The 122,041-nt window shown below is 36.1% G+C and overlaps 1 protein-coding gene across 1 annotated transcript; it reads right to left on the bottom strand.

Moving 5' to 3' along the window:
* Positions 1 to 41,736: 41,736 nt before the first annotated feature.
* Positions 41,737 to 121,330, bottom strand: VPS13C (vacuolar protein sorting 13 homolog C; the record flags this gene model as incomplete). The annotated part of the gene is made up of 74 exons (XM_026059358.1): positions 41,737 to 43,533; positions 46,507 to 46,590; positions 46,856 to 46,979; positions 48,331 to 48,422; positions 55,332 to 55,446; positions 56,062 to 56,185; positions 56,947 to 56,992; positions 58,287 to 58,450; positions 59,081 to 59,156; positions 59,403 to 59,516; positions 59,928 to 60,009; positions 60,261 to 60,397; positions 62,022 to 62,135; positions 62,625 to 62,736; positions 63,599 to 63,668; positions 63,810 to 63,891; positions 66,069 to 66,209; positions 67,240 to 67,381; positions 67,737 to 67,972; positions 69,429 to 69,555; positions 69,980 to 70,113; positions 71,715 to 71,843; positions 72,201 to 72,365; positions 73,116 to 73,220; positions 73,553 to 73,942; positions 75,283 to 75,577; positions 75,836 to 75,957; positions 76,498 to 76,655; positions 77,534 to 77,798; positions 78,844 to 78,999; positions 79,433 to 79,522; positions 80,837 to 81,202; positions 82,387 to 82,479; positions 83,260 to 83,489; positions 85,072 to 85,310; positions 85,869 to 86,038; positions 87,121 to 87,251; positions 88,182 to 88,338; positions 89,533 to 89,677; positions 90,058 to 90,362; positions 90,812 to 90,979; positions 91,429 to 91,532; positions 92,103 to 92,216; positions 93,298 to 93,457; positions 94,637 to 94,696; positions 95,469 to 95,548; positions 96,314 to 96,470; positions 98,412 to 98,542; positions 99,010 to 99,118; positions 99,943 to 100,090; positions 100,304 to 100,608; positions 101,415 to 101,582; positions 102,592 to 102,695; positions 103,342 to 103,458; positions 104,498 to 104,651; positions 106,422 to 106,481; positions 106,631 to 106,707; positions 107,106 to 107,259; positions 107,780 to 107,919; positions 108,884 to 108,962; positions 109,338 to 109,467; positions 109,930 to 110,047; positions 110,647 to 110,773; positions 111,487 to 111,623; positions 111,965 to 112,079; positions 112,253 to 112,445; positions 113,924 to 114,066; positions 115,893 to 115,987; positions 116,534 to 116,669; positions 117,861 to 117,923; positions 118,849 to 119,020; positions 119,752 to 119,858; positions 120,764 to 120,891; positions 121,241 to 121,330. Coding segments are annotated over 74 exons (10,472 nt in total), but the record flags the coding sequence as incomplete, so codon positions are not given.
* Between the last annotated feature and the right edge of the window lie 711 nt (positions 121,331 to 122,041).

Here is a 122,041-nt window from a genome sequence, read left to right on the forward strand (position 1 = left end):
TGCTGGAAGAGGCGCAGGGGTGGGTCTCTGGGTCCCAACAGCGTCACTACAAAAGGGAAAAGACAGGGAGAGCTGGCCACTTACCCACCTTGGAGGTGAGAATTCAGAGTGGCAAATTAGTGGTGGAAAGCACTGTTGGGTAGTGTGGACATCAGATCCCTGTTGGCTAAAGCACTTTAAATACACTGCAGTCTCTACATTAAATGATACTGTTGTATAAAATATTCTTAGAAGTCAGAACAGGCTGATGAATAGTTTAAAAAAAAATCCAAAACAGACTATGTAAGAGACAATTCATAGAGGGTGTTAAATAGCTGTACCTCACATTTTTTGTTGTACTTTTGGGGGGGGAAAAATTCAAATCCTTAAGAACGTCATGGAAAATGCTATATACAGTCCATACACATTTTCTTCTACTGTAATGTGAGGGGTTTTTTTTAAAGCAAATGTTTGCAGGAGCCCACAATTTTTCATAATTCTTTGTGGCTTTGTTAAATAGTTGTGGAGTAACCTACAAAACTTCTACAGCTTTCTGCAGCAATATTTTAATAGATAAATGAGCATATTTTGATTCAATCTATAAAGACACATCTCTAGTTCTACAGGTGGGTAAGCAAGTATATTGAGAATTGTATTAACATATATTATTGACCCATAGCAAAAACTGCTGGAGTGGAATTTAAATTCCAAGATGGTTTGACCATATTTTTTTTTATTTTCAAGATTTTCGCCAAGGCTGAAATTGTTTATCATATACTTCAGCCTAAGGCAAAATTTTAGACTTGAGCTAGGATCCATTAAAACACGTGTTCACAGACAGGTCTGGACAGAGCAAGGAATAATATACTATTGCAACCAGAATATACTCTAGTCATACTGATCACTAGTAAAATCCTTCAGAAATTCAAGAAGATTTACTCAGCTCCTGGTGCTTACTTTCTCAAAAGTCTCAATAATTACCTCCTGTACTTGGCAAAATTCAGAGATTATTTTCTTCTGCCATAAGAAATATTTAGGATGAAAATATTCTCCCACTGGTACCTTTCTGTGTAGTGTTAAGACTGGGAATGTATTTATATTTAGGTTTCACCCAAGAGAAAGATTCTTGTATAATTCAGTGCTATACTTAGAGAGCAAAAAACCTCTAGGCCACAATATGTAGTTAATATTCAGAGTTAAGTCAGTTTATTATGCATCAACTGGTAGGTCAAATTCAGCTTTATGTGCTGTAATTTATAATACAGCTTTATGCCCAAAGCAATATGGAAGCCCTGAAGCAACACTGTGAATTATTACAACTGAATCTGAACACTACCTACCAAAATATATACGATTTCTTATATTTCTACTGCATGAAGACTATAAACATGATTTCAGACAACTCTATGCTGCAAGGACATCTAAATAAAATATCAATTTCATGACCAATGTCAGCATTTAGCAGCTTACTTCCTGCAGTCTTAGTACCTACTAGTCTAGCTGTTTCAGCTGATTTAACTAATTCAGTAAAAGTAATTTAAGGATCTTTATAACTTCCTAAGAGCTAAGATATTTCTCTCCCCTAATGGGATAGCAAATAAAACTGCACAGCAATTTGGTAATACTACAATTTTGCCCAAACTCAAATTTCATATGCAGTGCTCTATATGGAAAGGATATGAAGCAATACGATCCTGGAAACCGTCAGGGGCCAGAGCTCAACTACTTCACTCCCTTCTCCTCCCACACCTGGGCTCCTTCCTGCTCCACACCGCACAGGCTTCCTGCCGCCTAGGGGCAAAGCCGTGCTGCCTGCGCAGTGCCGCCATTCTGGCGGTTGCACTTCTGGATGGCTTGGACAGTCCTAGGCGCTCGGTAGGGGCCCCCTGGGAATGGGCATCTCCCTGAAGCAGCCAGAACAGTGAGGCTGGCTCTTCAAATGCTGGAGAAATGATTTCATCCCTCATGTTTATCCACACAGTATTCCAGAGATGGAATAAAAAGATTGCAAACAACATACAGTGCCTTTGTCACCTTTGAAAACTGGACATGCTTTTATCTTGACCATTTTAAAAAGATAAATGAGCTTCAGATCTGGGTTCATTAAGCCAAATATGTGTCAGAAGTAATCCTCAAAAGATTATTTGCGGCCATGAGTGGCACGCATGGAGACAAAACAGTTTCCAGGTTAAAAATGGCAAATTTTGTTCTCCCTCCCTCTCCTTCCCTCAGTCTAAGAGCTCTAGACATAACAGGTGCATTAGCAGAAAATAAGTTTGCCAGCTCAGGCTTGTTAACTGCTTTTTTATATTCTTGCTAATACTCTTGAAGTAATGTGTAGTACTGTGAAGAAATACATAAAAAATAACAAAATTCTGTAATCACTGTCAACATTGGCTGATTTATTCTGAGCATTTTGATGTTGCTTCTTACAGCAGAGTATCATATTTCACTGTACTCATGAAGAGCCTTACTCATACACTCCCTGGAGCAGTTTTTCACGGATGTATTTCTATGACTCCATTATAATGCCTCCTGATTTACACCTCTTTGAGAGATTAGAACCAGTCCCAAGAGGTTTAAGTCTCACCTAAATTAGTTCCCAATGTGAAAGAATCTGCAAATAAACTAATTAGGGATTAATTGGCTAATACATATAGATAAGTTAATTAGAGATTAATTAGTGTTTATATAGTATGGTCCTTAGAAGATGTAAATTGTTTTTAAAGTGCTAAGTATTATATGTCAATTAATAGTTTCTACTGCTGTCTGACAGTTCTTAGTTGCTGTATATATACTGCACATGCTGTTGAATCTACCACCTACACATCTTTACACAATTCCTTCTGTATAGTTTGTCATTATGAATTTGATCTTCTCCTCTTGCAAAAGAATTAATTGGAAGGGAAAAAAAAAATCATGATGCGCAATGGAAATGCATAACCTTCTAAGAGGAAAAAGTAAGTAATTTCTTCTTCTATTGTGCAAAAAGAGTGAAGTTAACCTGGGAAGTCATACTTTTGGGTGGTTTCACAAATCTCCATGTGACAAGGTCCTTCCAGAACCTGGATCCTGATCTTCTTCCTAAGGTCTTCTACTTTAGCTTAAGTCTAAATTAAGTACCTATTACACATATTAATAATATAGGCTGAGCACATAGCTAGTGAAAATTAACCAATTAATGCAAAATTCATAACACAATCGAGATTTAGGATGACTTTTCAAGTTTACTGATTACTCTACGAGTTTGCACCCAGGTAGAACCTCAGGGATGAAACACAACCATAAGTTACAGATCAATAAAACTTAGCAGATTCCAGAAACACAAACCCTATATAAGCATTCAAAGTTGACACTTGAAGACCACAGAGTAAGGAATCAGGACTAGTCTGCTGAAAAATGAAAGAAAGACTTGGGGTAAATTTGTGCCCTGGGAAGAAAGGTTTTAGCATCTTGGTCTATTCAGTACTGGGAGACTTAGTAGCCCAAAAATGAACAAGTCTTCAAGTAAAATGAACACTTGAGCAGAATCATAAAGAATAATTATTGCAGGAATAAACATTAGCTAGGAAAAGCTTTTCTTGCACAAGAATCCACATAGCACCAGCTAAATGAGATGTATACCAAATCCCCTGTTGTTTCCAGCTATGTGCACACATCCCACATGCTAGCAAAATAATCGGGAAAAAAACCTTTCATATAACTCACATAAAATGACCTCCTCAGTCACGTTTCTGAACCTTCTTCTGGCAATAGCCGAGTGCTCCTGACATCACATGCTGCTTGTAAGCATCTCTGGGAAAGACAAATGGGACCAATAATTCTTTTCAGGTGGTTTCAGTCTAGCATATTTAAATGGCATTTTTAGCTTCTTAACAAATACAAGGACTTGTTACAAGACAGTTGGAATCCACACTTAAAATAACTGCAACAATGATGCAGTCTTTTCTTAAGCTTTAAGTGACCAATCCAAACTACTGTTAGTAGGTAAACCCAAAAACAGCGAGATAAGAGGTTCATACTAAACAAAGACATCTGTCTTTGGTCTTTATACGGAGAGTTCCTCCTTATATTGACATATTAGCACAGATAACAGGATACTTGAACACAAAACCTCCCTAATAAAGATTTCCAAGACCTAAGTTTGCTAAAACAATTTATATTCAGGTAACAAACTTCTAAGGACAGCACAAAAAGCTAGCTTGCCAAGGCAGTTTGCTGAATCCTCAAGATGTACTCACCGAGAGAAGAGACTGAAAACAGTCCTGCATTATTTTGCATACCAAGGGTTAACAACCCACACACCATTTAAACCATACAGGATTTCAAACACAGAAAGTAATATAAGCAAACAGAAAGACAATAACAACACTTCTAATATCACTTGCATACAAACTGTATAAAGCATTTATCATGTCCTTAGCACCAAGCCTCAATTGGTCTCTGTTGATACGCAGCATACATCACTTGCATTAGTTTTAAATTATTTTAAGTTCACCTTCAACAACATTTTCATTAAATTATAAATGCCTCATCTGCTTAATCATGAAACTGATCCGGTAGAAAACTGGACATAAGGAATTGAAACCTACACTCCATTTACAAATTTCTTGCTAGGTATCTTGCAAACTTTATACTTACACTGCTTCAGTGTTTTTGACACATTTAAAAAGGGGTTGGCATGTATTTCAGAGCATCAACATTTACTCAACTCTCTACCAAGCCTCAACTTGTAATTAATCTCCCATATGTCTGTTTTCTTTTTCCACCCGTGCTGCAATGCCTACACCTTGCTGACAAAGGATGTTAGCAACACAGGGCTGCCTGATTATTGAACACAATTAGCTTCAACCACAAGTAATAACAAACCATGCCCAGCATTGTTTCTGTAACCAGGATTAGTCTTCAGCCCCATAATCACATTAATTGAAAGTTCAAGACAATTAAATTTGCCTATAAGCATAAAACTGAACCCTATTTATAAACTAGGATCTCTGCTGGAACAGTAAAGGGTGGTCAGGGTGGTGCGGGAGGGTGTCTTATGCACAGCACATACAGGGTCAGAGTTTTCCAGTGTAAATCCGGCTGGGGTTTGCCATTACTGCTTTTGCTTAGAGTACAGTTAGAGTTTGTCTAACTTCAGGCAGAAAAAGTGGTCTCCCAAGTGACAGATTCTCAGAAACACAGCAAAAGACTCAGTGTCTGGGTGCTGAGATTTAACCAGTGTGCAAAGGGTAGCAATAACTAAACAGCAGCAGCTGAATACAAAATTTTCAGAGAGTACACTTTAAAAAGATTGATTTCCTCCTAGCCTGCCTTTCCACTCTCCTCCCCTTTCCCTTTCCACTCAGAAAGCATTGTGGTTACATACAGTAAAAAGTCTGTGCTACTTAGAGTCTAAGGTCAGTAAAATCAGTTTTGTATTTTTGTATCAAAAAAAATTGTTATTAACCTAACTTGGATGGTCTTTTTCAACACAAAGGCATGAATGTGAATCATCTTCCTGTTCATAGGTATAAGACTGACAGATGAAACATGAAATCTTCCTGATGGAGAATGTATTTCCTCGGCAAGGCTGTCTGTGCTTGTTGCATGTGCACCACTGTTACTTTGGCATGTGAGAAAATCATTCCTGGACCATCCTGCTTTTTTTCTTTTTTTGAATTTCATGCAATTGTAAAATTCTTCAAACCATGTTCCCCATCTGGACTCCTTCAGGATTTTCCAGGACATTCATAAACGTTTTCATTTCCCTTCAGTGACTACAGACATCTTTTCAAATGTAGCCTTATCCCCCTCAACGCAGGCACCATATTTAACTTGCCCAGCTTTCATACCCAGAGAATATAACATGCAGTAGAATGCGCAAAGCTAGTGCAGGATGAGTAGAAGCTCTTAAGTGTATGTTGCTCATTAATTAGTCAACAGAGTCTCCAGCTGCCTTCCTCATTCAAGGTTGTTATCTGTTCTCCTTAGACTTTTTTTTTTTGGCAAGGGAAAACAGCTCCATACATGCAGCTTGCTTTAAAGAGGATTCTGCTGTCTTTCTGATGTCTCCTATATTGTGTTCCATATAAAACCAGAAAACACATTTTAGTCACATTATGCTGACTCCTTAACCACACGGCCTGGTACAAGAGCGTACTATAATATGGAAAAAATACCATAAGTCCTCTAACATTTACCTGTATAAGAAACAGTAAGTATGTTGTACACACAAGCAGAAACTGAATCCAGGTGAAACATATAAAAAATCATGTTATTCAACCACCAACACAGGGAATGAGTATTGTTAATTGTTTTATAGGAGAGTTCAAAGACATCAATGCTAGAGATCAGCTCTAACAGTTCTAGGCAATATGCAAAAAATATAAAGAGCTTCTGACTCCAGAAGATCTCACCATTCTAAAAGACAAGACTGACTACTTCGTCTTCTTCTCATTTAGCTAGTGTATAGCTAAAGTGTCTAAATGTGGCAAGTGATTCATCCAAAGCCACAGAAAATATCTGTGATATAGCCTGGGAAAGGAACTTGTATCTCTTGAAATATAGACCAGGGCATTAACCTTGGTTTAACATTGGTGATCTATAAGAATCACTAACATATCTCAAAAGCAAACAACATATAAAATATTGCTATCTCTTGCTATTTCTCTGAACGTAAAGGCTTGTGTATTGATGTGTATACATCTAGATGGATAAAATGCACACTGCACAGTAAAAGTTTCCCTCCTTGTTGTAAATAAAAGCTGAGGTTATTTTAACAGTAGCTGGAGGTTGACATGTATGTTTATGGATTTTCAGTTTACCTTGTTTCTCAGTTTAAACCATACACCCAAAATAAACTAATTCAAAAGCTTTTGCAGCACACTCTGTTGGGATGTCATATGCTACAAAGCGAGGGAAGTTTAATCGCTCTGGTTTTTAAACCTAGCACTGAAAAAGGCCTAGCCAGCCTGTAAGTGTCCCATTCAGAAATGCTTTTGGATTGTTTATGTCTTCTTTCACCAAATTTGTATGAAGGACAATCTTGAGCCATCTGGTGCCTATTTAATTTTTAACCACCTCTCACTTGGAATATTTCTTTCTTTATACTTATTGTGTCTTAACAAATTGGCCATAAGCTAAACTGCACCATCTGTGACTTCCAGTAAATACAACTGTTGCTAATGAAATTACCCAGCTTCATCATTTTGATTTAAATGCATTGCCTGCTTTTTCTATGACCTTTCATTGCTTGCCATCAAATCACAGCTTTCACACATTTAGATACACACTCATGTAGGTCAGGCTTCAGGAATAAATCTTCTCTGTGAATCTCAAGAAGCCTGGCCAAGCTTGCTCAGCAGGCTGGCGTGAGCTACCACAGCCAGGGCCATGCTAAGAAATCATTATGGCATTTGTGTCCATCCAGCTCAGGGGCTGAACTCAGTGTGCTTCATGCTCCAGGGCAGATCCCCTGCCATGTGACCAATTGGTCACTGTTTCTTGTTCTCTTGCCTCCCATTTGTTAGACTGGCTGAATTAATGATTCTGGATGCACTAGCCCAGTCTTTTGGCTACCCTGTCTCTTATTCAATCACAGGACAAATTTGACCAGATTGAACTGGAGGAAGAGATTCGGATCCTTACCTTAGAGAAACATAGCAGGAAACTAAGGGAATCAATGGAAGTTTGGTGGTGGAGATGGGTATAATATTGCACCAATTATTTATACATTATTTTTGTATACAAGTAATTTAGTGTGATTAATTTGAAAATAAGAGGAATCTGTTCACTTGCTGCTGTACTAAATTGGCAGCTATCCGGGGTTTAGCAGCATGAAAAAGAACTGCACCTCAATTTACATTAGAAAGAAAAGATACAGCTGAAGTTTTGTTAGTCAGAACAAGAATTACTCAAGTTGGTATTTGTCTAGTACACATAGCTGATTTACATGGCTGTTTACAGAGCCCCTGCAATATTTTTTATGAAGAGCAGAGCATGTCTGATACTAACAAAGCCTAGATCCCTCAAACAGAAGGATGTAACCCAAAAGAAACAGGAAAGTAAGAAACATCCATTTCAGAGGTATAAGTGCAGTCCCTTAGATGGGCTTTGGTTCAAGATGGATTCCAAAGGACCATCCTGAAATTGCTGTCCTGATGAGACATGGCTAAAGGCAGACTTTTCAACCTCACATCCAGAGAGAGCAGCTTCTGCATGGTATTCTGAAATCAGTTACTGAAAACACCAGTGGGTGTAGTATAACAAAAGATTCCCGAGTACAGCATACAACTTCTGTACCCCTTCCCCCAGCCTTTTCCTTATAAAAAGAGTAACATGTTCATACAAATGATGCTCCATTATTTTTACAGTGTGGCAAGACCATGAACAGGTAAAAAACGAATGACTGAATGAGTGAGGAGTGAGCAGTCAGATTCTTAGCTAGTAAATTGGCTTGGTATCACGCTATGTATTTGCACCAGTTTAGGATCCCTCCTTCATGGCAGCAAGCTTGCCACTTGCCAGGGACTCAGAACCCAGGCGCATTCTGCATTCTAAAACGAATCAGTTTTTTCTTGCAATTACCCAGAACTACAGTGAAGAATAAAGCAAATCAATTTAACATTTAAAATCAAAATATGAGACTGAGCAGCTCAGACAAATTTCCTTTTAAAAGGAGAAAGTAAAAGCCTACAGAAACTTGTAGAACTCAAAACAGCAGTGTTCAAATTTAATTGTTTCTGGGAAATTTGACAACTGGTCAGCATAAGAAATATGATGCCGTAAAGACACTGATCTCCTCTGTGTTTTCGTGTTCTCCCTAGCAGATGCCAGTCAGGATTACCACAATGGGCCAACACAGGCATGATGACAGCTTTGTATATGCAAACCCCTCTCCCCAAAGGGTCCACTGGATCCTTTCTATATGCCATATTTCTATTTAAGTACCATTTAATACCTACTCAGCACATTCATCTAGTTGGAGTCATTAATTTAGTGAAGTCACAATCTACTGCTCATTAAGCTGATGACAGGTTATGTCATCATACAAATGCTGCTATTTATGAGGCAGGCTAGAGGACTGATGAGTTAGTAGGTGGGTTATGTTTATATATTGGTATCCAGATGGAAGAGGCAAACAGAATAAGAGCAGATGGCAATTACACTGACATTTCTGACAAAATATTAAAATTTGGTAAGTTTTGTAAGAATGAGAGAGGGCTTTTGTGAAGAATATGCTTGATACTTTCTTTCTGCAAGGAAAGGTGAATCACCTTTGTAATAATGTTTACTAGTTTCATTTAAGCTTCTAAACAGCCTGGCAGTGTCAATCAGTCTTTGCTGTTTCTTTTTCTTCTATTTTCAGCACAAAATATATTGTTCTATTGCTCCCAGAACTGCCATCAGTAAGAACCGCAGGTCATCATGCAGTCTATTCACTTAACCTACTGGCACCATAAATAAATTCTTGCAAAAAGTTAGAAAGTTTAATTATTAGTTACTCAACCAGCACTGTGTGTTATTTACTTTTTGGTGAAGAATCCATTCCATGCATTAAGCAAGCCAATGAAGGGAAGGCATTCATATTTTTGGAACTTATACCTTGGATTACTTTATCAGAAGCACTGAAAAGAAAGGGCAATTTTCAAGTATACTGTGAAGAAAATATCTGCCTGAAATTAGAGATTTTGGCAGTTCGCCACCTTATGATTTCTGTAAAAGTGAACTTTTTTTTAGTATCAAAGTGATACACAGAAACAAGACTGTACAGAAAACAGTATGAACAGTATTGTTCATTGGGAAAGACTTCCAGAAGTTGGCAGAAACTTTAGCGCACAGCCCATGGGAACTGTTAAAATATTCAAAATAAAGGATGATATATAGCTACCAGTAGATAAGCTGACTTCATACACATTTAAAGTAAGTAAGAACTTAACAAAAAAAATGTGTAAAGTCCAGCCAAACCCCCATACACCTATCAAACGTACTCAGCTTAAATGAGAGATGAAATAGAAGATATATGAGCACAGTGTGTGCTCACCACAAAAAACAGTTCATTGAGCTTCCCTCTACAACTCCCTTCTGCATTTAGGTGCAGTATTCAAGAGACAATCAAAAAGTGAAATCCAGGATTATAAACCAAGGCCTTATAAATAGAAATAGTATATTTTAGATAGGAAGAAATACAGCAAGAGGAATGTAGTAACTCAATTGACTTGTTATGAACAGACACAAAGACAGCTTAAAACCTTCACAGTTCGTGTTATACATGTCTTTTCTATATCAGCATGTCAAAAACTGAGTGATAACAGAAAATCACAATGTAATTTGATATATTTTATGAATTGGGACTGGACTTAGGGGAGGAGATAAGGTTCTGCAAAACCCTTCCCAGAGCCAAGGCATGCATACAGTTAAAACTGCCTGATACCAATTACCCTGCAGTCAGATATGTTTCACAATGTATTAATGTTATACGGCTAGCATGGGATCAGATTTAAACTCACACAGCCCATAGTCATTACAGCTACATGGATTCCTTAGGAATTATGATTTTGGCAAAGGGTTATTCGTGTGGTATTAGAAAATAATATTAATCTTGCTCAATAACTCTCTAAGAGATTCAAAGCTGTGTTGTCCTGCAGCTATGACAGTGATATGCATCAAGGTGGTGAACAACAAAACACTGTGTAATCAATGGTATTTTATCTGCACATTTGAGTATTCACCTGTATATCATCAAGCCCAAAGAGGAAAAACAGTTCTCCCAAAAGTACCTTGCATAAATTAGAAGAATCAAAAACTCAAATATCCCCAAAGCAATATGGACCACCTATTCTTATTGCAAAAGTTATTGTACAACTGTTATCACAGTTTAATCAACCTCTGATGTTCTGTGTGCCTTTGTCTATTCAGACAAGGAAAGAAGAGAGTTGGGCTAACTGGAGAGAAATGGATCTAGAGGGATGATCTGTGATGTGAACGTTCTGTGTGCCTTGTAACACATACTTCAGGATAACAGTGTGACTGGGCTACCCAGTTAACACACCTTGTTAGAGAAACATCAGCCATTCCGCAGATGCAGTCAAGCTGGAGCTAAGAACTCTAGTGCAAGCAGGAAAGGCAGGGTTGAATCATGGATGACTTCAGGTCCAGGAAATTTATGTATAACATTTCTTAGTGAAAACAAGTTTAAGAAAGTTCAGGGTAGAATTAAACTTCTGTTTTGTTATTTGAGGCATTAGAGAAAACCTAAGGGAGTTGACACACAGTACAGTGCATAGAGAGTTCTAACTTTAATAGCATATGCACAACTGAACATTGTTTTGGTATTTTAAGGTGACAGTTTTTAAACAGATGTTGCATTTTATCCCCTGTCCTTTTCTATAACCACTACCCTGTTCTAATAGCATGCATAGACAGGATAATTAGTTATCCCTAGAAACAAGTTTGTTCAAGGTAACACAGTTTATCAGATCTAAGCTTAAGCAGCTTTGCCAGTACATTTCCCCTTTAATTTTTGCTCCTGTTAAAAGTACTAAATCAAGGAAATAGAACCCTTCCTAACATACATTTTCACTACTTAATGAAAGCTCGAAACAGTATAACAGTGCCAGAGCTGGCATTTAAAAGGGCAATTGCTCTGATCTCCAATTCAGAAGCAAAAACTTTCTCTCAAAATCTAAGAACAGGCATTGTTTCATTAATATCCATTATTTTTAATAATCACAACCCTAATTTAAAAAGTTTGACTGGTTTTGTTTTATTACCCTTCTAATTCCCATTTATATTCATTAGCAGTAGACTATCGGATTTGAAATGTCAAAAAATCAGGTCATACTTTCTAAAAATCATATGAGTTGTTACTTCTAATGTTGAAGTTTTCCTTATTAATTCTTACTGCACAATCTCATGCCTGTGTGTTTGTACAGTATAGATGCACTACAAAAGAGGTTTAAATTCATTCTGCAGAGTTAAACCACTAAAACAAATCCTTTTTGATTCAAATGTCAGCTTGGCACTCTGTCACTAACTTGGCCTTCTATTTGCTGGCTTTTAGCTGCACTTTCTACAAAGATGGCTCAGAGTTTGTCACTGCAGATATGCAAAATATATTGATTATGTGATAACTCTAGATATTTTATGATATTTCTAATGTAAATTAGCAAATTTTTTTGGAAAATGACCATTTCAAGCATGTCAAGACAAGTAGCATCAGATTAGCTTAGTTTCAACAGATCTAGGTGCAATACAGCATCATTTCAAGAGAGCTGCACGTGTGAATCTTTATTATAAATTTCTCTTTATTCTGAATAATTGCTGTTCAATAATTTAAATTTTGGTATTGTATCAACAAAATGATAGACTGTATCCTCAGGGAAGTACAAATATGTTTGGCAGTGTAGGTCAGCGGATGAGCAAAAAACCCTGCTTTTGTCAGCTCTGTCCATGAGACAGACCTTCTGAAGGAGAAACTGACTTTTTCAGAGCAATCACTTTTTCACAATGCAAGAAAATCATTATTGTCCTCATGATGCATGAAGAAATGACATACTGAGAAGCTCATCATGTGCTCTTCACAAGGTATACGTATCTACCTGCCCCTTTAGTAAAGGGCTATGGTGAGATTTCTCAATGTATTTTCTCTTGGAATAGGTGGTTTCAGAAAGGAAGGATTGCTCCACAGAACCTACCCTTCTGAAGAGAAAATTTACCTCTGATAGCCTACACGCACAGGACCCAACATGCAGGAATTTTTACTTATTCTTTCTAAGCTAGGATCTCCTCACTAGAAGTTCTCTCTACGCTAATTACTTCCCTTAAACATAAGATTGTATCTTAACTACACAAGAACTCCCACCTTACAAGAATGAATTGAAAAAAATGAAAAGAAAAAGAGAGTGCACACACTAAAAAAAAAAAAAAAAAGCAAGAGACAGGAAAGACGGAACAACTTTCATCTTTATGCCAATCTACAAATGAGTAAGACAGAGCAGTGGGAAGAGAGAAGTAGAAGAGAAGCTCCACTTCTGGTCGGATTTAAATCACAATCTACTTCTCTCCATCACATGCCTGTATTTCGCTCTGAAATAAAGAGAAGGACCAGCCTTCCTAGTGCATGCACGCTTTTTGTTAAACTTCTATCATTTCTAGCAGCCTAAGAAATGATCACCCCAAAGTCACAGAGACTTTATCAACCTTTGGCTTTCAAAACAAATCACGTTTTGTTGAAGAACTGCTGAATGTCTCAGTACATTCTGTTTGCATAAGTGACTTAGTAAATAAAAATCACTGCACTGCTTTGAGACATCAGCTTTGTATTTATCTAACTTAGCCTTATCTGGACACTCAAAGATATATCAAAGAACTTGTATTATCTGCTTTGTTCCTTGAGACTGGACATTTCTCTGAGCTCTAAGTCATCCCAACAAATGCAAGGCCAGTTGCTTTTAAGATGCTTAGCAAATTCACTGTCTGTATAGTCTACTTTCTGTATTTTTGCCAACTAGAATGCAAAAATGGATATCATTCCTCCTCTCAAATTCAAACAGTATTAATAAGTCACAGATGTTCACAAAGAAGTCTCATTCTGCAAATTTTCTAAGACTGTTATGAAGAAATTTTTCTGCTTTTATCAGTATTTACAGAGAAGAGTAGAAGAAACAGGAGATAAATATTTGAAGTATACCATAACAGATATACACATACATACATGTACACATATATACACCTTGCTCCCAGTTTTCAGATGAATCACACTGCTGATAGACATTTGACCCTCAGAAATACCTAAGATGTGATACTAGTTTTTACCAGAAAACCCAGTCTTATAATCTCCTGAAACATTTAACTTCAAATTAGCTACTGAAATGTTTAATACTAAGGAATTCAAGTTGTGTTTCTGTAGTGGCCTAATAAAAGTTACCTTACAATATATTTAGGATATCCATACTGAATTAATGTTATATATATATATATATATCAGGCCCTCAGAATTTGATGTCCTAATGTTTTAACTTCCAGAGTACACCAAAGCCAATTGCTTTTAATGATTTCCACAATACTTTCACAGTTCAGTCTACAAATCAAAGCAGTGTTATCTGTCACTGTTTGAAGGAATCAAGTTCAGCCAGCGTGCTACAACTTGAGTTGGCCTTTTTAGCTTTCTTTATCCTTCCTGGGAAAAGATTCTGTAATCAGAATCCAGGCTTGCGTATCGTCAGCAGAATGGGCAGACTAAAACTTGCAATGACTTTGCAAAACTACTCCCAGGAAAACCATTATTTTGTCATGGTGCACACTCATGGACAGAATGTTTATTAAAAAAAAAAAAAAAAGCATAGGATAAGGCCTACGTGAGGAAATAGAATCTCTTGAGCAGGATAGTCAGTTGCTGTCCAGATGGTGATGGGAGTGTCTGTCGCAAGAGTCCTTGAGATGGCACCTTCAAGCTGGATTGGGTGAGACTCCCTGAACTATCCCTCCAGTGAGTCATTACAACCCAGCTGGCCCATGGTCCTATGTGACTGCACCAGAACATGTATGATCTGTTGCTAGGGACTATCTTAAATTACATACGAAGCCTCTTCTATCTTAACTGCGTACGAAAAGACTATCCTGAGTGACCATTTTTCATCTGCGGGAACAGTTTCTGCTGTTTACAAGTATCTGTATCTACATACAGTTTGGGTCAACTCTGCAGCAGCAGCTGCCTGGGGGAGTCCCTGAGACTGCCAGATTCTCCACCCAGGATGTTAATCAACACACTGAAGCTTACAAATAGTGTATATTAATTGGTCTAGAAACAGCAGGAGCTATCTGGGGGAATCTCCAGGTCTGTCCAAAGTTCCCACCTGGAGAGCTGCTGTAACAGTTAGACAAATGCTTTGTTGTGAAGCCGACCAGAAGTTCAGTCAATCACCTTGTCTCAAGTCCTTTCTCTCCAGTCAGTCCATTGCCTCATCTACAAAGCAACTAGCTGGGGAGTTCTTGGACCACCCAAGGCATTAATCACTAAACCCGCTTGGTATGCACAAAGACAGAGCCTTCATACCCAGCTAGACTGAAATTGTAACTACAGTTACAATTTTTTTCATCCTGAGCCTGAAAAAAAAGACCACCCAACTTTGCACCTGCAGTGGAAACATCAAGAGTCTACTTCCATTGTCCTTACAAAGTTATTTCAAAATTTTTAAAAATATTCGGTCATCATCTATGACTTCATTGTTTACAATTCTGCAGCATTATAGTTACAGAGGAAATTCATTTTGTCTTCTCAGAAAAAGTAGCAAAGCTCAAATAACATGCAAAACCTTACCTTGTATCCATAGGTCTAAAACAAGTGTTTTTCACATTCAAGTAATCTGTAAGAGTTTATGGATGCTTGCATGTGTAAGACAAGCACATTGCTATATATGAAATTAAATCTGTATCATTATGGGAATCATAACAGAAACTTTTATTTTTACCAATATAGCTTCAGAGAGAGGGAATACACCACATGACCCAACAGTATTACTAGAACATCCATATACCACTCTTGTGTAATGTCTTTGTCTCTGCAATTCAACATGTTTATCAAACATAAGCAAAGTTGTTCCTATTAACTTCCATCTACCTATGTTAATTAATCTTTATCTTTACTGCTTCTCTTCCAGACATAAGTGAAAGACTTTCAGATCTTTTGCATAGAACCTAAAGGCAAATTCATCTTGATTTCCTAGCTTTCTCCAAAAAAGGTGTTGCTATTTTTCCAAAACATTTCAATAAGCAAAACCCATAGTTCTGCCACATACGAATACATCAGCATACAAACCTCAGTTTTACAACTATTTCACCTCCCTTTTTCATATTTCTGCCTTCAAATGTAAGAGAGATCTGCAGGTAGATTTATATATATATATATATATATATATATGTGTGTGTGTGTGTGTGTGTGTGTGTGTTATATATATATAATATTATACATATAAATACAATAATATATTGTGTATATATATTTAAATTAAATGAGCCTAAATTAGCTTAAGGTGACTGTTCTTCAGAGATTTCTCTAGGAACTTCTTTTCCTTTTTATTATCTGCTGGTCTTTTAGATCTTCAAATTGTCATATGGTATTCCTATTTTAGTTTTTGCATAGGTATATATTTTTAATAGAAATTAGGGCTAGGATGCCCAGTACTATCTAAAATATTATTTCTATTAAGAAAAAAAAAAATCACAGAACAAAATCAGAAATGCATCTAATGAAGCTTTTTTAGAGCATCATTTACTCATTATTTGTGTAGAATATGTGCTGGAAGACATTTTCATGTTTAAGTGGGACTTGACTCAGCTTTCAGAAAAATAAGCTTATAACACTTCATCAAGCCCTTTTAGGAATTAGTTTGTATCAAATATATCCTTATTTGCATTTGAAGTTACCTAAAAGGAACTGCTATCAGAGTTTCAAAGTGGATAAAGCCAGACACTTGGTTCTGAATCAAGGCATTTGATTGAGAAAAAAACAAAACAAAACAAAAAACCCCACAATGTAATAAAAGAAAGATACTGAGCCACAACAACAGAAATCTGCTGTGCTACGAGTTATTCTGTGATATCATGGCATGGCTCTTACCTGCTGAAGAAGGATGTGATAACAGGGAAGTCTCCAATGGGATGGAAACCTAAAAAAATGACATTGAAATAACATCAGATCTGCAAAATTAAGTGCTCTAAGTCAGGAAATGCTAAACAGCCAGTGCATTTCCAGCCGGCTGTCTTTGTGCATGTGCATTGCCTGGCAGTTGCTAAACTTTGCAAGAGGACTGTTTTACTTAGGGCTCTGAACGGACAGTGTCCAGGAAACATGCTGAGTAGGGGGAGGAAGAAAGGTTAGCCCGCCTCCACTCGCCTCTCACATTCTGAGAGAACCTGAGAAGTGTGAGGAGCAGGACACTAACAGAAAGAAGAACTTCATGCTGAAGACATCTAATTTCTACTCTGGATTCTGCTGCTGACTCGGTTCTCAGTATTCTGTGATGCTGTGCAAGTTACATAAGACAAACTGTGGTTTCTCTTTATTCTTCATTTTATGGTGGTCCAACTCGAGTATGATGTGCAGAATTTCTGAGCACTGTGAATTGCTGTAAGAGTCATCTCAAAGCTTTAAAAAAAAACAAAAACAAAAAACACACCTTTGGAGTTGCATAAAGTTCTAGAAATGGCACCATACAGTACAGTATGTATCAGATTTTCATCTGCCACAACTGTCCATTCCTAAACTGGAAGAAGTGCTTCTACCTTATCTAAAAGTGGCATTCCAAAAATAAATTCTTCAATGTGAATGACGAGTGTCCTTATGGAAATTAGTATTTCTGTATTCAGCAGAGGGTGCAAGTACTGCACAGTAAATAGGACATCAGCCATATCCTGTGTAACAGGGATAAAATGAAACACTGAAAAACTGCTCATTCATTGAGAACTGAGTGTCCTGCGCAGTGATGAAATGAGGTCCTGAAGAAAAATCAAAAGCCACCTCAAAGTGCACCTGCGCATAAGGGTGACAAACTGAGGTTGCACAGACAAATCTTAATTCTGGCATTTTCTAACCTGAACATTTTATTTTGCAACATTAGAGATGAAATTAACTTCCCAGATTTATACAAAGTGCTTTGCACAGCTGAAAACCTGCAAGGTGCAGAATGTGGGCCCAGTCACGAGCTGACACCAGTTGGCTGATAGCACTGCATCAATGGGCTGATGCTACTGACATAGACAGAGCTGACTGAATTCATACCCACTGAACACTCAAAAAGTGAAAATCTATGAAGTGGACAGACTCCACAATATATTCAGCACTACTGCAAAAAAGTTCAGTTTTAAAAGAATGTATCTAGAAAAGGGAATTAGATCTGGAAAGAGTGTGACATTGCTTAAGGCATGCACAGGTGGACAGAACTGCAGGCCAGGTCAAAGGAAAAAAGAAAGATTTATGTTATGTGCAAAGAGTAGGGCAGAAGAAAAATAGCCGATCGGGCTGGGCTGCACTGAAGTGAATGAAACAGCTGTTCATACAGGGAAGGAATGGCCAGGTAAGACAGACTGGAAATAATAATCATAGGGCCATCTGCTGCCCTGGGACTTTGCACCCTCAAGGTATGAAACAAATTTTGTCTTCTAGGAGCTCAAGCAGTGTAGCCATTACAAGCCTGTCAAGTAAACATGCTGGAACAGGGCATTAAAGTTACACGAGTTTCATGCAAAAGTTGTTCAGCTTATTTGATTCAAAATAGTAAGTTAAGAGAAAATAGAGCCTTTTTAACCAGATTTTCCATGTTAACCAAATGCTTCATGAACACAGAAGATATGCACATATTCTTTTAAGTGCCACTCTTATTTCCAGCTTATGTATTACATCAAATTGTGGAAGAATTAACAGTCATTTATTTTGTCATTTCCTCAGAAATGATCAATCTCAAAATGATTTTAACTTTCCATTTTTAGTATGATTTTATTGAAATGATTTTGGCAAATGTTTTGAATTATCTGGAATTCTTGTTACAGGTATTTTCTTAACCTCAGTCAGTTTCTTTCAGGCCTGAGTGCAGTACAGAAGCTGTGCTATGAGATAAAAACTATTATTTCCTTGATGAATTATTGTTTCCAACCAAAGCATATAGCATTTTCTATTGTCTGCAGAACAGTGAGAATGCATCCTTGCATGTCCAGAAGCATTTGCGTAGGTCTGTAAGCTGTCTTTTAGACCACTGCTCATGCCCACATTACTGGTAAGCCTACAGTCCACTGCAGGGAAAATGGAGAAGAAAAGACTCCAGACCCCCTGGGTGTCTTGGATGGGTCACACCCTGGCCAACTGGTCTTCTGCAAAAAAGCTTCTCTGAGGCTGGATGCCACAGGAGCCTGTTTTAGTCACCTCTCAAGTCATATACAAAAACATCATGAGGCTGGGTGACAGCTGAGAGTACAAGTGCCTATCATTCCTAGTTTACTTTGCTACCAGTCAACCGGAGAGGCGAAGAGCACACCTTATGTCAGACTGAAATGGCATTTAGAAGAGAGGCTGAGAGTTAACTCATCTGAGTTAGCTAATATCTGGAGAGACAATGCAAAGCATTGGTATGGAAATGCCTCTCTTACATAATACTCTATTTTAAAACGTGGATAGGGTGCTATTTTTTGGCTGCTCTTGGAGATCAGCTGCTTAAGCCAAAGTTGCTATTCTTATTGAGAAAGGAACCAACTTTTGGATGTCAATATTACTCATCGTTATTAGAGTTAGCCTGCTTTTGTATCTTACTTCTCAAAACAAGCTAGAAAAGTATATGAACACGGAACACAGCTGATGATTGATTACAGTGGTTCAGGTACCTTGCACATTAAGGTATGTGACCAATGCCATGCTCTGCACTGCTCATCTATAACACAAAGATAGATTTTAAGTTATTGTTGAATTTGTAAAGCAAAAATCCTGTGCATCACTGCTACCCTGGTGACTGCCTGCTTGCCTAGACAGCACTGATGACAATCCAACAATTTTTTGCAAGAAGATACCTAATTTTAATTCAGGAAGGTATTAAGGAGTCTAACTTTCATCTAGGGTGGCTAATCTACCTATGCTGCACTTTTATTCAGGGTAGTTCCCCTCCGGGGCCAGTGGGCTGCGTTAGATACAGCCGGTCCAATCCAGTAGGACAATTACAGCCAGTTCTTTAACTATGTGTCACAGCCTGCCTGCCGAGAGCCTACTCCTTTCCACAGCTGCCTCTTCTGCCACAGGCCCCACCACTAAGCTGCGAGTCACCAGGCAGTCCCACCTCCCTGGCTCAGACCTTGTAGAACACAGCACAGGTCCATCCCCAAAACCTTCCTGCAAGGATGCCACCAGTCCTGCCCCAAGCTGGATGCTACTGAAGGACAACACATCCTTGAGGAGTGGTCGCTTTCCTTCTTTGCATCACTCTGAAGGAGTGGATGTCTATTAGCTACAGAAGAAACCTAGAGGAGACAGCTTCTCAAGACTAAAGCTAACCTTTGTGAATTCCTACCTATACCTCCTGCTTGGTCCAATGCAAAGCACATTTGTTAGCCTGTGAACACGCTGCAGCCTGCACGTGTATTCTCAAACTTCACTGGAAAGAAGCCATTGGCTGGTATGCTTTAAGTGCAAAGGCACCAGAATAGGGGATTTAAAAAGAAATGTAGGCAGAGATGACTTTGCATTAGGACTCCAAGTGAGTTTATAGCTATCACTTCGAGATGGCATTTTTAGAACTGTGTAACATCACGGCACTAGGTGCAACTGAAAAGGAAAGATCATTTATTTAGTTAAGACGACCTACAGAGGGTTGCAGTGAGATGGGGAGAAGTGAAAGAAGGAAATGGCAATGACCTTGCATTAATGAAGAGCAGACTCCACTGGAACAGTAGCCAGCATTAGTAGGGTCTTTGCTATAAGGAAGCCTGCAGCAGCTGAGTCTTACCAGTACTAATGACTGTCATTATGGCCATTTGCAAAAGTACACCAAATTTTAAACAAAAGAATGAAAGTAGTTGGGACACAGATTTATGATGTAATCATAATACACCACATTTAAGACAAAATAGCACCTCAGTATCCCACTTAACAACTACTGCTAAAATAGAGCCTGAAGCAGAGTTCAGAGAAAAACTCCTCGGTTACTGTGATTAGAAGCAGCATGTCAGATGATTCAATACAGCATAATATAACACAACAGCCCAGGTTAGGAAATCAGTTTTTTTCCCTTCAATGCCACTGGACAATGCTTGTTAACAGAACTTTCCAGACAGGAAAAACTTGACGTGAGGTTTAGCAGGTCTCTTACATGAAAGTGATGCAAGTAAAAGAGGAAGAAAAACTTCAGGCTGTTTGTTCCAGTCTCTTAACCTTGAAGATCGTCTGTTCTCACTCAGACTGGCTTTCTACGCCAGTCAGCTGACACTGAGGTACATACAATATCCTAAGTCAGAAGTATCTACACAGATGACATACCAGTCAGGCTGCGCATCCCTTTATCAATTTCTACAGTATAAGCATGCAGTCTCATCAACGGGAAAATCCTTTTTAGCATCACTAAGCAAATTCACTGTTTAGGATAGTCACTAACAATTAAAATTTATAATACACCCAAACATCTTGTATATCAATGTTTTAGCATGCCAAAAGCCTTGAAAATACCTACTCCTTGGGTTACATAAACATTTGGACAGTCTTAAGGCCAGAGGCTAGGCTGAAGGCAAATAAGTTTGCTGTGGGCATTATTTAATACAGATTTACAGCTTTTCTTAAAAACAGAGTAAAGTAGATGTTTAATTTATTGTATCTGAAAATTCAGAATATATCCAGGAGAAAACTGTGAAGTAATGATTATAAAACGACTGAAGTCACCAAGAGTATTCTTACCTAAGATTTTAAATAACTAGGTATTCAGTATGGGTGAATGTCTCCCTTCTCCATGCAATTTAAGATACTGCCATCACACAGTAGAGAAAAGGCTACTAGGTATTCTACGTGAAGATACAACTCGCAAGATATGAAACTACAAGTTTTAAAATTCATCATATATTCTATATATTTCACTTGTTAAAAATATTTCTGGAGATAAACCAATAATAGCTCTTGCTCAGAAAGGTAAGCCATTTGCAAGTGAAAAATTCAAAGTCACATAGTCAATTAAAATTTTCTTCATTTTACTCCATGTTTATACCATCGGTCCTTCACATTAAACAATGACATTAAAGATATAAATCACCGAGTCCAAGAAAAATTAATGCTCTTCTGTTAAGAACTGTAATTATTAGAATTATGAAAAGAATTGGCTGAGAGGACTGAAACTTCTTTTGTGATATCTGTGTGATATCTGTGCGATATCTGATCATATATTCACTCATTTCTAAAATATGAATATAGACTTATACAGAGAACTATTGGTTTAGTAAACACCCCAGAAATTCCAGTGATACACTGTCAGATGGTATTAACGTATTAATAGATTGGTATTGATTAATAGATTAATATGTATTAATAGATCAAATAGATCTCATTCTGATGTCTTTTTGCAATGAGACATTCTGTAAGTGTTTTCCTATGAAAAGATTCCTGTAGTCAGGCCTCAAGAAATTTCATATAAATTAAGCATAAAAGAAACAAGTAATAATATTGAAGGATGATTAATCTCAGCTCTGAATTACCATCCTAGACTAATCCCCTTCCCTAACGATGCTGATGTTTTAGGATTTTTCTTAAATGACCTTCTTGGTTAATTCTCATTCGTATGATTTGCCACTGTAATAACAACATTTTACTATATATATATATATATATATATATATATGTATATAAATACATATGAGGTCCCAGGCTTGGAACATCCCCTATCTCTTGTTACTTCTGCGTACCAAACAAACATACCCACTCAGTGCGTTTGCATTATACAAGAACAGAGTAACTTGTATTTGGGACAGTTTTCCTTTCAGAAGGAAAAAGAGTTCCCTCCCTAGGGCTCCTAGCAACACCCCATTACTACACTGGCTGCTTCCTTACACCTCCATCTGCCATATCACAGGAAATATGGAGCAACTTTGACATTTTGGAAAAAAAGTATTTCACAATTCAAAACAGCAAAGGTTGAGAATTTCATATTATACTCTATTTCTGACATGTGATTTTTGCAGTGTAGGATCATTCTAATATGTATGCGAATGCAGGAAGTAATATCACCTCATACTTTAGCTTTAATTTTAATTGAACCACTAGTTCATTCGTGCATGAATTGTAACATGCCTCATGGACAGCCAAATCCACTCCAGTACCCCTCCTATTCTGCTCTCTTCACTCATTCACCTCCAGAAATCATTTTTCTCCCTTCAGTTGTGCAATTAAAGTAAGAAGCATCTTTCAAGTTCTGTTTGGAAGAAAACTGTGTTAATAGTCACTAATAAATACTTCACTTACAAGATCTTATTGTCTTCAAACACCATCTGGCAGAACATAGTATTTCATTAAACATATTTTAATATAAAAAGAATATATAGGGCCATAGCACCACTATTTTTACCTGTTGATAGTATGTGCAGCCCTACTGAACCAGATTCCTTTGTTCAAGGGAGTAGGGTTTCATATGTTATTTCTAAATAAATAAGACCCTATCAAGGAAATGTCTGACAGCATTGCTAATTTCTCTTCTTCAACACAAAAACAAGGAAAGACCCTGCATTTTGCTTTATTCTGTATCTGGAGAGAGGATGAAGGGAAAGCTTTGTGACACATACCTCAGACCTACACAAAGCAGAATTTCCCTTGTGTTCTATGGCCCTGTTTCTTTTCAGAGCAGAGAACATTTTGTAAAGCTACATGGAATGTGAATGCAAGGACGTATCTATTCCTTCCACTGACCATTAGCCAAAAGAAACTTCTTTATAATCAGGTCTCCTTCCTTCATACACATGCAGAGAAAGTGAACTGAGTTCAGACTCCAAACCAGGTTCAAAAGATGAGCTTGTGTGTGAGCACTGTCTAAGACACCACAACACCAAGTTTTTCTAGCTTCTTCTCTTGATTTTCATATAACTCCTATAAACAGTAATTCAGAGTGCATGTGTGCACCCAGACAAGATGCTAAACCACTGCATGGCTAGTTAAGGTTTAACCTTGTGCCAGGTGTTGCCTGGTATATAGGATGCTATCATTTATTCATAATAAAATCATAAATAGATTACCAGCTCTCTGCCACAGTAATGTCTTTGCTCTCATATTTTTAATAACCTTCATTATAAGGTTATTCTCGTAACTGTCTTCTGCAAGGATCTTTGCATAAAACTTTGCACCCCTAATTTACAGGATCTCAGTCATGAAATAAGTCAATCCCTTCAATGCCTTTTTGCAGGGGATTGTGTTCCTTGTTCCAGTGTGCAACTCTGGTCATCAAGACATTCATAGCATTCAGAGCATTTGGGATTTTATTTCAACATATGCTTTTGTTGTTGTTACAAGTGGAATTAGTTTAGTCCTTCTAAACCAGCTGCAACATGGCTCAGACATCCCCACAGGGTAATGACTTCCACTTTGCAGTGTATTAAGATGGGGTGACCAAAACAGCAGCTTTGCCACAAGTTACTATCACAGCAACAGTAACAAAATCAACTCTCATTTGGTGAAGTAGCACTTACCAACATCACCCCACCAGACTTGGAACACAAAACATGTCAGTTTGCTTGCTTTCGCCCCAGCATTTAAACCACAGCACAAGGAGGACAGCTGAACACAGTCCATGTCTGCTCAACAGATGCTTAGCATCTGACAAAATTACTGTAAAGCACTATTAATGAAGCAGCTTGTAAACGGAGAAGGTAGAAGAGTGGTTACATTTTCAGCAGCCTTTCCAGCATGGGTGGTGACAAACAGAAGAGTAGCAGAGAGGACAACTGATGGCAATAACTGCTACAACCATCTAAGACTGATCTGCTGCTGAACAGAGACAAAACTGTCAGTCTTGCTTTCTCAGTAGAAGCTAAATATTAAATATGGCACAGATGTGACCACGTTGCAAGTCAGCAAGGCTAAAGATTATTGTGATCATACCACTGCTCTGGTGCTGCGTAACATCTTCACTACATGCATCAATTCTGCATACACGCAATCAGCTTCTCAAGAAGCTAGTATGAGAGTTCATAGGTAACAGATTAGATTACCTCAGTACAAGTGAAAATGATATTGTTTCCAAGTTATTCACCTCTATCACCTAGTCAATTCAAATTAAAATATATTTCAAATATTTATTTCATTTTATTCAAAGTTATCTCTTGCCAGTTTGCATATATCAGAGGCTGCAAATCACTCCTAGAAGTCATCTATGGCAAGTTTCCTACAAAAAATATTGTGCACTGGACAGGCAGCTGGGTGTGCTTTGACCACAGTTAATTAGTTTCCGACCTACTGTCATCTTATACTCTTCCATGCAACCAGCAGTTGTATATACCTTTTGTCTTAGCTTACAGACCAGTTAGGAGGGGTTGATGTTTCAGGGTCTTAAGATTTGGTTTATTTATGTTTATTGTGCCTCACACAACAGAGCCCAGGAAGCCACTTGGCTGATACAAATGAAGACAGACACTGATTATATAGAAATGATTCTTAGAACTGGGCAACAGATCATCAATAGAATTTATGGTATTTTACATCTAGCACAGAATTCACGAGTACATATTTTACTTTTTTCTTGAGGTGAATCTCTTCTATATTATGACTGGAAATTGCCCGTTAGTGATAAATGACTATGTATTTTAAAGAAAATGAATAAGAGGTCAAAGAGGACATAGGAAAACTCCAAAGCCCAGCAAATTCAGCCTGTTTTGGAGTAGTTCTGGGTACATTCTAGATTTAGAAATTGGTCTAAGCTATTAAAAAAGGGGGCAGGGGGGATTGCCTAATTTTACATGCAAAATTTATATTCCATCAAAGAAATATGACTTACAGTAATTGGAAATGGCTCCATGCCCCAAATTGTTTAGTAGTTTTTGTATTATTTAATCTTATAACAAATAATCAAGCAGAAAGCATTAGTTATAACTACAAACAACTACTGCTGTTGAGTCTCATAAACAACTAGTTTAAAATATGTGGCCAAATTATTTGAATCTCAGTATCAACACTGCTGATTTTGCTGCAATTCTGACTTATTAACTTATCTGTTATTTACTAGTCAGCTACTACATTGCATGCATGTTCTTTCACTGGTCAACAAATAATTCAGATTTGATTAGTATTATCATTCAAATGTAACTATTAAGAATTTACTGCAATTGTCAATGCTGTTGAATATGATGTTTATGGCATACTTCAAGCTTATCCCCCCCCAAATGAACTCACAATTCACATCAAGTTCTGCCTGCCTTATTCTTATTTAAGCTAAAGCATATTAATCCCCTATCTTGTACAGGAATGGATCAGTGTTACAGAGTGTCCCTTATGTAGTGGTCACATCAAATAATAGGATTCATTAACCTACCATGTAAGGAGTTTTCACATCAAGAATAATATATATATTTTTCTTGACCTGAAGAGTGCTTTGGAGGAAGAGAGGCAGATCTGTACTTCTTTGCCGTAAGAGGTGTAACATTGTATTCATACTGCAAAATGCAATATTCTTTCGAAGGCAGAAACACCATTGGATTGCCTGCTATGACTAATTTTCCAGACACAATTTTTGGCTCTTTTCTCTGGCTCCCTGCTTTAACTAATTTTGGGGGCCCTGAAGTCTGTTCCTGCTAGGAGAGAACAAGAACAAACCTGGTACTCCTGATATATGACATCACTTACAAAAAACAGGTGAAAATTCCTGTGTTCCTAATCATGGTTGATTAGGAGAACAGCTGATCAAATACTACAGCATGCCTTCGTTCACTGACCCAAACATTTTAGCTGGTCTTACTTAGGGTACACTTCCAGACACCACTGTCACAGCCATACTGATTTAAGGGCTTCCAACTGGCTGCCTGCTTCTGCCCTCAGGCTGCCCATTTGGTTGTGCTGATACAATCGTCTGCAAGGCCAGACTGTGAATTAGATAAGCAAACTGATCCAGGTTAAAAAGTACTTTTTCTTCTTAACATGCACTCACTTTGTTCACAAGCATAGCTGCATAAACAGTTGTGCTGCCACAACCAAGGGAATAAGGTGGGAACCCCTTTAGCTAGCATTGTGAGCAGGACAATTGCTTACTGAAGTAATTATAGCGTTAATTCTTATTGCCTTCTGCATAGTAGTGATAGGCACATTTGATAATTGTCAGTTATCTGCTACCAATTCAAAGCTTTCTTTTAATGTTGCCATTTTTCAGTGTCTAAATACCTCTGACAACTAGCAATATAGCTAGTGAGTACTGGTGAAACTGAAAATTAAGTGATGTTCAAGCTTAAGTAGGGAGTAGAGGAGTGCCTATGAAAGCACAGCAAAGAAGAAGTGCACAGCCAAGAAGTGCACAGCCAGTAATGACCAAAGAATGATGTTTCTTTCTAATCATATAAATACAAAGCACATGCTGGTCCACTCATACTGACAGGCTACTGATGCTGAAGCTATTGTTAATTTTGATATTCAGGTTCTGGAAAGGCCTGAGCTTTAACAATTTAAACATGAATCTGATTCCAGTTTAAACCTTGTGTTTAACTTGTATCCTTCCACTCTATCCTGAATACAGTACAGGCAGTGCAATTTTACAGCTCAGTCTTGAGCTTATGGTAGCTCAAGTGCCAAGGGATATTCTGGTGAAGAAAGGAGTTTTTGCTTCATTCTCCCACAGCCTTTAAGGGCTTCAGTAGCACTGGGAGATGCTCAAGCTTAGTCAGCCAAATAGCATATGGCTACACATCCCTTCATAATTAATGTGATCATTCTGGAAACTGCATTAAAACTATGGTGTCCTTTTTCACTTTTATCCAAAACCAGGACTTTATTTTTTACATCAAGCCATAAACTTATTGTTTGGAAGCCCAACATGTCACAAACTTGGAACTGGTATTTTCAATCTCAAGTGCAAGTAGTTTGGAGATACTCAGTGAAAATCCTGACCATTTTAATTTTCCCTACTGCAATATACCAGAAAAAGTCAAAAGTTCATTTTGAAACAGGTTTTAAGCATCAGCTACAAGTTTCATAAAAGGTTTCAGTATTAAGTACTACATTTGCTTTACAATTCAGTTTAACACTTCGGCCATGTTTGTGAGGTGACTTGCGACGTGAGATAATTTGCACAGTGATAAATGTATACTCATACCTATCCTGGTGCAGTGTCACTGCTCTGATATGCTTGGTGTACATGCAGGACTCCTTTTTCCCTCCTACAAACACCTCTTTTTTCTATTAGAATATACTGATCACCGAAAATAGAGCAATTATCCATAAAAAGGTGGTTTTAAAGTTCACCTCCACTTTAAATAACGTAATCTGCAAGCCAGTGCTGTGTCCATATTATACAAAACTCAGCTACCACCACTGTGACAAAGAATGGCTTATAAATCATTCTTGGAGGTTTGGCTCTTGGAATAAGGGAATTTTTCACTATGAGTTATCAAAAAGCTCATATTCGTATAAGCCCAGGCAGTATGTAAATCCTGTAAATCCAGGCAGTATGTAACTCCTTGCTATAAAATTAACTACTCATTTCATTAAGATCAAATTGTTATAGTCAACTAATTGGGCTTCATGAAACAAACATGAAGTTTCAAAACTAAATCCCTAATCCTTTCAAATGGCACCTTATTGATCGCTACTCTCCTGAGGCTAACACAGGAACAAGCCTGGAAGCTGTTTTCTACCATTCTGTCCATGTCAGAACACTGCCTCCCTAAGACAGCTTGCACCCTTGCTGCTTATACACAACCCAACTGCCAACCTTTACAAACAGCGCTGTATTTCCATCACTTAATGGTTCACTGGTATTTTTAAAGCCACTTATGTGGTGCTTTGCTTAAATTTACTCAAAGTACCTACCTATGGCACCAAATCCAAAATAAAAGAGGATAAGGGATTTTACTGTAGCAAATGGGGAATACAAGCACTCACCTCAAAAGGGGCCTGAAACACACAACATCTAAAAATTGTCACCAAGTGAGCTGCAAGAAACCTATCATTTCTGCTGTAGCACAGTGAAGGGTGAATTAATTATGCCGTGATTTGAATGGGAGGCTCTACTGGCCATCATCTTCCAGATGAACAACTCAAGAACAGCCAAGTTAAAATATTTTTCTAGGGCATTTTTGTATAAACTAATTAAACAAAAAATAAAATGGAAGAGAGGAAAAAAAAATGAAATGGTAGTCAACATAAAAAAAGCAGTCTCTTCAATAAAGTTAAATTCATATAAGAAGCTTAGTTGTGTTCCTCAGCTTGAAAGCTACTGGGCACTCCTCTCTCTGACATTAATACTAGACATCAAACTGCAGAGATTATTTACTAGGCTTATCAGCAGTAACAAAACAGGTCTCAAAGTAAAACAGAGGGACTTTTAATTGAGTTCTATTCTATATTTGCCAAGAAAGGAAAAGCAGAACTGCCACCTGAGTGTAAATAGAATACATTGATAATACTGTAGTTCTTAACAGTTTCAAGGAATTAATTATCTTGGAGTATGATGACAATATTTACTGTGTCTTCACTTAAGGAAGAGGGATGGGGGTCACAGACAGGTTTTATTGAGAAAATAAGTATTAGCAAGAAAGCAGGAAAGTTGTCTTACAGTACGACAGTTACCTAAGCAGAATATGGACTATACAATTTTATCTATCCTTTGTTCAAGTGTCTTACTGACCCCAAGACTAATTGTTCAGACTTTGCTGCTCGCATAACCTGTTCAGACAAACAAAGGCAACTGTCAACTGCCATTGATCGTTTATTTTATGCTTGGAGTGAATCTTAAATCACTGTCTCTTTGGAAAGAAAGAGAAAATTGAGATAGATACTGAACTGTCAAAAGCAAAAAGCTTTGTAATTGAGGGTCTTTCATTAAAACTTTTGAACTTAAGGCAACCAGTGGGTGTTCTAACTATTGAGCTTTTAACCATCATGACAACTCGCTAATGAACACATACCTGTAGAGACCCTACACCAGAGAAATGTTAGAGGCTTTTTTTCTTACTACAAGTAACTGTCTTGGGAAGTCTATGCATAACCAGAGCAAAAGCCAAATCTCTTATAGCATATATGACTTAAATACCTTAGAGTGTGCTGAATTTCACCAAGTAGAAACAGATTACAGGTATTACAAATAAATGTATAAACACTGGTTCAGCACTCTGACAATAGTGAAACTAGACAGAAATGAGTACAATACACAGATCAGCTAATTTTTTGTTTTTCAATGTTTATTACATTTTTCAACTTTGTGCAAACTTTGTGGAATTTACCTATTACCTATTATTTAGAGCTATAATTTTAAATAAATCAATGTAGACTTTAAAACACACTGAAAAAATATTTTTTGAATTTAAATATCTTCTAAAAATAGTCATTGCTTATATTTACAATCCTTCCAAAATTCTTAGGCAAATTTTCTAGACAAGTAGTACATCTTCTGTAAAACTGCATGGCCAACCATCTGAATTTACTCTGTAGATAAGAACTCTGGTTTAATTCCTCAACTGTTACAGAAATATCTCACAAAGAAGAAAACATAGTTGAAGCAGTTTGCTGTCCCTACAGATGGCCAATTGAAATCTGAAACACCCGCATAGGAGAAATATAGCTCCAACCTCTCTAGAATACTGATATCTTGAGGAGTCAGCATTGTCTTGTGTTCTCCAGTTCCACAGTATCATGAACAGACAGATGTATTCAGTGGATTTTTTTTTCTAAGGTTTAACATGACAACATAACAGGATCAAGTTGAACTTAAATTATAGCTAAGATTTGCAGCTAGGAGAGAATCTGATTTCTTGTTCCAATAATATTTTTGCTTTCACTTTTTCTCCTTTACCCATTAGGACAAAACCATTAAGCTTTGAAGATTTTTAATAAAATGAAAGGAGGACAAAAAAGTTTAATTAGCATATACTTACCTGGAACTGGGAGACTAGTGCTCTAACCACTAGGCTATTATTCTCAACTGAGAGATGACAGACATAGTCTCTTTTGTTTTTGATGTGAGTTTCTATCTGAATCTCAGCAACTGTCCTTCAAGTCAATACATGCCAACATATTTATGCTTTTAATGTATTTGTTTTCCCCCGTTAACAAAATATTCTATTTATAAAATTCAAAAATAACCCTCATTCCTAAACTTCTTTGCATAACATTTAGAGGGCCAGCAAGCCTTTCTATTTAAACTTTTGTGTTCTCTCAGGGAATTTTGGCTCAACACATTCATTCCACTTTGCAAGAAATTCTGAAGTTTTAGACGTGTATTTCTGTTAGGATCATAAACAAATGCACTCACATTTCAGAAAAACATTTCCAAGATTCCTGAGTTGCCATAACAGGGAACTAGATCTCATCAACCCAACAGGTGGGGGTCTACATATCAAAGGAACAGGCTGTCTTCAAACCCGTTTCTTTTTTTTTTAATTTTTTTTTAAATCAAATTTGATAAAAGCCAGCAGAATTCCAAGATTTCAGCAAATGCATATATTTTGCTCAACATACTGTTCAACAATTATTATTCCATCCTCCACTGCCCCACAGGAACTCTCCAAGTAATTATCGAGGTGAAAGGCAAGGTGTATAAAGAGGTAGAGAGGATTTATTTGCCATGATTCTGTTCATGACCATCTGCCAAAATGAATGTGTGTATAAAGTGATTAATATTTTCTGATGTTTATAAAATATCAAAGGACTCCAAATGTCTATCATACTTTGTCATTAACATGCCTGTACTGTGAACACACAGAATCACTTAAACAGAGATTTAACTTCAGTTAGTAGTATTTATATAATTCAGATTTGATTACCTCACAATTGTAAATGTTTTCATTCACTGTATCAGATAGCAGTCAGTTACAACCCCATTTTTCCAGACAGGAAATTAAAGTATTCAAGGGTAAGGCTTTAAAAAGCACACAGGAAATCTGCTGCAAGTCACACTGAAAGTCTGGGACAGAGTTAGTACCCGCACAGCAATCCCAAACTAGTATTATAACCACCAGCCCATCCTTTCTCAGTGAAAAGCAAATGCCTTTCTAAACCAACTGCAAAGAGAAGCTCTTAATTATTCTGACCAGTAGATATAGCATTATTTATAAAGTGGCAAAGGTACCTTTAAGTGACCATCACTTCCACGTGTGCTGTTGCAGAAGACCATTACTGCCACGGCATTCACATGTTCCAAGTGAAAAGTGGTTTGTTTTTTTTGCTTCATAATAGACTATTCTTGTCAGCACTTCTTTGGAGATCTCAGCTAACTCATCCCCTATGTAGCTTAGCTTGTATGAGCTGATGGGATCATGAAAGACATAAAACTGCTTTAATTTCACATTCTAACATTATTTCCATCTATCCAGACCACACAAACTAACAAAGAAATACTCTCTTACTAACATAAAGCACCTTCATCACTTACATCTATGGTCTTTTGACATTTCAAGTCCCAACATAAATTTAATTTTCCCTATGATCCGGCATTACACCACCTACTGTAACTTCACTGATGAAATGCAAGAATATATTGGGCTTTCACTTCTTTTACACAGAGAGTTTTAGTCCAAGTTTTATTCCGGAGTGAATTTAATAAATTTGGTGATACAATCTTAATTATAAAAAGCTTTTCCCAGGTGGAAGTGCATTGACCAGAAGACTCCATTTCCAATACCCTATCACCTGTAATAGAGCATGACTGGTGAAATAATTTAAATAATATATTTACACATATACTTATCCTACAATCTCCACTTGGATACTTGAAAAAAGCATGTTTTTTAATAAAAACCGATATTAGAAACATTCAGGTGTGTTTGAGGGCAGTACTATCATTCTGCTCTGTGTTGCTTTGCATTTCACACGAACTGAATCTATTTCAGGTTCTACTAAAAATACACACCAAATCTTTTGAAAGAAGTGCTAGAAATTCAGGTGGCCCCAGTTCAGAGACATGCTGTGTTCTCACACTTTTTCATATATTTATAGATTTGAAATGTTGAGAGGTCCTTCTTCCAAAAGCTCCTTGGCAATACTGTTATCTCCTGGTGGATGGATAGCTGCCCTGATCCCAAATGTGTAGATGTACTCATGGCTTTGATGGACTCCATCCTGCAAAGCCTCTGTTTCAGGTTGTCATCACTAGGTATTCTGGTGATCAGATCCCAAACCATGTTCTGTTTATTGCATACTAGCACCTATTTGACTAACAAAGGAAAATACATCTCCTAATAACATTGGAAGGATTTGGGGGTTTAACTGCCTACTTGCTGCTCATCTGCCACAGGCCTCTGAAAATGCCACACACGTGCTTCTCTGTTGATGAATTAAACAATTGTCTGCCTGCCAACAGCCTCTGTGCTAGAGTTGAACACTCTTCTCTGCTTTTTGCATCCTGCTATAGGGTATTTTATTGCATATGTGAGTATTGCTCAGCTGCCCCAAGGACAGGCCACAGTTCCTGGCATACAGAAAAGAACAGAGGCAATGAAGGCACCTAAACAGTTACGCCTATCAGACAACACAGTAACACTTCAAAATTGGAGTATTTCAGCTTTCAGCTGAAAACTTATTTTTATTTTTTTCTAGTATTTAAGTCTTCAATGACAACAAAAATAAACATTGTGGAGAGCTGTTAATATACAATGAAAAGTTTAGTTTAAATGAAAATCCACACTTCTGGAGTGCAGTTTCAATAGAAAAATCCCAACTAGTTCTTCAGTACTGCAGGATATAAACTTTTAGGGTGAAGTTGAGCTAACATAACAGCTTGCCACTATCCAAACAAAACATCTACTTCTTTCCTCTCCCTTTCCTTCCCCTCCCTAGGTACTCAGCTGACTCTGTTAACCTGACAGAAAATTAATCCAGCATACAAAAAATGAAATATGCTTCTACTACACCTAATCCCTCTGGATAATTTAGTGGACTGTGTTTAGGTGTTTGCACCATGGTACTTAATACATAGGCAGATAGTAATCTTCAACATGTATATTTTCCATCCTTTCATTGTATGTTTTAGCTCAAAGTTAAAGACAGCACCACTTCAGTTTCTTCCCAACATTAAATTATGCCATTCATGTAATTTTACATGGTCTGTATTTGAACTAATAAAATCTATGTTCCCTAAAGATTACAAGAAGCTGAAGAATAGCTAAAGCACAAAAATCTTCTATAGCTGTCCTCTGATTAATGAAATACCAGCTGTGTCAAGCATAATAATGACTACTGAAATGTAACCATGCAGTGGACCACTATATGAGTTTGGTGCAACTCTAGTCAAAGATGAGAAATGTAACACTGCCTTCTATTTTGATAAACCAAAACAGGGGAAAGCCATCATCTGGTGCACAGCTGCTTTGATTGCTGTGAACAATCAAATGGAGGGGGAAGGTTGCTGATGTGTTGTTGACTTGATTTACTACTGTATTGTGGTAACCAAAATGCTGAACTATGTAGAAACTCAATATTTTCTCCTACAGATGTACAAGGATAGGTAAAATGTGTAACACTTGGGCTTGAGAACAGAAACAACCTTTAAAAATTCTCAGTTCTCATTCTGATGTACATAAGCATGAGAAGTCAGAAAGGTAAGCCTAAATAACAACAGCTACTTGAGCTAAGTCTGTGATTTGATGCTACAAATCATTCGGTGGCAATATCACTGTAACTCCCAGCTACTCATTCCCACCACTGAAAGGTTTTGTTGGTGTCACTTAAGCCAGACCAGTTTCCTGATCTGATTTAGAGTTTGGTTACACAAACAATTGGATTTGTTCAACTGGGGGTGGCACAGAAATGAGTGCTTGGACTGCATTTGAACTACATAAACCAATACTTTTGCTAAATGCTTCATATTGTTAAATAACCGCCTGTTCCATGTATCATGATCTACAGAACAAAACAGAGTAAAGCAGATCCATGATGAGTATGAGTGCCTCCTTGCCAGAACTGCAGCACTGTTAAGATTGCCCACCTAACTGGATTTAATACAGCTTTAGCTGTATTGTTTCATGTTTATTATTTACGACAGGGCCCTAAATGTGCTTTCAGTAAAGTTATGTATTTCCCAGCTCCACTTGCCCTACTTCCTAGATTAGGGCCCTCTTAGACAGTAGAGGGGCAGACAAAAGACAAAGGACGGTTAGCTCTGGAAATGAAATTTTGTGCTCACAGACCAAGCATGTTAGTAGACATGTGAGCACTTTCACATATTGTTTCTCCAAAGAATTTATTTTTATGTTCAAAAATATTTCATAAAATTCTGAAGTGAAGACTTGAAATGGATAACTTGCAACATCAAGAATGTATTTCTATATAAACATATATTTTATATTTAAAGTTGCAAACATGCAAATATGAAAAATAACTATTAGAGGCAGAATACAATGAGACACTTAGGTGAAAATTGAAAAAATTCTGAATGTGCTCTTACCTATGACAGAAGTTAATGTCATCTCTGTCTGAGAGAATTTTTAAAGGACTTAAGAGTCAAATAATTGTTATGACAGATAAGTTACATTAGGATTTTAAACCTTTGAACAGATCACAGGAAGCAAGTACTATAGTCAGAACATGATTCTCAAGTTTTCTGACCTATCCAGTTTTCTTTACTCCACTTTTTATTCCCCATTCCTCCTCCATTCTACACTCCTAAATCCTCCAAGAACCTCTAGAAAAGGCAGCTAGGTGCCACAGAAATGACTGGAAAGAAATGAGAGGCCATCCAAGATTTGTTAATCAGCATTCATAATAAAGTACCTCACTGCCACCACAGCCTTTCATACAAACAGAAGCCATCAAGTTTCCCTTGAGAAAAGCTGGAAAAGGGGCCCAGGATACAATGCCTAGCAGAGTTCCTAGAATAAAAAGGCCATACTAGAAATTAAGAAAAGCAATCCAAGTGTTATTTGTTGGCTACCCAGGATTTACTAGATGGGACACACTAAGTCACAAGTTCTTGTCTTTTTGTGGACAGGATAAGAGGAGCCAGGCAGAAGCTACAAAAGGAGTAAGGCAGCAATCTCGTAACAAGTATTGGCATTAAGCAAGCAACTTCTCTCCCTCTTTCCTTTCCTCAGTTCTCAGTCCCTGTCTGCAATATCAAAGAGACAGCTGCCTGCAAGCCCTAGATGCTACAGGGCTAGAAAATTGTGAGGGATGTCAGGAGGAACTCAGTAGTCCTCAAAAGCTAGCACACTGTTACGTCCTATGGCAGAGCCTGTAATTCATGAGAGAGACTTTCACACTGCCACCTTGCTAGCAAGTTAGCATCTGCCTCTTCCCTCTGTCCACCCTTTCACCCAGCCCACCCCTATTTTCCAGGGGCAAGAAAATATTTCTCAGTGGTAATATTAGAAATAATCTGTTTTAAAAAGTTTAATTCCCAAATAATGACAGTTGTCTTTTCTCCCATATGCCTTTCCAGTAGGACTTTTGTCTCCTTAAATATTTTTTGTCAGCAGAAAGACATGGCCAGATTATTAAACATTTAGATAACCTTACTATCTAGATAGCCTTACTTTTTTTTTTTTTTTTTTTTTAAGATATCTCTTTCTGTAGATGTGGCAAGAGAGTCTCTAGAATGTAGGAATAGGAAATGATCCTAAAAACACACAAAGAGAAAGACCCCTGCAGCCAACCATACAGAGGCACAAAGAACAAAAAGGTTAATACAACTTCAGTTCTTGCATGCTGCAAAACAAGGCACTTGCAGAGTTCTGGAAGCTCACCAGCCTAAGAAAGGATTCCACAACCGAGCCACAGAAGTTGAGCTAAGGCTAGTTCTCTTTAGGAATAGCTCTAGCGGAGATCTCTACAGTAAGAAGGGACAGCCATGATCCAAATACAGAATATTATTGCTTACTTTTAAATTCTCACTTCATTTGTAAATATTTGTCTTAGGTAGCTTTTAAGTATTGCTTGAAATAGGTATGATATCTACCATAAAGCAATCTCTTCAACTACTCAAAAAATTAAGTTATTTAACTTTAGATTAACAGCGCGAAGAAAGAGTATAAACCTGTTAAACAGCTCTGAGTGGCTTCTTGGGCTGCATTAGCTCTGAATTTATTAGACACACAAAAGAAAAACAGTACCTACCTTATATGACACTGTCTGCTATATAACCATCTTCAGATCAATTTCTGCAATTCAATAGCAGCATGAGCAGAATGAGCATGTTAGTAAGAATACACACAAAAGGTTTTGCACCAAAATATTACCCACTAAAGAAATTTTTTACACATGGGAATTGGCATCAATTCATATAATACTGCACGTTCAAGTACGAATCAGTATGTGAATGATCTTTGTACTTCGTTTTTTCCAACGAGTCTAAAACTTTAGGGTTGGATCTACATTTGGCAAAGTTTCTGACAGCCTCTGACATACAGCTCCGCGCTCTGCATTTTCCGTATTGACTAGATGATTTCAATAATACAGCATCCTCTGGGGAGGAGGGTGGGCAGGAAAACTAAAAGACAACAGCAGTACAATAAAAAGATTAATTCCCCCACCTTGTGGGCAACTACTGAAACAACAAGTTATAGTACCATTTCACAAGGTGTCGTGAGAACATTGATTATCAAATTTCAAAATTCATTCATCTATCAAGTTTCACAGATGAATTTCTGCTACACCGTGAAGTGAACTTTAAAAAAAATTCTTGCAATTAACTCAAAGTTGATTTAAGTAATATATTCCATTTGGTTTATAAAATCCCTCAAAAAGTTAGAGAATATGCCCATTCTCTTGATGCTTACCAGCATCAGCAGTCAAATACTCAATGTTGACGTGCTCTGCTAAAATCTAAAGAATTTCTTACAGTGTACAGAAAGTAAGTCCTGGGGTTCAAATCTAACAAAAATCAATTCCTTCAGGGCTGTCCCTACGACAAGCTTATTGATATTACCATTCTACCTTAAAAACAATCTTAACTAAAAATGCTCCCTGATATGTGTGTTAGCAAGTCATTGTACAATATTTGTATAGTGATCATTGTATCTTATTTTTTGGTTATATACCTTTTGAAACAGGATGCGGTCAAAAGTCGAGTTTCTTACTAAAAGTTAATGATTTCAAGATACTCTGTCCTGCTTTTACTGATAATTAACCTGCAATAATCCTAAAGGGATCAGTTGTATAAGCCATTCTGGACCCACTAAAACCATTTTAGCCCAATGTCATAGCTCTTTAAAAGTCAACAGCCAACTTATTTCTGTCAGGCAAACAGAAAGCACTGCCAGAGGGAAAAAAGACAATAAACATAGGAGGAAGCTTTATAAGCACAGCAGAGTCCTTGTAAATCAACTAAATCAAGGGCAGATTCAGGGCCATACTTATCGGAGCAGAGACCAGGACCTGCATAGCTCATTGATTGACCTATAAAGGTAAAAGGGTAAAGGTATGAGAGGAATTTATATTGTACTGATGAGGAAAAGTTTCAACCCCCTAGAAATACACTACATATGCACTTCCCTATTGTCAGCATCTTTGCATTGAACAAGCAGTTTTGAGAATTATATTCCCTTAACTGTGCTCACCTGCAATAATCAGCAGCAACTAGAAAGAACGCGGACACTGGAATCTGACAGTTGTCAGAACACCAGGAAAGCGGATTTTCCATGTTCCAGCTGCTGATTCCAGTAAAAACTGGAGATTGCTCTCTGCCTCCCTCACTGAAATCCAAACAAGAATTCCTTTTCTTGTTAAAATCCAATACAGCTACTATTTTCTAGTAGCACAGCTTGTCTTTACAAATAGGTAAGGTATTTTTCCTGTTACTGATGCAAAAGGAGTTTACAGTGGAATTTCAATACAAGCTAGCTTTTATCAGCTTTCTAACTCTAAAATGTTAGTCATTTTATAGATTTATCACATCTGCTTTCACTTTCCTTCTCTCCAAACCTACCACAACAATATTGCATTCTGTTTTTTGCCCACAGAAATGCAACCTGAAGACTGAAGGCTAGATTAGGATTGAGATACTGAGCATTTTTACTGTAAAATAAACAACCAAAAATATAAAATCATTTTAATGTAGAAAAATCCTTGCTGACCTGTAGGGGAAAAAAGGAGATGATGCAATAAAATGAATCAAAAGTTTTAAATTCGTAAGTTCCTTCTGATAGGTCAACTCTTTTCAAAGTTATTTTTCCTTTCACATTTAAGCTTTCCTCCTTCAGCTAAGTCAAGTAAATAGACTAACCTATCATCTTAGGTGCTGACAAAGATCTTGAAAACTCCAGAACAGGAGCAATTCACAGCATATAGATGATAACTGCTAAAGTCTGCAGATTTGCATATTCACATCATTGTTACTGAGCAATTATGCAAATAAGACCCACAATCCAAGAAAGGGAATTGCATTAGTAAACTGAACACTATTCATATACTTAGAACAGAAATTTTACTTTATATCTAGATGTGTAACAAAAATGTTTTTTTTTTTCCCTTCAGTCTTCAGTCGCCTTCCATTTGCTGTGTGATGCCATGTGTTTAATTGATAACAGCACCCCCCCTACCTCCTACCCCACCACGAGCATACCTTTGTGCAGGAAATTTTAATAAAGAGACTAAGGCTTTGATTTTTAAGATGAAGCCTGAAGTTGTATGAGGTGACTCTCAAATCTCTCCACATGTTTCTTACATTATCATCATTTCTCTTGAAGGGGGCAGTCCACTGGCATCTGTTTCAAGTAAATTCTTCACACTCAGGTTTGAATAAATATGACTTTTTAAGCTGTTAAAAGAATTATTTTGTCAAATAGATGCTAGCTAGTTTCAAAAGGTATCACAAGTCAGTTTTCACTTTTTAAATTAATGCTTGGTGACCCAAGATATCCTTTTATAGATTATTCTAGTTGTCAAAGATCAATGTTAAAAATATTCCTAGCATGCTAATCTACTATGACAAAAACATTTTTACTGCAAATAATGAGATAAAAATATTGGAACCTTGATTGTTAAGCTGAATCGCTTTAATTGATCCCCCCTCAATTTCACAATTAATCCTCTGTAAGAGACCGTATTTAACCTCTTACTACTAAATCACTCTGTCAGGGTCCATAGTAAACCAAACATTTTTCCCAGACTCTGAAAGTGTTAAACAAATTGTTAATCATGATGATGAAAGGGGTAAAGTTGTTTTATTTGGAAAGAACCACAGAATCACAGAATAGTTGAGGTTGGAAGCAACCCTGGAGATCAGGTAGCCCAACCCTCCTGCTCAAAGCAGTTGGCTAGAACAGGTTGCCCAGAACCATGTCCAGTCAGGTTCTGAATATCTCCAACGATGGAGACCCCACAATCTGAATGCTTTTAAGTTATACAAGGGTTTTTGTTTGCTTGTTTTTTAAAGCTCATTTAAGTGAGCTTGAAGTGGTTGGCATACTATAATTCTGTGGAGAAAAGCACCATCCTGTGACTAGCAGTAACATTCTTAGAGTCCTCATAAGAGGAAAAAGTCTGAATAAAATCCAACTAAAATTCCTATTAAAAAAAAATCCTTAAAAACCTCTGAACTGTTAACAGAAGTGACCAGACTCAAACAGTAACCAACTGTATTTTGAAAATACCCATTTCAGCATATGAAGATTTTAGTCTCTAGATCCAACAGGAAAAACAATGAAAATAATCAAAGGAAAATAATTCCTAAAAAAAAAAGCACACAGTTAAGCATAGTTGCCACTACCATCCTGTGAAAACCACAACTACCTATCCTTAACATGTTAACATGTTTTTGTCTATTATGACACCATTTGATTATCAGTTTGTGCTATGGTCCTTTGAAGAGAGTTACTAGGTTGAGAAAGATCTGCACAGAGGAAGGGTGTATTTCCCTCTACTCAGGAGAGGGCTGAGGGTGCTGGGGTTGGGAGGGTAAGACAGAAAGGAGCAAGGAAGTTGCAGAAAGGAGGCCACAGCTCAAGCAAGAGATTGATAAAACAGCTGCAAGGAGTAGGCAGCCATCCAAGCCTTGGAAAGAGGAACTTCTGAAGAGCCAGAGAAGCCTATGATTCAGGAAGCAATGGAATAACTGAAGCCAAGCCTGGAAGCAAGGATCCAGACTGCCAGCTCCGAGTTCTACTTAACAAGTTAATATTCTAGGTCTTATTCTCAGAAAAACTTGGTTTATAGGTGGAAAAAAGGGAAAGTCTAGGAAGATCTCAACAGTTTGGCCAACTCAAGTACGCTCAGTAATACTGAAATTCTAGAGCTTCATAAAGGCATAAAATCTGCCAGGGATGGAAATCACTTTGTTGCCACACTGTGAAAGTCTGCCTAAGTCTTTGGAAAAAGATGTTCCACTTTGCACTGCAGTATCCAGTTGAAATTCAAAGGTTCTCTGAAAACGCACTCTATGCCAACAACGCCTCATTCCTACACAGCCTACAAGATCTGGGTAAACACAGTATAAGCATTGGAAACCTATTAGTTCCAAACATCTACCTTCATTTAAGCAACAAATGAGCATGGAATTCCTTAGCAAATCATCTCACATGTCCTCTTTACTGCTTGGTCCAAGTGGTAGAGTAGATTGGTCACTACTTCTTCAGCTGGACTTTTTAGTGCTATTTACCAGTTGAAATTCTGCTAGCAACCGAAACAGCAGACACATGAATTTTAAAACCAAAAGATGTTCTATAAAACCCTACTGCTTCTTCAGATTGTTTAAATAGGGAGTTATTTCACTGTATTTACTTACATATAAAGTGAGAAAACAATATCAATTGTTTACAATTCAACCCACAAAGCTTACAAGTAAGAATGAGGAAGAGAGGTACAGAACTGAAGAAAGCAGAAGACTGATTCAGAAACCTGTCATCAGAACCATTTTAAGCTCCAATTCTCTACCCAAACAAAGGCACAAGGTACCTTCCAGACATGCACTAAAAGTAGGCAGAAATGAAATCACCCATTTCAACCAGAGTTAAGAGACAGTACACATATGAACTATCCTTTACATGCCAGACAAGAAGCTGAAGGAAATGCTGGGCTGCATATAGCTCTTGTGCAGTACAGTAGTACAACAGTTTTCCCAGACTTTGCTAGCATCATGTGGCAAATCAATACCATATGATAGTATTTTATTTTTGAAACAGTGTCATTTAAAAGCATACCACAAATAAATGCATATAAAAATTTATTATCAACACTTTTTTAACATGGGGCTTGAAATATACACAACCTTGTCAGCTAATTTAGTTAACGTTTAAGCAGGACTTTCTAGAAAACCAGTGATATCACAGAGTTAAAGGTTATAACACATTTTTTCCATTGCACTAAACAATATTAATAACCTTGTCTGTGTAAAAGCAATAAAATCATGGTTGCAGATTTTCTCTAGAAGTTCTGTTTGGCAGCATACTTTCAAGTATCTTAAGCTTCCTAATTTTGGTGAGATCTTAGGTACGCTTTCAAAGTTTATTATAGAATCCATCAACATAACACTCAATGGACAGTTTATATTCCAGGCCCAGGTCTCATGATTGCTGCACTTACTGAATGGATTTATGCAAGAAAGTTCTCATTTTTAGCTACTAAGTTAATATTGGTAGCTATTTAGCTAGTACAAAATGAAATAAAAAGAAGAAATCATTCACTGATTGTTTCCAAGCTATGTAAGTTGGAAAGAGCATATTTACAAGAGTAAGTACATGCAAGGGCATATTATATCATATTCAAGAGCCAAAGATTGACAGCAAGAACTGAGTTTACTGATCACTCAACTAAAATCTGTTTGCTCGTATAGTTTTTGATCCAGAAGGCTACTTATGTAGTATGTGCCTAGTGCTAAGAATGGAAGTTGTTTCAATAAAGTTAATGGAATTAGTCATCCCATTAAAAACTAGACATATGCTTTGAACAAGCTTAAATATCTTGCTAAATTGACTCTAACAGTCTTCAGCAAAATAAATTGCCACAAAAATAATGCGTCAAAACTGACTTTTAGCTTAATTAGATAGCACACTTCCAGTGAAACAACTATACGCTGAAATATGGAAAATTACTTTTGTTTAAGCCTTGACATACAATGCCATCTAAAAAAGGTGTATTGTACTGTTTCTCCTGGAGAAGTCTTTACAGTGATACAACCAAAACCATATTAATGCACATGACAAGTAGTAAATAATATTTTCCATTTATAAAGTGTAAATTTTCATTTACAGTGTGAACAACCAGATTTCAAAGTAAGCATCTCCATGTAACAATAGCCTATTTCTTTCATACATATTCATTCTTATGTTACTCAAGGGTGCAATATTTTCATGACACAAAACAGACATGGATGAAATTATAGTGGTTAAAGTGTATACACCTCTAATTTAAAGCAAATGCTGTTTAAAAACAGAAGTTTTTAATTAGTTTCAATTAATAACATAAGCATTTTAGTTTTCAAAAAGCTAGAACCACTATTACTTCAACCCCTTTGTAAACTGTAACCTTAGAGTGCAAATTGGTAACCACTTTTTTTCAGAATCAATTTACAAGAATTTTTTGACACTAAAAATAAAAAAAAAAAAATCAGAGTGGGAAAACTTTTTAGAGAAAGCTGTAATTTCTAAAGCCTTAGATGTTTATTTCAGAGTAATTAAATTGATAGTTTTGGAAATAACATTTTATCCTAAACATATACTTCCCATTACTTTTGAAAAGCAGCACAGGTTTTTTTTAATAAAGCGTTTATGACAGTTAACTTCAAAGGAAGACATCAGATGTATTTTATCTTTATTTTCTGCATAATGCTTCCATGTTGCTTCTAATCAATTTTAGGGATAAGATTGCATACCAAAGGTCAAACCCGACAAATCCTGACATTATCAAGATAGTGTTGGTGGTTTCTTCAACTGCAAAGATGCTTGCTTCACCAGCTTCTGTTGTTTTCTTGCTGCCTGGGCTTCCTCAATGGCACAACAAACCCTCTGTAAAGCAACACATTGGGAAAAAAAATTGGAAGAAAATTAGTGTGTGCAAACCGCAGTTTTCTTCTACAAGATGCTACCAAAAACACCCAGTTGAACAAATATTCATTAGTACATACATACATGCTGGCCAGTTTGTCTGCCTTAAGTTAGATACATAGCTGCTGATTCATGTGCATAATATTGAACACAGAAAAAGCTTCTGTCATGTCATCAATCTACTCAGGTTTTTCAAATAGTAACATTAGTGATGTTATTCACGCTTACCTAGACAAACCTTAAACTAGATAAACAGATGATAAGCAAGTGACATTTCCAATACTATATGCACTCAATAGCTTTTGAAGTCAGGCCTTTCAAAGGTCCAGCATTAAATTCATCAGCACTAAACTCATGGCAAGTCAGCCTATACAATCGGGAACTAAAGCCAGTATCTTAGTAACAACAATACACCATAAAACAGCAGCAATTGACATTTAAATAGCCGTTTCACATCATATGTAGTGGTCACTAACACAAGCATAATGATTTTCTTAAAGATACAAGGCAGATAATGCAATACAAAAATAAAGTAGCACAAAGCAGCTCTTTAAGAGGATGCATCTCTCTCTTTGCTGAATTTCCCCTACTACGAGCTGAAAAGCCTTTTAAAAAAACATACAGATCAAGTATTGCAACGTACTAGATCCACTAATTAGCAGGTATATCAACTCACGATATCCTTTGTTCCTTTTGCTACACATGATCTTGGTGAAAGTTTAAAGACCATAGGAATAAGGTGGTTCTTTTGATGAAAATTTACTATCAGAGATCAAATTAAATAATTTTTTCTCTTCTAAAAAAAGATTTGGAAAAAAATTATATATATATATATATATATATATATACACACATATACACACACACCTACATCTACTAGTTCTAGCCTGAGGTAAAGGGCTATGAAAGGGGTTATGTTCAGGCCAAAAAAATCAACATTTTCATTACCTTATCTGGAAACACAAAAGCAGCATGGATTGTACTTAAAACAAGATATAAAGGCAAAAGTTCACAATGAAAACACTCTTGATAAACTGGATAAACAGCTGAAATCCACAAAAGGATAAATTAAAAGAGAACCAAACAATAATGCCCAACTGAGTTTAACTGAGCAAGGCAGTATGATTAAACCAATAACTTTTATTTAATTCCTCAATTCCAAAGTATCCATTCCTAGTGCTCATGACTGTTTACCATTAAACATATGTTATGCATAATAAATGTCTAGAGAGAGGAAAGTAGGGGTAGTTTGGATGGTCAGTCTGATTTTACCTGACAATTTTCAGCACTTATTGAAAGCTGAAGTGTTTCAAATGCTTATGAGTGGTTTTTTTTTCCCCATGATTTCAATAAATGGCATATAACAATGAATATAAAGATAAAGAATAAGTCAAGCTGGATGGCTGGACAATATTCATCAGAAAGTACATGAAGTATTTCAAACCCTTATGGACTTCTGGTAACTCAGGAAGGCTGGGGAAAGTCTCAGAGGACTAGGAAAAGGAAAACCCAAAATCTTTGTTTGTTTTTAAAGGAGACAAAGAACAAATAAGTTGCAGATAACCTTAATCTGATCTTACAACTTTTGCTTCCGTATTATTTTCACATGCTAACATGGGACACTACAGAAGCCATCACAGAAATGACAATTATTTGTAAAGCATACTTTTTTGTGGTCTCCTATAAAATTGGGATAGTTTTACAAGTGGGATCAATGGAAAGAGGGGAGATGCAAAGTGAAGAGTAATACTGATAAACTCAAGCAACAAAAAGCCATGAAAGACAAAAAGACTTCAGGACAGAAAAAATTCATCTTCAGTACATAAATACCAGTAAAGGAACAAGTTGTTAGGCAGTGACAAAAAAGCCTTTAAGAGAATCAAACACACAAGTTGTCCCTCTCTGTGTGGTGTGGCCTACAGACATTGTATATTGCCCCAGCTTTGGTCATGACATTAAAAGATGCAGACAAACTGAAAGTATTTAAACAAGTCAGGCAAAAGCTCTATTTGGAAGGCAGGGCATAAGAAGCTGCTGAAGGAACTTTCTCTTTAGAAAAGAAACTGTGAAGAAAATATATATTGTTCCAATATGTAAGAAGATGCTTTAAAATGACAGCATGTATTTTTCCTGCCCAGTCCACTCCATTCTTTGGGATGGATTACTCAGTTAAATAGGAGCAATTTGACCCATATTCTGACTGCTGGCTTGCCATTTACTGGAACTACAATATTAAGTCTCTTCCAACATGCTGTGAACCTAACTGATCCCATTTTTGCGATCAGGGGAAAACTCCTCCTCCCTCATGATCCGATACAAATACACAGTGAGACATGTAGTTTTCTAGGCAAATTCTTCCTTTGTTGAAGTATTGTTTACCTTGCAATTTAGAAAATTTGTTAGCCCACGTGAGTTAGCTACAGGACTCAACCATCCACATGACAAGAACTCCCAAAATACATCAGCTTCCCCAGCAACATGAACATTTACAGATAAATGGTAGAAAATCAGGGGAGAGAAAAAAAATAAAATCAAGAAAGTCTTTTCACACGAACATACACTTAATGGGCAAACACAGTGCTCTTGAAATAATGAGGGGGCAGCAGAATTCAGAGGTACATTGAATCCTTGAGACCATAATGAAGTTAACCAAGCCCATTATTTGAATTTTCTTTTACTGCACTTTGATACATGAAGCATAAGACAATGTAACTTCAACCCTAATCTACTATTGCATATACTTTCTTGAATGCTTTAACCTGTCTAATCCTACTGCAACTTAAAATAATTTTTTAATGAGAAAGTATGGTAACCAGTCCCCAGGTACAACAGTCCATTCTATACCTGGTCTCTAAATGTTACTGTCTTTTTGACATTCTGAGTTTCAACAACTGTTAAAAATATAATAAAGGAAGAAAAAAGAAAAGAATATACCTTTGCTGTAGTTTCATCCTGAAGCTGAATTGTCTTTATGCATTCGCGACCCATACTGTCCTTCCTTTGGAACATCCCTTGATCCTATTGCAGAACAGAACAAAAATGTAGTTTGGATGACTCACATGACAAGAATGCAGAATCTGATACTGAAATGGCTTGAAAGTCAACCTCAAATTAGATTTCTACATGGCCTCTATCCAACCCAACCCATACTTCCAAAAAATCTGAAGTAATTCCTTTCTCATAGTTCCACAGCTAGCAGTTAGAACCCTTAAAAGAATTAGGATTATGTTTAGACCTCTCAATAAACACTATTAAATGAAAAAAAATTACACGCTTCTCTTACCATAACAGTGATTTTTAGCACACTTGCTTCATAAAAGGGACGGTGTGTAAAATCTTCAAATAAATAATCCCACTCTGTTGTTAAATGGCCTAAGATTTCCACTTCTTTTACATATATCACTCTCCTGTTCAGAAGACAAAAAACACTGAGTCATATTCCATTTTCCCTTGAACCATAATCTTATCAGAAAACAAAACAAAACAAAGAACAGAACTTAGTTTGAGAAGGCATTTTCTGCATGAATCAAAAATAGCCACTCAATAACTGAGGGACTAGATTTCCTTAAGGACTTTAAGATGACTACTTTGTCCATCAGTCTTATAGATGATTTATGTTAGAACATGGTATGCAACAGAAAAGTTAATTAAAACCCACCCCGCTCCCTCCAAATCCAAACATTTTACCACAGTTGATTGCTAGAGGATTTTCAGTTAATTCAAACCAGTGCACAACAGCCAGCCTACACCAGATGAGGGCAGTGAGACAGCTAACTACTGGCTACACAGTGACACAAATGCAGAGAAGTTAGACTGACAGATAAAGTTGCTAAAGTTTACAGTTGCTAGTTAGCTGCATCCTAATTACTTTAGGGCTCAAATGTCAGCACCAGTACAGCACTGATGTAGCACATCAATACAAAAGCAGTCTTGAATAGAATTAACCTAGAACTTTTATGCATGTGGACAGAAAGTAGGATAAGGAGAAAAGCACACATTGAGCTAAAGCAGCAAATAAGTAGGCCACCAAAAATTATCATTAAAAGACTGTGGTAGTATCTTGAAAAAGCTTGTTCTATTGCAGCATAAATTTTGAGGTGGGCTAGTTAAAGACAAACCCCATGGGCTGCCTCTTAGTCTCTCTTCATGGATAAGCCTATGACACATGTTCAGGAAGGTCAAAAATCAGTGACGTTTGGCATGTGGAGATCATAATCCATAGGCTCCTTTTCGTTATCTAAATATATTTACAAAGTTTTGATTCCTCAAACTGATTGTCTGAGACTAGTAACACCTTTCATTCTAAAAATCCCCTGAGGAGTTTAATATTACTTCATACTTGTATAAAAAAAATTTAAGACTCCAGTTAGAGTAACTTTTAATTAAACAAGACTGTAAAAATACGCATTATTAAAAGACTGGTTTGACTGTAAAGACTTAGCACAAGCTAATTTAAAAAGTCAGAAGCAAAGAAAACAAATGAGTACTTTTTACCTTCAGTATGATGCAAACATCACACCCCTGAGTCAATTAAAATGTCTTCCTAAATTAGTATTTAGTATCAACATCATTTAAGAGTTGATTGTCATTTTACAGTTTCCATAAAGGAAATAAATTGTAAAATCAAGAAGAAGAAAAAAGTTAAGGAAAGTACATGCACAGAGAATGGTAATAAATTTATTTTTTAGACTTATCCAAATGCCTGATCCCCAAGCTGAACCCAATAGTAGCTTTTAGGGAGTCTTCAAAACTTCATACCTATTGGTAACAAGAAGGTTTGCCCTTCTGCCTCTTGGAAGTGCACAGTGGTATCGATAGCTCTCTCTTTCTAGCTTTCTGATGTGCAATTTCTAAAACAGAAAATGAAAAAATATTTGGACCATAAAAAAAAAAACTCAGAACAGTGTTTTAAATTCAAAAGCCTTTAAAAAAAGGTTACCTAGTTGATCTGGTTCTTTAAAGGCAGCCTCTCAAATTCACTCCTGAAGCTGAGTCACTGCAACGCCTGTTCTCTTCCACTCGGCAGGTGGAACAGTGACGCTGCAGTGCCATTAGACTACCGGACTGGTCAGCTTTCACTCCTTTTTCTTAACATTTCTCTTTTTTTTTTTTTTTTTACCATTTAGTAATTCTCATTCTCTATGCCCCTCCTTGCAGGCATAATTAAAGAGTGAAAATCCTGTGACAGTATCTTTAAGGAATACAGGGCATGACCCAGACCCATAAAAACAAGAAGCTATCAAGTTACAAATACTCAATACACCACAAGGTCAGGCTTCTGAAGTGCCAGACAGAAAAGCTTATTAAAGATCCAAAATACAAGGGAAGATATAAAATGCAGATCAAATTACTGTTCTCATTCCATGTTTCTTTTAGACAACTACAACTCAAGTGACAAACTATGTGAATATGGAGATAGAAAAGTTTCAAATAAAAATGTATTTAAGTGCTTCCCAGCTATTTTTAGGTTCTTTATTAATTTTTGGATTAAGCATTTTTTCAGATTTCCTATTCTACACTTGCTGTTTAACTTAAGTGTAATGTTTTCTGCAACATGTCACAAAAAGCACCAGAATTTTACAGCATTCCATCAACTCTAAATAGCAGCATGGAAAAGTGTCTTGCAGTTGACTTAAATCAAGCTCACAATAATGCTGGCTTAATAGGCAAGAGGATTCAGTTAGATATATCAATATATCTGTGCGAAATGGATATGCATCAAAATGTCATGTGAAAATTTATAAAAAGACAAAAGTTAAGAAATGAGTAATGCATCACAAGTGGGCACCCAACCTCAAACTGCATCTGCAATCTGCGCAGACTACTACTTCTCATTCTATGAATTTCTTAGTAAGTAGGCAGTGTGTTTCTGTCCAAGCTAATTTGTTGCCTGCTTTTAACCCCTATGTGTTATGGGAAAATATACTTGGGTTACTAGTTCGAATGAATGTTAATCTTCAGGACAGAAATGATCTGCTGGTATTAAATATATGATTTCTGGTAAAATCTTGCATGCATTTCAAGTATTAGTGAAAGGTTGCTAGAACTCACATTCAGACTGTAATTGCCATGTACACTGTAATATGTAATCATTTCTAAGGAATCTTATCTGTATGCCGGTTTTGTTAACTGTCTGAGATCATGAATTCTCTGTGCAGCACATCTACCGCGGTAGCAATGTCATACATCACACATACATCTAAAACTAGCCACCAAAAGAACATTCAAGGGGGAATCCCTTAAAAGACCCACTCCCGTTACCATCCGGAAGGCTGGAATTACATGAAAGCTATTCATAAGCAACTAGAGAATGTGTAGAAGTGTCAACAATAGACCAGTGAGATTATATGGTCTCAGCCTTGGAAACAAGTGTTAGAAGGAGGACGTGCATAGCAACACTTTACCCTAAGAGTCTAGCCTAGAAAGCATCTGGATTCCATTGCTACTCAGGAAACTTAAGCACAGGACTCCAGTGCAGTAGTCAAAAAACATACAAGCCTAGTCAGCGTCACAAACCTAGTTAGGTTTCCTGACAGCCACAAGCCCTTTATATTCAAAAATTATGTCATTAATAGAAGGTGTTACAGAAACTCAAATTACTACAGTCCTCCTAGGTCACAAAGTAAAACCATTTATTGCTAAGCTCAAAAGCTTTCAACTATTGCCACACACTGAAGTCAACTGTGATGCTGAAATTTAATCTACAGTATATACCTCTCAAATGTCTACTCCATTATTTAAAAAAAAAAAAAAACTTAGTAGTGCCAAGACATTGATTGACACAGTTGCTGTAGTTACACATCTTTCTATTCAACCCTCTTCAACTAAGAATGTTAAATCAGTGCACAAAATCTTTACAATTTACACAGTCCACTTGTAAGTGATGTTTAATTAGCAAAAATGAACAAAGACTCTCTAAGCCAACACAACTACCTTTTTTGTTGTACAATCTGTTTTAATGGAACATGTGCAGCTTCTGTGTAAGAACATGAGGAAACAAAGAATGAATGCCACAGATCATCTGTCTGGAAGCAAAAAGCATGAATCTCACATCAAAGAGTAGCAAGTGCTTGTTACTGGATGCCCCAAAGTCAATTTGATGATCTTCATAGCAAAATAAGATCACGTTTGGTTTTCAGTTTACTGCCATTACTGTGGAATTCAGCCTCTAAATAACAGTAAATTTCTTAAGTTCTTTCTGATAAACTAGTGTGAATATTCTTAAAATGAAAGAAGGAGCAAAAAGTCTGTATACTGCCAGTTATTCCCTGTAAAGATAACTTTTCTTAGCAATTTAAATAGCTGAAACCATAAACTGATAAAATGACAATAAAAGCTAAACTTTACTATGTCTATCTTTTTATGATCAACCATTTGCAGGCTAAGGATTTTATACAGTTTGAGTAATATAAGCAGAAAGATCTTCTGTTTGTTCAGTTTACATCAGAATCAATTAAAACAGGCTTAACCTTTATTTATATTTGCATTTTATTTTCATACATTTAAAAATTTAACAAATACCTTGAAGTATCATCATATACTGCAATAGATCAAAAAAAGCCTTTAAACTCAAAGGTGGATTAAAAGTTCAAGAGTTTATATCAAGAGCACAGTTTTCCTGGATTTGCTCCCCAATAACATGATGGTTTTTTTAATCAATTCAGCATTTGCCACCAAAAAAAAATACAGGGTCCCCATCTTCTGTAAAAAATGTCACTTTCTGAGCATCTTAAAACTTTCTGATACTACAAAACATTCACAAAATGGAAAAACTGCTATAAAAATCTGCTCATCTCTTCAAAACACTGGCAGTGATTCAACCAAGAATAGAACCTGCAGTTTCTTGAAATGTAGCTTAGTATTCACTCTGCTACACAACACTGTCTGCCCACCTTATTATTCATAAAGAAAGTGTCAGCATTCTTTATAAAGCCCCATGTTTTAAAAGGGGAAATGAAACCAAGTAAAGCCACAGGCATCAGTACCACGAATCACATCGTGTCAGATCCCAAGTGCTGCCTCTCCGTACCCAAGCAGGAAGCAATACCTGCATTCTAAAAAGCACAGGCTAACAAAGCCAAAGGCATCACCTGTTCTAGCAAATCTCATCATCTACAAACACTCATCCAAAGATAAAAAAAGAAATCGATGAAATCTTATTTCTTGAGAATCAATTCTCCTAGAGTTACTGTATTTCTTCTTTGATTTCTCCAACGGTACATGCCGCACATTTATGTTTAACACACTGCATTCTACACCCCTAAGCCTGACTGTGCATGAACTAGAGACATGGCTTGCCAGACACCAAATTTGACTTTAAAGGTTTTGAAGTTATTGAGCAGATCCCCCTATAGTCCATATGCATTAGATGTAGCACCCCCTTGGAAAATGCACTAACCACCAGTTTACCGATGTGAACTGAACTACCTGATCTGGCTGCTGAACTTTTTCTGCAAAAACAAAACTTCTGAGTGGGAAAAAAATGGCTCATCTTGCAAGATTTACACATAAAATCGTCATAAGCAGAGCTCTAAGGTCTATGTCATCATATCTCTCTCAAATATGAGATTGCTTTTATCTAAGGCTTTCCCCTCCCCCCCCCCAAACCACTGGAGAGTATTAAGGGATCATTCCTGAGGGTTTCACACTTGTAAGCGTCTATTTATTTTTAAAGGACATGTGCATTAAAGCGAAACATTAAAAACAAACTATCTGTAGAAGAATGAGCTCAAAAGCAAAAAGTGACTACCTAACCCTTCCCCACGGAAAAGGGAAGGAGTTGAGAGCTAGAAGACATGCAAGAGCAGGGTGTTTGGAGAGGAAGGAACCATGAAACACAAGTTTCCCGTCAACTGAGGAAAGTCACCTTTAATTTAATACAAATGACAAAGTCTGTGAAGGGACCTGAGCGGAGGCGTTATTATGGCTGGAGCAGCAGGCTAGAGGCAGAGCTTTCTCAGATGAATTTGGATTAATCAATCAATTTAATGAAGTAAAATTCAGTGCAGGAATCAGGCATGATATACAGTCAGACAAAAAACTCCAAAAGTATATAATGGGGGCAAGAAAGGTATTTGAAAATAACTTCTACAACATATATAGGAGAATAATTTCTGGGCCAGTATTCGTAAGGCAGACAGTGAGTATCATGAAGCCATGAATGCAGGCAAATACAGGAAATAGTCCAGACAAATTTACATATTGCAATAGTCCATTTGTAAACAAAGCAAGCTTGTTCTCTAGCTCTTTTTGGAGGGGGAATGACACAGTGAGTTAAAGATCAGAGGGTGCTGGGACAGTACTGGTCATAGTGGGTCATACCTGGATCCAAAAATAAACAGAACTAGCACCTATGAACTGAGCTGCTTATGGAACATAAACTGAGTTATTGGGGAGTAAGTTTGTGAAGGCAAATGAACTGATCTTCCAACTAATCTTCCTTGCTAAAATATCCCATTTCCTGTAAAGACACTGTCCACCTTGTTTAGAATTTATATTAGAAAACAAAACCTCCTCTAACACCAACCTCTAGTATAAAATCAAAATCAGAGCGAATTTAAAAAGCTTTATTCAATTAACGGACTACTGAGAGGAAGAAACTATATTTAGAGAGCTACGCATAGGATTCTTTTTTGGTTAATATTCAATTCTGATCTACACAAATTAGGTCTAAGAAAAATACAAATATTAGATGTGCAAAAACCGCATGATATCCAATTTCCAGTGTTATTTGTGCTACCTTTTCCTTTCTGAGAGATGGAAAAAATATAACGCAACAGGAAGCACATTTCTGAAAAATATTGCAACCCAAATTATCATCACATTAAGAAATATTTCTGTTTTACTTAACAATACAATGACTTAATTTCACTTAATTAGCTAAATTAAAAATACGTGGGGGTTGTTAATAATGTAAGTTGAAAAGCAAAGCTGACTGTTGGCCAATATATTCAAGAATGACATGAGCAGAGAGATGTCTCTGCTCAAAGTTTATTCATGTTTATTCATAAGTAAATGATTTGCTCCTAGTTAAGCTTAGTTTGTTAATTTATAAGGTGTGGTATTAAAAGTAAGATTTATGGCATCACTTGCTTAAAAAATATATATATATGTGTATGTGTGTATATATGTATCTCCACATATCAATTTATGTTAATAGCTGTAAGCTTACATTTAAATATGTTGAAAAGAAAAGCCCCAGAAGATTCTGGGAATGAAACCAAAGTCAACTGAGCCTTTTTTTTTTTTTTTTTTTTGAGAGAGAGAGAGAGAGAGAGAGAATTTCACAGTTAAGAAAAAGAAGTATTAGTGTTTACCTGAAGTCATGGTGGTTCATCAGATGTGTAAATGGAAGGCCTATGGCATCTTACAGAAACCATGTATACAAGTTTTCTTAAAATTTATATAGAAACAGTATTTCTATATCATGAAATTGTAAGCAAGCATTTTCACAGAAGAAAGTTCTATTCAACACCATCAATTCTGCACAAGTATCAAAATATTGCTCTCTCTCTTCTTTTAAAGTCCCAGCTCCAAGACAACACTAACAAATGAACAAACTCAACACCTACTCTTGATTTTTTTCAAGTGCCTTCAGCAGCTCCCATACATAAGGGGCTAAACACTCTTAGAAAAACAAATGAAAAAGCTCCCTATGTCTCTTATCTTCCTCATTCATGTAACTTCACTTYAGATGGTCACTCAAGTTTCTTTTTTGCCCCCTCTTAGTCCAGACAACATGAAATGCTGTTTTGTTTAACTGCTACATAGAAAAGACATGAGTGACTGGGGGTAGGGGGAGTGGGTGGGAAGATGTTAAATTGAATCATGTCCTTAATATAAATACTTAAGGCAGATAAAAGACCATGAAGAAAATCAAGAAAAAATAAGGAAAATGTTTACTCCATTATTCCAGTTCTTGCTGCGAATGCCAGGAAAGAAAGAGAAAGAAGAGAAACATTAGAAATAGACTGAAAAATAAGGATTAAAACTGACATCTAGAAGGAAGTAGCAAATATACAGGCTTTAGTTTTAAAATGGTAATATATGTAGTTATTTCACACTAACTTTTTATCAATAAAATAAATATTTTTAGGTAAATTTTAAGAAATTTACCTAAAATAAGTTGAAATATAATTTAACTGGATTCCAACCATCTGGAACATGAAACAACTATTATTCATTCTCCATGCGCTAGCCACATCCAGATGTGGAAGGAGGCTAGATGACCATATGATGCCTGTAGCTATGACATATTAGCATTAAGAACAACACAAGAAAAAACAAAAAGGTGATATTTTAAGAATTCATGCAGATTTTGCAACTGCTGATACCAAAGAAAATTACTGAAATTGCATTACATACCAAGTAACTCATGTTCTATTCATTCCATTTAAGAATTGCTTAGTTTGTGAACCTGCTTTAGCTCTGTTTCTAAGCAAAATATTAGAACTGAGTGTCAGTGTTTCCACATATTTAAAGTGTTCTAAAAGTGACTTCTTTCCCAAGCAGGAGACGAGCAATTAATGAACATAATGTGTGGAAGACCATTTAACAGTAATGTTGCAGTTTCTCCAGTATATTCCGTTTAATACTAACACTGAGTCTTGTTTGTTATAGAGGCTTGCTAATGAAATAGGCTGTCAAATTTTAGCTACAGATAATATCTACCATAGATCCCAGCAGTTTTTTTCTAATACGATCCCTTATTGAATCCTTTAGGTTAGAGAAATTTAACTATTTACAGTGCAAGGTCATACCTCAAATAAATCATAACCCTCAGCTTCCACTCTATTGTACGGCCGGATGATGCCATCTTCATGAATAAGACGTGGAGGACGGAGATTAGAAACTTCTTCAGTTGATTCTGCCACCCTGCCAGAGACAGCAGAACAGTACCCTAGTAAGTTTACTACCGTTTTGAGTTTCATACTCATGTTGCCTGCTGTTTCCTCAAATTCTTTTTCTAGCACTACTTTTTCTTACAATACTTTCCAAAGCTGTGCTTAAAGCACAGAAAGTCCCTGATGCGCAGTTAACTGAATTTCAGACAGACAACATTTCCTCCTAAAATTCCAGTGGTCTGTTTTTCACAATAGGTTTAAATAATATTTAGATATTTGTATTCAGGAGTACATAAACCTATTTCAAAAGCAAAATTTGCAGTTAGGTGTTGTTTTATTTAGGTTTTTCATATGAACTTCATTAGCTTGAGGGGAAGGGAACGAAAGGAGACAACTGGCTAGTTGTTGCCTACCTGAACCACAACACTGCAAGACATATTCTGAAGCAGCAATTTTTAGACTTTATGGCAAAACGCATTCATGACAGGCTACTACTGGAAGCACCTCCAATACTGTACATTCTACTGCATATTGCAATTAAGGCAAATAATTTTGTGTCAGTACCAGATTTCTTCACCATCTGGTGCCCAGCACATGGAGAATTCAGCTGAACTGACTAGTCCAGAACTTCCCCTTGACATTTTACCTTTGAATTCCCTGGAAGGTACTGCTTGCCATATCTACGATGCCACCTGTTGGGCGGGCTACGACTCCTACAAGCCCCTTTCCAATTCCTTTAAAGAATCCAGCTGCACCTTCTTTTTTAGCCCCTTTAAAAGAAGAAAAAATTAAATTAAAAACAAAAAAAAAAAAGAGAGAGAGAGACTGGGATTGAGATTGTTTTAAATGACCAGCCTGTTTAATTACAGAATTAAACCATTACTGCTCCAACCTGCATTAGGACTGCTTTGTAGAGGAAATAGCCTCAAGCAAATGATTACAGACAATCATACTGATAACCTAACAGCCTTCACAAAAATACATATTGATCCCAACCATAAAACCAGATCTGTTTATTAAGATTTCTCCCCTTCCCCCAACCTTTGGAGTACCAACAGAGTGAATTAGGAATGAGACATTTGTCATCTCTAATGAACACGTCATTTTAATTGTTCATCATTTTTGCAGTACGGCAATATATTAACTCAGCATCTAATATATCTATGTGCCATTTGTATTATTGGATACTGTAAGGAAAATGTTCTAATTGCTAAAGCTTTTTCTGTTGGTGCTTATTTATTTATTTTTATTATTTTTACTATCTTTGTTCTAGCTTTAAACAATGAACTTGGTACTACAGCAAGCCCAACAAAATATTCAGTGACAACCACTCCTTATTTAGATGAAATAAGTTAACAGCTATAAATATATGCAAGTATATTACTGCGTAAGGTGGCATTTCAAATAAAAATAAAAAATAATCTTATGCTTCAGGATCACCGCATTTACATCTATATTTATTAAACTTAAACAGTTTTTCAGTATCTTACAATTTAATTTTTAAGCAGTGCATTGCAACCTTTGTGCTTACCTTCTACAGGTTTAGTGATTATGCCAGTCACACCCCCAACAACACCCTAAAACAAGGAACAGAATTAAATTCTTACTTAGAGATAGGAATACTATAGTCTGGTTGGGTAATCAAGTGTTTCTCATCCTTCATTTTACAACTTTTAGCCAAGTTCAATATCAGAAATAATGGGGTTTGGTGGTGGTTTTTTTTGGTTTTGGGGGTTTTGTTTTTTTAATTCTTAAGAACACGCTAACAAAGGGAAAAGAAAGAAGGCAAAAGACAGGAAATGAATAGATGAATGAACATTTATGCTGGCAACAAAGACTAACACATTTTTTGTAGAGTAGCCTTTCTTGTAATAATTAAGAAAGCCACCATTTCATGTTCACTACTAACAGAAAGCTGTCCATACTGCCCAAACTCCCTGTCATGAATGAGTGACACCAAATATTCAAGATTAACATCAAGTAATTCTGTTATAGACTTTAAATTAAAGGAGTTTAACAACACTAAGGTGGAAGAATAAAAATCCAGAGAGGCAATTTTTGAATTTGTCAGCAAACAGGATCAAAAGCAACAGCTCAATATTTATAACTTATAATTACTTAGAAATAAGCTGACCGTTTTTATTTTGAAGGGCAAGTGATAGAAGTTTTTAGGATACCTAATTCGCATTCAGGTAATACAGATCTCAGCAATTGTCTCCATCAGGGTTGTCTCATACTTAGGATTGTAGCTAGAAATAAATGCGGCGTTTCATCGACCAGAAAAGGTTCCTGACTTCAGATACCAAAAAAGACAGAGCTTGTATAGAGGCCCCTATTTCAGAAAAAATTCTGCAACCTGATGCAGTACTTAGAAGGATCTAATCACAAATAGAACTTGCATAAAACTAAGTCAAGAAAAACTTGTAGTTTTTATAAGACCTCATTGTAGAAAGCCATTCCTATCACAGAACATGTGCCCAGGGATGATTGGCAGCCAACTCACCTTACTGACAGAACTGACTGCAAGGTAACCTAGGGACACAGTTACTTTAACTGGGTAACATATTCTTTGAACATGAGTAACAATGGATTTACGTACATAAATCACAGGAGAAATTGGTGAGACTTCCTATGCTTTTCCTTTTTGAGGCCCTATCTACAATTCTAGTTGAAGAGCTACAAAACCTTAAACACCAAAATGGATCCAAGACACTGAGTCTCCTATAAACTGACTTCCTGTTGGTCATTTTTGTTTAGTTTATGAACTGATAAAGCCAAAGACAACATTATCAAACTTGCTTGTATATTACTTATGATTTTCAAGCATGGATTAAGCATCAGCATATCATACACTGATCTTCAAATTTATACCCGTAACAAGCCTTTTCCTCCCTTGGCCAGACTGTCACCAAAATCTTTAGGCTGACGACCCATTTCCTCTCTCCGTTTCTGCTGATATTCTTTGTCCATAGTGATAGCAGCCAAACCTTTTCCAACAGAACCAGTGATCCTAGACACCACCCCTGCTGCACCACCTGATGCAACAAAGCAGAAAGCAGAAGTTACTGTTCTTTTACAATTTAACAGCCAGCAACACACAACGAACCAAGGTTTCTCTTTGCAATAAATTCAGGTATTATTAATTTACACAGACCGACTATTGGGTTTTCTTATGAAAAGACTCCAGAATCTGTCCTGAAATCTATAAATATAGCAAAAGATAACTCTTAAACTACTTCAGCACGTTATATAGGAAATCAGATTCCATCTAGTATGCTCTAATTGCTGTAATACATAGCTAAATAAACATGCAAGTTAACTGTAACAATAATTTGTCCTAAGCATACTCCTCAGTATAACATTTTAGGACCATTAAAATTACTTTCCTTATTCATCCTCAGCATGCTACAAAATATACACACAATGCTTTCTAATATGCTTCCTCATCTAACAAAATAGAGATTTAGAACCTCCCAAATTAGTTAGGTATGAATGATCTGTAATGTGGGTACTGGCAATACCCTTCGGCAAATTTAAATACTTGCCAAAAAAATTACCATAGATATTTAAAAATGTTTCTCTTCAAAATAAGGAAAAAAAACCCTCTACAAACATGATCTGTGAGTTAATATAATTTATCAAAAGTGTAACACTACAGTACATACCCACTGTGTGTCCAAGGAGACTCTTAACACCAATTACAAAGCCTTCAGCAAATTCTTCAGGTCCTTGAACAGCTCCCTGAAAATTAACCTTATTATGAGTAACAGAAAAGTATACGCCTATACAACCTGAACCACCAGCAAGTCCTTTACACTGGTAAGAGTTAAATAACTTGAAAATGATTTTTTTTTCAAATTAACAAAATATTACAGCTTTCTTAATTGTTCAGGGTGTAAATTAAAGTGACAACCAAATTACAACTCCACCTGTATATTCAAATCAGCCTACCACTCATACATGGCTGAAGACTCATGGAAGTCATACCTGGACAGGCTCATAGAAGAAAGCTTCAACTCCCTCAGACAAGCCTCTGATTAAGCCAAATGGATTTCCAAGAACATCTAACCCAAGTACAAGAACGTACATCTGTTTCAGGAGCTAAATAAAAAGGCAAAAACAAGAACAGTGCTATTAACAGCTGTTACACGTATTTCCAGGTTAGACTTAAAACTTTGTAAATTTTTTAATTAGTACCCAAGTAAGATGTTAGACTACTCAAGTATTCCTGCTGAAGACCGGCTTAGGCAAAAGATGCAAGGATATGTATGAATAACTCCACTAGAATACTGTGGTGAAGAAATATATAAAGAACAGAAACAACTACTTAAACCCATTTGCAGAACTATGTATTCATATTTCAGTATTGTGCCACAAGATTCGTACTTCATTACCCCGAACATAAGAAAAATTAATAGCTTTTAGTGTTATTTCCCTTTCATTCCCTATTTTCAACATTCCAGAAGATATTTACTCAGAAATTCATGCGGAGGCTTGACTAAATGAACTTACTTGTTCGCTATAATGTCTAACAACTCTCTTCATCAGTTGGTCTCTCTTGTAGAACTGATACTTAATTTCAAAGAAAGCAAGTCTGAAAGACAATTAATCAAGGCTTCATTATAGACACTCTTCTTCTTTTCAATTAGTTCTCTCCTTGGATGACCCTGAAACACTACTTCCTTGAAAACATGCAAAAAACACATCTTTTCTCCATCCCTCCCTTTCCCCAAAGGCTCTATCACTTTATATTAGTGTAAGTCAGCAAAGTTTTACATAGACCCAGTTATTAAGAGTGCAATAGCTTTATTTAAAATATATATTTAACTATCTTTATTAGCTTACTTGAAAATAAGATCATCCACATCTGTCAGAGTAGCTCCAATACTTTTCAACAGCAAATTCAGAGAATGGATAGCTATCATTTCTTCACCCTTATCTGATGCTTCTACACCAGAAGCCAGAGACAGACTCAAATGCAACTATCAAAACAGAAATGTTTAAAAAGATAGGTTGTGTGCATGTGTAAAAACAATGGTGAAACAGCAGGAAGTATAGTTGCTGATTTGCTTTGAGGAACTGTACAATTTGAACAAGCACACTTGAATTCACAATGGTGTTACTTTGGTAGCATATTTATTTATATTCCACAGAAGTCTCAAATTACTCTAAAAAGTTTAACTTCTGTTACAGCTACATCTGTATACTTCTATCTAGACCATGGCAGAAATAACATTAGATTGGTGGAGTTTAATTATAAGTTCAAGTTAAATTTTAAATTCCAATTTACTTAACTAGTCTAGTACATATTTTTGCAACTAATCACATATTCTGTACAAATTTCAGACAACAATCATTAACACTGTAGAACAGGAATAAACATTTAGTATTGCAAGACACCTTTTTTTAGAACAAATCCACACACTTTTCTTAAAAGGGAGGCAGCAGGAATTTCCTTTTTCTTTGCTCACCACCAGAACTGATCTTCCACCTTTATACTTCCTCAAAAGAGGGCATAGCAGTAAATCTGTAAAATTTGACATTTCTCAAGATTCACTATGTTTTGTTAGTTTGATTGTTTTTCAATAGGCCATGTAGCTATTTCTGAGTCTTCCCAATATCCAGTGTTTTGGTATATTTGGATGAGTCAGTGAATTAAGGAAAAAATAGGAGAGAAAAGTCCTTTCCTGTACTTAACAAGCAATATGCCTAGACATGTCAAAGATATAAGATAAACTTAAAGTTATAAGCATTTCTTCAACAGCTATAATCAGACTAGCCAGAGAACAACGTTAAGACATTACAATAGTGTCTTGTTCTACCAGTGTTTTCCCTGGCTTCATCTTCTTATAAGTTTCCAAGCACAATCACATTAGGAAAAAATATGACAATCTGATCCAAGTGTTCGCTAACAGAGCAGAAATCTAGTAAAGTCAGTAAAATGTTTAAAAAAAAAAAAAAAGGAGTGCCACAGTTTAACCACCTGTTTGGGGGTTTATGTCTGTCTTTTGTATATTCAGTAAGGCAACTCTGTGATAGCAAATGGAAATAAGTTTTTTTTGTTCTTCTAAATTCTTAGAACTCAGTTTGGGGGGGTTAGGGGAGGCATTCTGTTGATTCAGAGTAGTGTACAATTGCTGATGATCTTTTTCCCTTGCTCCAAGGAATATAAATGGTTCAAGAGAAATGAAATCAAGCCTGTGAACGTGTATTTTATTATGATTTTCATATATTACTTGGATATTTAAGCCTTGAATGTTTATTCATCTAGCTTTTCTCATTATTATACCCATTGGGTCCTCTCTTTAAGACAGCAATGATTAATAGTCTCTTTGCACTCTCAGTGCACTAGCTGTACTCTAGGTCAACTAAGAAAGTTTTCCATCTAAGTATTGAATTCTAGAGAACATAGAAAATTCCCACCATGAAGACAGCATGAAGGACTCCATAACCAAAAAGTTGATCTAAGAGAGTATTTACTATAATTTATAGTAATATAGTAGTATTTAATAGTAATATAGTATATATTTATAACCACTACAACAAGGAATTAAGAGATCATTGATACCAAATGTTTTATTAATCCAAAGCTTCTCTACCACATACCTTAATTGGAGAAATATGAAAATGCTCAAAGAAGCTGAACGTTGACAAATCTGTTAGGGAAGATTCCATTAGCTCAGTGTTAAGTGCGTCCACATCCTGCTGAATTAACTTAGACTGGTTTTACACAAAAAATGAGGGAGGGGGAGGAAGAGAGAATAGAAAAACTTAATTTAAAGCTATAAAAATCAGTCCCTTCTCTCTAAAGACAAAAAGCAAAAGATCCTATGCATACTGTAGACTAATGGTCAGTTTAAAAGGACAGACATTGAGCCACTCTGTATATCCTTATTTCATTCACCACACTTAACAGTTCATAGCCACAGCTGAAACAATTGTGCCATCAAACAAATAATGGAACATTAAAAGAGCAGACAACAATTACACATACTCAAGTATCAGCTAATCAAACTTGTAAATTACTAATGCTGGAACCCAGCGTTTAACAGTAATCCTGATGTTTTGCTGAGAATTATCTTGGCACATCTCTTTAATCATTTTTATCAAATGCAATGCTCACTCATTTAAACTGAAATATTCAAAACATCACACCAATGTTACCATAAAGGACCTATTCCAGCAAAATCAGTTTCTCCCATACATTACCCTTTGTCTTTCAGCTTCTGGGTCTGTAGACGGAGTGAAAAGTTCACTAAGTGCTCCTAAAAATCCTTGATCAATTTTCAGTGCCATTTCCTGGATAAGAACCATGAAGTATCTAACAGGGAAAAAGGAACAGCTTATACATGTACAGGTTTAACTTAAATACCACATAATCCCATGTGTTCAAAGTGTTGCAGTGCAATATTGCATAATAAGACTTATGATCTACAGTATCAACTATCTATTTACAGTTAGGGGGCCTAGCGGCCACATGAAGTTAAATACTACTTCACTGTAGATTTGTATCTTATGACACTTTGATAATTTACCTAAAAAATATTAACCATCACCAAATACTTCCTACCTTCACCCACTATGATTCAATATGCTCCACAGATATCATCATCTAAATAGCATACATCTTCCTCCTATTCAACCTCTCTCCAAAAGTCATATTAACAACTATTTATTTTATTAAAATTCACCCATCTTCAAATATTATACCCATATCACTTCAGTACAAATACCTGCATTATAAGCCTTAAGTAAAAATGATTTTGTCTGATTTTATAGTATAAGAATTCAGCTGAAGACATAGACATATTAAATAAAGAACATACAATTCATAGTAAAACATACTATATTTGGCTGCTTTAGAGACTATATGCACTGCCTGTTGTTAGAGCACTGAACGCACCCAGCCCTGTACAGCAAACAAGCAAGAACGCAAATCTGAGGCAAGATGCACATCATCTGATGGCTGAAAAACCTCCATAACAGTGCGTTTACCTGGTCAGTCTTTACTTTCGAGAAAAAGAGTTCCCTTTAAAGTGACGTTTTTCCACTGAAGATGTTTAAAACTCTACCTAAACAACTGCTTTCAAGAGTAATTGGATAGGAAAACGGCCTTCAAAATAAGGCTCATTTTTAAAGGGTTAAATCTCTAAAATTGTGTTACAAGACAATTTTAAACTCACTTGAACTGCAGTACTTTGCTGTATTCGTTGAATCTAGTGATGATGCTGATGTCAATGAATGGTTTTGGCTCTAAATTAAAAATGAAAAATATTATTTTATGTGTATATATATATATATATATATATGCACACACACACACACACAAAGAAATTGTCCCATTACTACTTCAAAGCTGAATATATTTGTTACCATTAAAAGCTTTCACTTTACCTGAATCCAAAACAATTGACTTGGGAGGGGCTACAGGGTGAAACACAACAGGAAACATTGATCCTGGTAACTGATTATCAACCTAAAAAATATCACATAATAGAGCAATATTTTAATGACACGATAAATCAAGACCATTTCTGTTTTAGAAGGCTTGAGAAATTTGTTTACAGATTGTGTTCAAGCAGAAAATCATTCATCTGAGGGGAAGGAGAAAAGGGGAGGAAGATTATGCTGAAATTATTTTAGGATGTTATTTGTTTAGTTATAAAAGGTCAGATGGCTGGAAGTGTTACACAAGGGATGTTGAGACAGGTTCACACGCACAAAGATTTATTAGAGGGTCTGTAGCTGACAGTATACATTGACTCTGATAGCAAAGTTACCTTCAGGGAAAAATAAAAACTAAAGGAGAGAGAAAAAAAGGGAAAGAGACACTTTCCCCAAGGCTGACCAGGAACAGCATGATAAGCATCCTCTTCTGGGGACTCTCTGAAGTGCAGCAAGCACTGAAGAGGAGGAGGAGGACTGATTTTTTTCACCATGCTTTTTCCCTAGTACTATACACTGGGATCTGCTCAGACTCAGTATTGGTTATTCTGTGCACACATCAATGCTACCAGCACTGACTGGAGTATGCTAATGAGGTGTAAATGTTGCACATCAATTGGTTGTTAAGCCTCTGTGAAAATACATTTTTGGATACTATTTTTGAATATTTAAATGACTTATCTACTTTCCTCTGCACTATGTTTGGTTTTCTCTTACATAAACTAAAACTCAAAAAAGGAGAGGCAAACAAACATCAAAAAAGAGGGGTGATCCTCATGCCAGTGGTACTTGTTTCCCATGAACGCCTGCTACAGCATCACTATTGGGGTTTGCAAGGCCATGGCAACACCTATACAGGAATGGTTTTGTCTTGCATACAGCACGAGAACAAAACAGGAAAAATACTGCCACAGAGGCTCTGGAAAGCACTGCCTCAGTGGCTTCAAGGAAATCTTCAAGATCTGCGAATAGCAGGTCCTTAGCATTACTAAGGCTAAAACACTAAGATAATTAAGGTACCATGAAACAGAAGTGTTGCCTGCTTAGAAATTTTCTAAGGTACTTTTAAAGCATCTTCAAAACATCTTCATGATAGGTTCAAATTAAGTACAGCTGCCATGGCAGTCTATTTAGTCCAACACATGGACTTTGTATTCTATTTGAAATTGCACAGTGGCGTACTAGGGAGATCTAACACAGCATTTTATTAAGATTCTAATACAATTTTGGCTCACATAACACTAAATGATTAATACATGAAACCAAACATTGATGATGTGAAAGACTGTCCGGAGCTTTGAATTAAGCATCTTAAACGAAGCCTAAAAATCTGGTGCATTTGTTAATTTTAACAAAATGCTACTCAAGAAAAATTGACTATAATCATGCATTTAACTGTAGTCTTCACTCAAATAACACCTACGAGTTCAGAATCTGGAATAAAATTCTGAATTTATCTGGCATTCTCCATTTGCTTTTGCTTTTTTTTTAAACATTAAAAAGATTTTTCGTAGAAATATTAGCAACCTCCCTTCTAAGACTTACTTCCCAACAAATCCTTGGTTTTCACTCTTACAGAACATGAGAAAATACTTTTACTTAATAGTTTTTGTCCATTCCACTTTTGCCCATGATTAAGATTCAAAGGCACTAAGCTCACATAACCAGGGTAAATAGTACTTAAAGTATTTTTACATTTAGCACACAGAATTTTTTTTCCTACGTTCAGTGAAGTAGAAATCATTCTTTTTTAAAAAAGAAAGAGTACTTTATTTTTATAAAAAATTTTCTTTACTGTACAGTTATTTCTTCATATTTCCAGAACTCTACAGAGACTATACTTCTAAGAATAACTGTTCTGCACAATACTTTTCATTTTGATCTGCTAGGTAGTTCTTATACTAAAGATCTCTGTATCTCTAGATACACTAGCTAGAATAAGATGTTACATGATTACATACAAAATAGTGCATTACTTTACATTAACCAACAATGTGGGGGAATTTTTTCCATACTACTTGCAAAACGCCAGCTGGCAGTTCTGCAGTTTTTTTCCCACCCATGAGCACCCATAGCACTTCTGCTACGCTGATATCAGAGGGCTGAGCGTCACATGTATTACATTTAGAAATGCCTCTTCATACACATAAAAAAAATAAGAACTTTAAAGTGTCCCTTTAGTTTACAGAATATGATGAAAGGCAATACCTGCAGCCAATACAATTGAGCCCGTAAGCTTCTTTGATGAGGTGACTGTTTGAATTCAACCCGAATTCCTGATAGGAAGTTACGTCGGATGCTGCATTTGACTGGGAAGCGCATTTCCATTGGCACTTTACTAAAATTCACCTGGAAACATAGCAAAGAGGAGATGATGTATAGTTTAATGCAACTCTGAGGAAGAAATAATAAAATGTTACATTACTAGGAAATAGACTAATAAATAAAACCTCAAGTTTTCATTATTCCATGATCACATGGCTACTTAATTACTCAAGTCAATTATTTGCATGAAAAGAAAAGAAAAACCCACAAGCTGGTTTGACGAGCATGTCATACAATTTTAGTTGTTTTAATGGAGAACCTCTGTGTCCTCTTAGTAACAATCTCTTAATAAATTATACATTATACAGGCATAATTTAATATGTTTTCATGCAGCTGACTATTTTACCATGATCCTGAAACATGTTTGAGTTAGGAGACACAAAGCAAAAAAGTGATCATGTATTCTGAGTCAAATATAATGACTTAAACAGCTATATGTTCTTGATACCATGTACTTCAAATGCAAAACAAGATGTACAAAACCTAAGTATTTATACAGGTAATGGTATATGTTTTTTAAATTAAAGTATGATTTAGAAAACAAGGTGATTATGATACTATAAAACACTTATTTTACTCAAGCATTTCAATGCCTTAAGTAACTTGTGCTTGGAATACAGGTATGCATCACTAATGATTGAAAGAGCTCAGACAAGTGAAACAATTTCAAGATTCTTGCAACGCTACAGGCTCCTTTATCATTATAAGTCATGGGAATTACTCGCAAGAAACTCAGAGCAAGACTTCAGCATAGAACCTAACTTACGTCAACTGGAATAATGGTTTGTAACTAACACACAGATGCTAAGCAAACTTTTCCACCACACAGATGCTAAAGTCTTCTCGAGACTACTACTTAATAATAAAAGTCTGACTGGAGAATACCTCAATACTTAGAATATTCTACCATATAAAGTGTGAAACCATTCTCAAATATTTTGCTTTTTGTTTTGTATTTCTTTTAACATGTCATTATTCTTAATTAGCAAAACAAAGTATGTCAACTGTTGCACAAGTTCTATACTCATTTAAATACTGAAACTCAAAACACACCTCAGTGTTGTTGTCTAGCTTATGCCAACCTGGATCACTTTTACACAGATACTTTTGATAGGCTTGTTCCAAAAGGTCTATTTGCTTTTGACTAAATGGTTTCCACTTCTGTCTGGGTTTCAGTTCCCAAACAACACCAGAACTGCAAGACATAATGAGGTCAAAGATTCAAACAAACCCCAAACAGATCCAAACACTTAGAACTTTCTTATGCATACAAACTATGCAAAAAATCTTATCCTCATTTTGCAGACTTGAAAAATCTATTATTTACTTCTTTGTAAAAGGTTTTTTAAAAAAAAGAGAGAGACAGTTAATCCTATTTATTCTAATTGTACAGTAGGAACAAAGGCAAAATTTAATTTTGCTTAAAAGATTTCAATTATATTAACTTCACTTGAAAGAGCTTCCCGTCAACTCAACCATACTGCAAGAATTATAACATGCTGTTGAATTTTGATTATTCAAAGGAACGTTTAGGTTTCCATGTGCAGTACCTAGTAATCCCTATGTAAGAAATTTCTTTTTTATTTTCATTGTTAACAAGAGAAAGTCCAAGACTATGTATTGACAAGTTGATTTCCTGATCAGGTTGCTCCAGCTCTTCTGCTTGTCGTGCTTTGGAAACTAATGCAACATCATCAGTGAAAAGTAGCACTCTTTGGCGTCCATCCAGGAAAGACACCCAGTGTATCTGAGTATTTGCATTGTAAGCAAATTGGCCACATTCATCCTGTATTGAAAAGAAATATATGCAGGTGTATTACAGAAGTAGGTCCATGATGTTGCTGTGTGTAAATAAACAAACAACTTTACTGGCACACATACAAACCAGAATTCACATAATCTTTTTTGTTAGTTCAATTTATTGCATCATATTGATTTGGTGGCATGTTGTGTCCCAAATACTGCAAACAAGTTTGTTTGTTTGTTTTGGGGTGGGTGGGGGAGAGAGAGACGGGGAGGCCTTTAAGATTAGGCATTCCAGCAATATTTGTGGATGAGAAGAATATTGGAGATCATGAGGAAACAGCAGCCTCCACAGCAAAATACAAGACTTAGAAGCTTGGGTGGTGGGGCAGAAGTCATTAAATTATAAATCACTAAATAGTAAAATCAGACAATGATTAAAATGCAATGAATTCTTATTTAATATAATTGTGAGGCAAAATTGAGATATATAAAACCTTTTTTTTTTTCAAAAGCCCCGAGTAGTCATGAATGTAACCATAATGATATATGGAGAAAATCAATTTCAATACAAACTTAGAACATTTTAAAATGAATGTAAAAAATCCTACAAAGTGTTTATACAGTGGAACATACAGTGTAACTGGGTAACTGCCAGAGCTCAGCTGTGAGAAATTAAGTCTCTTTCCAATATTACTGAAGGAAAACCATCCTTTCCTGTCTCTAGCTTAAGTTATTAGTACTTTCAATTTTCATATCTCAGTTCAATGCCTAGTCAACAGAAAAACCAAGCCACCTCTGAAGAATTCAGAGTTTAGCAAATAGTGCGAGTAAGGCTGTTACTTAGAGCCAGACCCATGGGGCTTTACTTAGCCTACATTCCACCCAAGCAGGAAAAGCCTTCCCCCATCAATGCTGGCTCCCCCATCACTTCACAAAATACTTACTGCATCTAGTTAGAGTTTCCCTCTTTCCTCCGCTCATTTTCTACCTTGATCCTTGTTCTCTTGCCTCTACTTCATACATTTTCCTATTTTAAGACTGCAAGAGCTACAAACACTGAAACAGCTCTTAGTGAAAGACTCTAGCAATTATCTACAATGCAAGGATTTCACCTAGGAAGCTGGAGTCACAACAGTCAGAATTTCACTCTTTAGGGACTTTAGGGAGACACTTCAGCTAAACACAGCACTACTGCAAAATCAGCAAATTATTCATTCTGTGTACTACTCGGATATTACTACAGCTCTTGCACTCTGTCATTCTTCCTTCATATCCAAGAAAATCATAGTGAAAACACAGGCTAAAAATTATGTCCAGTCCTCCAATTATATTAATCTAAAAAACCTAAAATCTTTCTACTTGAAAATAGGCCCAAAAATCTCCTACAAGACAAGACACAGATGTGAAGTTACTGGAGGAACTCTGTCCCAAATCATTTTAGACTTGTTACAGTCCTAAACTGGTTCAGTATTTACTTCTCTTCTTTTGAGACGTACCTTAAGCAGGTCATGCTCACCAAAATTTTGGGAGTACACCCAAGTCAATTTTCTTGTTTTAGTTGGATCTGTCCACGCAAACAGGCATACTTGCTTTGGTTTCAACTCCATTTCCTCTTGTAATCCACTGCAGGTTAAAAAAAAAAAGGAATTAGATGACAGCTTTCACTGTTTTTAAGACCAGTGCTTTAATACCCCAACGTACCGTGGTGCAAGCCACTGCACAAGACAACAGTGCTATATCCCCCACCCCTTCAGCCTCCTGCGGGGAGGCATGGAGGGCCTAAGCTATGGGCTCCCAAGAAGTCCAGCAGTCGCTGGGCTCCTGGCGAACTAGGAACTATATACCTGCTTTACTCTACTTCCTCAAACTTTTAAGACTGCTTAAAAGCAGGCATAAAATACATCACTGAAAGAGCATGATAAAGAAAAGGGGGCTGGTTTTTTTCCTATTTTTATTAACATAATAGTTATTAAAAAAAAAAGAACTTGGTTCACAACCAATACCTGCTAGTTAAATGACAGAAGGGTGAAGTCTTCATTTCACATACCTCTGTTTATATCTGAGAGAGTCCCATGAAGTGTGGTTAACAATTAGAGCTGGAGCAGCTCCCTCATGGTAATCGGAGAAGCTTATGAGAGTAGAGTGTTCAGAAACGTTCACATCTACCAGTAAGCCTCCATTCTGTTGGAGAGAGAGTTCAATATTTGTCCTATGCACAAATTCAAATTAGAACAGACTAAGTCATTATTTTTAGATCAGTCTTACAAGTGAAAAAAGGAAACATATCCCACATTAGCAACAGCATGCGTAATTTTTTTTTTCCAGTAAGTTCAAACACAGTGATCACTGGCTTAAGACATTAGTAACATTCACAAATTATATGTAGACTTAATTGAAAAAGTATACTTAAATTAAAACAAAACCGGCTTCTAAAAATTAGATACTAACATTTTTTTAAAGTTACTTTAAATATTTGGCCAAGTCCAGTAAAGAGTATAAGCAGGCATTCTCTCACTTTCTAATTACAAAACTGAAAGTTATATTTAAGAACTGCAGTTTCCTGCAAAATCCTTAAAAACTAAAAGATGCTCTAAACAACTGTACTAGAGTTTTAAAGGTACGACAAATATAGCAACATCATCCTAACAAATTGATCACTGAGTAGAGAAGTCTTGCTGATCTCTAATCGAATCATATTAAGTGTTATTTTTAATGGCTTTCAAGATCCTGCTTTCTTCCAATGTACTTTCAAGAACCTTCTGAGATGTGCCCTCCTGCTGGATATCTGAGAAGATGCCTGATTTTTCTAATTTGCTTGTACAGAGGAGCTACTTTGTGCTTTTTTCCTTTCGGATAGTCTCTTTGGATATCATTCTCAAATGCTTGTCTACCAAGATAAATTGACTTTTTTGCTATGCTGTAAGGCCTGCAGGGAGGTGGGAGCAAACTCATTTGCCTTTGAAAAATATGATCTTAAGAGATTCCAGCTCAAATCAGAGAGGTGAGAAATTATGTTTAGCTCTCTATGCAGTAGTAGAAAAACTCATTACATGTGGGTCTAAAAAGGATTCTCCTGCAAAGCTGAGCCATCTACTATTTTAGAATAGTGAAGAAAAAAAACATTGTAATTAAGCACACCAAGTGAACTCCAGATAACTGATGACGTCTTTTTCAGAAAACCTCTTTTTTCAAACTGCTTCAAACTTGGAGAGCTAGGTTACCTTCACAGCTGTTTATTTCAGCTAATTATAATCACCATTATCTCCAAAAACTTTTTTGAACATGTTGCACTCACATACATGCTCCCTAATGTTAAGTCGAATTCTGAAATAATTAAGATTTTTACTAATTCAATAATAAAATATTTTAGCCATTAGTTTTATATCTTTAACATGCATTAGCTTATCAAGAAAACGAAAAAGACACTACATTTTAGGTTGACCATTTAAGAACTCTGAAGACACATAAGAAATACTGTCTGCAGAAGTTACATCTCTGTAACATTTCTGCAGATGTTACAGCTGCAGTATACCATTTTTAATTTAATATCAATAGAGCTGTTCAGCTTCCTATAAGCTTGTCAAACAATCATCTTGACTGCTTCACACAACTGAAAAATATTAAGAACGCTACAAACTTGATTAGCAACCTTTTTTATGCAACAGAACTTCAGTGCAGTACACCAGATGTTAAAGCACAAAGCTTTAATCCTGACTATCTCAGGGATACCACAAAGCTAAAATGAAGCACAAAAAACAGACCACACAAAGTCATAGTCTCACCAATTCTTCCAGCTTCAGCAGAGTACCGTTGTCCTGGGTTTTAAACAGGAATGGTTTGGAGGGGCTTTCACAGCTAACTACTCTTACACACAGTTCACCAGATGAGTTCTCAGGCCAAAACGGAAGACACTGGAAAACAGGAAATATGTATGACTTTAATAGCTCATATATGTTCAATTTAGTAAGGCAGTAGTAAAACAAATGCAGTCTTGAGTGACTAAAAGTATTTCAAATGCCTTAGCTCTTACCCCAATATCTACTGACAGACATCTCATCTATATTTAGTAAGTTATCTCAACTGAAGAACTTAATTCAGTTACCACCACAGGCAGCCTGGGCAGTTCAAGTTGCCCTGAGATTTGTGAAGTGGCTGCATCAGGCCATCAGGAATGACGGAGTGTCTATAGAACCTATTTTCTTGAGTGACAGCTAGGGACCAGCTATTTGTCTCTGAAAGCATCCAAAGGAATAAAATTGAAATGTTACCTCTGAAGTTGAGATATAATTCCATTTATTAGTTGGAAAAGAGCCACCAGGACCAATTTCACCAACTTCTAGTTCCAGAGAAGATTTGTTTGCTATTGTGTAGAACGGAGTGAAGGTAACTATCCTGGTAAGGTTAAAACTACTTATTTTGATGCTAACTCCAACCTGTTGAACAAGGACAGTTTGATCAAAGAGGACAAACATAACAGCATAGGCAAACTTAAGAGAAAAGTCCGGAAGGAGGATTACGAAGGCTAGCACACAACTCTGGTTCTGAATACTTGCAGTAAGAGGATCAAACAGTATGTAGTATAATGCAGGGAAGTATGCAACACAGACCAACACAATGATTAAAAAAAAAATGTTTCAGCTGCAGCTTTTCTCCCCTCCCTCCTTAAAAAAAAAAAAAAAAAAAAGAGAGAGAGAGAGTAAATCCAACTAGAACCTCTCTAAAATAAATCAAAGCAATCAGTGATTATATCATCAGAGATCAGTTAAAGAATACATGGAATCAAAACTCCCCATGTATGCGCATACTATTACCAACTGTGTTTTTATTCTACTTAGTCTTGGAGACACCTAGTCTTAGAGAAGGCTGCTGAATGAGGGTCTAAACACATGTAAACAATTATGAATTTTGAATGCAAATTCTTATAACTATCTGTACTACATGAGTTCACTAGTGTATTTTTGAACAGCCTAATAACAGGTACTTAATTGTTACATAAATACCCATTTACAGATTATACTGAAGCTGACAAACTGAGTAGCTGTGGCATAAAAATCATTACCCTCGACATTAAATATCTGAGTAATTTAAAAGCAACTTAAAAAGTGCAAAACCGCCGCAGCCACAACGACTCAAGCCAAAAATACCCCAAGAAAACCCCACAAGCTACAGAAGGCATATCTTACCAGATAGTCCATATTACTAGCTGAACATCTGACACATCCATAGCTTCCTACAGTATCAAGGGAAAAGCTACTGGACCAAGTGCTAGTCGAAATACATAACTGGATCTATGCACAAAAAAGGACAACATTTAAAATATTTCAATAAATTCATTTTAATTTTACAGCTCATGCATTACGGAGCATAACTTTTTCACACATCTAGTGGTATTAAGACAACATTTAAATGCTTTCAAAACCTTCTATAAGTTAAGATAGGCTTAAGCATGTAGTCTCACTATTCTTATTTTGGTTTATTGGTCTGTGCTTGAGGTCTGGGAAAGATGATATTAGAAGAAGACTCGGGCAGGAGAAGGGGAATAAGAAATACAGCTTAGTTCTTTTCTTCAAAAGAGGACTTTAAAAACAACAACAACAAAGGCCACCCAAAATAAGCATACCTTATTTTTACTAAAAATATTTTTCTTCTTAAAGGAGAACAAAACAATATCTCTGTAATCTGCTGGATGCTTCACATGAGTATCTTCAGCTTGATACTGGAGAACACGGGAAGTCTTGTTGATTAGCCAATAAGGACTGAACACAGACAAGATCATACGACTTCCAGTTCGTCTGATATGTATGGAAATATCCACTGTCATCAATTCTGCAGAATGTGACGTGAAACACACTGAAAAAAATTCAGGCATCCCATCACGAATTTTAAGATGTCCATTCCAGTTTTTGCCTTGATATTTTATCAATACAAGCTCCATTAATTCACCATTGATTCTTGAATGAAAAACATCTGCAGCACTCCCTTCTGGCAACTCACGAGCTTCTGCTGTTCCCTGTAGTAAAATTAAAAGGGGAGAATTAGGTTTTTAATGTAGAAAATTTAGGTGTCCATAAAGCAGCATTTTATTCTTCTTTTGCAGGATGCACACGTTTCAGGTATTTCAGTACCATGTATCCAAATGCTTAATCATTTTTATTTGAGCCTGATCTTATGAAAAATTTCAGATCAACAGCACTTTTCCTGCAGGACAGTAAAAAGGATTCTGGATTTCAAGAAGACAGTCCGGCTCCAATACATCCACTGTCTGTTCCCTCCCTCCTCCATGTTTTTCAATGGATTTCAGCCTTGAGTTCTCGTTTATATACCAATGATACTAGGTGCAGCACTGAATTGGGCTGTTCTGCAGATTCATGGCTCAGACTTTTCACATTAATAACATACAGGGCAGGAAACCCTGACCGCTGGGCCATGCTGTTTGATAACCCAGCTCTCCCCAGGGAGCAGCATCCCGGAACAACAGCTTTCCTAATTTTTACTGAGATTTTGTATTCAGCAGTGACCAGGCTTGATCAGTTAAAGGGTATGAATACCATGAGCACATATCTGCCTGCAAATACAGTGACTTCAGAATTAGAGTTGAGCCACTAGTTTCTGGCTTCTCATTCAAGGCAACAACATGTTCTACATTCTGTGACTTTGGGTACTGAAGTGCAGTGAAGGGAAGGAAAGCTGGAAATTCTGCCATTAGTATTCTGCGCAGAAGTGAGAGACAGATTTAAATGAAAGCCCCAGCTAATTATATAAGCAGGACAAATTAGGATGGTGGTTCTAAATCTGCACTCCTTTTCTATTTACTGAAAATCACTCAGCTTTCATAGAGAAAGAAATACTAGATACTGAAGATACTGACAGAAGAGGAGAAAATTCTGCATAGTATATTGCAAAGAATTCTTCTATAATCTGGGCAAGTGACACCTCACAATAGTCCTTAATAAAGGGTCAATGTCAGAAGAGAGAGAAGTTGTGTTTTTGTGGAAGAAATGAGTTCCAGATAGCTCAGGCACTTTTCCTTATGCCTCTCCCTGAGAGCCAAAAGCTATGTTGCAGAACACAAACAGGATCTTGGAAGGGTGTAAAAGAAAAAGTCCTATCCAGTACAGGATTCTTATTTCAGGAGCAAAGCAAAACTGGCACGGCATACCCAAAGAAATAGCAGTTAACCCCCCAAAATCCCACAAACCAATCCATCAAGTGACTCACTCAGTTATAACAAAAAATACATCAGGCAGCATTTAATATCTTCTACAGTACATTCACCTTCCATTTTAAATGGATGTAATCTTGTTTAAAATCAAGTAAAGGCTTTAAAAACAAAACTGAAAGATATCCTACCTCAAGTAAATACCTCAATGAGTATGGCAGAAGGTTCCTCACAGTCAGTGTAGGGTAAAGGTGGATAATGTAGGCAGGATCCCACTCCTCTCCACACGTTGAAATAAAATTCAGTTGATCAGGTACAGCTGTTGTGCTGACTATGAGAGGTAAGAAATTTGTCTCGGTAGATGGGCACTGTAACAAGCATTTTACTTCATTGCTCCGATGTAGCTCTTCCCTCCAAACAATATAAGTTGTGGACTCTTTGAATTGACCTTCTAACATTCCTGTTGGCTGAATATATAGATGACACCTATGGAAAGAGGACAGGTTAACAGTACACAAGATAGTTTTGCATTGACAACGAACTTCACCCATTTGAAAGCAATTGCTAACATTCTGGAGGGCTATTGCAGCATACTGCACAACTATCTAATAAAGATAACATTCGTTTTTTATTAACCCCAGTGAGGAAGAAACAGTTCCAAGTGCACATTTAAGCTTCCACAGTAATGCTGTGTTTGTATATCAGTCTCATAATGAAGTGTCCTATATAATAGAGAGAACGTACCTGTAAGAATGTAAAGGAACATGAAATTCCTCTTCCGGCTTAGATATGCCAATGGGCTCCAGCAGTCTGGAGTCTCTAGCCAATTTATAGATTATGAATGGGATGGAGAAATGGTTCTTGATCTATGATAAAAATGCATAAGTTTGATTACATTTGTATTGTACAAATTTCTAAAGGAAAAAGTACGAATAGCAACAAGGAAAAAAACATTAGTAGATTTAATTAAGCTTCTCCGGAAACAGACTTACACTTGCCTTAAATAGTAACAGAGATAATTTTGAAGGAAAACCATATGCAAGCATGAGAAGGCTGCACTCCTTTTAAACTCCATGAATTGAAAAAACCTGCTTAAAGTATCACATCATATAAAAGGTACATATCCCAACCTCAAGGATGAGGATATTATGAAAGCCAAAATTAAAACACAAAAACAAAACAATCCCCTCCCCCCACCCAAAAAACCTCCACAATCTTAATCATTTCTCAGGGAAAAGCACATACACAAAATACATTATCTTTTACATTAAGCAGCTTTTTGGAAAAGGATGATCTCAAACAAAGTGCATTAAGAAATAAAAGCAAAGTCACTCATTGAGAGAACACTGCTTTGGGGTATTTGGGGGGGTTTTGTGGGGGGAGGGTTTTTTTGTTTTGTTTTTTACCTGCAGAGGAGATCGTACAGTAATAACTTTATTTCCTTCTGTAGCATCTATCTGTATAAGGACAGAGTCTGAACGATCAACAAGATTTCTTATGTTATACAGTCGACGACCTGGTTTGGCTATGGGAATGTTTACCACCTCTTTATATCCTTGAATTTCTAATCCAAAAAAAAAAAAAAAAAAAGTCTTAATTATGAGAAACACTTACAAATCAGATTACTGTTTTAAAGATTTGAGCAATACTTACAATTCTCTAAATCTAACAACAACCAAAGTTGCCCTCTAGCAAAAGTAACTTGAAATGATATTTGAATGCAAGGGAAAAGCAAAGGAAAGCTTTAAGGGCAGAATACTCTGAAGATCTTTACTTTTCCTAACTTCAGATTGTTATTTACACATAACATGATAAATACACCAAACATTACACTTGAGTATTTTTTTGGGTGAGTGAACAGTTGCAAATAGAACATAATTTTGGTATCACGGCTCAATACTTTCATACAGGATGGGATGGAAAAGGAAAAAACAGTAAGATTATGTATTAGGAGTTACCACGTCCTAGTCTCCTAGGAATATTTTCTAGCAAAGCTGAAAGCATAGAAAAATCGTAACTGCTCTCAATTAAGTGACTAACTACAGAAATAAAAATTATAGTAGTGGGGATGACCAGGAATGAAAATTCTGTTTAAAAGGAGAGAGACGCTACAGGCCTATGTTCCTTGAGTCTGTAAGATGGTCTATCAATGACTCCAGTAGAGAACTTTCCATTTTTTTCCTATGAGAAAGTAAAAATTGGACTTTTCAGTCTGGAAAAATTGGAGAGAAGGAATTTTACTTCCTTATAAGAAGTCCAGTAGTGGTTGGCTTAAAAGATTTTTTTTAATTTTCATCAGTAGTCAGAAGTAGTTTCATCACAGAATGTACTTCACCTGAATTTTGATCACATTGATTTTAACCTATAGATTACCATGCTGACTCCCCTATTTTCCCCCATTCTCAACACTATCATAATGTATAGTGTTTCCCAGCACAATACCTAAATTTAAAGAGAACAGGGAGCTTTCTTGTCGGTACAATGCAGACAACTTTCCTCGTTGAAGAGGTTCAAAACCAGAGTATTCCAATTCTACTTTCTGACCAATTTCTACTTTGTTGATGTTTTCCTTTTCAACTGAATCAACTATCCGAAAATTAGAGCTAGGAAGCACTTGGAGAGGAACACCTAGGGCATTTTTCACTATGAAAGGAGCCGAGTCTTTAAAGGAATAGTTGAACGTGGATGCAGTCCCTTCTGAAAATGCCTGTAATGAAGAACATATATAAAATGTCATATGCAAACAGCCACAACATGAATGTAAGGTTGAAAGGTTTTAAAAAAATTGCCAAGAAAATATTATTTTGAATTAGAAAAAGTTATATACACTGTAGCACCTATGCTTTGCATAGTGGTATTTCAGGAGACTGCAGGTTACTTCCAAAAGATTTCATTTTTCTTTTGCGATTTGCAGCAAACGTTGATACCACAATAAGTGTTCACACACCTCATAGGGACTTTTTTTTCATTTTTAGGTTATAGAAGAAAACTAAAAGATTTGGGACACAGAAGGCCCAAATACATACTTCATCCTCAACCACAACTTCTGCCAAACACTGTTATTACACAAAGCCATATTAACTGACCCAAAACAGCATAAGCTATACTTGCTTAGAGAACTTACTCTCTCTCACTTTCTTAGAGAACTGATGTTCATTTAGAATTACAAAAATAAATATACATAAGTCATACTCTATATAAATAGCTTGATTCAGTGAAGAAGAATTCATCTCTCTACAAAAAAAGGGGAAATATAATCTAGAATACTCATAAGCATTCCTATAGACACAGGAAAAAAGAAAAAGAATTTTTTTTTTTTTTTTAAATACACTGAACATTCTACTTCCTCAGTTTGAAGGCCAATCCCGAAAACCAAGCTTCTCATAGCATGCTATTAAGGAACAGTCCTACAAGCAGGAGGTTAAGGAGCAGACTAAACAAAAATTAAATGCTTCAAGAAACACAGTTGTTTCCTACAATTTATTTTCTGACGGATTAAAAGAAAATTTTACTTCCCTTCCACCAACACCACCCCCAAGTCCTGCATAAGCACATGTGTTCTCCTAACACAGGAATGGCCTTCCTTCAAAAGCCAACATCACCTTTTTGTTAACCTTAAAGGACTAAGTCCAACTCCTCATTCCCATTAGATAACGTTTGTCAGGGCTGCAGAACAATCAGTGACTTGTGACTGGCAGCACAAAGTTCTTCAAAAGCCAAATAATTCAGCACCTTCTGCCTGTTAGGATTACCTTGGCTAAATTATCAAAAACAGCAAGACAACTTTTGGATATCGTTATATTCATTGTATCCTTCGAAGAGATGTTAACTGAAGTTTGCGGCTCAGGAAGAACAATAAAATCATCGCCAGGCATCAGACTTCTCTCTTGGACAGGGTTAGTCTTCACCTAAAAGAAAAATTTCATTAGGCAGCTATGCATACAAGGAACTACGTTCTCCTATGTTAAAATAGGAAAAAGGTTTACCTAGATGTGAAATTTTTCCAAAGCAAAGAAAAAACCTACTTTACTTTCTAAATCTGTAAGATATCTAATATGTGAACTTACCAGTAACATGGAAAGTTTATACCAATACTGAAGACAAACAAATTATTTTCTTCCCACTCTGTATGCCTGACCACATGCTTCATTTTGCCCATGCAGTGGATAAACAACAGCAGACATCATAAGGTTTTTCTGAATATAGACTGAATTTTTCCATGTCAAATTGCACAACTCCCTCAAAGCAACAGCATTTGAAATGCTGTATTACATAAAACTATTAGCATAATAGCTGTCTATTCACAGTGAATATTCCAGAGTTTCAAGTATTTTTACATACTTCCAGCTTTAAACTCCATTGCTTCCTCCCTCCTTCAATTCGTTCAATAAGAGGCTCCCACACTGCATAAGTTTCATTGTAATAGTGAACCTAAAGGAAGAACCAAAATTAAATATGGCATCTAAAAAATAAAGAACTAAGCTCCTTCTATGGCAGCTAGTACACTTTCATATCATCAAAAACTGCCTTTTTTCAACCTTGGTTTCAAATTTCAGTGGCCTAATATTAATTTTTAAAGGCTTCAAAAATGAATACTCACACAAAAGTGTAACATATCATACATTTTTCTTAAGTGACATCATTTTATGTTATCTGACTTACTTTTAGAGAAACAGGACCAGACAACCTGGAAATTCCCTAACTTGGTTTCATGACTTTACTAACATAATGCAGGTCTCTACTATCTCCTATGGTGCCTGAGAAAACAGCTTTCAGATCAAAGAACTTCAATGCTGTAAGTATTTTCATGATACTATGAAATAACATTCAGCCAGGGCAAGAACTCTTTAGTCTGGATCTGGCCCCCTGGAACAATTAATCTAATTTATAGTCCACATCCAGCTTCTATTTCCCTTCAATCACTGCAAATCTGAACAGCAGAAGCTGTGGACCAGACAAATAGTTCTGGCAGCTTGCCTCCTCTCTTCTTCATGCCACCTTCCTCCAGGGAGGACAGTTCCTTACCCAGGTTCATATATATGATTAGAAATGCATCTTTTACTCAAATATTGATATCTTCTATCATGACATGCACATCTAGCAATGCAAAGAAGGCCATCTGCATATCCAATAGACAATGGAGTATATAGGGCACATTTGGTAAACTGACAGAATTTGACTAAAATGTAGTTAACCTATCGTACACAGCAGCTCATATCTGTTTATATGAAACTTCAACATATCACCTCCCTAAGAGACTAATTACATGGCCTAGCCCATCTAAGAAATTACCATATCATGGTGAAAAAGAGTTGCAATAGGTGGCAATACAAATACAGCACTGGTGCAATCCAAGATTTAGAGAAGATTCAGAGGAGACATAAAACAGTGAACGCTAGCTAGATATGCTAGAGCAATAAAAAGTTAAATATGAATATTGTACTTGGCCAAGCTCACTGTTCACACAGCAAAGAGTGAATATGTAAAAATATTAGAGAAACAAAGAGGACTCCACAGTAGCGATTACCATTAAAAAGTCTATGCATAGCAATGTTCATCTATGTATATAGTTAGTCTATAAAACTGTATTATGCTCAATCATACTTGCTGAGTACTAAAGAATTAAGAATATTACAGTGTAAACCAATAATCTAGCACTTACAAATCCTACTACAAATGAAGTTACTCAAACATTACGAAAGGTGAAGAAATGTTTTAAAGTGATAATAATTTGATTCCACATACCTCCAGTGCTGTATCAGCTGTGGCCTCCATGAGTGAAGACCAGTTTTTAAGAACACCTGAAAATACAGATTCTACTAACAATAAAGGAACAGTACGATGTCCCAGGCCACATTCCAAGGTGATCTGAAAAGATTTCACTACAATGTCAAACTTCTCTTGTTTCAGAATATGCTCACGGTCCTTAAAAGTTTCTGTTGCTTCGGTGGCTACATCCACACCAAGAAACCAAGCATTGCACTGATCGATAGGCTTCACTTGCCACAAATTTTCAGAAACTTCAGCTGCTCCTCTAGAATCGTCCTCTGTTGTTTTTGGTTTTATGGCAGCCATAATGGTTATCACAGTATTGAGAATTATTGGTGAGATCTTGAGAGGGAAGAAAAAGAAGACAACGACCCTCATAGCTCAAAATGTTTTTAAAAAGTTGATCAGCATATAAAATACAGAGGAAATGGAAATGGCAAATACCTCTGGGATTCTTTACACAGATACACAGCATTACAAGGCACTCACAAGATGTAAGCAACTTATATTACAAGATCAAGAAACAGAATCCATTCATGGACCGACTCTTACTTTCATTTCCTACTTTTATTTTTCTAGTTTCTCCCTCATAATTCCACAGGCTCAAGAACAATATTCTCTGGCTGGAATCTTACTTTTACTGATATATGGCAGTCCCTTAACTGCGGTCAATATCCACCTTTTCCCTATTACGTTGTAAGCATCAATATATTAAAGTTAATTTTTAAGCAGCTCAAAGTGTCCAAAATAGCATATTTGAAGAGTAATGTACAACACCACTTCTATGAACAGTACATTTAAGCATACAATGTACTATTGTTTCAGATTTAAGGTTTCACCACTGACCTCCTTTTCAGATCAAAAATGCAAATCGGTGAACATTTTAAAGAAGTGCTATCTAATTTTAGTCAGAAAGGCCTTTCTTGTAGATATACTTAGCTTATTACTTCACCTATTAAGAACATGGTATTCTACATTGTATATCATCCTGGAAATCAAGTTAATAGCCTTAAATTTAAATGCTCTTGTGTGAAGCAGCTAGTGTAACTACATGTGCAAAAAACCCACAAACCCACACTGACAAACCACCAGAACCCTGCATCGTTTAAAAGCACTAATGTTTTAGTTAACTGTAGAAAGCATTCCATATTTTCTTAACATGGATACAACATGACCTTTTCATATTTTCTATATGTAGTTTTATTTTTCCTGTTTGTAAGTCTCCGAAGAGAAAGCGGGGGGGGGGTATAAATCTGGAAGACACTGGCAGGAGGAAGCCTAGTATCTGAGGTAAATTTGTTCTTTTTCTGTCAACAGGTTGCCAAAATGGGAAATGAGTTACTATATACATAATTATTTTTCCAAAACAGAGAAGCTCTGAAGAGCATGAGTGCCTATTACCAGAATTAAACTAATGGGGAAAATGGAAGCTTTGAATAGGAATATATAAATTTCAAAATCCAAGCTAGAGCTCCTTTGAGAGACATAACTGTTCTTCCAAAGACAGCTTTAATCATCTTGCTTACCTTTATAGTAAGTTCTTCTATCGTTACTACCACAGTTTGTAACCCTGAGACATGTGTCATGTTTTCCATTACCAAAGAACATGGTTGTAATACCTGAGTGAAAAATTTAATTTGATTATTAAGGTAATTCCAGGATTCCAGCCTTCTTAATGCTCTTGTATTTTTTAATTCCATAGGCCAATGGATGCAGGCCACATAAAATACTACTTAAAACATATGTTATAACGTTATAACAGATTGTTATCGTGTTTCATACCAGTATTCAAACTCACACAAAAGCTCTTTTGTACCAGAAATTTAAAAGAGCTAGTGAAATAAACATTTTTGACATAAAGCTTAAAGAAAAGCAAAAATCCAACACATAGATATACTGATGATATAATCAAATAAAAGTGAATGCTTAAGTATACTAAATGCATAAGGAAAGATACTATGTGTGAGATGAACAACACAGGCCACCTTTGCTGCTTAATGCTCCCTGACATGAGTAAATGATGTTCTGAACCACGTGTGTATGGCTACACTGATCACCACACTCTACTGCAACAAGTAAACTGACAGTCAGCAACAAAGATGTAAAGAAGTGCTTTAGTCTTCAAAAACCTCTTATGTAATTTCTTCACTAAGGAACCTTAAATTTAATGTACCAATGCACAGATAGAGGTTTCGGATGAAGCTCTACTAGCTGAAGTCTTGTGCATACTGATAAAGGATTCATCTTTAAATAGGACATGGCTGCTGCATAGTTCCTCCCTACCTTCATAATAAAGTTAGAAGGAAACTGAATTTTTTGAGTGCTATGGATATGTCAACTAAAGAACATGCCTGTCAACAATTTTCACTATTTTTCTCAGGGCGAAAACGTTTTCTTACCGTAGTAACACTCTTGTCTTGTTTTTCTCGGAGAAAGGCACAGGCCAACACTTTGAAGTCCTTTACTTGAGCTGTCATCCTTTGTGCAAGCTTTCCAGATGCCAGAGAAAAGTCACATTGGAAGGAAACTTTTAAGGCAGGGGCATTAGCACTGGTCAAATTTGCAACAAACACAATTTCTGGATCCATGATCACAGCTTTCACTGTCATATTTGACCGTACTGGTATTTCTGTGAAGGTAAAAAAAACAAAAAAACAAAAAAAAAAAACAAAAAAAACTTGAAACAAACTTGAATATAAGAAGTTTGAAAACATTGTTATATATGTAATAACTAAACTGTGTAAAAAAGAGTGCATAGCTTTGAGAAGTGTAAATTTAACAGCTAATGTTTCATCCTATATAGGAATACTGTTGTTCTTTGCTGAAACTGAAACACCATGCTACAATTAGGCCTATTATCATAATAATTTACCAGGACACTATGTTCCATAAATCAAATTGCTGAATCACTTGCAGAAATATGATTACGGAAATATGAACATGTAAAGTCTGGTCTCATACATACTTAGAGACTCAGTTTCCAGAAATCAGCCACAAACTGGTAAAAAGCCTTTTTATGAAAGAACTGTTTCCTTCAATATATACACTGTAGTCAGTCTAAGTACTGGCTGTACAAAGCCAAGATGGAAATTAACTGCTGGTTCATTATCAAAAGTAACTAACTTCTTTAGAATGAAGCTTTACTAATTGAAACAATATCAGCAATATGGAATTTCATGTCTGAATACCCACTCAGTCTTCAAACAGAAGAACAGAATCATATTATATTTATCCCACTTAAAATCAGAATGCTCTATCCTAGTGATGTTCTGGTGGCTGAGGAAGCCACTTTGATTCGCAGTGATAGGCAGTATAGTGGTGTGTGATCCTCCTGCATGCTGGGACTCATTATATAGGTTAAGCCTAATAATTCCTGGAAACATTGGCACATCACACATACACAATGGAACAGGTGCCAAGGTGACACTTGGTGCACTACAGAAAAAGCAGAGATAGTTAGACACCATAGATTACATCCAGCAATACAATTTATGTAGTTACAAGTGTTCACCAAGTGCCATTTTTCTGAAGCACTTACTATCTCTTCCTCATCACAGGACTTGTGTGCATCTCCTTGTCGGAGATGCAAGGGAAGAGCAGCAGAGTGATCTGCTCACATCACTATGGCAATTCAGAGAACCTGCAGCTCGCTCCCAGCACTCTACCAAGTTTCCGAAAGAGAGGGCTTTTGGGAGCAGACCAGATGACATAACCCACAGATTAAGTTTGACCACAAGTCAAGGGAGCACAGCAATCAGTTAAAAAGAAACAAAATAAACCCCTCAGAAGTTTGTTTCAGTCAAAAACTTATTTTCCATAATTGCTTTGAAATAACAAACTAAAGTTTCAAAATTCCCAGTCTGTGAAAGTAAGAGTAAAGATGTTCTTTGCAACTGGCATCTAAAAAGTGAGTTCTTTTTACTTTAACTACTATCCACATGGCACTTACCCTAAGCATGATTTCTTTACAATATTAGATGAGTAAAAATACTGTTTAGCATGAGCAATTTTCAGTATTTATCTCTGTTGGAAAGTCACTCTACTGCCTAACAAGGTTAGATCTATTACTCCTCAGAATAATCCATGACCATGGTCAATTCACACATTGTGAAGAATAAGAGTTTCTTAAGTCTGACAGCAAGCAATTTTGGATAATTTATTTTCAGTATGAAGTCTATAAAAGGGGGAAAAAAATAGTAAGTTTTACAAACCTTTTTCTGGCTTCGACTTCCCAGAGGCAACATGCTTTAACTGGAGCTGCGCAGATCTTTCAGTTGAGGACGCTGGCATTGAGTTAATGAAGAAATCTGCTACTGTCAACAGAAACTCCATACTGGCACATACATAGAGTTTATCAAGGACAGCAACTACTTCAGTTCCATTTTTATCCTGCTTGTAGCTTAGATCTATCATAGAACTGTTATTTGTGTCATCTTTCTTGTCTATCATTCTGCAAAATAAGTTTAATAAGAATTATTTCAAATATCATTATAGATAGATCTAGTACAACAAGGCTGCATAAGTAGTTTCATTACTTCTCCCTCTTCCATTTATTAAAAAAATATATATAACATAAGGAACGAGCATTTTCTACAGAAATAAGAGGATATGAATTTCTCTTACAGAGGAGTAATTTCAAATTGAAATTTCTGTGCTACAGCTAAAGAAGCAACTATGCAGCACATAACCATCAGACTAAAGGTTCAGCGCACCAAACTCTCTAGCTAAAGCTGCTTGCTCTGCTCAGCTGTTTTATACAATTTTACTGAAATACTCAAACCTCCCACTTACTTTGTGTTTTGGATGATCTGGGAGATAGACAGAAATAAAAAATCTGTTTAGAATTATTAAAATTACATAACTCACTGATTTAGAGCACAGTATGACAAAAATTGAAAGCCTTCATAAATGTTATCAATCCCACACGAAGTAAAGTATAGAACAAAGAAAAATAGTCCTCCTCCCAAATTACATACAGTTTTTTCATTTCTGATATACTCAAATTTACCTTGCAGTCACATTCTGAACTCCATCTCTGAGATCATCCAGGGTACATGCCTTCAGTTTAACATTAATATCCATCGAGCCATCCGAAAACATCTTTCCTGATGATACCATGAGATGCAGGCGGAGTTCACCAAGGCGTAATTTGTCACTATGCACCGAAAGCAGAGACTTCTACAGAATAATGAGAAATGGTAAAATTAGCTATCACAGAACATAGTAGGCATGTTTCTCTTGACACTAGCACCAAACATACATTTGGATTGAGAAATGGAAGAATCAAGTTAGCCTGCTGCTTTCATCAATCCTCCAATCATACAAATTAAGTCCAAGAAGCTGACAGAAAACAGAACAAACAAACTGGGTTGCAGTTGAGTTGTTGCTTCGCTGTATTTCTAGCAGCTGTTCAGAAAACAGGAGCGAAGGCATTCCATCCTCACTTCCCACCAGAGAATCCCTCCACCCCCATCACACCTACATGCTTTGCCAACCCCATTTACAATTAGGAGTCCAAAATGTACTCAGCATTACGTGGGAAGGATATGAAAGAGACATTCAAATCAAATACCATTACAGTGATTTTCTTCCTGCTGATGCTCATCTTGCAAAAACTTTTTGAAAAGAAAAAACACACACCCCTCAAATGAAAAGCATGACAAATTTCTGCATTACTTTTTCCTAACAAAAAGCCACCACATATTCACTATATATCAAACTTCAAAAAGCAAGAACTTCATGTCTGGACAATGTGTTACATGATGATACTGAGGTAATATTACACACCCTTCTCTTCTGTTTTCAGCACAGCAAGGATGTTTGCTATTGCTCACACTTAGGGCAACGCAAGAGGGAAGGATTGGTTGCTTGCAGCTTACATCTGCTCTGCTTACTAGCTAAATATACAGCATGTGCTGAACTAGCACCATCTAGGCACTAGCACTTCCTATTCTTCACATTTGCTTTTTTATTTCACAGAACTGGAACGACCAATTTGGGTTTTTATGGTGATTTCCGGGGGGGGTGTGTGTGTGTGTGTCTGTTTTAAGTGCAAGTTAGAAATGCACAGACATCCTTCAAATGATGAACGTTCTTCTCCCATGAAGTTTCAAAGTTTCAGGATAAATTGCATAAGCTCTGCAAGGCAAGAATTACAAAGCCAACACAACAGAAAGATATCTTTGTTTTACTGTCCTGAGTTCTGGATGTGAGAGGTTTAAATTCCCCACCCCACCCAGAGTAAAAGCTTTGTCACAAACCTGATTTTTATTGCTATTGTAGAGAATTACTGAAAGTGACTCAAAATTAAAGTCAAATTTAAGCGTTGTATAACATTCCGCAGAAGACTGAACTGTGGAAACATTTCTCTGTCCCATGGCAAGAAGAGGATCTGTTAGTGAAAAGAAAATACTTATATATTTCTTTAGAACACCAGGTTTGTGGATTTTCTTTTATTTATTAAGATCAGAAAGTCACAGAAAAAGAGCTCTACATTAGGAAGACTACTCAGGACATTCTGCATTTTTGTATATTGCATATCCCTTTATTCTATTCAAAGGACATTAAAATTAGCTAGCATAGATTGGTTTAAGAACTTTAAGAAAGCTCTAACTAATTAAGTGTGTTTGTTCTTCATCTGTTTTAATGAAGAACTATAGAGACTACCAAGACTGTCAAGAGTTTCTCTTCCTTTAGCTTCAAAAATGTTACAGCATAGCAATTGAACCATAAGTTGAAAAGGAATTTTCTGACATCGAGAATGTTACTAAGCTATGAACAAAATGATTTTGCCAAAGCATTACAATATTCATCCAGAGACAATGTTTAGACTAACACACTACTTGACACCAAAAATAGAATATCCTGAATTGTTATAACTTTGCATTAACATCTGGGGGGGGGCAGCCATATCCCACACTTCCTGATGCTGATACAGTGAGAGAGGGCTGTGATACTACTGCAGAGCAGCAGCAGTGCCCAGGCTCCGTCAATGCCCAGGAAGGGGGGGGTCCCCCCCCCCTTTTTTTTTTTTAAATCACCTGCTACTTTTAAAAGCCCTTGATACAGGTACAAGAATATGACTCCTGTAAAAGACGAATTGCAAAAAAACATGCTACAGAGTTTTTGACTATCAACAGCTCACATGCCAATGTTTTTTAGCACATGCATACATTCATATCTATAACTTTTCATAGATACAATAAAAATAACAGTTACGAAAGCTAAGTTATTTAGACACATTGACATGTTTTGAGTAAACATATCTGAATTTGCAAGTAATCTTCGCCTTAAATCTATTCAGGTTTTGAATTGAACATACCCTCAGAGAAATCAGATTCATTTGGAACACTTCCTTTTTTTACTATTTGCATATCTTCAATGCTCTGTTGCACAGTATTTGGCTGGGAAGAAGCCCCTCCAAGGTTTCCAAGTAAAATTTTCATGACAACATTTAGATCGTCTTCGCTGAGTGCTATCTGCAAAGTGACAAGCCCACAGCTTCATTTTTGGTGATGGTATTTCTTTCCAGTGCAAAACCTTATCTTTATCAATAGTACATGAAGGCTGAGAAGAAACAACATGCTGATTGCACCATAACAAGTCTGTCAGTCAAAACAATCCTGGTCAAAACATCCTAAACTTTAATAAAAAGTGATTTGTCCATTTTTTCTAAAGTACTTGTTATAAATACGAGTTATAACAAGAACTAAAATTACATATGTTAAGCACTTTCTGGTCTTTTAAAGGCTCTTTGCCTACTTAAATGAGTAATTTATGATCACAGATACTACTTAACACTTCAGTAATAGAGAAACATAATGAGATAAAATTAAAACCAAGATTTACGCAGTATACTCTAAAGCAACTGTTATTCAGTAAGCCTTTAAACAGTTACTGAATCTGAATCCAATTATAATGAGGTTTAAAAAAAAACACAGTAAGAAATGACAAAATGCACTCACTTAAAAAGCCCAGAACACATACTGTTTTAACATTTTCTCTGCATTCAGGTTTTATATTGGTACTCTTTCAGTATATGCTTGTCTGTGCTTCGCAAGCACTAGGTTTGGCCATGGTACATACACAGCAATGAAGTAGGACTGATGAACAATTAAAAAGCTTCCCAATCCAGTTCTCTCCATTTAAATCCTAATGGCTAGCATTGGAAAAGAGAAAGTAAACCTTTCACATGCTGCAAAGATACCAACCTTAATTTGGAACTGTTGGGCTCTAGTATATTGTAATATAAGAGAGAATAAAAGAGATCCACATCTACCTTTCGAATCTCTAATAAATCTATTCAACACTCAAAAAACCCCCTGAATACTACAGAATAAACAATTTATAGTCTTATAACTAGATTTTAAATGCTAACTGAACAGATAAACTTGACAGATTTTACTGATTGTTGATTCAAAGGATGGCTCCAACAGACTCTAAAGTAAATAAAAATAAGTTTTATTCTATTTAGATGCAACCACACCAAAGCTACTCATTACATGATATCAAAACTGTAACAGAGCTGTAAACTGAACAGTCAGGCTGGAAGTCATTTAGCATTCTGTAAAGAATCCAAATCGCAATGAGTCTACAAGCTCCTGAACTAGACTAAATACTAACACAAAAATAAATGCAACTTTTAGTTTAGCTCTAATTTGTCATGATATTACCTGCATTGGTTTTAGGTCTCCTTTGATACCAATTGCTGGGGTTTTATGATACCAAGCTGCTGATAAATTTCTCTGGACCAGTAAAGTCAGACTCACAGGATGGAGAATTTTAGTATCTGGTTGAGAATCTGCAGATATAATGCACCTACAAAAGGCAGAAGAGCAGTAGCTCAAAGAGATTTAGCAGCTGCAGAATCCTGAAAAACACACTTTTAGCAATCTTGCAGAATTACTTGCGTATCTATTTTTAAGTGGGTAGTGTGTGTGTACATGCACTTATGCCCCGGTATGCGCTTACACGTACTTAAGATCAACTCAGTTACTTTCCTATAAATACCATTGTTTTTTAAGAAGTTTTAGAGACTGTGGACATGTCTGTGTTTCTATCTAAATGCACTTCTCAGCTTTTATTGTACACTTTCATCTTCTATCTATAATACTCCAATAATACAATAATGTTGCATATGAAACATGACTGCTTTCTTTATGAACATTTCTCAACATAGAAGAAAACTCCATGTATACCTTGATAATTTCAAATGAGTCAGCTGCACATCCATGTTGTCAATGACTGGAGGAAGAGAAGATTCATCTGAAGACACCAATTTAAATTCATTCTGAACTCTGATTAAGCCAAGATCAGCTACCATAGCATTATAGGAAGTCGAAGATTCAGGAACAACTATAACTGGAGCCTTCAAGTCGATATCCATTAAGAGACGGAAGCTCTTTTTAGCTAAGTCTTTCATGCTGGAAGCAGCCATTTCTGCTGCCTGGACTGTGACTGCACTCAGGGCCTCCTGTGCAGTTTGGAAATTGTTTAGGAAGTTCTATTGGAAAATAGTAAAAAGGTAAGAGTTCTACAAGAGCCTATATGAAACAGACAAAAAAACTCATAAAAAGCAAGCTCCAGACAAAAGGTAAATTTAAGAAAAATAGTTTAGCTGTGGCAGAAATATGAAACTTCTAATTCCATCATACAAGCTTCCAACTAGAAAAAAGTAAGAATCATGTACTAGCTAAAACATCATTTACTTATTTAGTTTTTAAGATATTAAAGCTACCACATGATTCACTGCTTGCTTTTGTCATCCTGCTTATTTTTCATTCCTCTATAATGCAGTGCAACTTTAAAGAGATACTTCTTCAGCAAAATACTTCTACATGCTTGTAGACCAGCTCACTACAATGAAGTGGTCACTAACAGCATATGAAGCATTTTTGTTTTGTTTTGTTTAACCTCATAATTCCAATAACAGAATTAAAACTGATGTCTTACCAAAAGAGACATAAAAAACTTATGCAGATAAACTATTTGGATGCAGCCAACTTTCAGAGACATTTTACCATCCACCTTTGACATATCTGCGTAGGCGTCCCCTGCTGTAGCATCTGGATAAAGTGACATTTGAAATCTAAACACTTCATCTCCCATTATGGAGACAGCCTAGATGATGAAGTCCATAGTTAATATCACTAGGCAGTACTGTGATAGAATCATTGCTTAAGTTATCAAACAAGAAATATTTCCACAAACAGATCAACTGCATTTTGTCAGCAATACTTGGATACATATATGTTAGGCACAAAAGGAACTTTAATCAGTTATTTTATGGTATGCCTTATCTCAGTTTGTTATCTGTAGTCCATTTTATATTTACACTACTCATTAGAAGAAAAAAAGGATGCAAATCTGATTAAGAACAAAATATTGAATGGAAATATATTTTGCATCCCTGAGGTAGAGGAAATTCTAACGACTGAAATTTTGCTCAATATTTGATGCATTACATCATACTTAGTATTACGGAACACAGCAAATAAACTACAGCGCTTTCATTAAATAATTTTAAGAATTGTTGTTTGTTTTTTAAAATAATCTACACAGCACATCACCTTTTTATGGATTGTCTTTGGATCAACATTTGTTATTACAATGTCCTCAAGTCTGGAGAACACTTCTATCTCTTTAGCTTTCATAGCTACAGATGCATCCATTCCTGATTTTGGATGGAAGGAAGAGAAAATAGGTAACAATTTATTAAGGAGCATTTTATTAAGTAAGCATTTTTAAGAAAGAAGCATTTATTTCAAATTGAATACAAAGAACAAGAATTATTTGGAATTGAGAATTATGCAGTTTAACAACTAATGCTAAGCCCAAGAAGCAAATCCTGATCTTACTGCGTATGAATCATCTGCTAACTTCAACTGACTCTAGGACCACGGTGCAAATTTCTGACACTAGCTAGGATATAACTATTCAAAAACATAAGCCTGTGTTACTTATGAAACAAGTGCCTCCATTTCAGTTTTAATCTATTCAGAATTTAATTGTCCCCCCCTTTTTTTTAAATCAAACATTTTCTTCCCTCATAGGTACTTTGGCTATTAAAATTATTAACTGCAGTCATGTTATAAGATTAAAATGCTTTCAAACAGATGTTACAGAAACACATATACATTGTACGCATTAGCTTTTCAAAAGCAGGGAGTGGGAAGGAAGGAGGAATATCATGTATTCCTCACTATCATCAACTAGTCAAAATATTTAAATAAAAAACCCTTACCTTGTACTCTAATGTCTGCAATTCTATAGGTCTGATCACAAACAGAGATACTGAATGCATTTAGCTTTGCAGTGAGTTTCAATTCATAGATATCATGAGCTGCATTACTAGACGCTGAATGCGAAAAAGTAGTGACACATGTTGAACAAACATCATAACTTAAAATTTTAAAACTAAATTTACATTATTTATGTTTTGTACATATATGAACTGTTCAAAAACAATTTGCAGTTATTCCTTAAAAAGTTAAGGCTAATTATTGGACATGAAATTAAATACGCCTTTATTAACACAGTCCTATTTTTCTGGCACAAGAACAGTCACCAACTAACACAGGCAAACAGCAATTAAAACTGAATATTTTCTCCTCATTAATACCTAATTTTCAGTTTGCAGGCAACAGTACCCTGAATACAGTGTATATTTCATTATTTGAAATGCTGTCTCACATGATAAAGTGTCCCTTTCTGCATGGAGTAGTGAGACTAATTTGGGCATATTCGGAAAAGAAAAAAAAAATATGGCACAAAATCCAAGGTGGCTGTGGAATGCAAAATACAACAAGCCACTACAAACTCAGTTAGGATTAGAAAACTTTGAATTTTACAAACAACAACAGAAACACAAAAGTCAACCACACAAACCTAACCAAATATCTTTAAGGAACTTCCATAAAAAAAAAACTCATACTATTTCAAGGTTACAGATCCCCACTGCTGAAACAAACACAATATTGAGGGGACAGCTCAGTTCAGAACTTCCTTTTGCTCTCTCATGTCTCAAGACTGGTTATTTTAATCAGCATAAGCACTCTTACAGTCCTTCAGACTAACAGGCAATAAAGTTGTGACACTGATGCTTTGGAAGGGCTTTGGTAGGGTCTACTGCAATATCTTTTATTCAACATTTGTTATAAAAGTTGGTCCGCTATTTAGGAAAAAAAATACATGGAGTATAGAGAATTTGTGGGATTAAGCAACATAAGTATCAACCAAAATATCTGACCTCTTCAAACACTAACGCTGAAGACAACATTTTTTAAAAAAATTAGTTTATCTTCTCCCCACGTACAATTGTGTGTGCATTCTATTTCACTAAATAGACTGCAATGCAGTCACCTGAAGCAGTATGCTTCAAAAGCAAAGGCTAGATACTGTTAATCTACTCAAGTGTGGCATTTCTAACACCATTTTACCTGGTCTGAGAGTACTTTCTTTCTGTTCTACTTGAGGCTTGTGATCTGACGCTTTATCAGTACTGGGAAGGCCACCTGATGGAACACTGAATGCAAGGAAACTCATGATGGAAAGTAAAGCCTCTGTGTGAAGTACTATATCCAAACACGAGAAGAAAACCTAAAACAAGGGCAAGGAGATAAGGCAACACTGTTATTTAACATTTATTACCAGTCTTTTGTGTAACAAATCGAAGTTACTGTCATGGAATTGAGAAAAAAAGTGCCTTGCTCATTTCACACACATCTCACCCTCTCCATATTCAACTTAGCACCGTGCAGAAACCCTGGAACAGAAGAGGGAGCTATGGAATGGAAGCTTACAACAGATACAGAGGAACTATGCCAACCTAAAAACTGCTATGTAACACAAGTAAGCTTTTTCAGTAACTTAATTCTGCTATATTTCACCATGGACTATGACAATGAAGCACTTTGGTTGACATCTTCAGGACCACGTGGAGAAATATTTTAGTAGTACCATATAACAAGATAACAAATACAAAATCTCCAGTCAGAACAGAAAGTACATGAATATCAACTGCTGTAGCTCATTCAGTTCACTGAAAACTATCAGCAGCTATCAGTCTTCTAGGCTGAAGCAACTCTTGGTAGATGCTGATACATCAAGGAATGTCAGCTTTCTTCACTATCAGTAAAGTAGTTCAATCACTTCAAATTCCGCATGTGGCAGAGTTTTTGTCAAGAAGCAAGCTCTACCCACCACTCACTACTGCCTTAAAGGATCCATTTTAAACCCAACAATTCCCATGGCTTGCAGAATAACAACCTGCTTGCTTCAGAAGACACCGAGATGCAATGGAATACTACACACAAATAGTTGACTTTGGGAGAGGTAGAAAGAACACTGATGAAACAACACCTCTGAGCATGCTAGTCTGATGCATCACCTCACATCAGTTTCACTCTTAGGAACTTCAAGCTCTGCAACACAAGACCCTCATTTCACATGCTGACAAATTTATCACTCCAGAAATAAAACGTATTCTAGAGGCTTCAATTATAAATATGTCCTCACAAATTTTAAGCACCTAAAAATCTACGGCTTCCATTTAAAAATAATGCATCAGTGCTAAGTACTTCTGTAAAAGTCACCTTTTTTAAAAAACTCTCTTTGAAATGAATAAATATAAAACAGTAAGCTTTATAGATTAGGAAGTCAGAGGTGTTTTTTTTTTTCACCCTCTTCAGTGAGCATTAAACAGGCAACAAACAAGTTGATACAGCTGTTACCATTTGAGAAGCTTAAAAAGATTATGAAATACGTTCCTGTACTTACATTGATGGTTTGTTTGGTGCTTCTGTACGTAGTAACAAAATTTGGTCCATCAGCATCAGCCTAGCAAAGGAAAAAGAAGCCCAAGCACACAATCAGTCTTTACTTTAAAAACTGGAACTAATTTTTTCCATTGCAAAGGAAAACAAAGGAAAGTTATGAACCCTGAAGACAAAGTTGTCTAAAGCATATGATTAAGTCAAACAGAATCAGTGCTGACCATGTTTTGCTGAGTGACATTTTATAGCATATTTTGCAAAAATTCAACTGGCCATTTATAAACTTCTCTTTAAACTGGATCAATTTGTGCTTAGTACTTTTTCAAAAAAACTTAACTTATAAGTCATTATAGATAACAGAAAAAAAGCATTGCTCCTGACATCTATCAGATTCCCAGGTATTCATGCACTTTCTGAAAGATAATCTATTTTTTTTCTTAAATATTTATCTACCAACATATCTTTCCTCAAATGCTGCTTTTACCACTGGTAAAGGGCCACTTACTATTTACATTTCATAGGCAAACAGATACTTGGGAGAAGACCTTGATAAGCTATAGACCTAAATCCTACAGGCTTTAACACACACAAGCAGAAAAGCTACACACACAAGCAGAAAAGCTACACACACAAGCAGAAAAGCTACACACACAAGCAGAAAAGCTACACACACAAGNGCAGAAAAGCTACACACACAAGCAGAAAAGCTACACACACAAGCAGAAAAGCTACACACACAAGCAGAAAAGCTACACACACAAGCAGAAAAGCTTTAACATAGGCTAAGTACAGAAGCCTTATTTTATTCCCCATAAAATCTTGTAAAGTATCAAAACCTTAACGTATTCCATTTTTAGAAGATGTTCACCAGTCTCACTCGAAGAATTAATAACACAAAGTGGATTCCCTTTTGAGTCTACAAATAAAGAAAGAAGTTACTGATACTTCTGTTATTATAAAGTCTTTCCATTCACAACTTGATTTCATGTTAATTCTCCACTGTATACTATTCTTGCTGAAACAGTGAAGGCAAACAGCTCTTTTCATTTAGAAGCTGCAGATGAAGAATTATCTTGTGAAATGCTGCATTCACCTTTTTATTTAAACAAGTCAAAACAAAACTTAGTCATGAAAGAAGATTCAAGACTAAAAAGTTATTTACATTTCTACTGTTAGCTTTACACAAAATTTGATAAAATATTTCTCTATTTTAATAGATGGCTATGTATTAGTTACATATCAGTTATTAGTTATGTATCAGCTACCCTCACTTCAACATCACTTTGAATTATTACCTGACCTATCAAGGATGTATCTGTTGATTTTCCAGTGCTGCTGGAACTAGTAATAAAGCATATATGCAGAGCTCAAAGTTGCAGCAATTTAGTAACTGCTCAAAACACTCTGAACAGGTAGAATACTTCCCAGAATGGTCACTCTTACTCAAAGTAGGCAACTAACTCAAGTAAATTAGCTCAAGCTAACTCTTAGCAACTGGAGTAAAACTTGGTATCATGTAAAACAGATTTATTGAATCTAGAATGGCAGTGACACTAAGTTAATGTTGGACATAACCTCTCCCTCCCTCCTCCTGCTTTTTTAAAAGTTATTTCTAACTATGCCACCCCCTTGCTATAGAAGTTGATTGCACTCACTGTACTCAGTTATATAGAATACTTACCAGTTATTTCAAGGCACTTCATGGTAATTTTTTTCAGATATGCTGTTGCAGTCAAATCATGGTTTCTAATTCTGGTTTCAGTTCCAAGCTGTAGCACAGTTAGAATATGTAATGGATATCTCTCCTTCTGGACCTGCTTCATCAAGGTTATTACAACCTTGAATATGAAAACGGAAAGAAGTTCAGTAAGTTTAGTAAAGCTGTCCAGAAATTACAGCGTGCAGTTATAATTGGGAGTTATTTCCTCAACTATGCTTCAAAAGTAATTAGACTTGACTTTTTTTTTTTTTTTTTTTTTTTTTTTAATACAAACAGGATCTAAAACTAAAATTTCTTAAAGATGATTTTTTTCCTCTATTCCTCTTAGCCAAGCAGTGAAGTAGAGCAATCACTTCTTAACTCCTACAACAACAAAACAAAAAACCTCAAGTCTGGTGATTTGACTAGAATTCCACTTTGTTGATTTAGCAACAAATCTCTACCTTCTGAATAGGATGCTACACAGTGCTATATACAGAGAGTTTGAATACACAGAGAACAGTTACTAGAAATCATATTTGTCTGGAAGGAAGGGCAGTGGAGAATGGATATCAGCGTGAATAAATCTTTGGATAACTAACAAATATACAAATAACTTCTAACAGAGAAGATAAAAAGTGTTCCAACATTACACTTCTGCATAATTACAAAATTTCATGCCTTAGACTGACTAAAATTTTGAAAAAGGGAAAAACTTCTTTGTTTCTAAATGAATGTGAAAAATAAAGTAGAAGAACTAGATATAATTACTGTGAAAAATATCATTTCAATTATTTCATGAAGTAATTGTCTTACATTTCTTGGAACCAGAAATAGTGTTGTCAGACTAACAATTTACCACACAAAAAATTCAAAGAAATTTTACAATACTTTGTCTGCATCATTATATGGCAGATTCTTTGTATACTAATTAGCATTTTGTCATCTTAATAACCAGTATATGCAGCCCACAGACAATGTAGACTCTAGCTTATTAAGAATTTCAATGTGAGGTGTGTGTGTAACTTCATAGTAAATAATACATAAAATTATTAATAAGATATACTAAATAAGAAAAAAATTAGCACTACAGGCTAGCCTATAATATGCCTCATTCCTACCATCAAGACGTTCTTCACAGCCAAGAAAGCAGTTCCAAAAGAAACGGAAGCTGCCAGGGATACTGATGGTACTAGTTGGACAACTACTTGCCAATTGCTGACAAGGTACCCTGTCAGTAACAACTACAATTCTGCAAAACTTGTACCTTTTGCCCTGAAAAGGCCCCAAGCCTTGGATGTTACCAACTTTTGTAAGCTGTCTATACTTCATTTGGAATACAAATATTTCTAATGCCCTTAAACTAAGTTTTATTAGATGATTTCACAACTCTCAGAGTATGTTCTCCTTGTGGCTAGGGACAGGGGGAAGTTTCTAGTCTCCGAGGGGAACTCTCATACAGCAATAGCATCATTTTGGGTTTGCAGGTGGGTTTTTTGGTTTAAACAAAAAGAAACCCAGATTTACTACTGAACAAAAACATCTACAGAGATTTAGTGAAAGTAAAACTATGCACCAGAAGATCACAGTTACATAAAGCAAACTGCATGCATAAGCTGTTTGGTCAAGCCTATCAAAAAAAACCAACCAACCAAAAAGAACACACACATCATGCTGGGCTCTTCACATTTAAATACCACAGACATCCTCAAAGAAAGAAGATACTTGGGTAATTTCTTGTGCATAAATCTTTGTCACTTGATGGCTTGTGCATTTTCCCAGTATTTTGCTAGGAATAAAGGTGAGGTTCTAGGCATCTCTAAGGGAAAAAAAATCTAGTTCTTGCTTAATTTCACTGGTTTTGTTACTAAAAAGAATGTTATACAGTCTTATGACGGATTAAGGCTAGGTTAGTATAGAACATCTAAGAAAAACCTGTTTTGCCTTGTTCGATGAATACCCCCATCTTTAAAGGACTCCCTGAACAGATGGTTAAAATGGACTTTTTAGCCCATTTGTTCTGATAAACAGATGTGAGCGCTAGATTCAGTAACCATACATTTTTCAGGTGGATAAATACCTCTTTTATTTCAAAATTAAGCAGCATATTGATTACATCTTCATTTAATGTTCCTTTTCTCTTTTCAGACACTTTTTCTGGAACACTCTTATCTTGTGTCGAAACAGATTTCTCCATTTCTTTGATTTTACCTGCAGTATTCAAGAAGCAGGTTAGCTTCAAGATGCATTGCTACAGTTTCATTAGCACAAGAAACACATACAATTCTTTCATTCATTTAGATGGCTTAAAGTGGCCTGAGAAAAGCTAGTAGAATTTCTACAAACTGAGCTTTGAACTTGAGAGTAGGCAAAGGAAGCAGAAATGTGTGCTGGCAACAAATAGACACTGCCATCTGAATAACTTGCTACCTCCATGGCTCTTCAGTTAACCACATCACCAAATTCTGTCTTGCAATGTTTTCACTTTTCTGAAGCATAAGAGTAGGAACACCACCCTTGGGGGGGAAAAAAAAAAAACGGGGGGGGGGGGGGAAGAGTTTTATCACTTGTGTGTCATACTGTCAAATCTAAGCTTGATTTTCAGGTAACAAATACTTTTCACTATCCCTGAAAGCTAACACACTTAACATTCAAGACAAACAAATTCCATCTCTGACCTTCCTTTTGCAGCACCGTTTTTGCATGACTCTGCTTTTCTTCTGCTTCACCAAGGTTTTCTGTCAACACTTTGAGAAAGACATTCAAATCCTCTTGACTTACAACAATCTACAAAACAGTAAACTGCAGTTCTCAGAAAAAGCTGTTTCTTAAACTGTTCACTACCTAGCATAGCAGAACAATGTTTTCTAGCAAGAAAAGGAGTGCTTATTTACAGTGATTTTGTCAGCAGCAACGTCACTTGAAGAATGTAGCATGAACAGCGAAATTCTTTTGACCATTTGAAGGTTACAACTTCTGCAACTGAAAAGGTATCAGTCTATACAGCAGCTTTTTGTTACAGTATCTACGCTTTTACAACTTCACTATAAATGACACACTAAATTATGGCATTTTATTTTCAGTTTTATAGAAATGTACCTGCTGTTTTATTTCAAAGTATATAAATTGTCACAAAAGGCAACTGCCTTGAACTCATTGAAGGGAGATAGGAAGTTATGAAGCTGGAGTTACCAAGGCAAATATTTGCATAGATCTGAATTCCTCTAAAGAGGATACCCCTTTTTAAAAAAGCACGGAAAATGACTTGCTTAGAGCAGCTGTGGAATTAACAATCATAATATTGATGCAAGCTGGTCCTGTTTTATGGCAGGAGATAAAAAAGACTCCTTGACATCCCCTGCAGTTTTCTCTTCTCTGCATCTCACAGTTTAATAAACATACCCAGGATTTTGGGGTGTTTTTATGACACTTTCAAATTTCTACATTTATATAGATAGATTAAACCTGTTGACATGACTGAAACACACTCAATAGCTGTTAACAGACCAGTAGCTTGTTCCACCTCTGCATCCAGGAAATAATATAAAGGTTAGTATTATATTCAGTATTATAAGGAGCTTCTCATCACCTTCTTTTTTTGCAAGACTTACATTCATTGTATCCAGATGTCCTGTGATCTCTACCACAGGTTTTTTGTAAAACCAAGCTGCAGCTAGATTTCGATTCACAGTCAGGCTCAAATTAATAGGATGAAGTATCTGAATGTCAGGATGTGATGGATCTGTCTCCATAGAAGCCCTAAAAAAGAAATGTTGGGGAAATGTCAAAAAAAATTACAACTCATATTTTACATGGAGTTATATTTATTTGCCCTTAAGATAACAGGTTATTATTTTAACATGAAGTATTTGACTCTTCCACCAATAGGATTTCTAAACAAGTAGATTAACATCTTACAGAGTATTAATATTACCAATTAGTTAAGGTGTTATGTAGTAAAATGCACTTTACCTAGACAGTTTCAGCTGTGTCAGCTGCACATCCATTTTATCAATGACTGGAGGGAGCGAATTGCCTTCTGCAGACACCAAGCTAAACTGGTTCTGAACCTTGATCAAGCCAAGATCTATTACTATAGCATTAAGGGAAACTGAGGACTGAGGAATGACAATAACTGGTGCTTTCAAGTGAATGTCCATTGACAGTCGAAAACTCCTTTGAGCCAGGTCTTTTACACTTGTGGCAGCCTTTTCTGCAGCTTGGACTGTAGCAGCACTCAGTGCCTCCTTAGCTGTTTGAAAGTTGTTCAAAAAAGTCTGTAATAAATGGTTCAAGAAAAAGGAAAGATACAGCTGTAAACAGCTTTTTATTCTTAACTGTTCTCTCATTTTATAACAATCACCAAAATCAGTATCAAATTGGGCTTCCTGCTGTGTTAATTTTTCCTGGGAACAAAAACTGAATGCTGTCTGTCATGACCTCTATTAGTCCAAAAAAAAATGTGCTAACCAGATTCCACTCTTTTTTCTTTATTAGCTCAAGATCCCTTTATCTCATTAGCTTCTAGGGACCATGTAATTTTTAGAGTCTCTCCTTGCCGCCAGTGAATAATAATTCCTATTAAAGCCATTACCGAATGACAGGGAGCACACAAGCACTTTATAAAAAAAGCCAACTTTAGGATACCCGACAAAGGTAGAGACATTTACAGTGATTAGTTTGCATGTTTTTCCTTCTGCCCTCAAAGCATCTAACCTCACAGAAAGATCTGCCTCTGAAGTTAGCTCAGATGTTTGTGATGAACTTAATTTTTTGTAATGAACTTTTTTTTGTCATCTTTGGGGAGTGGGAATGCAAAAACAAAAATACATACCTAACTAGCAGCAAGCTTTTCCTTATTTCAGAAGAGGAGGGAGAAAAGCCACACCTTCTTGCACAGTGTTAGTTTTTAAAATTTAAATCAGTTAGAAAGCTTACTTTATCTGAGTTTACAGACAGTAGAGAAAATTAAGCCTATCCTTTTTCTTTTTGAAACTTCAGTTATCACTTGTATTAAGCATGCAAACAAGGAAGACTTATTCAAGAAAGCAGCACAAAAATACACAAAGAAAACAAATCTTACCAGAAGAGACATGAGAAATTTGTGAAGGTACACTATTTGAATACAGCCTACTTTCAAAGATACAGTACCATCCACTTTTGACATATCAGCATAGGCTTCTCCCTCAGTAGCATATGGATATAATGCCAGATTGAAGCTGAAAACTTCATCTCCTACTATAGATACTGCCTAGAAAGAGAGAAACAGAGTATCAAACTAATGCATGACAACTATTTTGCCATCAGCAGTTTCTAAAAAAAAGTTCTTAACATAAAAATAAAACAACCACACAAACCCTAGATATATTAGTGTATCAGACGTAAAAATTAGACATACAATCTTCTAACATGAAAATCATGCTTCAGCATGTATCTTATTTGGAAAGAAGTATTCACTTGAATTTTAAAACGGGGGGAAAAAAAGTCTCTTCAGTGATCACCTCTGACTGCAAGACACCACCCACAGCAATTTATCACTTCCTTGAAAATTCAAGGGAGATAAAGTATCTTCCTTATTCATACATTCAGCACAAGCCCAGAAATAAAATCTTTATTATGGAAAAGTTATTTTTTATTTTTTCAGTATTGAAATTCAAAGACTTCCATGAAAAAAGGCATATTGAGAAGAAGGAACTTAGAATTTTTTATAGTCTAGTGGTTGAAATATTTACAATTCAAGGCACATAAAAGAAACTTCATGTTCTCCATGCAAATTAGACCTTACCTACCATTGATAAAATCCATTAACTGGTACCTCCCTATATTTTCTTCCTTTTTGCTCCAATTAAATGAGAAAAACAACACATTTTGATAACATCAGAGTTTAGGGGTGCAGAGAAGCAACAGTTCAAGCCTACACATCAATACAGGCTGGGAATCACCCGGCTGAATAGCAGCCTTGCTGAAAAGAACCTGAAGGGAACAGGCAATGTGAAGTTGAGCATAAGGTAACAAGGCACGCTCAACGCACAGAAAGCAATCCACATACTTACTGGGCTACATAAGGAGGAGCACAGCAAGCAAGCAGAATGAAGTTATTATTTCCCTTCACTTCACCACCAGTAGAACTGCCCCCTAAAATACTGTGCCAAATGAAGTATTTTTAAAGAGTGGAATAAGATAATGAGCATTATATTTCACTTTTATAGACACAAAATTAACCGAGAGTGAAGTAAAAATTAAAACCTTGAGTTGAGTACCTTTTTATGAAGGGTCCTTGAATCAACATCTGTGACAATTATGTCTCTGAGCCGGGCAAAGAGTATGGTGCGACTTGGCTGAAGTAGAAGAGATGAGTCAAGACCTGCACGGTATAAAAAGAGAAATGGTAGCACTGCATGATAGAAATAGCACCTAATTTTGTGCAAATACGTTATATGACTTTCAGATAGATGTGTACAAGCAAGGTTTTATAAACTGTATTAAACATGCTTATATATTCATACTAAAAAGAGCTTTGGCAGCAATCAGAATTGTGGCCATGGCCAAATTTGTAAGTGAAACTTCCTCTCTCTCACTGAATTATTGATAGCCCCCAGGGTGAGGGGCAGACAGAACTAAGCAAACCCTAGGAGTTCAAAACCAAAAGGAAACAGCTCTAAAATATCCTAAATAACTCAGGTATGTTGAAAAAATATCCAAAACAGTACAACAGGAAAAGTTACCCATAATCATATTCATCTCCTTCAAAATATGAACCTAATTAAACAACTTAAGAATAAAACATTATGTTTTTCTAGCTGAAGGCCAATATATTATGACAGACAAGACAGACAGACTTGGGAAACAAAACAAAAAAACAAACAAAGCACAAGCCATTTTTGTCCAGAAAAAAAGGAAAATATCCAGAAGCTGAAGAATTTCACCTTAAATACCTTTTAGTTCAATTACTAGTACTTGCTTTGAAACTGAACTACAAGATCAGTTACTACTAACAAAAAATTTAATACCTTGTATCTTGATCTCTGCAATGTTCTTTTTTTCATCACAAATATTTAAACAGAAGGCATCCAGCTTGGCAAAAAGCTTGAAGTCAAAGACATCCTTATCCTTAGAAATTCTAGCTACTAGAAAAGAAAGGAAGAGAAAATTTAAAATCCTGAGAGCACCAGGTTGGCTGCTTTGATGTGGGTTTTTTGGCATTCAGATGACTCAGTATTGTTTCCTATAGTTTCTTTCATCACCATTAGCATGACAGAGTCTGTAATATTCCATCTCAAACTACATGCTCTTCTCTGAAGACAGCTTTATAGAGAGGAGTATAAAAAGTCTGCATTTGCTTATACCTCTACATTTGATACTACTCCCTTCTAGTGGTAATTCCCTATTCAGACCTTCCCCCTCCTCGGGCTGGGGAGAATAAGATGAAGTGAGACATCAACTGTCAAAAGCTATCTATGGAGAAAAGGCCAGAAGCCACCAGAAGCAATCAGTGGATGGTCTACATTTTCACTAACCAGAAGTAACAGAGTTAAATGTTAAGCCAAGAGCTTAAATGTTTACAGGTTTTGTTAAACTGTACCCAGCAGCTTTTCCTCTAGGCTGCAAAATCAAACCAAGTGATGCAAACTTAAGTGATTCAAATCATTCTTCACTAGGACACCTCACTTTCAGCTGGTCAGATGCTTCAGTTTCACACAATGTTAAAGGAAGTACAGCAGTTCCCTTTGGGCCAATTGTTTTGAGAGTTAAATTTTTGTTTCAGTGCTGCAGGAACAGCAAGATTTTCATTAGGCTGGCAAAGGACTCAGTTACTTCTTTGAAAGTACATTTAAATTGTCTAGTTCAATAACATGGCATAATTATCAAACTACTGTTTCTTTCCTTTATTTTACCATGAACACTAAGACCCATGCTGCTGTTTGAGTCCTCTAGGCCGGCAGAAATGTCATTTATTCGAATTCAAGCCTGAAAGAGCAATGAAATAAGAATAGAAAGCTCACTTGAAGACATCATTTATAACCAAAAACTTGGTTTCATTTATTACTTTTTGAAATCAATCCTCCAGCCTGTGAGAACCACTCTGTCACATGAGCTTTGATCCTCACCTCATCCTTCAAAGCTAGTAAGATTAGCACCAAGTTTTCCATAAAATATCAACTATACCTTTCTTTAATCTAGTGTCATCTTTTTGCTTTTCTTCATTAGTTGGTGCGTCTTTGCTACTTCCATTGCCTGATGGAGTAACAGCTGCTAGAAAACTGACAGCAGACATAAGGGCCTCTGTATGCAGCAGAAGGTTTAATGATGAGAAGGTTACCTGTTGCAAACATGACACTCCATATCACAAAAAAGTAATTTACAAGTAAAATAGTTAGACTGAGACTGAACGGCACCCGCTAAGCACAAGAATTTCTGAGAAACAGAAACTGCATGTTTTACCAGCAACAAGTCATCAAGAAAAAAAGCTCCCTGTACAGCAGAATAACACTAACCTTAGAAAATAAGTAAACCTGACAAAGATATAATGGCTGTAACTATTAAGCTATAATCTCTTCAGTACAAAAGCAAAATTATACAAAATGAAATTAAAATCATGAGAAGAGGGAAAACTGCTTATCTCTTAGATGACTAATTAGAAGAAGTACACCTAGAGTAAAGCAGCCTAATCTAAAACAGAATTCAATCTTCTCAAAGAGTATGCTCTGACAAACCCAGAGTCATTCTTGGATGCTCCTGCAATAATACAGAATTATGTAAAAGGATAAGTGACAGGTGGCTGCTGTGCAAATATTCAGTGAATTTGTTGAGAAATGCTTCTATCCTAAAAAAGTCCAGAAGTTGGATAAGTGCCTGCCTTTAGTTTAACAAAAGTTGTTATCCAGTTGAATGGGCTTAAAATTGGGAAAAGAAAGAGTTCAAACCCAATTCTTCCAGATGCAGAAGTCCTATTAAAGGCCTGCTGGGGAACACCTCATGATGAGGAGAAAGTTGAGTTTCTCTAACAGAGTTCTCCCATAGGGTTAACTCCAGCAACTCAGCATATATGTTCACCTCAATGGCACCAGAGTAAAACTGTTATACCTTGCTGGGACTGCAGGTACCTTTTTTGGCAGAAAGATTCCAGTATTAACTGGACTTCCTGATGAAGCCTGTCAATACTCTAAAACTATGAGGTGGCCAGTGGAGTATTTCAGAGTCTTCAGTACTACCATACCAAAAAAGGCCAGGCAAATTATCTTCCAGAAAGTTATAAAGTAAGTATCTCAAACTAAGTTATATTGATAAAGGGTGGGAGATACCTATCATAGAAAGAAGTATTTTCTTTCTAATCTTAGCATTGTTCCTCAAGGTAGGAAAATTGACAGCCCTTTGTAGTTTATTTGTGGAATTGCTCAAGATACTATTTTCTCTTGGAATGAAAACTCTGACATCAAAAACACACCATTAGCACCATAGTCAGAATTTAAGAAGTTAGGTATTTGCTGTTGAAAAACATATCCCTATACTGCAATAATTTATAAACGGTATTATATTCTTCTTCTAGAGTCCCTGATAGCAGTGATGGGAAGGAAAATGGAGTATCACAAGATGCTCCTGATTCACATTTCAGAGTGAAGAATTAAAATGTGCCCCTCCCCCCAAAAAATCACTCATAAATGAATTTAAACTTAGACTTTAGGCTCTTAGTAAATTTAGCCAACAGAGTGCTGATCACATAGTTCATACAAAACAGATAAATTGTCAGGAAAGAGAAAGACTTCCAGACCCACTACATTTTCCATAGTAGGCATTTGAACTACATGATCTCAAATGGATGAGGAAGATGATGCATTCTGTTGTTATTTGACTTTTATTCACATGAGCTAGCTACCCAACTTTTCTCCATCGTTAAGAAACAGATTAAAATACTGCTCCTGCATGTTAAAGTTGTATGACAAATTTTCAAGTGCTTTTTAATTCTTTTCCTCCTTGCTGCAAGAGGAGCAAAAAAAAAAAAAAAAAAGGACAAACAAGCCAAAAAGCCCCACTGATTCCCCCTTCTAAATAAACAAGTCAACAGAAAACAAGAAAAGCTACAGGCACTCACTTGAATCATCTGTTCAGTGTTGTTGAAAGCCGTCTGAAAGCTTGGACCACTTCTGTCAGCCTGAAAATAATGATTACCATGAAGGTTAACAGTAACTCAAACGAGCCACTGCACTCTCCAGAAGATACAATGAAACTACTCTGAAGAGTAGATTTAAGACTTTAGTGTATAAGAATTCTTTAAAAATAAACAAAACGCTTTATATATACCTTGATATATTCCACCTTCAGAAGGTCTAAGCCAGGTTTATCTGAAGAACTAATTAGATGAAGGGGTGTTTTTTTACCTGTAACATACCAAGAATTAGGCTGTCAAAGCACCAAAGAATTTGTGCCTCCAAGAAAGGGATTAGCTTTCTACATGGTGTTTTAGAGTATGTTGCACCACTGAATCTAAATCTCTTTGATTTTTCAGTCCAAAATGGCAAGCCTGTACCCATTCTGCATCCAAAGACTAAGCACTAATCTAGTTAATTATCCAGTAAGCATTAAGGTGTGAGGCTAAAACATATCATCTGTACCCATGGGACAATTGCTGCCAACGGAAAGTTGCATACTAAGTATTGTATCTGTAAAACTACAATTACATTTGGATTTTAGTGAGAACACAGACAGGACAGCCACACTTTCAGACTAACTAATAGATATAGATACACAGTATTATACTTCTTTCATTACTTTTTACCTCCAATATCATAGTAATCCAAGCTAATTTTCTTCAAGTAAGATACAGCTGCTAAATTATAGGTTCTGACTGTAGCTTCTGTCCCAAGATGCATTACATCAAACACAAGAATTGTTTCCTCAGTTTTCTTTTGCCTGGTGAGTTCTAACACAACCTAGATGAGCAAGAAATAAACAGTTATGCTATCTGGTATTCTCATCCCTCAAACCAAGAACAGAGAAGAAAAAATAAGGAGGGGGGTAGAAGACACAGAGAAAACACACCAAACAGTGCTAACATTAATGACTTGCTTGGTTTAATATATATATATATTTTTTAATTAAGGTGTTAAGTATAAAAAAAATTTTTAATGTAGTGAATATCTGGCTGTGGAAGGGGGGAGAATTTTGTATCACAGAAATCTTTTGGGGTTTGCTCTTTTTAAATGACCTGTTTGGGCATTTATTTTGTTCTTCTACTGCAACACTTCTTTCAAATCATGATTTAGGGTATTCCTGATGGAAAATGATGGTACCAAAACAGGGGTTTTTTGATGAATATGTGTATTTTTTTTTTATAGGTGGCTATGTTTTGTGTGTCCAACTTGGAGAACACTGCTAATAGAATATGAGGTAATTTTTTTTAAAGTATTCCTTATGCAGAAGGTAAAAATAGAATTAAAAAAAAAGACACACCTCTTTAATTTCAAACTTCAGTTGAAGATCTGTCAGCTCCTCTTTAACAAGTTCTTTATTTTTTATTTCTTCCCCTTTCATTGGAGACCTGTTAGTTGGTTCAGAACCTTCTCCAACATCAAAATATTCTTCTTCAGAGTCTACAGAACAGACGTGACCTCCTTCTTACTAACAAGGATTTTCCAGAAACAGGCACAAATCTCCTACCTTCTTTCCCATTCCAATATAACTTTAAACCAACTGATCAATTTAAACATAATCTGACAAAGTATACTTTTTAGATCTATACTGCTTTCTTAGCCATTGAATGAAAATGTGTAAGTGAAGAGGAGAAAAAGAAAATTAAATCCCTTATTAAGGAAAGCACTAGAGTTTAGCTGTATCATTAGTTAAAGAATCCATATAGAGAAGAATAGTTATAAGCAGTTATAATATCAATACATCAATTCATTTGCTATCCTAGTTCTGCATTTTTATACACAGGAAAACTTTGCTAGTGCAAAACACTCAAGGACAGTACCACCAGTGACGCTCAGAACAGTTTATTTCTACCATATGCTGGCTGCTTATGCAAGTACATATCCTTTAGACACGCTGCTGAACTTCCATGTGCCCACCCTTTTTGCCATAAGGCAAACACAATACAGAACAACTGAAGTATGTCCTACACAAACTCCTGAAGGGCAGCAGCAGATTAGTATCTGGCTAAATATATTTATTTAAATTAGTTCTGAAATAACAGGTTCCTCAATACTCTTCTCTGAAAGGTATCTCATGACATCTGGATAACTAAATTGGTATGCTGATAACTTCCTAATAAATTTGCTATTAACAGCTCACTCTACTTATGTTTAAGGCTGCTAATGCAGAAACTCCATAATATGAATTAATCCCCCCAAAATAGTGTGTTATCAAAAAAAGCAAATTCAGTATTTTGAGGTAACGTCAGCTCCTTAATCAAGTCTTCTTGTGCAATGGAAGTTAATCATACTCATCTCTACTGTCTCCATAACATGTTTTAAGATGAACATTAGCCAGAAAATTTTAGTTATTCCATAAATTATGACTTTCTACTTTTACAAACAAGTATCTGCAGCGTCTTACCTGACTCTATTTCTGCTAGCAACTGTGGGGTATTAAGTAAGCCTTTGCTAACAACAGGGATTGTGGGAATAGCCGATACCTAGAGAAAGGGAGAGGAAAAAAACAAAACAAAACACTGTTTTAAAGTCTACATAACCTAGTACTTCAGTCATATTTTTACCTGAAGATGCATCTTTCAATTGGCATTTCTCATATTTCCTAAAATGGTCAATTTTGCCAATGCATATACTGAAGCCAGCATGACAAGGCCCAGCTAGCCTTGTTTGTATAAGCCCAGCACAGTATGTCATAATAAAGACACTTTGCCCAGCCCAGCTGGAAGCTTTACATATCTCTTATTTCAAGAGAAGGAGATGACAGACATTAGCAGGAATACACTAATCTTAAAGACATCATTAAAGTGATCACATTTTTTATTTTCCTTTTTTTTCCCCCCCTCCTACAGTCAGCATACCTTTGTGCTTGGAATTGACATAGATGACTTCTCAGGCAATGGAATGCTATCAATCAGATCAAAAATTGCCTTGATTTTCTGGTCAGAAAGTCTGACGTGCACCAAAGGAAGCCCGCCTGACACTTTAAACCTTAAAACAAAACAAACAAACAAAAACCCACAGAAGAGAGATTACAAGAAGCAGAAAATGATTACTGAACTAAAACCTAACATTTGGAACCTTTGACTGTGAGCATAATCCAAAAATTTGATTAATTCCAAGTACATACCAACTCTTGATTTAAAATCTTATTAATATCTATACCCATATATAAAGATCACATCACAGTAAAGCCAGCAATTCTGTATTAAAAATAGAAGCTGGACCCAACTTAAACAGTGTAGTCAGTAACCAATGGAGGTGACAAGGGAACGACCAGCCAAAAAAAACCCCAAAAAGTAGTAGGCTACTTTTATTTCCTTCCTATAGAAGGACCTAATATTAATGCCTTCAAATTCAAAAGTGTGATTGAAGCTTTGGAGAAAACATAACTTGCTTTTCTATAAGTACCAAGTAATTAAAAAAGAAGTCCTCTCAACATTGATACATTACTTTGCCATCCTGGTATCTTTTTCGACCATTGATTTTGCCAACTGTACATGAATATCCATAGGCTGTAATACATGCAAAGTTGATGGATGTTGAAATCGAGCCTTCTTCCAGTCTTCACCTGCAAATGTTTAGACAATTTAGATGAAAAAAGTATTGCTTGCTAATTGCTCTAATTAAGGTAACATGTAAAGGTATTCAAGTAGCATCACTAGAAAAGGTTAAAGAACCCACTCAAACTGGGGAATCCTAGACCATTTGGGTGAAGTATTTTAAAAGCTTCTGAATACATTTTCAACAGTCTTTAAAAAAAAAAAAAAAAAATTGCCTTAGCAGCCTTGAGCCCAATTCTATACTAAAAGATGTATCCTTACATAAATCACAAAAATATAACAATGATCAAGCATTCTGCTGACTGCACAACTCAAGTCCAAACGAAGCATCATTATGGCCAATTCCAGCTTTATTTTCCTCCATCTTAAGGAAAAAGAAAACAGTTCTACGCATTTATGTTGCTTGCTGGCATCAAAGTAAAGAAACTGGCAAGAAAATTATTCAGTTTAATACCAGAAGTATGTACTGTAAGACCATTTAGTTGTGCTAGTTTTAATGTCTTTAGTTAGTGCTAGTTTTGGTTTGCCTCTTTTCTTTAAATAACATACTTATTACACTTAAGTATCCTTAATCAATACTTTGAATAAACAGCAGCTATGTTTTTACCTGCTCTGACAAAAAGAAGTTGCACATTTTTTACTTCCACATCAAACTTGTCATAAGCTTTGTCCATAATCTCTTCTAAAGATGGAAAGCTAGAAGCTTGACTACTGCCTTGATTTATGCTGTTCAGCTAAACACATAAGTGACAAGAAAAAGTTAAGTCTACAACTTGCACATACATGCTATTAATTCTAGTGAAGATGAAAAAGATAATTTTGACTCTTATGGAGAAGAGATCTTAATTTATTTCAGACTTTGCTTGATAAGGATAAGCAGAATGTTTTTATAAGTTTTATGAATCCATTTAATTTGAGTTATGCAAAAAACAAGTTTATCATTAGTTAACGAATTTACTGTTAGAGTATGGCTAAGTAAAATATTTATTTGATCAGACAATTAAAATGAAGTTAAATGTCATTTTTCAGCTTTACAGGAACAAGAGAGTCATCTTTCAAACTCCAAATAAAGAAAAAAATATGTATTTTTTTTTAACATTCCCTTATATTAATGATTTTTTTTAATTTTTCCTAAAATGGTAGCCTTTTAAGTTCACATGTCATCCAGAAAGGAAAGATGTTATATGGTAAACTAGTAGGATCTTATGTCACCAACAATGAAAATGTTTCCTCAGGAAAGTACGAGTATGACAAAGAACTTAACACCTCTGAACACTGACGCAACTGCTGATGACTCGAATGACTTTGTAACAAGTATCTTAAAAAAACACATTCACAAGTGATCATCTTTGCCCTTCAGAAACAAGATAGTTCCAGATGACAGCTATGTCAAGAGAAGAGAGTATTTTCTTCTTTGAAGCTCAGAAAAAAGAAGCCATTTATATACCTGAAATGTACCGAAGTCTAAAATAAGCAAATCTGATTTTTCATAGTAGAAACCTGTCTGTGGAACCACAAGGTAGGAAGGTTTCAGATTAATCTTCAAGTCAAGGACTTTCCGCATTTCAATAATGTGAACTAATCCTTAAATAAAAGAGAAACATTAAAACTGACATTCGATTCACAGGTAAAACATTTCTTCCATTCCACATATAAAAAGGTGTTGTTTATTCAAAAGACAATGCATCTTGTGTAACATTTTATTGATTTCTCATTAAACTGAAGGTTCCTCCTCACAAAGCATCCACTAACCCTCCAAGTCAAAAAAAAGCAAAAAACAACCCCCCCCCAAATATGATTCTATAACATTACATTCTATTTAGGCAGCAACCACAACTTAAGCAAAGAGTTTTGAAAATCCCATAGAAATCTTTTATGATATTCAAGAGTTCACCTCAGAGATGAGATTGATGTTATCATCCTACCTGTAGCAGTTCTTTCCTTAATTTCTTCCAACTTCATTAACGTGACTGTTGTTAATTTTTCAAGATCCATTCCCTTATTTGTCTGGAAGAACTCTATCATTGCATTTATTGTTCTCTTACAAGAAAGAAAGAGACACAGAATTATCAATATATACAGAAATCACTTAGCAAAAACCTCCAAATTATGACACACGAATTGACAGAGCAAGAACAGTAAGAATAACAGGGGGGAAAGAAAAAAGAAACGGAGAATCACAAAAAGAGGTTTCTGTTTGAGTTACTACTCACTGCATCGTATTTTATTTCCACAGGCTGCGATTCAATAGTAAGACTCTGGTCAGCAGCACTATCCTCTGGGTTAATATTAAACTCTATCTTAAGTAGAGATGACTTCTTATCCCCTATGGAAGCCACAAGGGATGGTACAATGTTTTCTTGTCTCAGGCCTGTAATATACCAGTTTTCAAGCTTTGCTTCCACCCTAAAGATGACAAATAGTTAAATATTATTTAATTATAGTACAGAATGCAGTTCTATCTAGAAAGGACATAGAGGATTAGAAAGCCTTTGATAAAGGAAAACATGAAACAAACCTAGCTACACAGGACTAACATACCACAGAGTTAAGAAAAAGTTACATTAATAAAAAGGAAAAATAAACTAAATAGGAGGCAATATGTTCACAGCAACACAATGGTGATATTTTCTTTTTATGTCCTGTCAGCTGAGAGATGGACTGTTTAACTTTCAAGCTCAAGTTTATTAAGAGTTATTAAGAGAATCAGTTACAAAAGAAATGAGAGGTACAGTATTTATACTACAGGTGAAAAAAAAAAGATTGTTAACTGTTCCTTACTGATTTCAAAACAAGTTATGGACAGTCTCACTCTCTTTGGTGCAAATGGAAATTTTTTACTATCACCTTCATTAGGAACAGGTTCATTAGGAACAAGGATAAGTAGGGTCAGCAGTAAAATGCCTATGAAAGTCAATCATGCAAGCACCCCTAAACTAGACAAATTTCATTCAGCCTTAGAAGTACATATTGGATAAGAAACTTCTTTTACGGTCCTGAGTCTACACAACCAGAATTTCTACACTCCCTTGACCACCCCTTCTCTCTTCCCCTGCCCCGACTTTGGGATGCAACACAGTTTGGGCATAATTAAGATCACAAGCATGGCTCTATTAAGATAGGCTAATTAAATTTTTTCTGAAACTTCCAATCAACAAAAGTGTCTTTTCTACTGTTTCAATCATGCTAATTATATGGCATGCATTTTTCAAGTTTCTTTGTAATTTTGTGCAGCATTCAGGCTGCACCTTTTAATATTCCTCAAAACTATTTTCACCAAAATATTTCAAGAGTCAGCAGTTGAGCTGGTGAGCTTATGCACAAAGTCAGAAGATGGAGGAACTACAAATGAAAGCACGAAAAGTGCACAGACTCATTTTACAGGCACTAAAAATCTTATTCACTGACTGTACAAGACAATAATTTTTCTTTAATATTGCTGGTGTGCCCTTATCTTAAAACACAGGAAGGACTCAGTTTTCCATATTCTGGGTAATCTCCTAACCACAACACAGAGGGGGACACATTTGTCATTTCTGTTGGAAATCAACAACACATTCAGTAGCTTGGTGAGAGTATACTATCCAGACCATTTCATATTGCTTAAATATCAACTCCCCAAATTAATATTCAGCACTTCAACATTTGGATGCAAGAAATAGCTTAATGTTCATGAAGACTAACAGTGCTTTCTTCATTCCACTCTACATTATTCACCACATAAGTGAAAGTAACTTTTCAAATTACCTATAGAAACAGGGAAAATACAGAATCCCTGTAATTTTACGAGTCAATATACAATATAATGCACTGTTGAAGAAAAAAAGGACAAAGTTGGAAAGAGAAGTGATGTTTCTACAAAAAGAAAATACCAAGCTAATTACTTTATGGCTTGTGCTCCTGGACGCTGCGATACTTTGGTACTCAGATCAATTATCTGTACTTTAAGTGTTTCTGGCACGTTCTTGTCTTCTTTAATTGTAAGAGAAGTACTTAACAGCTTCAGTGTCACAACATGGGCAACATACTAACAAGGAGGACAGAGAAAATTGAGATTAGTTATCTTGATGTTAATAATTCCTTAGAATTTTAATTTAAACTAATCTATGAAATGTGGTAGTTGCAGCTACTCCAGTAGCCAAAGGTAATGCATACATCCCCATGCAGGAAGCTAAGTATAAAGCCTTTACTTTCATTCAACCCCTATCAGTCATTTCTGTAACATAAAAGAGTATTTCAAACTATGCAGAGTATCTAATCTGTATCTCTTGTCAGGAGGCAGAGGGGATTTTTTTTAAACTGTGAAAGCAAGCGTAGTTAAGCTATACTCAATGCAGAGCTAGCAAGCTCAAACAAAGTCATCATAATCCCACCAAATAACTATATTTTAAAAGATACTGTATAGATACCTTTGCTGTTCTTGCTGCTGAATTGTCAAGTACTGATCTTGTCAAGAATGGGTTTTGCCTTCCTGAGATAAGTACCATTTGGCGGCCTTGTCAGTCAGAAATTTAAGAATCAAATAATACTTTCTATCTGAATTTAAAGCCTGCACATTTCTTCACTGTACTGAGAGATATGAAACCACCTTTATATTTAATAATTTGTCCAAATAAGGAATGGAAATTCTTCCACACAGGGAACAAGGAATGGGTGAAACAAACAGAAAAATGCAACAGTATTGGACGTTGTTTGGACCACGTCTCTATGTTGGTAAGACGACACTTGCTGCTGCTCTACTCTTTTCAGTTTGACAAGAACACGAACTCTCAACTGCACAGAGACTGGGATGATGCCACTCCAGTAATTCTGAGCTTCCTCATGTGACACACATGCAGGATTATGATTAAATTTAACAAAAACGTACAAGGTTGGAGTGGGGTTTTTTTGGGTGGGTCGGGGGCAGGTTTGATGAGAGAAATAAAAAGAATGGGGGAGAGGGGCGCAGGGGAGAAGTGATATCCTGCTTAAAAGAAACACTCCTAATGTAAAAAGTGCTTCTGTAAATGATGAGCAACTCTAAGCAGAACCACCATTTAAAACTACAATGGTAATAGCATTCACAGAAAATGAGTATACCAAGAGAAACCTTAACCTTTGGCATTTTCTTAGTTGTGTACTTCCAAGTTTTCTTTCCATAAACCCTCCCCAAAATACCATAGAGTTTATCTTTTATTTCCTCGCATAACAATCCAAAAAAAATCTGACATATTAAAACATTTTTTAAGTTATACTTTCCTTTTTGTTGTAGAAAAAAGTACTACAACAGAAGTCTGTCTACTTCAAATGATATATTAATCGTTAGAACAAATGTTTCAATGAAACGTAACATGATGCTTTTAAGAGAAACCTCCCTGAAAATTATAAATATTAGGCTAAACAGGAAATAATCACATTAACGCTTACCTTTCTACAAACACCTATTCAATTATCAGAATCAAATTGACTTTTTAGATCTAAAATGAACAAAAAGACCATACAGACTAATTCAGTTTTCACTACAACACATAGCAAGAAACAGACACAATAAAAAGGCAAGTATGGAATCTCTTTTCATTTACAGTCACTTTTTTTATTCTCTTTCAGGTTGTGAACAGCTATCTATATTCCAATTCCTGATACTTCTAAATCACTCCTGGATATGGTTATGCACAAGGGCATCCAAGGAAACACTAGCCATTCTTCATATTTTCTGAAAAACAATTTTCTTTTTTTGTAATCACCTTTGTACATTCAATATAGACTGGATTTGCACTGACACATATTCCATCAGTAATTGCTTTTCTTAAGGCTAATGAGCCTCAGAAAGTTTTTTTTTTTTTTTTTTAAACCATTCCCATAGAAGTTGCCTACCTGCTTTGGTAAGGAAAGGTGATGGGAGCTGTCACTGTATCCAATAGCAGTAAAAAGCTTAGCTTTCTCTTCTGGTGTCATTAGTTCATCAATAGCTTAAAAATAAACAAACCCATGCATTTACACTTTGATTAGTAACTATAAGTGATTTCCCTTTAATGTGTCTACTGTCCTTTACTCAAGTTTGGCTGAAACATCAAGCTTATCTTCTTCTGATTCTCCATATTGCCAAAAGTTCCATATTATAAAATTATGGACATAGAACCAGTCTTCTTACATGGTGTTAAATATGTTGCACAGACATCAACATCATTTATATTGCAAGAGGACCCATAATTTCCAATAAGCAAAATAGCTTTGAGGAGTACTATTAGAACTTCTGGTTCAGACAGCAGATCACCAGAAGAACACAGCATTTTGATTCTGAAATGTTTATGGCCTTTTCAGAAGTATGTCTTATTTGCCAACTCTATTCATCAACGTTATGTAATACTATAAAATGAATCAATACAGCATAGTACTGTCTTTCCCTTACTCTCCTCTCCTGTGCAGTAGGAAGCACAACATATACTAACTTGCTTCTTACTGTGTATAAAAACTTAAAATATACATTAAATTAGTATATTTCAGTTTAAACCTACTTTCAGGAACTGGTGATTCTTCATCTTCCTTTTTTCTAGATTCTTTCTTACCCCAGAAACCACCAAACCAGCCTCCACTTTTTTTTTCTACTTCAGTGGATTTCTTCTTCAGTAATTTTTGTCCTGATCTTACCATCTATAAATCAGACATTAAAATACAGAATAATAATAAACTGGTTTTACATAAGTAATATATGTAGTATGCTGACTAAACAGATACTTAATTGAGAGACAGGAATACCATCCCTGCAAGAGATTAAGAATGCTTTGACTTACACACCAGATAGAAGCAAAAAGAGGGGATGAGGGAGAAAGCAAGTGGGTGTTATTTTGCATGGCCTTTCTCTCTTTCATTTTGTGCACTTCACTACCATTTAGACTACAAAAAGACAAGAACCACATGCAGAAAGAAAGAATGTAAGAGAAAGCAAGAAGCAATTGCATTTCTTAAATCCAATTTGTTAATACAGTAACAAACCTGAATACTGATCCTGTAACACTAGGTATATTTTGAACTTTTTAACCATACCACACTTTCCGTTTTAAAAATGAAAGTCTGACCAGAAAAGACTCAAAAATAAGCAACATCATTTTTCCTTTTTCATCTTCATTTTACATATATCCTGGATGTGTTGACAAATACTGATGTTACATTGTCATGAACAGTAATGCCACAATGCAAATACAGAGGCTGATTTTAAGGCTAGGAAAACAGCATGCTCTCAGATGACTGTTCTGAGCTTACGCACAGTGTGTGTACGCACAGGTGTTTTTGATCTTAACTGCAGATACAGCACTTTTCATACTGTTATAACAAGCTCAGTGTTAACAGTGATTTCCAAAGTCAAATGCAGCTAGTGACTTCATCTGCCTTTTAATCATTTCTCAGAGTGGTTCTCTAATTAGATTGCCCATCCTCTAAAAAAGGACCAGAATATATCAAGGCAGGTAGTATGGGAACAGCTGTACATGTTGGACTTCACACAGTGACAGTACCAGTCTTGAAATAACAGAAGTCAAAGGAAGAAAGGCGGTAGAAAAAAAAAAAAAAAAAAATCATTAAATCAGCACTCCAGATAATGGCCTGAATGGTATAGAGTGGGTAGCAGCAACACTTTACACACACACACACACACACACACAGTTCCTACTTAGGTGTTTTGGAACTGGTTTCCAATTACTCCTGTCCTGGAAAGATAAGCGACTTGCCTTTTCTCCTCCCCATCCAGTCATACTCTTATCACCACAGAGTTTTTCAAAATATTATCATGACAGAACAATCCTGTTCAAAATGCTACAGTATTACTGAACAGAACTTATTTCTTACCTCAACTTGTGCTTGTTGTCTTGCTAAAATTATGTTGAAGACATCGAGTTTTCTTTCTAGGTCCTGTAAAATGTATGGTGAAATCATTTGCCTCTAAAGCACATTTTAAAAAAAAAAAGCTCACCACTACAGCTCCTCTACTAGCCTTTTCACATTCATGCTCTAATTTCTTTCTAGACATGCTCTTTTCTTTCAAAGGTATACCTGCTGCAGAAGTTCACCAGAAGATGAAACCTGACATGCAACAGTCTTTTAAAACAGATCAATTTTCCACTTCAGTAAATGCAAAGCTCATTAATATGTAACCAAAAAAGGTTAATTTAAATAGCACTTCACTATTTTCTTTCTTTCCACAAAAGGTTGCTTTATACTCTGAACTTCAGATTAAAACTTTATTTCCACAGAGGTCTTGTGCACTAGTAAAACCATCAACCATGATTACTGTCATATATAAAAAATTATTTAATAAAGCCCCCAAAACATGCATACATACTTTCTCTAATGTGACAATCTTATCAGCATCTTTTGAATGTTAGAAGGTGTCATGTTTAAAGTGATTTTAACTTACTCCAGCTTTATCTTTGAAAGGCAGACATTATCATCACTGAGGCTGGTTCAGGCTTTACACAGAAACTAAACAAGGGAAAAGCTACATTTCTTTCTGATATTTATGGCTCTACAAAAACACATACTGTGGACCCAACACTCCACTACATTCTGTGCAAATATTTATAGAGCTACTCATTATCCCCATCTATTTCAAAACATACTAAAAATTTGGCATTTAATAGGAAATCTTAAGAGACTGCTTTTTAACTCCTAAGTCAACACTCAGGAAAAGAGAGATTTCTTGTGGTCTTAAAAACAGCCATACTCATTGGTTAAAGGTCTAGTAAAAAACAAAAACAAAAAAAGGAAAATTTCAGTAGTAAAACGTCAACAATGTTTATTGAACCAAGAAATATACTGCCATAGCAACACCACATACCTGAATTTGCCTCTGTGTTTCTTCGGATAGTTTACTCTGCATCAGCTTGTTCTTGTATACATTTTTATAACTCTTCAGAAGCTGCCTATGTTGTTTTATGCTACTCCACGACCACATACGAGTATGTCTTTTGACGTGAACTTCAAGAACACTGTTACCTGCATATTTCCACCTACAATAATTCCACACTTTGAGTAACTTCCCATTTCATTTTGCGCATTATGACTTAAAATAAAATTACAGAGGCAGTTTAGCAATAGGTAAGTATTTTGCTCACAGCTTGCCATCTAAGTAACCTTGCTTATAAAGAAAGTTTAATGGTTTCAACATCACTTTTGAAAGATGGACTCATATGTTATATTTAATGACTGAAGGACTACATATCAACATTCTCTAGTGACTGTGTATTTGTAAATTTGGGCTGTAACAGCATTAAGTACACAGTCATTAAAACTAAAGCACTTTGATAATCAGCATCACTTAAGCATTCTGAAAAAATCCACAGAATTTATCAGCTCAAAACTTCATGAACTGAAATTGCAGCTGACACACACATTTCCCTTGTATCACATTTGATAATTTCAGAAAGGTTAAAACAAAAACAACAACAAAAAAAAACACCCAAACACACATGCACCCTTATCTTCTAACCTCAAGAGGGAACACTGGCATTTAGCTTAGAGATTATGGGGGCAGGGTCAGCCTTGCAAGCTGGATTTTCATTTGGTTCTTTCATATGACCTCTCCTGCAAATTTGTTTATACTTGGCTAAGCAAAACACTGTTAAAGTAATAATGATACATGCAATGTAGCTATAAACCCACCATTAACCACCAAGGAGAATAAAGAGACTAGAGAGAAGTTCAGTGTCTCCCAAAGAATGCATGAACACATGCAGCTTACCATTGTTTAGCATTTTTATGGAGACACACATTCGGTCTGAATCTTCGGTATGGTGCATTGCGAACCATGTAATCTACAGACTCCAGAAGATCTATCATGCTGAGGTACTAAAGACATGAAAACAAGTTTCTCAGCACAAGTTCACATTTTGTTACATAGTGTTTAAAATACGCATACATTTACCAGAGTCTTCAGTATTTCTCAGAGTATATAGAAATGTAGGCCTATGTAGTTTTATAAGTATCGAAAAGCACACCAACTATACTCACTGCTCTCAGAGAGCACCGCCTTATGAATTTCAGGTTCCCTTGAGGGCCAAAAACAATTTGTGTTTTCTGTTAGCTTGCTCACCACCAAGTATCGAACTTTCTCAAACTGATCTTATTTTCTTCCTTTGTCAATATCCGATTTCCCCAATTTGAAACAACTGTTGCATTAGTTGATGCTATTGGTACTGTTACAAACACAGCTTCCACTTTGACATGAACAAGAGCTTAAAAAAAAAAAGTATTTAAACAAACCAACCATAAATAATCAGAGTAACTTGCAACACTGACTGCTGTGGAGCTATCTAAAGGAGTTACTGGATACATCAGTGGGCTCTGCTGCCAAAGCCAGTATAGTTCATTCATTCCCACCTTTCCATCTTGGCATCCCTTCAGTCACAGTATTGGCTTACAGTTTTATCAGATAAAGCAGAATAAGGGCTACTCATAAGAATCATTCCATTCTCCATGTGAAAAAAAAATGCTACTTTAAGTGCTGAATATAGGTCAGGGGACCTTACCCAGAGAGTCCACAGATAACACAGGGTCAGAGTATTAGGATCTACCACCAGGACGTGCCTGTTACACAGATGTGTTCACATGGTTCCTGCTACAGGGTTTAAACAGTCTACTCACATAAACAGAGAACTCACAAACAATGTTTTTAAACAAATAAACAAAAAAGAATCCTACAGCTTTTGTCACAAGCTCTAGAATAAGTGATAACAGATAGCAAGCCAGCCTACCTGTGGCTTAGTGAGTTCAATGGCAATTCTCTGTACTTCTACATTCCAATCAAGCTTGGGAGTTTTTAGTTCTACTTCTGCATATGGGTTGATAAAGAGTCTTGCAGATGCTGATACTGGTCGAAAAACTTAAAGATAAAAATTTGTGATTAGTTCTACGTTTAAGACTAAAGAATGAGAAGCCATTTTAAAGTACTTTCTTCTGCTACCTGACAGAAGTCTGAAGAGACCAACCACACCAACCACTTAATAGGGATAATGTGTATGCTTAAGACCCACAAATTCATCATGCAACTCTTCCCAAAAATGAAGTTAGCCCAGCAGTCATCAAAAGGCATACAAGCTCTAAGCTGTTACATTATGTTAAGGTTTTTGTAAAATAAAGCTAGTTAGGTCATGCCTATTCGATCAGGCCAGTCTATTGTACACTAACATGCTCACAAAAGCTGTATATTCTTTCATTCCTAGCTTACTTACTATACTGGTAGTCTTGAGGCTGGTTACTGCTACATGGAATTCCTCTTTTCAGCTGATCCTGCGAAGAAAAACAATACTGACTAGCAATTGCTGAAAAGTATCACTTGTGGATGGTTTTCTAAAATTGGAGTAGACCAGCTCAAATTCACATGTACTCTGCAGGTTTGCTTGTTTGTTTAATGGGAAATCTAATGCAGCACAAGTACTTTAAGAGTAAACAGTTTTAATATTGGCTTTCTCCAGATTAAAAAAGATCTAAGTTTCTCATATCAAGAGAAAGCTTAGTGCAGTCTTCATTCAACTTTCCTCAAACTCTTGCAGATTTAGAAACATATAGCTCATGTGTACACTGACATGTGAAATGTAACAGAAAGTTTTTAAATTCCTTGAAGGTTTCCAACAGTGTATATTCACATTCTACCTTTCCTATTGTTTAGCATATGGTTATGACACTTGAGTCGTCTGTTATTCTGCAGTTAAGAGAAGAACTCAAGATAGAGAGTCTTATTTCAAGATGAGATCTGTCTTGCACTATAATTCTTCAGCATTCTATCCAGAATGCTATACTCATATGGAAATATTTTATCTTGTTTCAGAATTGCAGTGGCACAAGCAGTTAAAGCAGAAGGCCTTCTAGAAATATGTACGTATTACAGAATCACAGAATCACAGAATCACTGAGGTTGGAAGGGACCTCTGGAGATCATCTAGTCCAACCCCCCTGCTCAAGCAGGGTCACCTAGAGCACATTGCACAGGATTGCATCCAGGCGGCTTTTGAATATCTCCAGAGAAGGAGACT

The sequence above is a fragment of the Apteryx rowi genome, unplaced genomic scaffold (assembly GCF_003343035.1).
Source record: "Apteryx rowi isolate R43461 unplaced genomic scaffold, aptRow1 scaffold_156, whole genome shotgun sequence".
In the NCBI taxonomy this organism is placed as follows: Eukaryota; Metazoa; Chordata; class Aves; order Apterygiformes; family Apterygidae; genus Apteryx; species Apteryx rowi.